The sequence below is a fragment of the Rattus norvegicus genome, chromosome 9, assembly GCF_036323735.1.
Source record: "Rattus norvegicus strain BN/NHsdMcwi chromosome 9, GRCr8, whole genome shotgun sequence".
NCBI classification, from domain to species: domain Eukaryota; kingdom Metazoa; phylum Chordata; class Mammalia; order Rodentia; family Muridae; genus Rattus; species Rattus norvegicus.
The window spans coordinates 71,612,973-71,757,151 of record NC_086027.1 but is presented as its reverse complement, the minus strand read 5'-3'; the positions used below and the strand labels follow the sequence as shown (position 1 = coordinate 71,757,151).

General features: G+C 46.4%; 1 protein-coding gene and 1 long non-coding RNA gene across 8 annotated transcripts; one reads left to right on the top strand and one right to left on the bottom strand.

The window, feature by feature from the left end:
* Positions 1–25,282: 25,282 nt before the first annotated feature.
* Positions 25,283–140,550, bottom strand: Nrp2 (neuropilin 2). Of its 7 annotated transcripts, none has more exons than XM_006245039.5 (17): positions 139,545–140,550; positions 124,188–124,365; positions 105,186–105,367; positions 99,379–99,609; positions 98,256–98,411; positions 96,466–96,635; positions 94,525–94,680; positions 82,245–82,389; positions 80,140–80,489; positions 78,150–78,294; positions 74,099–74,215; positions 71,069–71,209; positions 59,254–59,516; positions 57,613–57,709; positions 56,424–56,459; positions 31,162–31,212; positions 25,283–28,583 (listed from the first exon to the last, which is right to left on the bottom strand). In XM_006245039.5, exons 1-17 carry the CDS (start codon positions 139,615–139,617, stop codon positions 28,282–28,284), a joined length of 2,793 nt encoding a protein of 930 aa, XP_006245101.1. In that variant the 5' UTR covers positions 139,618–140,550; the 3' UTR covers positions 25,283–28,281. The 7 variants fall into 7 exon arrangements, with proteins under 7 accessions (XP_006245101.1, XP_008765359.1, XP_006245102.1 ...); NM_030869.4 differs by having other exon boundaries at positions 28,000–28,583; positions 56,439–56,459; positions 139,545–139,898; XM_008767137.4 differs by lacking the exon at positions 31,162–31,212.
* On the top strand, positions 124,690–127,758 carry LOC134480585 (uncharacterized). Its single transcript, XR_010055008.1, has 2 exons — positions 124,690–125,525; positions 127,381–127,758. It is a non-coding gene; the product is annotated as an uncharacterized LOC134480585 (long non-coding RNA).
* Positions 140,551–144,179: the final 3,629 nt, after the last annotated feature.

Genomic DNA, 144,179 nt, shown 5'->3' with positions numbered 1-144,179 from the left:
TGAGGCAACTCATCAGGTTGCATCTTGGGAAGCTGAGAGTGATGAGGGAGCTCAGCTCCTTTCTGCCTTGCTCGTTCAGTCCAGGTGCCACCCACACTTAAAGTGAGATTTCCTACCTTAATTAATGACATCAAGACAATCCCAGGGAGGCTCAACTACCAATTCTCAGATGATTCTAGGTTCTGTTCCATTGATAATTAACACTAGCCACCTCGGATTCGTCCAAGCCTTCAGCCATTTCTCTGGTCTGGATCCCAGTCACATGACAATGCGCGGGCCCCTCTCGGAGGCTTGAAGAAGATTTATTTGCTATGTCTGTGATGGAGCCTAACAATGCCTTCACAATTTGATTTTCTTCCCATGTTTTGTTGTTGTTGTTTTGAGATAGGGTCTAATTATATACCTCTTGGTGGCCTGGGATTTGCTATGTAGCACAGGCTAGCTTTGAATTCATGTACTCTTACCTCTGCATCCAGAGCGCTGGGATTACAGGCATGTGCCATCACGCCCTGCTTTTCCAGTGCTATTTTGGGGACAGATCGAACCTAGTAGTTCAAGTCAGAGATGCATGAGTAACCTGTAAGACATCACGTTCTTTTTTTTTTTTTTTCCGGGGCTGGGGACCGAACCCAGGACCTTGAGCTTCCTAGGTAAGCGCTCTACCACTGAGCCAAATCCCCAACAAGACATCACGTTCTTCCATATCAATTCCACTGCCCTAACCTCTTAAGTATCTCTCGGGTGCATCTCTTTAAAACCAGTGTCTTGGTGCTTTACTTCCTAATGCAAGTTGCCACTCCAGAATTACTAACTTACCTCCCAGCTGGGCTCCCTGCATCCAGTTCGCCTTCCTTCTTGTGTTTAAGCTGAGGCTGGAGTGTTCTTTTCAAGGACTTTGTTACAGTGAGACATCAATCATTGTAACTAAACGCTCACTCAGGAATGCTTTCTCTGCACTTTACTATCACTTGTCATGGTGACAATTTTGCATTTTTTCCGGTGGGATTTTTCAATTATTGCCTGTTTGGCCCTATAGACCCTGAGCTCTTATACGTGGTGACTAGTCTGTGTTTGTTCATTTTCCCCACAACTCTCTGCACTACAGCACGTAGAAAGCATTAAGCAGGTAAAGTATTTCCCACAATAGTTATCAAAGGACTTCTCACACAGTAGGTACTAAACAATATTGAGTTAATTGACGTTCAGTTTCAGGGAGTGGTCATCAGTTGTCAGTCTGAAGAAGGCTAGTGAACTTTTGTTTTTCGTTGATATTAAGTTAACAGCTGCGAAGAATTTTAAGTCACAAATGACAGAAACTAATTTTGATTTTGTAGATTTTTTTTTCTTAATAAACGGGAGAGATCGTAATCACTGATGACGTCACCACTGTGGACTTGATTCTGTAATCTGCTGCAGTGACTGGACTGGCAATCACACTTGGTCCTGGCGGTCAGTATGAAGAAGCTGCCACAGAGCCTGGGAAATTCAACTCTCCAAATAGAGCAAGCAGGTCTAAAAAGCTGCCAGGGAGCGCCCAGCATGACCAGGGTCCTCTATAAACAGTCAGGAAGCTGCGTTTGTTCCTTGCTCACTCTGTGTCTGGGTCTTGACACATGTACAAGTCTGGTTCCCTTCATCAAAGGCTCCACCCCGGTTCTCTAACTGATTTCCCTGACTTTGTGGCTGATTGTTACACTTCGCCATCAGGTACTTTAGTTTAACAATCTGGAAAATTAATGGAATATCATCTACCAAATGCTGAGAATTGGCAGCAATAAGCAGTAATGTATTTCCCAGTCCTTAGATAAAAGGCAGCCCCAAAATTCACAGTATCGTTATCTAAAATTGATGGCTTCTAATGAAAATGCTAAGTTCAAAGGGTTTGATGGCTTCTCGGGATGCAAAATGGGCAAGGCCTGGAAGATGAGCTTAATAGAAGCATCCTGAAGATGCTTGCCCGAGTCCTTGTCCTGCTCTGCTATGGGCATTAGAAGGCAGAAATATGCAGGCACAGTAATGGGGGTAATCAGTCTTGACGTGTGAGCTTATTATATTGGCTGCTTTGCACAGTTGGAGCCTTCTGAAGCTAATCACAGCCCTTTTACAAAGTTCATTGGGTTGGACTGTCTAATCCATTCTCACCGTAGGTTGGGACTCAGAGACACAGAAGATGAGACCCCTGATGGTACCACTTATCCCGGGCTTATTCGGGTGAGAGAACTTAGCGGAAACCTCACACATCCCTGAGTGGTGAGTTCTGACATTTTTTTTCCAACAGGGGAGTGTTCCCAAAGTCCTGCAGTGATCTCCTCGTGCCACTTTCTTGTCTAGTTCTTTTTCTTTACAATGTAGCAGGTTCTGTATTGTTCTCCAGTTCTGTCGCTTGTCACTGACTCTCTTGCAGAGGTCTAGCCTGGCCCTCTTGTGGAAGTCTAGCCTCAGCATCTCTTGCAGCTGTCCTCCATCGAGTACTGCTCCCCACTGCAGATGCTCCCTGTGGATCCTGGCCCTTTCCACGGTCTTCCTGTCTCAATTCTGTAGCCATCTATCAAGGCCTGGGACTCTGCATCCTTAAGTGGGCTCCAAGGATTATCACAGTAAGGTCTAGAAGCATATGTATGTGACTCTTCTCACTCTGGCTATCACTTCCTCTTTTTTCTTTTATTCTCAACTGGAACAGACACTCTCTGATCTGCTAATGAGAAGTCACAGCTCTGCAAGCAAAGTGACCCCCATGGGCCTCTCCTCAGATGCTTCCTATGGAGTCTGACAGGTTCTCTTTGTCTGCCAATAAAATGGGCACATAACAGGGCAAAGCCTTAGGAGGGGGGTCATGCTGCATTGGTTGATAACGGCTAGCCTAGGAATAATTTAGAAAGTTCTACTAATGCCAGGGTACCCAAGCTTGTTGTGTGGAAAGCTTATTTGGAGGGGGAAAGGCACTAGAAGTTCACCTTTTTGCAGGAGTCACTAGATGCAGGTGCTTTAAAAGGTTTTCTCTCTTTCTTCCTTCCCCCTTTCTTAAAAAAAGCAGAATCTGGCTTCCGATGATCCAGTGATTGACTATAACAGCAGAGAGACGCACAAAAGCCTCCCCAGGCAGCAGACTAATCACAGTGGGGTGGCCATGGGCTGGGAGCATGTTGGAGGGAGATTGAGTATTTATTAAAATATCCTTTGTCAGCCGGATTTATTTTCGTCTTTCTTCATAAGATGTGATAGTTTTGCATCAGCACATCTAAATGCAATAATTTGCCAAAGGTTGAAAGCAATTCCCTCCAGCCAGTTTTCATTTACCTTCTAATTAATAACTAAACGTTCATACATACATTAGCCCAAGACTCATGCATAAAGTAATAACTAACATTTATTGAACACCTATTATGTTCCAAGCCTTTTGCATTCATTAGCTCAAGCCCTCACAACCCTGGAAGGTAGGGATGCCCTTTAATGGAGTAAGAAAATGATGCCCAGATAGGCTCTGTAATTTGTCCTTGGTCATGCAAATTACCGACTCAAGCCAAATGCTCCAAGCTTACTTATGCCACAGCGTAAGGCAGCTGCTTCCTACAAGGGCTTCATGCCTCATGCCATCTGCTGCTGCCACTGAGGAGGGAGGTGAGAGGTCAGTGTGATGTTAACTCTGACTTTCCTAGTCAAAAATGTCCCCAGGAGGGAATGGCTAGTCAAGCAGAGATCAACAGTCATGATGACTTAAGAGTATCTTTAGAACATGGGTTTCAAGTCTGTTGTCCGGCATCCCTTTCCGAGAGATGCAGCAAAGGAGGTTAAATATGTTTCTGAGGCCAGGTACGGTGCCACACAATTGTGACCCAGCACTAAGAAGCTGGAGGCGGGAGGATTAGAAGTTCACAGTCATCCTCGTCTTGATAGGGTATTGGAAGGCAGCCTGAGCTATCTAAAACATAGTGCTGGGGTTTCAGGTGTGGCCTGCCCTGTATGACTTTGTGCACAAACTCTGAAATCCTCATGTTTGGAAAGCAAGAGCGTTTACCCAGTAAACCATCTCACCAGCTCACTCTCTTGCTTCTTTGAGAGTCTTGTGCATATTAGGGTAGCCTTGGCTTCCTTATGCAGCCAAGGATAACCTTCCGTGGTTGATCTTCTAATTCCAAAGTGCTGGGATAAGAATAATTGAGCCATAATTCTCTAAAGCCTGATGACATTTGAAACGTTTATTGAGTGGCTATTTGGCACTGCCGTTTAGTGCCAAATCACTAAACCGACTCCCCAGAGTCTCTCTTCCATCATAGCTGTAACTCTGGTGAATTCTCTGAGGTTGGGACTTCTTGTTTCAGGGTCAGGACATTACCCAAGACATGTCACAGAGAAGCTTCTTAAAAGAGATTGGCATCAAGCCACCAACAACTTGGGACCTCCAGGTCAAATCCAAATTCCTTCCAATGTCTTGTTGATCAACTTGGTAGATTCAGAGGTTTCCGCTTCAAAAAGCCTTCAGTAAATTCTGATAACAGAGAAAGCTTTAAAGATCACTAGTGAGATTTCAAAACAGGAATGCAAATAATAAAATCAGGTATATATAGTTTTCATTGTGTGGGAGTACATTGTATGTGTAGTATGTGGGTGCATGTGTATATGTAGTATGAGGGTGCATGTGTGTGTAGTATGAGGGTGCATGTGTGTGTGTAGTATGATGGTGCATGTGTGTGCAGTATGAGGGTGCATGTGTGTATGTGTACAGTATGTGGGTGAATGTGGTATGCAGTATGTGAGTACATGTATGTGTAGTGTGTGGGTGTATGTATGTATAGAGTAAGTGGGTGCATTGATTTGTGTACAATTTATGGGTGTGTGTGTATAGTACATGGGTGTATGTGTGTGTGCAGTATGTGGGTGCATGTGTGTGTGCAGTATGTGGGTACATGTTATTTATAGTATGTGGATGCATGTGTGTGTGGTATGTAGATACATGTATGTGTGTGTGCAGTTGTTGGTGCTTGTGTATGTGCAGTATGTGGGTGTATGTGTGTGTAGTATGAGGGTACATGTGCATGTGTGTATGTGGTACATGTGCTTGTGTGTGTGCAGTATATGGGTGCATGTGTATATGTATAGTATATGGGTGCATGTGTATGTATATAGTATGGGTACATGTGTTTCTGCGGTATGTCGGTGCTAGGGATCTGAATTTAGGTCCCTTTGTTTGCTAGGTAAAATGTCCCTGACTAAGCTACTCCCTGACCCTAAGTCTAACTCTTCAAACAGTAAATACAGTATAGACAGTGAAGGTCAACCTTTAGCAACGTGCTGGGAGAAATGACGGAAGAATCTACATCCACATTTAAGCTCTGCTACACCAACTCTTATTATCTATTTCTGTGTGAAGGTGATTCATATGTTTCCTTTGAGTAGTTGCAGATTCTTAACTCCTGTGAGAAGTTTGGAAATCTGAGTCTCCTGACCTCTCCTCACAAAGTCCCAGCAGCCTTTGCTCCACTGAAGCTTTTCCTGGGCACCTTTGAAATGCTTGCCTCCCTGTGATGTCCCAGCACTCGGTCAAGGTTCAGCTCAGAAGCTCTAGACCAGCTCCCTGCTCCCTATGCTCCAGCATTGTGAAAGTGAGTGAGGGAGAGAGAGAGAGAGAGAGAGAGAGAGAGAGAGAGAGAGAGAGAGAGAGAGAGCAATCTTATGTCAATTTGCATTAAAAAGTTTTTTTCTAAGAAGGAAAAAAAAAACTTTTGGCAACCAAGCCACTCCCTCTTGTCTATCCTATCCATTCTCTCCAGATGTGGCAGAAGAGGTTTTTTTTACACTTGATCTTAGTCAAAAGGCCGAGAAGCGATGAGGTTTTTTTTTTTTTTAATGGAGTGGCTGATTAGTCTCCAATTAAATTAGCAACTGCACCAATCCCAGCTGCTTTTGTTTCTTGCCTCTTACTTTGATTATTGGATCAATATTTTTTTTTGGTTCTTTTTTTTTTTTTTCGGAGCTGGGGACCGAACCCAGGGCCTTGTGCTTCCTAGGTAAGCGCTCTACCACTGAGCTAAATCCCCAGCCCCGGATCAATATTTTAATTTGAGCAAGTCCAATGAGCTTGCAGTCACTTACAGAGTCATCAGGTGACATCACACCAGCACAGTTAGACACTGCAAGAAGAGTGTATTAAGCTGATTGATTTTATTGTGTTAGAGTTATTTTGTTTACACATCTCAATTAAAAAATATTCATTTTATTTTTACTTTGGTGTATGACTGTTTTGTCTGCGTGTATATATACACACATGTTCATGCCGGTGCCATCAGAAGAGGTCTGGAGCTGGAGTTACAGGCAGTCCTGTGGGTGCTGGGAACTGAGCAGGGTCCTCTGCAAGGGCAGCAAGTGTACTTAACCTCTGAGTCATGTCTCCACCCTTTTATGTCCTGATTTTTCAGGGGGAAATTTGATATTAGTTTGGCTCCATCTCCATCTCTTGCCCATTGAGAATAGAGTTTCTGGCAATTATCTCAATGTATCATTAGAATAAAAGTCATTTGAATAGTTTATTGGCAGGCTAGAGGAAGGGCTTGAATCATCAGGACGAGATACTGTGTGTAAGCATGGCCATTAAGGAGTAGGTTTTGTATCAGTTAGCTGATGATTCATTCATCTGTCATTTCGACAAACATTTATTAGAGACCCATTTTGTGTCTTGTGTTTCTGGTTCTGAAAAGAAACACAGTATCTGTAATGGACTTTTCAAATTAGCAGAAAATAAGAGCAAGACAGGGCAGATGGCACCAATGTTTGCACGGTTCTCTTCTGTGGCTCTTCTTCCTGGCGTTCAGGGCAGTTCAGGAGGGGAAATGTCCCAAGGGACTGTAGAGCTTTGCTTAAACATTCATAGTTTACCTATGGCCAGTTAGAACCCAGTCATTTTCTTATTCGAGCAACACCAGTATATGCAGCTGAACGTGGCCTTTTGTGATTCTGGATTGCTTTTTAAAAAATGCATATTGTATGTGTGTGTGTATGTATGTCCACGCATGTGGTCTCACATACATGCTTGTGTGCAATTGTAGTATGGAGGTCTGTTTTAAACGGTATGTATTTGTTCTCAGCCTTATATGTTGAGGCAGTGTGCTGGTTAGGTTGTTTTTTTTTTTTCCCTACCAGTTTGACACAATCTGGAGTCTTCTGGGAAGAGGGAACGTCAACTGCAAGAATGCCACCATCATATTTGCCCATAAGCAAGCTTGTGGTATATTTCCTTGATTCGTGATTGATGTAGAAGGACCCTTCCCACTGTGAATAGTGGTATTGGGCTGCATAAGAAAGCAGGCTGAGCAAGCCAAGGAGAACAAGCCAGTAGGCCCCCTTCCTCTATTTCCTCTGCTTCAGTTCTACCTCCAGGCTCCTGCCTTTGACTCCTGTCTTGGTTTCCCAGAATGATGGACTATATAACCTGTAAGCCAAATAAACCTTTCTTATTACAGCAATAGTAACCCTAACTAAAACAATTGGTACCAGGATCATGAAGTGTTGCTGTGACAGATCTGACCATGTTGTTTTGGGGAGGATTGTGGATGGACTTTGGAACTTAGGACTAGAAAATCCAAGAGTGCTCAGAGATGAATGAGCTGTTGTGGGAGTTTGGAAGACAGAAATGTTAAGTGCAATGCAGACGACAGAAGCACGGCTTGTGACATTTTGAAAGGAAGCTGACTCTACAGGGACCACTTGTGTGACATTTTGAATAAACAATGTATCATTCCTGGTCAGCTTGAGCTGAAGAAATGGTTGTGATTAACAAGAGGTCCCCACCACTGAAGTGAAACCTTTACAGGGAAAATTGATGCTGGCTAATTATGGCTCAGAAGTTAGCTGTGATTAAGAAGAGATCTGTACCAGTGAGGTGAAACCAGTGTTTCCTCAGGGTCTGGACACAGAAGTTGTGGTCTAGAGGAGACCAAGGCTGCATCTCATATTGGCAGCTGAACTTGGTGCAGTGTAGGAGTCTCCCACTCAGTTGCGGTTTTGAAGGGTGAGGTCATGAAGAACAGGTGAAGGCTGTCACTGTGAGAAGTCAAGAGAGGCCACAGATAAAGGTGTAGCCTCAGGTACAGTGAAAATTTGAGAGGGTCACAGAGAGAAACTGAGATTTGACACCACAGGGCAGGGCTGGAGTCCCTGAACTGAGGCCAGAAAGCCAGGAAGCCATTGATAAAGGTGCAGCTTGTGAATCCCAAGTGTTTTGGAGTGTCAGAACCTTGAGATGATTATCAAAGGACAGTAGCAGGTGTGATATAGAGCTGCCCGGAGCCTAGGAGATAAGCTGTGTATGCCAGAAACGAAAGAGCTAGAAATGGAGGCGCCCAAGCCCTTTGGAGCCCAGAAGATTATGAGTGAGTTCCAAACGTCAGACACCGAGTTGTTAGAGTTAAGTTTTACTCTTTTGTTTTTTAAAGATTTATTTATTTTTATTTGTATGAATACACTATCACTGTCTTAAGACACACCAGAAGAGGGCATTGGATCCCATTACAGATGAGATTATTGCTAGGAGTTGAACTTGGGACCTCTGGGAGAGCAGTCCACTGAGCCATCTCTCCAGCCCCGAGTTTTATTTTTATTTGTTACTATGCCTTGGTTCTTCCCGAGTACTGGGATTAAAGGCTTGTATTATGATGTCTGTCTGTGACCTTTGATGTTTTAAAGAGACTGAACTTTTAAAGACTGTAGGGGCTTTTAAAGTTACACTATGTTTTATAATGTAATATTACCATGAGAACTTGGGAAAGTTGATTGTTCGATGGCAATCTATCTGTGTGTCAAATTGAAAAGGAGTCAATTGTGTTGGTCAGTTTTTTGGTCAGCTTGATATAATATGGAGTTATGTTGGAAGAGAGAATGTTACCATAAGACTGGCCAGTAGGTAAAAGTATGTGGGGAGATTTTCTTGATTAATGATTGATGTGGAAGGACATAGACCAATGTAGGTGGTGCTACCCCTGGGCTTTTTAATTTTGTGGATTTGAACTCTGGTATTCACGCTTGCTCATAGCAAATGCTTTACCCACTGAGTCATCTCTCCAGACCCTGAATTATTATTTTTAAATTAAAATATTTTATGTGTATTGACGTTTTGCCTATCTGAGTGTCTATGTACGGTGTACAAGCCTGGTTGGTGCCTCAGATGCCAGAGGCAGGCATTGACTCCACTGGAACTGGAGTTACAGATGATTGTGAGCTGCCATGGGGGCGGGGGAAGGTTTGCAGGGAATTGAACCCTAGTTCCCAGGAAGTGTAGCAAGTGTTTTTAACCGTAGAGACATTCTTCAGCCCCTGAATTACTTTTCTGACTTCTGTCCTCTTGGATATAAGTATCCTTCCTGCTCCTTAACTGGCTCAACCTCTTATGTGGAAAAGAGAAGTATTCCTGAGAACTGTTAAGTTGTCATACTTTTAGAAACACCAGCAATGAGAAGAGGATTTGGGGCCACCCAGAGCATTCCTGTGAACTTCAAACAATGATGAGCTCAGCGTTCATGTTCATCTGAGTTGAAAGCACAAAAGAATTTGTAGTTGTATCTAATCAAATGAAAATAGCCCTTACTTCCAAATCAGCCCTATTGTGTTCTAGAATTCAGAAGGTTCTGTGGAAGAGAATAGCTGAGAAGACATATCGCAGAGCTTGATACTATACAGATCATTTGCATTAAAATAAGGGCTTTGTGGTTAACTGTTCAGGGTGCAGGCTGGGCAGTAGACTGTTTCAATCTGCCTTTGTCTTTTACTCACTGGATAATGTTGAGCAAGTTTCATTTCCACTTTAGACTTGTTTTCTTATCTATAGAATGAGAAAAAACGGTGCAGTCTGTGTGGTGGGTTGAATGAAATGTGTCTTCTGAGTCTCAGATATTTGAATACTTGACTCCCCGTGGGTGGTTGTTTGAATGCCTGAGGACATGAGGAGGAGGTATGATCCTGGGGGTGATCTTCAAAAGCCTCCCTCCATCCCCACTGTGCCCTCTCTGCTTCCTGTTTGTGGATCGGGATGTGAGCTCTCAGCTGCTCCAGCATCACACCTGCCTGCTACCATACTTCCTGCTACCCCTGTGATGATGGACTGCTGTCCCTGTGGAACTGTGAGCCCCAAGTTAACCCTTTCTTCTATTCCTTGCCTTGGTCATGATTGGTCGTGGTGTTTTATCGTGGGAATAGAAAAGTAACAAATGCAACCTGCCTTTTTGGGAACTGGGAGGATTAAATGTGCAATTCGTTTAGCACATCCTGGGCTATTAGTACAAGTACTACGCTGGTTGCTTGCTGTGGTTTGGGAGCACGGCCTGTTTAATTCTCTTCCCTAGGTTGCTCTATGCTGGAAATGCAGCAGAGTTTGTGGATAGTATAAACTTGAAGTACCTTATTATCTCTAATACATCCACCCAGTCCTGCATCTAGTGAGACTTGGAGATAGCATTAGCCCACGAGCTCAAGTGCCAGCCCTTGGCCTGAGCCTGGCAAAGTTCCTGGGGAGAGGGAAACTTGATAGGTAACAATTTCTGTTTCATTGGGCTTCCTAGAATCTACATCCGTTGGCAATTCCTTATGGGAGGGCAGGTTCTGCTTTAGTCATTATAACCTAATGAACTTCTTTCCATCCAGCATACAGCCACACATAACCCGAGGCTCTCTGCAGCCCTAACAATGGTTTCTTATTTAATTGTGATTATTGTTGTTTTTGTTTGTTTTTTATAGCTAATTCATTCACAATGGTAGAAATACTAAAAAAAAAAATTAAGTAGATGTTTGGTGGAAATTCTCCCCCTCCTTGCCTTCATTGGTAAGCCTTGTTCCTTACTATTTACACGACACTTCAGGGCTGCAGGAACGAGAACCAGGAGGCCTGACTTCCTGGGAGCTTGGAATGCACTGTTTGGTTAATATTGTCCTTGAAATTCTCCCTTTTCCTTTCTGAGACAGAATCTGGCTATGTAGCCTAGGCTAGCCAGGAACTGTCATCTTCCTAAGTTTCCCTAGTGCTAGGATTACAGGTCCATGCCATAACATCTGGCTATTTAAAATTCTGGATAATTTTGAACAAGATAATTTCATTTTGCCTTGGACCATGCAAATATATGGCCTGTACTTCCCCTGGTGTTTGTTTGTTTGCCTAAACATGTGCCCTGAAGGTTCTTTTCATATTCTCACATAAAGGACTAATGTTTATAGCTGCCCAGTAGTCCTGGGGAATCTTTTTTTTTTTTTTTATTAACTTGAGTATTTCTTATATACATTTCGAGTGTTATTCCCTTTCCCAGTTTCCGGGCAAACATCCCCCTCCCCCCTCCCCTTTCTTATCGGTGTTCCCCTCCCCACCCTCCCCCCATTGTCCCCCTCCCCCCAACAGTCTAGTTCACTGGGGGTTCAGTCTTAGCAGGACCCAGGGCTTCCCCTTCCACTGGTGTTCTTACTAGGATATTCATTGCTACCTATGGGGTCAGAGTCCAGGGTCAGTCCATGTATAGTCTTTAGGTAGTGGCTTAGTCCCTGGAAGCTCTGGTTGCTTGGCATTGTTGTACATATGGGGTCTCGAGCCCCTTCAAGCTCTTCCAGTTCTTTCTCTGATTCCTTCAACGGGGGTCCTATTCTCAGTTCAGTGGTTTGCTGCTGGTATTCGCCTCTGTATTTGCTGTATTCTGGCTGTGTCTCTCAGGAGCGATCTACATCTGGCTCCTGTCGGTCTGCACTTCTTTGCTTCATCCATCTTGTCTAATTGGATGGCTGTATATGCATGGGCCACATGTGGGGCAGGCTCTGAATGGGTGTTCCTTCAGTCTCTGTTTTAATCTTTGCCTCTCTATTCCCTGCCAAGGGTATTCTTGTTCCCCTTTTAAACAAGGAGTGAACCATTCACATTTTGATCATCTGTCTTGAGTTTCATTTGTTCTAGGCATTTAGGGTAATTCAAGCATTTGGGCTAATAGCCACTTATCAATGAGTGCATACTATGTATGTCTTTCTGTGTTTGGGTTAGCTCACTCAGGATGATATTTTCCAGTTCCAGCCATTTGCCTACGAATTTCATAAAGTCGTTGTTTTTGATAGCTGAGTAATATTCCATTGTGTAGATGTACCACATTTTCTGTATCCATTCCTCTGTTGAAGGGCATCTGGGTTCTTTCCAGCTTCTGGCTATTATAAATAAGGCTGCAATGAACATAGTGGAGCACGTGTCTTTTTTATATGTTGGGGCATCTTTTGGGTATATGCCCAAGAGAGGTATAGCTGGATCCTCAGGCAGTTCAATGTCCAATTTTCTGAGGATCCTCCAGACTGATTTCCAGAATGGTTGTACCAGTTTGCAATCCCACAAACAATGGAGGAGTGTTCCTCTTTCTCCACATCCTCGCCAGCATCTGTTGTCCCCTGAGTTTTTGATCTTAGCCATTCTCACTGGTGTGAGGTGAAATCTCAGGGTTGTTTTGATTTGCATTTCCCTTATGACTAAAGATGTTGAACATTTCTTTAGGTGTTTCTCAGCCATTCGGCATTCCTCAGCTGTGAATTCTTTGTTTAGCTCTGAACCCCATTTTTTAATAGGGTTATTTGTTTCCCTGCGGTCTAACTTCTTGAGTTCTTTGTATATTTTGGATACAAGGCCTCTATCTGTTGTAGGATTGGTAAAGATCTTTTCCCAATCTGTTGGTTGCCGTTTTGTCCTAACCACAGTGTCCTTTGCCTTACAGAAGCTTTGCAGTTTTATGAGATCCCATTTGTCGATTCTTGATCTTAGAACATAAGCCATTGGTGTTTTGTTCAGGAAATTTTTTCCAGTGCCCATGTGTTCCAGATGCTTCCCTAGTTTTTCTTCTATTAGTTTGAGTGTGTCTGGTTTGATGTGGAGGTCCTTGATCCACTTGGACTTAAGCTTTGTACAGGGTGATAAGCATGGATCGATCTGCATTCTTCTACATGTTGCCCTCCAGTTGAACCAGCACCATTTGCTGAAAATGCTATCTTTTTTCCATTGGATGGTTTTGGCTCCTTTGTCAAAAATCAAGTGACCATATGTGTGTGGGTTCATTTCTGGGTCTTCAATTCTATTCCATTGGTCTATCTGTCTGTCTCTGTACCAATACCATGCAGTTTTTATCACTATTGCTCTGTAATACTGCTTGAGTTCAGGGATAGTGATTCCCCCTGAAGTAGTCCTGGGGAATCTTAAAAGCTCCATTTCTAGTTATGTTGTGAATTCACTAGATTCCAATTCTCACTTTCTACCCTTTGATGTTTCCAAACTTGTGAGAAAGAAAATAGGAGGAATATTGCAGGGAATCCCGTCCCTGGCTGGATGTCTCTTGTGACCTGCAGATTTAGATGCCCTCTAATACCATCCTGTCCCTCTACCAAGTAACTGACTAGCCACAGCCCTGCCACTCACGTCTCCTTCCCGTCGTCCCACACTGGGGTACCCCTGTCCTGTTCCTGCCATGCTGGTGTGATGCCATCTGGGCTCCATCAGTCACAGTACATCACTTCTGTCGACTCCAATCTGGAAGAAAATGCCTCGGGCCAAATGATACAATGGCCACCAGAGACACATTTTGAAAACTCCTCTTCCATTCCTGTACATTCTTACAAATCATCATTTCTGGATGGGTCTGTGGTCATGGCCGAACAATCCTCTGCTTTCGGGGAGACAATGGGGGCCCTCCTTCCTCAGGAATCTCAGGACCGTGGGACAGTACCAGGGCAGCATCCCGAAACCTGAAACTCATTTTGAAGCAGCCAGAGCTCTGGCTCTGGTACAGACCTGAGTCCCCGAAGTCCCTCCTGATTGGCAGCTCACTCACTCAGGAACTAGTTCTGTGTGTTGGGAATTTAGCTGCACCATGGTATTCTGAGCAGGAAGGGTAGAACAGATAGTCCCCATTCCCTGAGCGGCTAGTGCTGCAGGCCTCAGCATGGGTGTGTGACCAGGCTGTCTCCCTCCCTTGCTGTGTCTTGGATTAGAATGGATATATGCAGACTGACACACACCTCCCCCTGACACACTTGTATGGTGGCGAGCAGTAATGCAATAGGTTTCAGAAAGCTGGGGCACGCCTCAGTTTCCAAACCTGACCATCCATGGACAGGCGGTCCATGACATGTGTGCAGCTCCTGCACACACACACACACACACACACACACACACACACACACACACACACACACACACACACGAACAGCAAAGTGAGCAGAGAGAAGATCGACAGCACTATCTTAGCACCTCTGTTCTTTTTGCAGGCACGAGAAACCACAAACCACTCAGTGGCTTATGTTTCCTTGATTCAATCAAGCCATGCCCTTGGCACCTGAAAGGAAGATTAACTAGATGCTAAAAATGCGCTTCTTGCATCCAATTCCATTGCCGGGGAAAACTTTCAGGTACCCTGAGAAAAACACTGGGGGAAAACAGGCTACAATTCCAATTAAACGCCATATTGAGTACTTTGGTCTCAGTACACTCTATTTGTTTAGTTTCTAAGAATATTTGATAAGAGAAGTGCTAAGGTGGCAAAAAATTAATTAAAGTAAGAAAGAATGATCTTAAGAGAGAAAGGGAAGGGGCTAAGAATCCGTAGATGGCCTCGCCCCAACACCTGTTAACAATTAATCGCTAATTCCTTCATTATTTGCAACTTAAGATTCTCTTTACCCTGGACAAAAAAACCCACACAAACAAAGGCGTTTTTTTCTTTTTAATTGTCTAAGTAACAAATTCTGAAAGACAACCTCTAAAATGGGTTTGGCCAGCACTAACCTCATTGGAGTATGGCTGAGTGTTGCTGAAGGTCTTGGGGCTTTGGGATTGGAGAAATCCCTTCTCATGCAAATGCCGAGCACCAGAGTCCACAAGCTCCACATCATTCAGGGGACCAGAGCCAGAGCATCCACCGCTGTCTGGATGGCGTGGGTGGGAGCAGGAGGAAAGAAAGCTGTCCGTACAGTCATCCTGGGATGCTGGCCTATTTATCATCCATCCATTTTTCTCTGTCTGTCTATCTATCTATCTATCTATCTATCTATCTATCTATCTATCTACCTGCCTATCATCTATCATATTATTTATCATCTGTCTATAATCTATCATCTATCAATCTATCATCTATCTATCCATCTATCATCTATCATCATTATTTATCATTTATTTATCTATATCTAATCTATCATTTATCTATTATCAATCACCTATCTACCTCATCATCAATCTATCTCCTAATGTAATAATGATACATTATGTGGATTTTATCACATTTTAAATTTTATTATAATTATCATGTATATGTATGTGTATATATATGTATAGTGTGTGTGTGTTTGTGTGTGTGTGTGTGTGTGTACTTGGGTACCACAGTGTATGTATGGATGTCAGAGGACAGCTTTCATGGGTTCTAGAGATCAAACTCAGGTGCTTAGGTTTGCCTGGTGCATACATGTATCTGATTGGCCTGAGAATGGATGAGCAAAGCTCTAACAGTCTGCCCTTTGTCCCAGGGTAGAGACCAAACATGTTGTCTGTCTACACAGTTCCTATTTTACCCTTACCTACTTGCCCTTCTCTGAGTTAGAAGCTGAGAATCTTAACCAAAGTGATTTATGACTGTGTTGTGTCGGGCCTGGGCTGACACTGATGGAGTCCCTTATCTTCCTCCCATGTCCTCCGTGATGACAGCCACCCTCTCAAGTATCAGTCAAGAGCATCAGCTTTCTATTCCTGGGTAAGGCTGGTGGCAGGGGAGAGGGGTTGTCATGAATGCATTCTGACTGTCATCTTCATCTGAGCTGTCACTTGCCTTTGCACAGCTCGACTGGGCTTTTCAAAACCCGGAAGGGAAACGAGGTACCACAGGAGGCCCAGACCATGGCCCCAAGCGTTCCTTCCACAGCCAGGGAGTCTGTGCTTTGGATTAAGTTGGGGAATACAGTTTCTAAAAGGAAGCACTGGGCATATGTGCTTGCATTAACTGCTCAACCTCCCAATCTCTATCAGGAGTTGATGGGTGTGGTGACAGCCTAGCCTGTGGTCCCCCTCCTTCTTGCCCTTTCTCCATAAACACCAATACGTTTTCCTCTTCATGAGTGCTGAAGTCACACAGAAGTCTATGGAGGGGGCTAGTGAAGGACACAGTCCCAGGAGAGATGTGGACACAGGGATGGGCATGCTGAGGTACCCCCTAAAGGTTCCCTGGGAGATTAAAACATGGGGGCCCCAGGAGAATGAAACAGAACTTCGTCTAAGCCTGGTTTTTGAATTGGCCCCAGATGCAGTGACATTTTCTCTTTTGGCTGCTTTGAGAAAGGAAGAGAGGAGAAAATGCAGAGTGTGACATTAAAGATGGATGGGGTTCAGACAAATTGAAGAGCTTCGAAGGCTTCCCCAGTGCTGAGCGGGAGGAGGGCAGGTCTCCACAGTGCGCTCTGGGAGATGCAGTCTCTCTTCCTGAGCCCGGAGAAAGCCACATAATGAACAAAATGGCAGCTTGCAGGACGGGCTGCTACTGAGGACATTTAATATTTAACATTGTTCTGGCTGGTGAGTGTGCCCAGCTTGGCTTATTTACTTTTGGTTGACATTTGCAGCAGCAGTGTCTGGAGGTGAAAGGTTGGACACCAGGCCAAGTCTCCTACTGGGCTTTTGGGTCTGCCTGGGAAGGCATCTGTTGGGAGTCCTGTCCTAGTCAAGGCACTGTGTATCCTGTGCCTGGCTCTACACTCAGCTTTAGAGAGCTTGCTCCAGTTGGCCTCACCATGTTTGAGAAGAGGTAGAAAGATGACTTAGGGAGAGCTGCTGACCCATTCATTTTTTTGTGGGACCTTTCTTGGCTAACCTAGCCGTAGCGCCTTACTTTCTTATGTATAGGGTAGAAAGTGGAGACTAGATGATAGAAAGGCACTAAAATCGCATGTGCAGCTCCTAGAGGCAAGGATGTGAAACTTACTGATTCCTCTAGCCACCAGAATGAGGATTCTCTCTTCAGCACCTCCAGACTTGGTCCAGAGCCGAGGGAAGCCTGGTGTATCTTCCTCATCTTTGACGTTTGGCATACCTCAGCTCAGTTTACATGTTGGGCCTGCCGGGATCTACATCAGTGTAGGGAAAAAGCACATCCCCCACCCTGTATACCCTCAGGAATGATATTCTGATGTCTGGGCTCATCTTCAGGGAGGTCTATGCACCCTGGACAGGAAAGCAAGTTGAACATTTAAAGATAAAAACCCTCTCTGCCTGGACCTAGGTACAAGTGCCTGACTTTCGTGGTCATAGCGGGTGCTGGTCAGAAGAAAGACTCGCACATAGTTATAAGTTATAAGCTTCAGTTGGTGTTGGCTATCAGTGACCCTGTTTTTGATTAGTATAGCTAAATTACCTTCTCTCGCCTTTGGGCTCTGATCCCACGATGCAACAGAAATTGAAATCGTGGTAAGCAGTGGAGTCCGCACTGGGGAGAGAACCTCGGGGACCTTTCATCTTGTTAATGTAACACGCCCTTCCGTGATGGGAACCAAGAGCCCCCACATAATGAATTTCTCTTCTGGTAATCATTCACCAGTGCATGGTGACCTGCGTATTTTTGCTGTGCTACACATTTCCAGACTTTCACAGTGACTTGTCAGCACCTAGGGAAAATGAGCTGGATATGACCCATCTCTGAGAGATGCCCTCCCCAGCTGCCTTTCATGTTGAGAGAAGGAGTAGGTGGGACCACCTGGAACGGCAGTGGGGGCTGTGATGTGACTCCAGGCCCATCTCCCGGGGAAGATTATCGTAGGCATGCCAAGCCGGTGGCACTCTTGCTATGTTAAGCCCCACCATTGGGTCCAAATGGCTTCGCAGTGGCCTCTGACTTCTGCACCTGTTGTTTCCTGTAGCACAGTGAGCTGCGCAGACGGCGTCTTTCTTCTTGAAGGCATGGGTGCAAATGGCAGTGTCATTAGACATCTGGACACCCCATGGGTTCTTACAGACTCTGGGGTGATGGCAGGGCACGAGGCTATCGTCTGAGTCACATGTGTGAGTGTCACCATCTGCAACTGTAATTCTAACCACGTGGTCAGATTGTAAGAAGGGGTTTATAACCAGCTTTTATTGCGTTTGTGGATCATGCTGCCTAAACAACAGATGGGAAACCAACCAAGATTTCTAATCTCTACCTCTCCACTGAGGGAGTGAGCAGGGCTGAGGGAGTCACTTGGTGGCCTCTCTGTGGTTGTCTATAATTAGGGTAAACACTACTCCCCCCACCCTGTTTTCTGCCCTGATTTTATACACTCACTCTAATCAGACCACCAACACTATTTTGTTTGCTTGTTTTAATACTTCGGCTCTTGAGTTCTAGAGAAATCTTTGGTAGAATGGAAGCTCCTGAAACAATATTGCCAGATAAAATGTGAAGTACCCAATTAAATCTGAATTTCTCCTGAACAAAGATTAGTTGAAATACATCCTGTGTGTTACAATTTCTGAGGCAAGATGCTTAGAAAAAAAATATGATGGGCTAGCATGATGGCTCATGGAGTAAAAGTATTTGCTATTTGAGCCTGCTGAAATTTCATCTCTGGAACCCATGAAAGTTATTCTCTGATTTCCAATCTGCATTGTGCCACACAGGAGTGAGTATACTCAGGCCAGCACACACATGCATACACATGCACATGCGTGCGCACACACACACGTACACATGAACACAAACACCATATGAACATATGTACACACACACCCACATACATGCATTTTATGTGCCCACACAGGATATGCATATATCACAATAATAAAAAGACATAATTCAATATTTTTACATTGCTTTAACCATTGAAATATACAACTCATTGGTATTAAGAGCCCTCACAGTGTTGTGTAACCATGACCCATTTCCAGAGCTTTCTCAAAGCTAACTTTATACCCCTTAACGGTAAATGCTTGTTCCTCTCTCCCCACCTCTAGAGCTCTCTAGCATTATGTAAGTAACCTCAAGCACTTGTCTTATTGTGCCTGGCTTATTTTACTTAGCACAATATTTTCAAAATCCATTCATGTACTATGTGTCAGGATGCCATTCTTTTTAGGCTGAATAAAATTCCACTGTATATAATAGTTGAATCTTTAACCTGTTTGTGGGCATGTGTGTGTTTATACCCCTTGGCCATAGAGCATGATGCTGTCCTGGACATAGCTACAGGAGATCTGCTTGAGTCTGGACTTTCGATTACTGAGGGGATATACACCTGGCAGTAGAGCTGTTGAACCATGTGGTGACTCTGTTCAACATATGGAAGAATTGCTGTTCTGTTTTCCTTAATGGCTGCATGGGCCATTAAAAATTAAGTTAAAATGTAACTACACCATTAAACCCCCTCTCTTTCCTTCTTTCTACCCTTCTCAAATTCATGGTCTCCTCTTCTTAGCCATTGTTGTTACAAATGCATATAAAAGCATAAGTACAAACTCCATCAGATTCCACTCACTGCCTGTGTGTATATGGGTCTCCAGTTGACCACTTGGTATTGGATAAGCAACCAAGGGGCTTGTTCCCGGAGCAGTCTAATTCTCTCAGCAGTTATTAATTGCTTGTAGGTATTCATCTAGGGTGAGGTCCCACAGGCTTTCCCCCACCTACCTGGGGTTGTCAACCAGTGCTAGACTTGGTAAGGTCTTAGTTAGAGCCATGATGTTGAGATTTCATGGGTACAGCATCCCTGTCATAGCTAGAACAAAAACCTTACAGCACACTTCCTGGTTCTATGGCTCTCACACACACCCCTTCCTTGATCTTTCCTGAGGTGTAGGGGTGTGTTGTAGATGTATCAGCTGGGGCTGGGCACCCCATGATTGGTTCTCTGTATTTTGACCGGTTGTGGTTTTCTGTAATTGTTTGCTTCTGCTGTACAAAGAAGTTTTTTTGTTTTGTTTGTTTTGTTTTTTGATGAGGGCTAAGATCTGCATTTGTCTACATGTGGTGACTAGGTCCCTGGTAGGCAGCAAGCCTGGGCCATGGGCCATTGTGATTGGCTAACTCTGGCAACATTTCAGCTGTTTCAACAGAATTCTAATTTGAATATTTTATTTAACCGTGGCTAAACAGAAACCAGTAGTGACTACTTCCTTGTAGGGAGTCGTGAACATGGTAGGTCCAAACTCTCAGAGGTCTACACACAGCGTCTGTGAAGCTTTCTCCTCTCTGGCTTCTATAGCTCAGACACCCAAACACTCCTGGAAGTCAGAGATCAAAGTTCACTCAGCCCAAATCCCAGCCTACAGACTAGCAAGCTAAGGCAAGTGAGTCATGGCTTTGGAAGGTTACAGAATTAGAGGCGGAATTGAATCTTGAACCCTGGTCGCTTAAGATCCCAGCAACAGTGTTTTCTTTTTTTACCATCTCAACAGATCCAAGTTCAAGGGGAGGACTGGGAACTTCAAAACCTTAGGAGAGTTCTTTGAACTCCCACGGGTCTTGAACACAGTTGGCTCCAAAGAAAGACAGGAATTCTCAAGCAGGGGTGAGAAGAGGAGGGCCGGGAGAAGGGAAGAAGAAGAGATAAGCAGGCTGGCGTGGTCAAGCTGAACTGCCAGGGTAACAGAGCTGCATGTGGCCACCTGCACACCTAGTCAGCAAGACAGGGCATGCAGGGGAAAGCTGTATTTTGGTTCAAGGCGGAAGCAGTCACCGGCTTCTTGGGGAGATTTATTAGTGGATCTTTTCTCCAAACCACTGCAACCTGGCTGTGCAGACATCTCTGAGAGACTCGGGGAGGCAGGCAGAGGGCCAGGGAGGCTGCAGGCTGCCTCACACTTCCATGAGAGACGGAGCTTGGGGTGGAGGTGGGTCCATGGTCCAATGCTGGTTCAGTGAGGAGTTTGGTGAAGGGCTTCCCACGGGCACTCTCCAGATTCTCACATCTCCAGCGCCTGACCCCAGGACTTTACTTTCTCCAGAGACTACGGTCTCTCTGTAGAGGCTGGGGCTCCTGTGTGTGCATGGGATCAGACAGGACCAGCGTCTGGGCTTGTTTGCTCTGGTCCTGCCCTGTGGGTTCTCCACTGAGTACTGAATGTGCTGCATTGGTGTTGCAGGGTGCTAGAAGAAGGGGTAAGAAGGAGGCCCCCACGTTTCTTTAGCAAAGGAGCCTATCTTTTGTTTGTTACTTTTTATAGCCCTTGAAAACCGGTGAGGACAGGAAGGCTGCCTCTCCACACATGAGCATCCTCATAGACACACACACACACACACACACACACACACACACACACACACACACGTGATCTCCAGGTTTGTTCCCTGGCAGGGAAGGGAAAGCAAGCAGGTGTCATTTTCTGGATAAGCTGCAGAAACAAAGTTGGATCATGGCTCCCTCTGAGGCTTCTTGCTGGGGTCTCCAGGGAGGACGTGGAAGGACTATTTTTTCAGCCAAGAGCCTCTTCTCATAGTCATGGAGAAAGCCTGGGAATGCAGGAGGACTGGTCTAGTACATGGGGTGGGATCACAAGAGATGCTTAGGAGTATTGAGAAGTGGGAATTCGGGGCCAAGCTTGGCCTTTGCCTGCACACTTAGGACCCTGCCTGATTAACTGTTGTTGCGAATGGGCATTGTAGTTACTGTGAGTCCCTTAGCAAGACAACAGTGTCTATCTGAGGACCCACAACAGGTAGCAGTTCTTAATTCTTCTCTCTGTTCCTAACTCCACTTCACATGCTATCCCCTAAGGGACATTTGTTTGGAAGGGGTTCTGATTAGCTGGGCCAGGAGTTACAGCCTAAAGCCTGTAAGAATGGGAATAGATTCAGGCCACTGCCGTTTCTAGGTCCCCTCCCACACTCCATCCCCACCATCAATGTGTAGGAAAGAGACAGCCTCAGCGTCCAGATGGGTCCTGTTCTCTGAAGCATAGGCCTGTTCCAACTGCATTTTACTGGCCTGCCTCCTCTGTGGATCTCATAAACATTTCCAGAAGGATATAGATAAGAAAAAAAGTTCTTCTGTAAACACTAGATGGCTAGCAACCAGGAGATGTTATTAGTTTATTAAGATTTTAAAAATACCCAAAGCTCGACTAAAGGAAGAGAGAGATGTGCTTACATTTTACTCTTTGTTCCTGTTACAGAGGTCAGTAACTTGATGGAAGCCTAGGCCTCAGGAGGCTTGTGAAATCCATGAAGATCACAGGAGGGGCCCAGAGAGAAGTTGCAGATTTGGCTGAGGTGACCTTCCAAGGGCTGGGAGTGAGAGGGTAACTGCTCCTTCTGAAGATGAAGGAAGCCACAGACTCATTCAGATAAGAGGGTGTCTCCTCAGTCTGACCCTCAGGCTCCAGGGTGATCTATGCCCTCTGGAATCAAACTCTTAATTGACTGCTTTGTGTCCTGGGAAGGCGTTGACCTCTTTTGCTTTAGAAGGATCTGGGCAGCTGTCTGGGAGGCATTTTTCCTAGCTCCTCCCCCTCCCTTAAGGAGTTAGCATAAACAGCAGCATCTCGGAGGCCTTCCTTGATGTCTTATTTAGAGACAGTAATCCTGCCTGTTAGAGGCACCTGCTAATTGCCATTGCTGCAGCTCCCGTAAGCGATCCTGATTCTCTGTGTGCTTTTGTGTGCTTTTGTGTGTGTGTGTGTGTGTGTGTGTGTGTGTGTGTGTGTCTGAAAAAAGCATTAGGATGAGACAAATTCAGCTTTGGTTTACAGCTTCCTCAGGGAGGGGGGGGTCATCGTAAAACTCTACCTGGCTGTGCTTGGTGAATCATCCTCTGTGGGAACTTAACAGTACTGCCTTGGAGTGTATCTGGCTTCCTTTTGCCTTCGTTGTTCAAAGTCTGGGTTGTTCCGGTTCCCTTTGTGAGGACAGGTGGTATAAGATATTACCTGTGGTAATCAAAGAAATGCAACATCTACTTCCGTGAGGTGCAGACGACCCAAAGCTGACTGGAGAGCCCTTAGAACAGTGTCAAGGCCAGCTCCACAGCTCTACAGCGGACCATGCTAACCTACATAGGTATACAGCCGGTTTACAGGCCACATGTTCTTTCCTTTCCTGCTGCCACAGACTACAGTTTCCCACCAGGAATATCCCCCATGGGCCCATTCTGACAGTGCCTGCATCTAATAGATGTAGGCTGCAGGGACTAGAAGCCTAAGGGCTGGATCAAGGTTTAGACAACATGGTGCTATCCAGAATGACCTAGTTAACATGGCAGCTGCTGGATATCTGGGGGAACAAAAAGTAAATCGATAGCCATGGTTGTTTTGTAACCTGTTCCGGCGAGAAGTCACTTGTGTGATTCTATATAAATGTTCTCAGGATGAAGACCATGTGCTCTCATCCAGAATGGATAAAGCATGGCATTGCGTCTGCCCCTGCCTCTTGAGTCATCTCCCAGCTCCTCACAGCCCTCCACCTCTTGACCCAGGATATTCACTTCCTTTAGACATGTGGTAGGTTTGTTTGTTTGCCTTGCCATGTGCTGGTATTTTATTCCCTTTTGGGCCAAATCATATTGTATGAGTCTTTTCAGTTATTCAATTGCACATCAGGATTTTATTAAACCCTCTTTAAAGGTTTGCCATTATTTTTTTTCCACATGTATGTGGAGATGTCTGTGTGCTCATGTGTGCAGGTGCCTGAGGATGTCAGAAGAGGGCGCTGGATCCACAGGGAAGCGTAAACCCCTCATCAAAGAAACTGCCCTTTGCAATTGATGGAGACCATTACAGAAAACCACAACCAATCCCAATGTAGAGTTGTGGAGTTCAGTCAGGGACATCTCTACAAAGCACTCCTGCACCCAAAGATCAGGGAATGTTGTGGAAGGTGCAGCAGGAAGATTATAAGAGCCAGAGGAACAGGGAGAGCTTGCTGTGGGATCGTTATCTCCTAGTAGTGTCAGAAACTCCACCCATCACGTCTCAGCAACACGACTCCTTAAAAATGATCTGAACAGGACAACACCAATAAACATGTTAGTGTGGTTGGGGGAAAAAAAACACACAGTCTAAATGCTACACAGAGAACTACCAGTTACTAAGGAATTCTGAGAGCAGGAGAAATAGTTTTCCCCTGGGATGAGCACACCCATTGGTTATCCAATACCAAGTAGTCAGCCCTGGCAACACACATGCAAGTAACGTTATACAGACAGAGTGGGTTATATTTGAAATATATATGTATGTACACATATGCATGTAACAACAGTTAATAAAAAAGGGACTATAAATCTAAAAGAGAGCATAGAGGAAAGGGAAGGGGGAAATGATGTAACTATAATTTCAAGACTAAAAGAAATAATCAAAAAATAAAAACTAAATGAAAACACAACTCATAAAATGGAAGAAAACATTTGGAACTCATATATTGAAATAGAGAAGAATACCCGGACTAGAGACCAGTGGTTCCTAAAACAGAAAGAGCAACAGGATTCCCTGGTGGGCTTTTTGAAATAGAAAATGCTTAGACTCTGTCCCCAGAGCTTCTGATTCATTAGATCCGGGATAGAACCCAAAGTATGCATCTCAAGGAAGTGCCAACTGATCCCGGTGCTGCTGGCCCAGGGCCGTGCCTGGAGACCTCTCCTAGGCCTTGAGGCCATCAGAGAGGTTGAGGATCAAATCAGAGAAGAAAGGGAGCAGCAAGGAATCTGAGATGGCAGAGCCAAGAAAGGAAGCCTAGTAGGAGGGATCAAGACTCCAGAAGTGTTCCTGGTAAGACCTACCGTTAGTTAGGTGTTCCAACTGGCTGGTTGACTTCAGAATATCTTCATTTTATAAAATGCCAGCAAGTTGTCCAACCTACTATTTCCAGCATCAAGTGATGTTGTCCCAAGAGAATGACCAACCATCTCAGTTCATTCACAATCAAGGGTGTTTGTATTCTCTCCAAATTCATATATTGAGAGTCTAACTTCCTCTGACATGGTATTAGGAGGTTGTGGGATCTTAGATAATAGTTCGGTTTAGACTGGGTTGCAAGAATGAGGTTAATACTTTTAGAAGAAACAAAGAAACAAAGAAAAGGCCAGATGGCACATAAGGGAAGGCATGTCTACAAGTTAGAAAGACACCAAGTAGTTGCTTGAACTTGATCTCAACTTCTAGCACTGAGAGCATTAAATGGTTAAGTCTAAGTCACCTGATCTATAGTATCCTGTCGGAGATGACTAACATGAAGTATTTCCCAGGACACAAAACTGTGAGTGGTAAAATCCAGAAAAGTCTCCAGCACATGAGACTATCTGGTCACTCAAGTCTCAGCTTTCTTTGTCCTCAATAAAGACAATGCAGGAAAAATAGTTCTGGTATAATGTTTATTTAAATAGTAATCTTAAAAAGGCTTTATACAAATCATATAAACACAGTCTGACATTGTTTTATTTTTTACATTGAAGAATCACAGTAAAAGCTCTCGAGTTCCCGTGATCTGGCCTAGCCAGCAAATGGTCAAATACCTTTAACCGCACACCCTGGAAAAGCTTAGTGTTCCCCTTGTTTTCTTGTCATTCATGCTCATTCCTTGGACCCTCATTCCTGTCAACTCCCCATCCTCACAAAAGAGAGAAAGCAACCCTGTGGCCCTGTGGACCGCTTAGTCCAGGAGAGCGTGGAGGTAATGTGTCATTCAGTACAAGGCAAAAAGGGAGATCAATACTGTGAATTAAGTTTCCCAAAGGGAACAATTCAAGGAGATGGGCCAGCTAGCCTACCTTCGGATGGAGATAACAAATGCGCCAAGGTGTCCCCTGGCTAAGTTAGTCAGACCCAGCTATCCTTCTTTACATCTTACCACAGACCAGCCTACAGCCTTGCTGAGGTATCCACATGTAGCCCTGGGGACCCTGCTTCTCTTTGGCCCTCAGGGCCCACCCAGAGCCTCAAATCAACCAACGTGAAGTAGATTCAGGACTTGCAGAGGGATCCAGGTTGAGTTGCACATAACTTTAGACAGGGCTGGTCTTTGGAGGGGGAATTATGGTAAAATGGTCCACTGGGCATGTGAGGGCCAGGACCTGCAGAGTGGGCTCTTCTCTCCTTCTTAGAAACCCTCAGCTTTCTGAATCCTAGCTGCACGGGAGGGTGAAGAGGAGGGCGAGCTAAATACCAACTTCTACTGCATGCCCAACTCAGAGGGCTCCTAACGCTATGCCCCTGGGCTTGACAAATGAACTTTTCACCTCTACCACTGTGCCAACGAGTGCCAAGATCAGCAGTAACACTCAGGCTCTAGGTCAAAGTCACAACACCAGCACTGAGTTCCACATTACCACTCACATACACAGTAGATACAGAGAACTCAAGGGTTCGAAAGACACACACACACACACACACACACACACACACACACACACACACACACACATGGGAATAAATAGCTGTCAGTATGACTGTTCCCTCTCTGCATACGAAACACTGCGACATTACCATCTGAACTAGGGTTTTCATAAGTTAACATTTAAAGGACCACAGCCAGTCCCGTTCACCCTCCCCCTTTTGCCTGTGTACAAGACAAATGAAATTGTGGGTGATCACAGCAGCAGAAATGGTCAGACAGTTTACCACTGATAAGCAACAATCTGGACACACTGATGGGGCTTAGAATGTATTTCTAGGGCACAGACAATCTTTAGGCATTAACACAGAGTCAAGATTTGGATCTTAATCAGGACAATCTTATCCTTCACGCAATTTCATTCTCTTCCTGATGCCTCCCTTTCTGGAGTCATCTAGGGTAGCCAGACTCATTCTGCTGTGGGTCAGCAGTGGGTAGGGGAGCTGGGAATGGAGTCACTTGGGCAAGAGACGCAGGCGGAATGCCTTAACTTGTGAGACAGTGGTGATTCCTACCTAGAGGAAAATACATTTTTCTTCATTGTTTTCAAGGCACTTAATAAAAAACACATGAACTGCTCTGTGTGTGTGTGTATGTGTGTGTGTGTGTGTGTGTGTGTGTGTGTGTGTGTGTGTCTTTCTCTGTGTACATGGCACATATGTGTATGAATAAGAACTGAGGTCTCCTGAGGTTGAAGCTCCATCCATAGCACATGCAAACTTGTGGGTAGAAGTGCATGTCCTTGCACTCACGTCTCTGTAAGGATGTAGTCTCCCCGCAAGAAATCAATGTTCTTAACCTATCAAGGAGACTGACTCAACAAAATGTCACTGTCCACACTGGTCACTCTTCCCAGTACAGGCTGTGTTTCTCTCTCCTCCCTTGCTCTTCTTTCCCTCTGCTCTGAGACAAAGAATAGAGACTTGCAAAATACTGCCCTTTCTCCCTCCCTCTCTACCCTTCCCGTGTGTGTGTGTGTGTGTGTGTGTGTGTGCACATGCGCGAGTGCACAGGTGTGAGCACACATGAACCGTGTATGAGCACGCTGTGTGCACATGTGAATATATGTATTTGTTGAAGAAGAACAAATAGGAGAGAAAAGAAAAGGCAAAGCCACCAGCAGAGGCCCCACAAGGGACACCCCACAGCCATGAACTCTGGGTCTAGATTAAGGAATGGCACCGTCATCAAAGCACTTTAAGGCTTGTCTGTGTCTAACCATAGAGGTGTATCTATGGATTCTGATGTATGAAGTTTCTGTTCTGGTTTACTTAAAATCTTATAAGAAAAAATTGTTCGAGCTGACCCTAAAATGGCAATCTTCCCCTGGATTAAAAAAAGTTAAAGGCAATAACACCCTACTTCAATATGCTAGGACCGGAAATGGCAGCTCCCAGGGTTGGCTGGCAGGGTCTGAACACTCCCCAGCAAGTCTCTTGAGTTGGGAGGCCATCTGAGGGTGAGCTAAGCTTTTGTTTCTTAGGTTCCGTTTCTCAGGACAGAAGGGCTGAAAAGCCCCTTCGCTTTTCAAGAAAGAGATATGGAGACCAGTGATGATCTCTCCACTTTCTGCCCCAGATAAGCCATCCTCTTCTGCCTCTTTGAGTTGCTCACAGATCAAAAAATAAGAATAAAATATAACAATAGCAATCATAATCATAACAAACCCACAAGCGAAACAGAACTGTTGACTCCGAGGAGATGCGCTCCTGTCTGTGTCCCGGCAGAGAACACGGGCCCGGTTCCTGCATTAACTTGACCACCACTGTCCTCTGTGGGCAATGATCCCCTTCACGGCTGCATCTTCCTTTCTCCTAGACTGGCCTGTCTGTTCTGTCCATACCTTCAGTATTCTGGATCGGTTTGATCCAGATTATGGCATTCAGTTTCCAAAGGAAAAAAAAAGTAATCTTCCCTAGCCCCTCTCGCTGGAATGAAACGCCAGAAGCGATTCAGACACAATCGGTCATGCCTCCGAGCAGCACTTCTGGTGATTGATCTTGACCTTGTGCTTGAGGCCGTCGTAGAGCTCAAAGTTGTAGTTCTCCAGTGTGGTGCAGCTTCTCGAACTCAGGCCAGAGTAGGAGCAGGTGCAGTAGAGGAGGAGGCCCGCACAGGTGGCCCCCAGCAGGACACCCAGCGAGCTCATGGCAATGATGGTGATCAGGATGGGGTCCAGTGTGTACAGCCAGCTCTTTTCTTTGCCAGATGAGGGACTACCAGCCCCTGAGGTAGAGGAAGAGTTGTTCCAATCTCCTTCATAGTCATCTACGGCACAAAACACACACGACTGTAGGCATGGAGACAAAAGTGAGGCTTCCCAGACCCAAGGCACAGAGTAAGTTCTCTCTGTGTGTCTCTGTTCTACCCCCCCCCCTCTCTCTCTCTAATAATTACATATATTATATCACTTTATTTGTAAAGAGTATCCTAGGCTGGCCTTGAACTTGCCTCTACTTCATGAGTAGCGAGTCTAAAGACGTTCACCAGCATATCCAGTTTTATGTAGTGTTAGGGATCAAACTCAGGGCTCAGCATATGCTAGCAAAGCGCTTTGCCAACTGGCTGCAGCTCCAGCCCCTGCAGATTTGCTCTTTAAGGACTGGTGATATAGTTGGTGACAGAACACCTGCCTAAAATGGATGGGGTCCTAAATTCAATCCCCTGTACTATAAAATACATAGACGATAGATAGATGATAGATAGATAGATAGATAGATAGATAGATAGATAGATAGATAGATAGATAAGTATCTGAGACTTAAGTAAGCTGACTTACATTATGTAAGTTCAGATTTGTTGTTGTTTGTTTGTTTGTTTTTGCTGGGGATGATCAAGCCCAGGGCCTTATGCATGCTAAGCAGGTGTTATCACCACTAGGCTGTACCTGCAACCCTCAGGTTTTAACAGACTCCCAGGGGTCACCTGGCAATGCCCAGGATGGCCATGTGTCTCAGGCACACTTCGTCGTGTGCCTTCTCATCCCTCATTTCCAACTGCTTCAAGTTAAATCAAAGGACTGGATGAGATTGTTTTCATGGCGTGAGCTTCTGCACTTAGCACTCCTGGCTATATAGGTAGCCGATCTCCTTTCTGGCCCTCAGACCTCCCCTGATATGTATACTTTATTGGTACAGGTTAAACTGCCCCCCACCATTCTTGTTTAAGTTCAGACCCTTAGTGCTTTGTTAGAATGTGATCCTATTAGGAATCAAGGCCTTTGCTGAGCAACAAGAAGAAACCATTAGGCTGGGCCCTAACCCCAATCTGACTGGTACCCTTATGGAGAGGGAGAACATAGACATGGGCCAGAGAGAAGGCGGGAGGAAAGAGAAGGGGGGGGGGAGAAGGGAGGGAGGAAGGCAGAGAGGGAGGGAGAGGGAGATAGAGATAGAGAGAAGGGAAGGAAGAAGGGGGAGAGATAGAAATAGAGAAATAGAGATATCTAGATAAGGAGAAGGGGAGGGAGGAAGGGGGATAGGAGAGAGAGAGAGAGAGAGAGAGAGAGAGAGAGAGAGAGAGAGAGAGAGAGAGAAACAGAGAGACAGAGAGGCAGAGAAAGAGAGACAGAGATCCTTATAGCCTTCAGAAGGAACCAGCCTTGTAAGAAAATAAATTTCTGTGAGTGAAGCAACAAAGCTTGTGGCCTCACTACAGTCACCTGAGGAAAAGGGCATCCTTACATATCTAGTGTAGGAACAAGGCATGACTGCATGTGGAACTCATGTCCTCTGGGTCCCCAAAGAATTCCAGGAGGAAAGCAGAGGGGCACTTCCTTTTTATTAGTAGGTACAGAAACTGAGGTTTGAAAGACCTGGTGACCAGTAAGTGGCATCAGGCAGGGAACAAGCAGTTAACACAGGGCCAGGAGCCAGCGTTCTGCATCTTCCACCCACCCCGTGCCTTGCTCTTTAGCACGTCTGTTTGATCTTCTGCAGACTCCCATATAGGCCAGTTGCACGCTTTTGCCCATAAAAGGAGAACTGGAGTGGGTTTTGCAGGGAGATCCTGCAGCCAGCTGACAAGGTGCTGTTTGGGTTTGTCACTCTAGTTTCTATAATGACATTTGAAGTTTCTGGTTAAGGTCATGTAAGAAGCAACTGTTCTCCTAAATGTTCAGGCTTGGTCTCAAGTCATTCTGCGAGTAGGATCCCAGAGATCAGGCCGGGCACTTCCAGAAGCCCAGGAGAGCTTCACTGCTTCATTGAAGGCAGAAATAACACCTATGTGTTTGCGCCCCCTCCCAAGACTCTGGAATTAGCTTCCAGAAATATGTGCATTTAAAATGCAAAGCTAGGACTTGGAATAAATATGAAAATATAAGGTGGGCAGTGTAGATAAAACCCCTAAATCTTCAATAAGCAAGTTCTGGCATCTTGGATAGTATTACAAAGTTTCCTGTATGCAGTGGGATGAGCTGCCCACGCTAGCCCGAGACCATTCACATTCAGATAATTCACTCTGGCCTTTCTGTGGAGGAGGTCATGGGGGTCAATCAGTGACAGCAAAGAGGATGGGGGTCAAGCAGTGATGGCAGAGAGGGGCTCACTTTACACTTCTGAAGGGGTTTTCCAGGTTTGAAGTCCATCCGTAGAGAAAGTTGCCTGAAATAGGGGCCTGTTTCAGATTAGGCCAAGGGGATCCGGTAAGCTTTCTAAATCTGGAGCTTTGACCCTGGCAAAGTAATTAATGTCTCCTTCATTCTTTTTTGAGTCCTTTCCACTTGTATTCCTGACCAATAGTTCTAAATTCGGGTCCTCCAATAGCCAGAGCATTATTTTTGTTGACATTTTTATAACCAAAGTTTGAATTTCATGATTATCTGTTAAATCATAGTAATACCCACCATCAATCTCATCTTCATAGCCCTCTCCCCCATGGATTTCTGGGATGTCCACTATTAAAATAAAAAAAAAAAAGGAAAACAAACACACCAAATTATCAGATTTTTCTATCATCATAGCTAAAAGGCAAAGAGCCAACCATTGTTGAGCCCAGCTCCCATTGTGGTGAGGGTCTAAAGAATCACACGCACTGTAAGATCATTTCGCATGCACGCTGCTAGGTTGTTTCTCCTACGAAGGAGCTTCCTTTCAACAGTGACCAGAAAACAAACTAAGAAAGGTCATATCTTCAGTGGCAAGTAGGCTTTGTTTCCATAACTATCATTCATTACCCACTGAGGTTTCTAAGAAGGCCCCTCAGCACTATGGATATCCCCAGCCACCATTACAATGTGACATACTTAGGGCAGCAAACTGCCTCTCCCCATAGGTGTGCACATAAGAAGTCATGGGACAACTGAAAAAAGTCATGCTTCATCATTAGAGGGCTTAATATAAAAGAACTAGAAGAACGTCTCAGTGTTCTCCTCTCACGTGTGTGCTGCTATCCCAGGCTAATTTTGTGTTGTTTTCTCCCCCACTGTTTACCAAGAGATCAAACATAGGTACCCAATCTGACTAGTCCAGGCTTGAATAGAGTTAACTGGTGCTGAAAATTTCCAGTATGATCATTGCCTATCTTCTTTCTTTTATATGATAATTTGAGGGATGTGCAAGATGGGTGATTTTATGCACAAAACTGTCCAACTTGTAGAAATCAGAACCAACGAAAACTACCCATCTAAAATGCTAAAACATCTAAAAAGAGATGTGATAATAAGCAGGGTCTTTTCATTTCTGCCCATGTCTCGAGCTGATTAGGACACCTAAAATGTCTAGGAGCCGAAGTAGCAATGAGAGGAACTGTAGACTACATGGAATGTCTTGTTCATCGATATCATGTATCCTTGACCGTAAACTGAACTGAGGATGGATCTATCATGGTCACCCTGGAAATCTAGTCTTTTCCAATCATATTAAAAGTCTTCTTCATTCCTGGCCAGAGTGCTAAAGCATACTCATACCCCCTCGGCCTCTAAAAAGGACACCGGAACCACCTGCCAAGATTCAGCAGAAAAGAGCCGCTGCCATGTGGCGCTAGTCCTCTGTGAGTCCAGCCTGTTCCTGGCATGCTTTTAGCATAGCAACTGGCACCTGTGGGCTATGCCAGCTTTCCTACCTCGATGCCCATTATTCTCCAGGCCCCCACAAAGCAGCCTGCTTCTTTGGAATGAAGATGTGAAGATGATTGGACAAGACACAGGTGGTGTCTGTCACAGGGATCACAGCGAGCTTATGAAAGTCAACCCAGCCTTTTTTTAAAAATAGGATTATGTACTGAAAAAACAAGAGGAAGCTGGAAAAAGCTCACATTCCTGACAATTAATCACTTTGATGGAATGCTCATAGGTTTTAACATCTTCATGAGCAGAGGATACAGAGTACTGGATAAGACTATGTGAGTCAGACATGGGCAAGAACCTTGGAGGCTCTTACCAGTGGCTGTGGGGCCAAGCCCTGTACTTGATTTAGGTGTTTGGTCTCTGTTAAAGACCAGAAAAAAATCTTGAAGGCTGGAGTGCCACCTTGTTCCATAGACTCTTATCATGGACTAGAAAGGAATGATGTGACATTGGTCTTGAAGGGAAAGGGCACATGGATGGCAGTGACGGTGAGGACATTTCCTACTCATCCTGTCCTCTCTAGAGGGAGAGGACTGGATGAGACAGCTTCCGAAGAACTGGCCCATTCCTAGTTTCAGTGGAATCCCTCGCTCAACCCCGGCTGAGATTCCGCACCTGGAGAATCAAAGGCCACTTAAGGTAAGGGACACTTGAGCGGCTCAGCTCTGCTCTTGGAATAATCACCATCCCAGGAATGTGGGTGAGTGGGAAGGGGTCAAGAAAAGGATAAGTTAATCAACATTTTCAAAAGCACATCTGTTCGCCAAGCCTTAAAGAGAGAATAGCACACTGGGGAAAACCCAAATAAAAGGAACATTTGTACAAAAAAGCAATTTACTTTGATAGCAATTTCTCTAGTCCCCTTGCTCATGTTCTTGATATCTGTATTTGATTAAGAGATTTTTTTCCTCTCAAAACTGTCTTTGCTTTTCACTGGCACTTGCTTTCTCAGTTGCACACACTAGGTAAAACGGGGGATGCTTTTATTTATTTATTTATTTATTTATTTATTTATTTATTTATTTTGATGAAGGCTGGAAAAAGATGGTTAGTATAGGAGGTTCTGGAGTTCTGGTAAAGACAAAGTAAGAGAAGGATGGGCAGTTGCTGTCACACAGTCCAGAAGGAGGGGCCCTGGCTCCCACATGAGACAGGAAGAAGGGTGAGCTTGAACACCAGGCAGGGAGTGAGGTAGCAGCTGTGTGGGAGGAAGAAATGTCAGCCTCACGATGCTGTGCCAGCTGGGAAACCAAGGACAGGTTGGAGATGACAAGGATTTAGAATTTAATCGCAGTGGGAGAAATGTTTGGAGAAGATGATCCAAAATTGTATTAGTGGTAAGGTGAGTTTGTGAGCGTGAGCTCGGGAGAATGAAATGAACCACCCCGCACAGCAGGACAGGTCAGGAAGAGATTGCACCAACCACAGGATTTCCACTTCCAACCTCTGTGCTCCCATGACTCTGTTTTCTTCTTGGACAAATGTGGAGTCAACCTGAGGCCAGTCTGACCACAGAGCCTGATCGCTAACTCTCAAGGGCTAATTCAATGGCTACCCTGCTCACTTGGTCACTCAAATTGCACTGAACTAATAGGAACCCTGAGACTTGTTCAGTTTCTCTAGGGAGTACACTGTATTACCACACACATCTCTACTACTCTATCCTATCCTCTGTGTGTGTGTGTGTGTGTGTGTGTGTGTGTGTGTGTGTGTGTGTGTGTGTATTACCCACATGGAAGCAAGAGGATTCTCAATTATTACTCCTCAGCTGCTCTCCACCTTGCTTTTCTTGGCGTTTGTTTTTGTTTTTAAGACAGTCTCACTTGTCTTGGAACTTGCCAGTCCAGCAGGCCTGGATGGTCAGTGAGCCCCAGATCTGTCTAGCCATATCCAGTGCCTGGGATTAGAAGCATACATAATCACACCTAGCATTTTCACGTGGCTTCTGAAGATTGAACTCCAGTCCTTACACTTGTGATGCCAACTGAGTCATCATTCTGGCCTTTCCACTCTATCCCACAGAAACCAAGCATCCTGGCTGGATGGCTGGCTCATATTTCGCTGGTATCTTCTAAGGACTTTCTATTTGTGATCTGAAGTTTGGAGCTTCGAGATTTCCATGATAGGCATCACCCAGAAAGAGGAGGCTGAACCACATTCAAAGCACAGTCTCAACTAACCAACTGGGCAGCCATCACTTATAAAGATTTACTAGGTGGCCAGAGACCACACTAAGAAATTTGGGTAGTAAAGACCTGTGGAATCTGGTCTCTACCATTAGGATGCATCAGTATGACTGGGAAACAGAACCACCAGAATAGCATGAGGGAAAAATGAAGCATTTGTAAAGGGAACTCCACAGTGCTGCTGGAGCCCAGGGGAGGAATTAGGCAAATGAAGCTGGGCCCTTATCAGCTAGGAAGATGTGGGAGTTGGATGTTGCAGAGTTCAGGATATTGCAAGGTGGGGTTGGGGACATTCCATGTCCCCATCTGTTTGACTGTCAGGATCACATCTCAGCCTTTTCACCCACACATTTGTCTTTTGGCTTTTTGGTTTGCAATCCTCCGTGGCCCACAAATTTCCTACCTTGCATTTGTCTACGAGTGAGGCAGAGCTCTGCTCACTCTCAGTGGCTGAAGACCAGTGTGGTAAGATGAAGAGACGAACTCAGAGGACTGAAAGCCGTTAGGTAGCACTGACAGAGTTGCCTCCATTTCAGAATGAAAACAACCCAACTAACAAAACCCTGGCTGCATTGACGTTGCAACGGAAATCCGACTGAGGCCCAGGAGTCACCTTGTCTCCTCAGGTCTCCCTTCTTTTTACAGGGTCAAGAGCCCATAGTCACAAGATGCAGAGTGTCTCAAGATCTTGCCTAGCTATTGTTATGCTGGGTTTCAGACAGAGAGATGCTGTAGCTAGTTACTAAAACCTCTCTGGACTGCTCCAGAGTCATCCTAGAAGGGTCAAGTATGGTAGTGTCCGGCTTAGCAGACTGTGCACTGTAGCACAAATGGTGAGCAGCCATGCCCAGTCACAAGCAGCCTCCTCTAATGGAAAGTGTTTCTCCCTAAAGGGGCCTGGGATACTGCCTGGTACTGTCAGACCCATGCTAGTTAGGGGGGGACACCCCTTGACACTCCTACTTGAGGCTGGGAAACCCCCAACGACCTCTCCAGTAGCCCCCCCACTTTCTCCCTCCCTGAGGAGGTTAGCACACCTTCATTAGTTTGCCTTTCTGCAATTTCTAACAGGAAATTCTCAGCCTTCGCTTTCTCCACTTGTTATGCTACGGTTTACTGTGAGAGTATCAGCCTTGACAGCGTTCTGTGTACGAGGAACTTCACAGGATTGCCAGGGGAATGGGCAGTCTGCTTCAAACTGCTGGCTGCTTTTAGATAAATAATGTAAGACGGTCCATCCCTGGGTCACTTGCATGGGATGATTTCAGAACATGATACACATTGATTTTCTTCCACAAGGCCCTTCCATGACAACTGTGGGCAGGGGTTTATGAGATCAGACTTGCCACCCAATGCATGGGACAAATACATTCAGAGAACCACTTTGCATAAGCATCACTCTGTACCAGGACAGAGGTGGCATGGGCATACAGGAGCTCCAGGTCAGGAGCAGATGGTCCTCTGATTGGTCCTAGGTGTCAGAGCCCCTCCCTATCCTGTCTTCCTGAGTTCACTCTGTGCCCTTCTTCTCTGGAATCCCATCAGTAGCATTTCTTTAAAAAGATGTATTTTGCTTTGTTTTAATGTGTACTTGTATGAGTTCATGATACACGTGTTTGCGAATGCCCACAGAAGCCAGAAGAGGGTATTGGATCTCCTGGAGCTGGGGCTACAGGTGGCTGTGAACACCTACAAGACAGTACACATTCTTAACAGCTGAACTATCTGTCTCTTCAGTCCCCATCGTCTGCCTTTCTGGTGAGGGTTGACATACACAAGGAGACTTCGAAACACAAGAGTTCTGTCATTCACACTACCCCTGATCATTTCTTATCCCAGCCCTGCCTTCTCTTAAGTCATTTCGAAGAACATGGAAAGCACAGAGCACTGGGAGCACAGAGTTCCACATTTTCAACACCTGCTCGTTTGCCTTGGGAACTGCTGCTGTTACTGGGCACGCGGGAGCTGATGAAGTGAGTACCCAGTGGCCTGCCTGGTCTTACATCTCCACCGTAACTGCGGCTGGGCAGTAACGTCTTATAGAAAGCTGGTCTTGATGTCTACTGAAGCTACACTCAACTAGCTTTGAAAGAACTCAAGAGCCTCTTACAGGAAACCTCTGGACACTTTCATTTGTGGAGGTACCAGGTGTCAACATTTCCCTTTTACAGATGAAGTGGATTGAGGAAGGTAGAGAAATGCAGGAAGCCACTGAACAAATCATCCTGAGACCAAAAGCAAGCTAAGGATTTTCAGCACCTTGTTCTCGGCTGGTGATTTATCTGGGAGATGCTCTGGGCTGCTGAGAGCTGTTGTTGGATTTGATTCCAAGTTCCTGAAGCCCCCCTCCCCACCCCGCAGCAGCCAGCTAAATCAATGGGTCATTCAGGTAGAAGTCGCCTTCAGAAAATTCTCTCGGCCACTCTGTTTTCTATTTTTCTCCCAGCAGGAAGCACAACACTGAGATCTCAATAAACCAGAAATAATGGAGGACTAAAGAGATATTTCTTGGCGCTTCAAAATGTTTAATTTGGTTTCGAATTTAGTGTTGGCTGAGGGTTCTCCCTCCCCACCACACTTAATTTCCCTAATTCAGTTTGTTCATCCCCAGTTGCAGTGAGGAAGCCAGAAGTTCAGATGCTTCTACAGCCTTTGCCAAATCTGCATTGGGAAGTCAGGCTACTTGAGAGCTGTTCGTCTCTTACTGGGTTTGGCCTGAGTTTAGGAGCCCACCAGAAGATCCTTTAGCACGGAATTTTTCTTTTTAGTCTTTCAGGGTACAACCAAATGTATGGAGGGTCACAGAAAAAGACAAGTTTTGGAATCTTTCCATGTGGTTTCCATTAGGAAAAGACAAAGGTGGTTGGGATGAGTTGATTGGGAGAGTACCATCTTGCATGCAGTCATTATTTTCTATTATTTGTAGTTAAAAACTAGGAAGGAAACCCTTGAAAGGCTTGGGAATATTGACTGCAAATGAGAAGGCTGTAGAATGATCTAGTAACACCTTCAGGCACGGAGGCAGATGAGCAGAGAGGCCCAGGAAGTCTCCAATGGCATGGAAATAAGAAAAGTGCAGCCAGCGAGACATTTATAACAGGGATGGGCTTACAAAACAAGGCATATTTTGTAAAAAACCAACTAAGTCATTGAAAACCCAGATATTCTCCATCCCCCAAAATAGGTGTGTCAACAAGCAACTGGCTCTCTGCACTCGTTCTTTGGCTAGGTTCTATTAAGAAAAGATGGTGGGGGAAGACACAGAGAAGCTCAGGGGAAAACCATTCTACCCCCCCCCCCCCACATTCCTAGAGATGTAAAAGAAAATAATTCTTCTAAATCTAAGTGCCAGAGATTTTTTTCTTTTTCTAGTGGGACTTTTGACGTTTCTTATATCCATGAGTTCCAGTAATCAAGAGGTACTAGGCCAGTCAGCCTGTCAATCCTGACCAAATGCCTGAGAGAAACAAAGTGTGGGGGATGCTGTTTGCTTTGCCTTATGGTTCCACAGGACTTAGTTGGCAGTCACTGGTCCCATCACTGTGGGCTCTCAGCGAGTCAGAGAACATGTCAAGAAAGGAAGAGCTGAGTAAAACTCTTCACCTCGTGGTAGCCATTGGGAAGCAGAGAAAGAGACACACACAAGAAGTGGTGAAGGACAAAATACACCGCTCAGGGGCACACACATTTTTTTCCCAACCACATTCCACATCCTAATAGCCTGTTCAGTATTTCCTTACCAATGACTTAACCCATTGATAAAGTCAGTGCCTTCGGACAGTCATCTCTCCCTTTAACACATGAACCTTTGGGGACATTTTATTACCCAAACCATAAAGTAAACATAGAAGAAACATCACTCAGGTAGAGCAGTTTGATGCAAGCTTGGTCAAGAGGGAAGACCAGGCTGAAGAATCAAAACTAGATGGGTATTTTCTAAAAGGTTAACAAATTCTACTACTCTGTCCCCACACATGTCCTTTTATAAGTTGGGCTCTGCTCAGACATTCTTATAAGTAAGAATGAGTTACTCAATAATATAATTTTTACAGAGGCTAATAAGGTATCATTCTCAGTCCATTGGTAAGATGAATCTCTCCAGATGCTTGCTGGAGGTCGGGGACCATAATCCCAGCCGAAAGATTCTGTTGCCTTTAGATTTGTCTTCTGAGAAGAACTTTTCTCTTTGGTAGAAATATCAGTTAAGCACTTGAGTCCTCTGGTCTATGATTTTTTTTTCTGGGAGAAGGTGTTGGAAGGATGGTAGAGAGACTATAAAGACACCAGAGAAGGAAAGGGACCACCAAGTCAGGGGAAGTGAGTCTGATGATGAACTGCACCTGGCACAAAGGTAGGGGCCGAGATTGGGTCCTCCTTGGGGGAGATAAAGAGGCAGTGCAGCCCTACCTGGAATTTCAGATCCAGGAAGTAATGATGGGCTCAACGGTTTCCATGAACATTATTGCTAGGGTCACACTTTTGGTCTACAGTTGGCTTGGACTGAGGTGTCACCTTTGGAGCACCCATGTTAGCTTTGGTCTAGGTTCCAATGCAATGACCATCTTCTTGTTCTCAGTTCCTTATGTTGGGATTTTCCTAGAGGAGCGATTGAGAGGTATACGATAGCCTCTCCAATTCACTACAGCTCTTAGAAGACCTCCGGAATATAAGGAAATACAAAGAGCAAAAAGGTCCTTGGTGCTAAAATGTGTTTCAATAACTAGCAGACATTCAGCAAACAGGGTTTTGGTCAGGGACACATCCAGCTCAAAGTGCTTTGCACACTCCTACCATCATTGGAGCTGGTAGCCTTCTAGTGAGTCGCAGAGATGTATTCTCCATCTGGGTTGGAGTCTTTGCTTTGAGTCGTGATAATGTTATTAAAAGGGATCAAGAGTGTACCACCGCATAGAGAGGACAAAATAGAATAATGTGTGCAGAACTTGGTATCTGGAGCTCACCAGGTCTCACACTGTTTCCTGAGTCAAGTGTTCAAGTCCCATGTCCACGAGGAAGGGACCCTGGATCTTTGGCAGATAAGAAAAGGCCTGCAAGGCATGCCCATGGTCCTAGATACTGTTTCCTGTGTTCAGAGCTAATGTGATATCATGACTCTCTTGTCTCACATATAATGGAATTCAAGACAGTGCTCTTGCTAGAAATAGTGTTTTGGACTCAGGTCTCTTGGCTTCTCCTCCTGATACTATTCCTTGCATGAGCTCTGTGTGGTAAACAGATTTGCCTACATATCGAGACATCCCACCAGAGAACAGCCCTGCTGCCAGCGTCTTTCTTTTATTGCCAAAGCCCAGGGCCTCCCTGGAAGAAAGATCAGTGCCTCTTCTCAGCCCACAAGATCTGTCCCTCTCAGGTCAACACCCCTTGGGGGAGCATCTAGGATTTGAGACTTCCTCTTGGCATGTGGGTCTACCTGAGGTTGCTGGAATCATTCGGTCTGCAGTACAATGCTGTGCGATGACCTTAAAGAATATTTTTACATGAATTTTTCAGTAGAAAACATAAATAAATAACTACGAGGCACAGCACAGTCGCTCTTTGGAGAAACCAAGCAGAACTCATTAATCATGGACAACAGGACTCTTTGCTGAACCCAGGGACAGAATTAACTTGGGCCACAGCTGCCACTTTTAGAAAGGACCGTATTCTCTACAACTTGGCAGTTAAAAAATATTTTTTAAGTCCTAGAGCAGTACTCCCTGAGTTTCAAATTCCCTAAAACTGGCCAAAGTCTTCTTTGTCAAGGACTATGCCTACTCTAGAGAGTCACAGAGGTTAGGTGGCTTTCCAGTTTCTGCAAATCTCTCTGATGAAGACTGATTCCTTCAGAGATAAACCTTTCACTATCTATTTGCAATGTTTATTAAAATGCAAACAGGAATCCCTAAAGAGGCAACTTCAGCAATGTCCATTGCAGTATCAATGGTAACAGTAAAAAGCAAGACAAACAACAAAAGAAAACTAGACAGAACCTGAACATGGACAACTACAAGTGGTGATAATTAATAAACGATGGTGTATCAGCACAATATGACCAGCAAGGGTGGAATAAACCTGACCATGTCTACTGAGGGATCTTCAGGATGCATAGGAAAAGAAGCAGGCTGTCCAGCCAAGAGAAGAAACACCATGATACTATGGTGTAAGACAGAATGAACTGCAGCTAAATCAAACCGCAGAATTTGACATGAGCTTGTGTATCTATGAAGGTATAAAGAGGTGGCTTCAAATCCATTTTGTGGTCATTTCCGGGGAGGAGACTGGGGTTGGTCAATAATAAAATGAATTATTGCCTTTTCTGTATTATTGTATTTTTTGAAAGGTAGGCATATATACTTGTGAACTGAAAGACAGAGAGACAGAGAACAGAGACAGGAAGATAGAGACAGGGACAGAGACACAGACACCGAAAGAGAGAGAGAGAGAGAGAGAGAGAGAGAGAGAGAGAGAGCTGCCAGTTACCATTTGAAAAATTCCCCCAACAATCTTGTTTGGTGTTAATAACTAAGGGAAGATGTTTTCCCACCTAACACCAGCCCTGTCCCCAGGCCTTCTGGATCTCAGCCCTTCTGAAGATGCTTCTCATTTCTCGGTCCAATGCCTATGAGAATTTACATTAGATTATCATTAACTATTTATAATTACATCATGTGGCTCTTTAAGGTCATGATGGACAATCCCTGAGCAGTGACATCACCCAGAAGAGATATGTTTGTGGGTCTCTTGTCCATAGGATTTGGGGAAGAAATGGCTTCTGCTGGTCACCTGAAGCTCCTAGATTTATTACCCCCACCCCGCTCCCACCCCCACACATACATCTAGCTAACACAGATCCTGCTCTGTGGAGAGTTAAATCCTGGATCATTCCAGTTAGAATTGGTGCCATAAAGAATGACTGTGCAAAGGGGTCAGTGCACACAGCCTTGGGCTGCAGCTTATGGTCTGATGGCTCTTCAGGGAGTAGCTTTCTAGTTGGAGTTGACCTCAGTACAAACTCCTGTGTACCTGACCGAGGTGAAGCTTAATTAAATCCCCCACCACTTCTAGTTTCTAATGTCTTACAGGACCATCCTCTCACCCCTGCTGATTCTAAGATGATCATCTTCCCCTCTCCCCTCCTTTTTCTCTGGCAGGATTAGTTTTTGTGTTTTCTTTGGGGCCATCATTGAAGTGGATGAAAGGCAAATTACAGCTGGGAGAGCTCTAGTGCTCTGCACAATGAGAGAGAGAGAGAGAGAGAGAGAGAGAGAGAGAGAGAGAGAGAGAGAGAGAGAGAGAGAACAACAAAAACAAGCCCACACCTAGCGATCTGCAGCTTGCCTCAGATGTGCGGCCACAATGCAGACAAATCAAAACTTCAAAATGAACCTCTTTTCACCATAGTTTACAGTGTTTGTGCAGAATAACCAGTCCATGAAGAGCATGAGGAAAACAAACTCCACACAACCCTGGCTTGGCCAGGCTTTGGTGGTCTGTACTAGGCGGACCAGGGTTGAAGCAAGAGCGTACGTACATTTAAGTCTTAGTGAAGACCCAGGTAGGGGCAAGCGAGGGACACACTGGGCCTTGACACCTGCTACCTGTGATTCATGGAAACATAACTCTGAGACATTTATAACTGGGCTAAGTCTGCAAGACACGGAGGAATGTATTACTGGTAAAAGTGCTGTGAGCAACGTGTAAAATTGACTCATAACTTTTGCCATCCTCCCTGGGAGAAAGAGTACCCCTAAAATAAGTCTTGGCACTAGGGTCAAGGTGGAATACTTCCCACAACTGGCTCCAAAACTCTTAGTAATGCTAACAAAACATAAGTTCTGACTAATTTAATTCAGCCTGGCACATATGGTCCTCCTTGGTCATCGCAGACAAATGGGGACTGAGTCTGGGTCCTTGTTGGAAATAAACACTTTGAGAGGCTTCCATTTTGCCTTTTGCTAAAAGGAACCAACAGTTTTAGGCCAGCCAAATGTTACTTAGACAAAATGGGTAATTGTGCCTGGCACAGGGAAGGCAGACAATGTTCTAATCGTGGGCATTCAGCTCCGTGCTCCTGCAGAGGACAGATAATGACATCAACGCTGAGCCATCTGTACTAGTCGTCTCCTGTGAGACCTGAGGAGCCATGCTTCCCTCTGCAGTGTTAGGACAGGTTTTATATCTGAAAAGTGCTGAATCCTAGGTCTAGGTTGTGATAGGACCTAGGAGAAGTCAGGACCATGGCAAAAAGAGGGTCCTCTGGCTTGGTCTTTTCTTGCAAGGCTGTCTAGGATGTTTCAGCTTCTTAGAAAGGTCTCTGGGGTGATGCAGTATAAATCCTCGTGTGACAAATTCTTGCCTCTTACTAAAAACTCAAAGCTCCTTGGAAGTTAACTTTCCTACATAGAACCCTCTTGCCCTACAAGATGTCTCTCAGATTCCGACAGCTACCACAACCACATCAGTGACTATTCACAGAGGTGGACCAAACCAAACCAAACAGCAAGAAACTTGTAGAATGAGATCAGAGTCTTGAGTAAGTCTCCTCACCCTTGATGCTTTTATGGAATGTTCCTTTTATAAAAGAACAGCTTTGGGTTCGTGGCATTTGTTCCTTTACCTCCATTTTCTGTCCAAAAGTGGAATCTTGACCACTTCTGAGCCCTGAACATTCTACGTGTTCCTATTTCCCTCACTCCAGGGACATCACTCATCAGCTGGAGATCAACATCCCTCAGGAAGTAATAACTTGGTAGGTGTGGGACAAGGGGTCACCATTTCTTTTCCAGAGGAAGGGCCCTGGCTCTGTGGAACTGAGCACACCATGCCTGAGTGCTACACCCATTCCCTGTGGGCTAATTTGAAAGGAGATTCCAGTGTTCAGGGATTCGACATCAAGAGAAATTTTGTGGAATCACATTGAGCAATTTAGCACTTAGCAACTTTCACAAAATCCCACACCAATCATGAAAGTTGGCTCAGCTGTACAAATTGGCTGAACGTCCTAACAAGCAGTTATGGAAATACAAAGAAAGGAGCGCTGGTGTTCAGCCTTAAGGAGAGGACATCCCGCCCTCCCACACAAATGCCCCACAGTTCAGAAGGCAAAGTATAAACTTTGGAGACATTGAGTTTCTTCTTTTCTTTTCAAAGCTTACATGTCAACTTTGTTCTCACAGGCAGAGGGGCAGGGGAAAAAAACCCAGATGTTTGTATAAAAATATCATTTTATTACATTCCACACAATACATTTTCAAATAGTTTCCAACATCCACAAGTTATTTTGACACACAGGCAACTGAGTAATGCAAAGAGTGTCACAGTTAGAGGGAGGGGATAAGAACAGGAAGTAAAAATCTTTAGGTTTTCTTGTTTTGTCGTTCTTTGGTAGATTTTGACCTTTTAGGTGTTTGCTTGCCTGCTAGTTTTTATTTTAAAGATAGGGGTCTTTTAAAAGATGGGACACCAACCTCAAAAACATTACTGGATCTCTGATTATGGTTTTAATCAAAAGCAGTGGGACGGGGAAGGGATGACTTCACTTTGGGCATCTTGTTTGTCAATGGCAATGCTCTGCTTGTTTCATTTTGTTTTTCTTTGCCTGCTTTTTGCCAGCAATAGGAGACAGCAGCTGCTAGCACACTCAAGGAAGGGTTCTTGTGAGATCTCTAGTAAGGCGAATGCTTTCTAGCCCAGCTGGCCCTTCACCTCATTCAAACACTCATCCACATTTTAACAGTTGCCACCACTGCTTTGTTTCTGAGAAGCAACGCTACACTGGTGCATGCACGTATTCATCTGTCCAGTCCAGTTTTCTTAGAAGAGAGTGCCGCTTTCCTCCCTAACAGGATATAGAATTTTGCTTTCTAAAGCATCAAGGCATGGCATTTTACACATGAGCTGCCCCTTTTAGATAATACTATGAAAGGTGCTGGAGTTGGAAGCAGGAGAGAAAGGGGGTTGGGAGAGGAGAGAGAGAGAGAGAGAGAGAGAGAGAGAGAGAGAGAGAGAGAGAGAGAGAAGAGTGTTTAAGCATGAGTCCTGGCTGAAGGTATCATGGGATTCACCACTATCTTCTCATCTGTGACATGTGCATGAAGATGATGCCACATGGGGTATCAGATGAGCATAGAGCAAGTTCACAAAGTGGCCACCATTTTCTTTGCTATACTGGATTGATTTTCTAGCTGTGGTTTTCTGATGTTTCCACAGGGCACCTGTAAGAATGTCAATCATTTGCAAGGAATGACTGGCCCTAAATGCTCAGCTAGTGGTGAATAAACAACTCTGTTTAAACAACAACAACAACAACAACAACAAAAACCCTTGGTGACAGGCACGGTGCTCTCAGCACTCAGGGCTGCTGCCCACCTCGAGCTCACCCTTCCTTCTCCATCTTCCGCTGAGGTAGGACACCTCAAGGTAGCCACACACTAGCCTTTCATCTTTTCTTTTCTTGGCAGGGCTGCTGTAGTTGAGACAGAATAGCTCTTTGAAACAGAGTAAGAGTGGGAGAGCAGTGTCCTTTCCGGAGGATGAAAGGAACCAGATGCAAAAGCTGAGAGTGTGCTGGAGGGACCAATCTGGCTACTCTGCAAGAATGCTGAACAGAATGCTGAACGGCTCTCTCCCAAGCAATAAAAATAAATAAAAAAATAAAGAATAAAATAAAAGAATCATTAGTATTTTGTTCTTAGAAGGTGTCTGGAGAATCATGTGACCAGGCAACCATCTTGAGAGAATTGTTCACTTTCCAAGAAGCTTTTTTAGCTGGAAAGTAGAAAACAAATGGCTTCAAGACTGAGGCCTGGTATACTTGGAATCTTCAAATAGACACTTTGTTGCGACGGAAGTGACTTTGCTATTTAATGCAGCCTTAGTGCAGTATCATTGGGCAACTTCTCTCTAACATCTCTCCCAGAGGATAGTTTCGGGGAGGAAATGTAGGCAGCTACGGGTGGACCTTTCCCACAGCATCTTCTCTCTGCCCGTGCTAGTGCTGCCGATGTCAGAGCAGCCTTTTGGGGTGTATTAGCCAGATGCCCCTAGTGCTTTAACCGGCAACACGTGGGTTCATTTCAACAAATGATTCCTTTCTATTTTCTCATAATATTTAACAAAGTCAGGAGGAAAGCCACATACTTCAGAAGCTATAGATTCAGGCACACATTAACACCATGAAAGGAAAGCAAATAAACCCCCTTCCCTCATATTTTACAAATGCTATTACAATGACCAAAATAATACCAAAGAATACCTTCTTCCTCAACCCTATCCCACGTTAGGCTCAATGCAATGATGCCCTGGGGGGTGAGGAGACAACATTTGGGTCTTTCCATCTCCTCCCTCCTATCGTGCCCCCCTGCTTGCAATTAAAACAGACTACTGAGTTTACATCACCCCAGGTGTGTTATTCTTTATGACTTATTCCACAACTGGACCGTCAGAGCTAAACATTCATTATGAACTTTTTATTCCTCTTCTTTTTTTTTTTCTTTTTTTCTTTTTGTAAGGCAACATGAGACACATTTGCTTCAGGGCTGGAAGTAGAGATGACTCCTTGCACCCAATGGCTGTTATCTTGTGACTTCAAAGACACCGGGAAACACAACAAAGGGGGTCATGTCTGAGTACACTGGAGGAACCATAGTCTTGGGTCGGGTGACTTGGGAAGGGGATAAGGAAGGGTGCAGCCACATTGTATTCCGAATGGCCTCTATTTTTCTAGGTACCTGGAGATGACAATGACAGCCAACAGAAACCCAGCCAGAGCTAGATAAGGCAACAAAAAAAGCTCCAATCTCTTCTCCAAGTAAACAAAATGTGTACAGTATATTATTTTCTTGAAAAGTACCCCAGAAGAAGTAACACAAGAGGGAAGGGACCCCTCTCTACACACACCCACACACTCCCCCCCTCCACAGTGAATCAGTCTCTCTCTCACAAATCCAACACACACACACACACACACACACACACACACACACACACACACACACACACACACCCCTCTTCACATGGGAGTGTACTGTGTACATACATACAGGACCAGGTTCCCCTCAAGACACCTGGCAGCCTGCCCAGGAGAGAAGGGATGGGATAAGGCAAGGGGAAAAATCAACAGGGCCTGTCTCTGGAACAAAACCAACAGGGCCTTGGGTTGTGAAGTGCTTAGGGGCGGGTCTCTTCTGGGATTCCAGATGCAGCATTTGAGTTGGGTTTAAAATCATTAGAAAAGAGGGGGTGGGAGAGAAAGGAATAAAAGAGAGAAGATTAAAAAGGAAAGAATAAAAAGGAAAGATAATGTTAAAACAAACAATATCAGAGCAAGGAGAAACGGGAACTGAGGACCACAGAGAATGGTGGGGGCTAGATAAGAGCGCTCAGGGTTGGGGACTCTGGAGAGAGATGTCTGAGGGTTCACGCAGAGACTAGGCAAGGAGAAAAAAAGTGCAAAATCGAGGCAACGTGTTTGCAGTCTTTCTTGGGTTTTTTGGGGGGCGCTGTTCCTGCTTCGGCCCTCAGCAGTGCGAGCCCCGCTCTTGCTCTAGCTTAATGGTTAGGGTGGGCTCGACTGCCAGAGGGGTCCCGTTGGTGTAGTGGGAGGTTTTGTAGGTGATGGAGTGATCGGTCTTCTTGGCCGCATAGCGGAACCGGTGGTAGTGGAGCACCAGGGCCAGGATGACGGAGACCAGCACCAGCACGGCACCCCCGGCCGCCATAACGTAATACCAGTAGGCTGGGATGGGCTGCACGGGCACCGTGTCCACTGTGGGCTCGGTCCCTGGCGGGAGGGTGCCCCCTGAGGGAGAGACACAGAGAGTGTTGCTAGGCTGAGAGCATGCGGACTCATAAAAAATTAATTAAAAAAAAAGAAATAAAGAAAAAAGAAAAGGAAGCGAGAGAGAGAGAGAGAGAGAGAGAGAGAGAGAGAGAGAGAGAGAGAAACACTCATGCTTTGGGCCATATAGTAGGGGTCCAGGGACTCAGGCAGTGCTTGGCCTTCATATATACCAAGCCGTTTATAATTGGCTATCTTTCTGCTGGTCCCTTTAAGTATCTGGTACTTTATTCTACAAATGAGGAAACAGGCTTAGAGAGGTTCAATTTACAATTGCTGCTCACCTGGTATTAAATATGTTTCAACCACGAGTCCTACTTACCCTTACACAGCTTTCTTTACTATTTAACCAGAATTACTTTACCATGTGTAAAAGCATTATATTTTTTCTCTCCTTCCCCCCCCCCTCTCTCTCTCTCTCTCAGTCTCGCGCGCGCGCACACACACACACACACACAACGATGCTACACTATCTGCTGGTATTCAGATTGGTAGATTCTTCAAGTGGGTGGAAAAACCATATTTGGTATGGCTGACCAGAATTCTCAACAATGTATTAATTAGGCTGGCTAGACTTGAAGGTAAATTCCACTTTGGTTTGCCAAGGTTTCTGTGCCCATTGAAATAAGCTTGGTCATGTCTAAACAGGTCAATTACTACTGTCAAGCAGTGACTAACCCGTCTTCATTTTTTTAATTGGATGGAGGATTTTAAAAGCAGATTGGATAAGGAGTTGCAAGGAAAGAAAAATATGAGCAGAAAGCAATAAAGGAGAGTGAGAATCGAGGGACGGAGCGAGGGAGGGTAAAAGAAAAGAGGCTCATTCTTAACCGTGGAAAAGAGCAGGGAGAAGCAGGGGGTGGGGAGATTTAGGAGGCAACTGAGTTTACTGGCCAGCCTCTGGTTGCCATGGAGACACTGTAGTAGAGTTAAGCTCAGGGTAACTCGGGGGGAAAGACTGGCTTGACTCCCACTCCATGCAAAGCAGTGCTACAACTTGATTCTCCCAAAGATTTACATCAGATGAGAATCTGGCCCTGAAAGGGACTAAGGCGTTTTTGAGCTTGCCAAAGGCAGACATGATCTTTACTTCTGAAAAACGATGTATGCTTAACCTATGAGAAATGCTTCCCAAGCTGCTCGCACCACGTGCTGGTGGCTAAAACCTGTTTCCTTTACTTAACCGGAGAGGGGCGAGCTGCCTATTCACCGCATCTATTTTGTGGACCCACCTCTGCTCACCAAGCAGGCTACTTTTCTTCTCTCCACCCCCGCCCCTACCAGACTTAGAGCTCCTGAAGTAGAGGACGCCAGACTTAGCCTCCACTGAGGAAGACATGCTGTGAAGGTGCCCTAAATGCCTTATGAAGCAACTGCTGAACGGAAGTCCACACCCCAAGTTCTCAATGTTCTCTCGTTCCCACAGCCTGATCCCCAGATAGCTGAGTTATGCCAGATCCCATGTCTCCTCAGAAGTGAGAGAAAAATAAGAGAAATTTTCTGGGAAAATCCGATGAAGCCTGTCTTGCTAGTCCTGAATTACTCCTTCCTTCAGTTTAGAGATCCCCTTCCATCAGGGCGCAGTCTCATTGGTACCTTGTAGGCCACCAGAAGTCCCACAATGTTGGAAGAGCTTTGACCAAGACAAGTTGCTTAGCACACAACTTGATAGCCATATCTGTGTCTTTAGGGTGAAAAAGACCCCATTATCCTACGACTCCTAAGGCTGTTTCTACTACCTAATCCTCTCCCATGTGACTGCATGATACTCCCTTTCCCCTAAAGTATTTTCATCTTCTTTTGTCTGTTATCTTGAGACAGGTTTTCACTTTTTAGCAGAGGCTAGCACATAATTCACCATGTAGCTAGCCTTAAACAATCCCCCTGCTTCAGCCTCCCAAGTGGTGGGGCTACCACACCCAACTCTGATCTCCATCTTTTAATTCCTTCATTTTTCTCCTCTCCTCTCCTCTCCTCTCCTCTCCTCTCCTCTCCTCTCCTCTCCTCTCCTCTCCTCTCCTCTCCTCTCCTCTCCTCTCCTCTCCTCTCCTCTTTTCTTCCTCCTCCCCCACATTGGTACAGAATGTAAAGTGAATAAGCAAAAAGGACTCCTCCTTTCCCACCAGAGCCCTCTTGCCTGATATTATCAGCATGACACCATGAGATAATCTGAATGACGGGAGATAAACGTTTTCCTTGGAGAATTTTGTATTAAAAAAAAAATCAAGAGAAAAAAAAAAGTATTGAAAACGATTCCTTGAAGTGGTCAGGTCACAAGTCACAGTCAGCTGATGTCAATGATGTCAAGTCCTGATTCAGGTCACCAAGAGTGTCTGCTGCTTGGAAACCACCTTGCTTCTGGATTTTCAGGTGAACTCAGAAGGATGCTGGGAAATGCCTAAGTGTGCAAGAGGCTTTAGATTTTACCAGAGCCACCTTTCTTCTCCCGTAGAGTGTTCCATGGCTGCGCTTCTGATTCTGGTTTGCTGCGTTATGGGACCATCCTCTAATGAGGTTGCAGTTTGCCCATCAGAGAAAAGGCAGGTGGCAAATTAGACAACAAAGCCCTTGCTGAGGTGCCTGACCACATGGATAGGAAGGAGCACAGTTACAGCCACTTCTGTTCCCTCTGCCTCCACCTGGCCTCAGTACAAAAGTTTACTGCTCAGAACTAGAGCTGGGGAGGGAGGAAACCTCACGCTGCCTTGAGAGTGTTTCTGATGGTGTAGTGGGGAGATGCTCCTTCCTTCGGTAAGAGGCTAAGTCATAATATGGGATTAGCATTCAGAATCAGCTGTGTGAGCTGTCATCTCATCACCTCAGAGCTGTCCTGTGCTGTGGAAGACAGATCCCACTGTATGCCACAAGACTCCTCCTTCCTGCCAAAGAACACATAGGCGGACCTAGGCCTCTCTGCAGACGTGCAGCTTGGTCTTCATGTATCCCAAACTGGAGCAGGAGCTGTCCCAAAAACTGTTGCCTGTCTGTGGGATATGTTCTTCTAGGTGGGCTGCCTTGTGTGGCCTCAGTGGGAAAGGATGCCTCGGCCCCACAGAGACTTGATGTGCCAGGGTGGAGGAATACTCAGGGGACCCCCACCTGCTCAGATGAGGAGAGAGGGGGTGGGGGGAAGGACTGTGAGAGGGGGTGACTGGGAGGGGGACAGTGAGCAGAATGTAAAGTGAATAAGAAAAAAGGACTCCTCCTTTCCCACCAGAGCCCTCTTGCCTGATATTATCAGCATGACACCATGAGATAATCTGAATGACGGGAGATAAACGTTTTCCTTGGTCATGTGTTTGGAAAAATGAGGAAACATACTATATAAACTTATGCTTTTAACCTGAAGGACTTAGAAAAGAGAGGCTGTAAGCAATAGTACCTTCCTTGTGTCCCAACAGGGAGTTTAGAGAGTTTGTAGGCACCCAGAAGGTTTCAGAACATTCTCCAGCTAGAGACTTAATTCCAAAAGGCTCTGCCACAGCCTTGAGGGGTTATGTGCTCATTAGGCTGTGGTTTGCAAGTTACAGAAAAGGAAGGTAATAAATCAAGCAGGGTTAAGTCTGTACTCAAAAACATCTTTCCAGCAACGGGAGAAATCCAATAAATGCCAGATGGATGGACAAGTAGACAGATGGATAGATAGACAGACAGACATGGATAGCATGGTATAGGAATTGGACCAATGTTTAGATGCCCTGGGGAATGCTGATTTCCCACTAGACTTCATGGAACACCTCTCGGAAGGTACTAGAAGGGCTTCCCTCTCACGGTGTCACATGAGAAAACAGAAAAAGACAAGCACATGAGGAGCTGGGCTTTTGTCTTGTTCACCCCATGGTGTGGCCAGCCTATATCTTCAGAAATAAAGAGTCCTGGACTAGCTACAGCAGCCTGTGAGCAAACACTGGATGAGCCATCAACCTTGCCCAGAGCTGCAATGTCTGTCCCAACTTTCCCCGTGACTGGTCTTAGACCATTTGCTCACAAATCTTTTTCTTTTCTTTTCTTTTCAGTTGGAAAAAAATGTTTTTAATTCCTCAACCATTTTTTTTATTAATTTCACCCCTCCCCAATTCTCCACAAAGTTTTCTCATTGTTTGAGATAATGAGAAACAGATACTTAAACAGTCAATAACTCCAAGTGCATTTGCAAGGTTGAGCAGGCTCCCATCTGCAAAAGTTCTGAACTCCCTGGAGGAGAGAGATGTGAAGGCTAAGAATTTGGGATTTTAGAAAGAAATTCCGAGAAGTCACACGTGGGAAAAATGAAAAGAAATCACCTGTGAGCCTTCCATGGCTGTTTACATCTGTAAAACAGTGTCACTGGCTTACTGAATAATTAGGAAATGTGGCTGTGAGAAGCTCTCAGCATGTCAGCCCTTGGTTCATGGGCTTTACTTGAATAGTCTTTATTTTCCATGAGTCTTAAGTGGGGGATGTGAGGGGTTAAGAGGATGAGCAGTTTGAAAACTAAGGAAGAAGGCAAAGTAACACAGAGGGAAATCCTAGGCTGCCTGAAGAACTGCTTACTGCTGCTGAGTGACTGAAACCAGGTATACAAAATCCTCAGCTGACTGCAGCCCATTGTCCCTTTTTATAGATAAAGTTTTATTTGAACACTGTCATTTGTTTACACACCACTTGGGGTTTGCCTTTGTGCTTCATGGGTGGAGCAGAGTGCTTGCCAGAAAGGCTGTGTGTGCTCCAAAGCCTAGAATATTTATTATCTAGTCTTTCATAGTACAACTTTGAGGATTTTGTTCTAAACAAGTAAGGCAGGAACAGAAAGCAGCCTTCTCTTCCTTTCTGCCTCCCACTCTGTCTGAACCTGTCAGAGAATTGGCATGAGGCAGATTCACCAAGAAAAAAAAACCAAAAAAACCCCAAAAAACCCAAGCGTCTCTCACAGTTATGTTCACGAAATGTCACTGGGACCTGGAGGAGCTACCCGGCATCCCTGAAAGAATGTTCTGGAAGACACCAATGTACCTAAATGCTGGTTTATGCTGCAGGTGTGGGGGCCCTTTCCATGCCAGCTGAGGACGAATACAGCAGAAGGGACAGTTCAGGGGAACTGTTTCATCTGCGGGATCACGCTAACAAAGAAAAGGCTTGGATCCACTAGAAAAGCTTATGGAAGCGAGTGGAAGAATGTGGCCAGGTCTCCTGTGCTCTTTAAGGGGATGCTAGAGTTCAAAGTATCCCCTGGAAAAAGGTCTTTCCATTTGCTGGACAAGCAATTGCAGAGGTAGACTCATTAGAGGTTTTCAGTATTGGGGCCTCTCCACTCTGTCCTCTCCCTGTGCCTATGTAAAATGCCTCTGCATTCAACCCCTTACTGACTGAAGCAGACACTTCTCCTTTTTTGGAACTAAGGCTACATCTTAAAACTGAGGTTTGCAAGGCTGCGTTGTTGGAGAGAGATGTGGGGAAAAACACCTTTTGCTGCACCCTTTGACAGACTGTCCTGGCAGCTGCTTAGAGGCACTAGCGCAGAGGGGATGTGCCCGCTTCTGTGACGGAAGAGGCTGGGTGTGCAAGCAAACTTCACAAACTGTGCCTCGGTGTCCTTTGGGCAGAGATGGGAGTCAAGCAACACACAGTGGTTTCACACATCTCTCCTGTCCTCCGCTCTGCAACACCTAGCTTCAGCTAGGCAGCTGGGGTGGGGGCGGGGCAATGGGGAGGACCCTCCCATCATGGCTGTCTATCTGGAGCCCTGGCGGCTTCCGGGGATTTAGTGTGCTTTTCTGATTTCATCTGAGACTTATGTGCATGAACTCTCTCTGCTTCCTTAGAAATCGCTCCAACGAGACAGCGCTGTAGAAAACAGGGAAGCCGATGAGAAAGATTCTCTGATGGGGCCATCCAGTCCTGTGTGCAGCCAGGGATGGGGTGTCTTACTGGCAGGCAAAGTTTTGGGGTGGAAGGCAGGTCATGAGAGTTACAGCGATGGTGGAAAAAGAGATGTGTGTAAAAAAATGGCAGATCGACTTGTAGGATCCAAATAAATTAGCTCAAAAGCTGAGGCATGAAGTCAGGTGCTAGCTTTACCCTCCATGTGTCCCCCTTACAACAATTCCCAGCCATAGCCAGAGGAAGGACAGCCTTTAATGATCGTTTTCTCCTGGTTGTATCTGGATGAAAATTGGGGAGTGGGGGTGACAGAGGGAAGGCACACAGTGGAATCCAAAAGATGGAGTACAGCAGCCTTAGAAATGGTTGGAGAAGACATATTCACAACCATGGGACTCAGAACATATGGATACTCCTCTTAGGGCCCTTAGTAAGAGGGTGGTTCAGAGGACTGTATTCCAAGAACACCTTCACAGTGCAGCCCTGCCTGGGTCTCCATGATTTCTGGATGTGGTCTGCTCCTACTGCATTCAGAACACACAGCCTCCGCAGGAACAACAACTCTTGTCTCTACCACAAGCTCCTAAGAATATTCACCTGGTCAAGAGCCACAGGATTCTGATTGTGGGCATTATATATTTTTTACTGACTTCTTGCTTGTTGCCTTTTCTTTTACAAAGAAGAAAAAAAAAAAGCACCAAGTAAGAGGAAACAATTCATTACCTTAATTATACCGCTTCTCAGTCTTTCTCCCCTTTCCCTTTATATACGGTTTTTCATTTGTTAAAACTCAGACCTTAAGAACAAAGATACATGACGCCACCATGTTTATAGCCACTGCTTATGAAAGCAAGCAAGCAAGTAAGCACACCCAAGTTATATTGTTTAAAGTATGATTCATCAACGACAGAAAGATCTTTTTAAAGACTGGCACGATGACACAGTGTTTTCACTTTCTCTGCCTCCTCTTTCTCTGCACAGTTTCTCTGCTGCACTAAGTCACATCCAGGTACACAGTCTACACGCACGTAACGAAGCAGAAAGCGCAATGCCATTAGACTTAAAAGACAGAGATGCGTGGCAGGAAGCCAGTGAAAGGCTGAAAATGAAAGATACTTCAAACTAAGAAGGACCCAGAGCACCCACCAGCACACGTCCAAAGGCCACTTTTGTGTTTCCCTAAAGATCCACCAAGAACACACTGATCTCCCGGACTGAATAGGATTACCTTTGCTGCATGACTAGTTTATAATAAAAAGAAAAACCACCCTAACTCTAAAGGCATAGGAGCAGCACAAATGGCGATTGTAAGTGGTGTCCCTACATCAGCTCTCGGTACCTGGCCTGCTCAAATCTGATTTACTCTGATTCTCTGTTTTGAGATTTTATGTTCCTACTGTCCTACCCAGGAAGAGAACAAAAGCTGAGTCTCCCAAGTGGAGACCATTTGTTTGAGTAAAGGTAGAGACCTGAGAGGAGGTCCTACACCTGGTCCCAGGTTCAGCTGGCTAGTTAGTACCCAGGAGCGTCACAGAGCATCAGTGTGGTTGAAACTTCTAATTCCCACTGTGCTCTTGGCTCTCTATGTTCTTCAGCCAAGTCTCTGCCCCCTAAGACTTGGTTGCCTCCTTGCCATGTCTGCATCCGTGAGCCAATGATGGCCACCGCGGAGCCCTGTCTGCACAGCCCGAAAGCATCAAGAGCATCCTGGGAAGTCTTACCTTCGAGCCATGAGCCCAGTGTTTATTTAGCCTAAGTGCACATTTGCCACTCAGTTGAGACTTTATTTATATATGTTTTTACAGGCGAACAGGCTTGGGTGTGCAGCCTCGTGCTGCACAGGACTTCGAGGGAGCATGTGTGCTTGGTTTGTTTATTCTCTTAGAGCAGTGCGCCCTCAGCTGCTGTCCTTGTCAGTCACGACCAGACATGGTACGTGCACAGCTTTTATAGTAGCTGCCAGACGGTCTTGAACCGGCCTTTCGGGGAGCTTTCAGGCTCAACAGCCCACAGAGAGTCAGGAGCAGGCTTCTCTTCCCCAGTGTAAACATTATGCTACATCCCGAAGGCAGTCTAAGCCGTTCAGTTTGCACACTAGCTTTCCTGGTAGGGCTTTGCACTTGCAGCCCTCTCTGTTCTACTGCGTCCCCCATATTGATTGTCTTAGAGCTAAGGGTGAGTGGCAAATTAGGCCAGATGACTTGGATTCAGGGAGCCTATCTAGGTGTCAAGCCAAGGACTTGTCTCTTTCTAGTCAGGAGTTGGACAGGTTAATGAGAGCGAAGGTGAAATGTGGAGATGTGGAGTATATAAAACCGGGAGCTTATTTCCAAAATGCTCACTGAGAGGGTCAAGCCCAGTCGGCACAAACAGGGTGTAACAGCCCTCTCAGAGCTGGCACCAAACAGTTGCCTGGGACTAAGCACTGGGCGAGGTCTGTGAGCAATGCTGTAGCTGGGCCAGCTGCAGGGGAGCACTTCGCACTTAGAGGGGCCACCGAGTGTTCAGCATTAGAACTTGGGCAGCATCAGCATCCAGACTGACTGAGGAGGGTGAGCGTAAACCCCGCTGCATTTGGAAAGCACAAACATAACCTTTGCTCCGGGCTGGAAGCCCTTGCTTCTTTTCTTGAGTGAGGAGAGCATGCCAATTTCCCTCTTCTTTGCTTTGTTCTCTGTTTGCTTTCTTAGGGAGAAAGCGTCCCTTTCTGGTCAGAGAATGTGCCTCCTTGCTCTGTCTACCAGCTTCTGAATTCAGCACCTTTCACAGCCCTCCTCAGGTTTTTTTTTCCCAACATCAACACTAGAATGCCTGGTACTACAGTAGTCTCACTGAGGGTTAATCTTCCCACAGCCTCTTCTTTCTCACCACTCCTGCATTTTCAAACCTCATTGCTCCCGAGTGGACAGTACAAGGCTCAAAGGTTTATCTGTAACCTATTTGTCTCTATTACAGGTTTCTAAACTTTAATTAAATGAGAGACGTTGAGGATCTCAATCCCCAGAATCTATGGGTGTCGCCGTCGCCACCTAGTGGTGAGAAAGTGAAGCACTTGTTTTCTCCTGCAGGCTTTGTTAAATTGGGAGTTACTGCCCCAACCCACCAAATTCAGATCCCATGGAAAGAGAAAAAGCCATGTAAAGCAAACTCTTTTTTACCTTTAAAATCCTCACCTGCAAAAGCCGAGATGGGTTCTGAAAGAAAAAAAGAAAAGAAAAGAAAAAAATTGAGTCAGATAAAGAGAATGAATGAATATGATACAGCTGAGTCGGTTAGGTCACTTGGCAATACGCTACAGAATGTGGCCCACCTCCTGTATGTTTTCTAGACTGTGCCTACCATCATCACGGGGCTGAGGCGAGTAGAGAGAATGCTCAAGTTGCTTTGGAACAAAAAGTCCTTCATAGGGTAACAGGTCCCCAAGGCACTGTAATCAGCCACTTACCGCTGATTACTTTCTCAGACCTGGGATTAGTTTTAGATGCCCAAGCCCTGAGAGATGCCTGAGGGACTAGGGAAGTCCCTGTTGCTTCTGACATCACTAGGCACAGACACCCAAGGTCCAACAAAAGCACTTGGTAACTTATTACAGCAACTCTGCCGGCTGGGATCAAGTCCTAGTCCTTTTCCCAGTCTGGGGAAAGATCTGTGGCGAGGATGGGAGGGGGTCAGGGTGCCCTTAGGGAAACCCCCGCTTCAGGATGAAGCCTTGGGCAGAACTGTGTGCATTTCAGGAGAGCTGGCTCTTAGCACTTCTGACCAAAGAGGTAGTAAGGGGTGTCCTTAATATGCTGGCCCTCAGGTGCGCCACGCCTAATCTTACAACTCTAGACTCTTGGGCATTAAAAGTATTAGCTTGAAAACAAAATGTAACATTGGGTTTTTTTATGCCGTAACCCCCCCCCCCGCAGTTCATTCATGTGAAGGAACGGTGTGCGTAATTGTGTTATCGTTCTTATATAACACGTGTACCATTTTTGCCCATCACTGAAGGCTTCCATTAAACCCATCAAACCTTTCCAGCATGTAATTCTGACTGGCAGGCACTCTTGTCCTCTAGCATTTTCTTTGCTTAAAAATTGGAGTCTGATGATGGGGTCTCGGCACCCCAAAATTTCACATACTTAGTGCACATCTATTTCTGATTGGGTGATGGATACATAAACCTTCACCTCATATCAGAACCCTCCCACCTACAGCCTAAGTTTCAACCAAGCCCATGCTTCACCTCCCACACAGACTGGGAAGTGTTAAGACAACAGTTGCTTCCTTCTGCATAACCCAGTCCCTAATGTCATATTTGAAACAACCACGAAGAGGGAGGAAGTCATTGAGGAAGTCACATACCCATGCAGTTCTCCAGTGGGACATCGGTGCTTATCCGAATGTCGTCGATGGAAATCTCTCCGGATCGCCCTTTCCCGATCACTCCCTCGAATACGATCTAGAGTCAGAAAGACAAGAGCCATGATTAGCCAATCTTCCTGGTTCATCCACTGTAAAGATGTCCAATTTCCTCTTCACAGAAGAACGTGCGCGCATGCGTGCATGCGTGCGTGCATGCGTGCGTGTTTTATTGTACCTGGTACACATCTGTGGCCCACATGGCTACATCTACTGAGATCTTAATTTAAAAAGAGTTGGTTCAAATCAATTACACATCTGAGAGGATAAGAAAATATAACAGGCTGACGGATGTTGTTGTCTAGTAACGAGAATATAGCAGTTAAAAGGACCACAGTGGAAGCATCCTTGAGGGAGAAGGGTGCTGAAATTTCCCTAGCTATGTCAGAGGTTCCTTTCTCGTGTGTCCTTCAACGCTCAGCGCAGGTATTTGAAAACTCAGAGGACATGAGCAGGTGACAGTAATATAGGAAACACGGCCCTTAGGTTTGCACTGCCTTCTGCATGACCTCTCCTTGCACTCTGACTTAGAGATGTGTTAATACAACAGCCGGGAAATAATTTACTCCTCTATCAACAATTTACTGAGCATCTACTATTCGTTAGATGAGATAGTAACAAAATCCAGTGAGGTAACAGGTCTGCCTGGAGAAACTCAAAGACAAACACTGAGACAAAGGAACCTCAACAGGTTCTTCTAATGCTGTAAGGTTAATAAGCGGGGGACTCAGGTTGTGGGGCGAGGGTCTAGGGATGGATGAATTGTAGTCTCAGGAGTGAGTGGCTACAGCCTGCGCATAGAAGCCCCTCAGCTCCGTGGTCTTTAATCACTCCTCATTCTCGCCCTCCACAGGTTCTTTCTGCAAACGAGCACATGTCCTCTGGCAAACTGAAAGAGCAGTTGGCTGCCTCACCAGCCATCTGTTGCGGCTCCTCATCTGGGGAGGAGCAGGTTAATGCTTTGGCTGGTTCCCAGTCACCTCGTCCACAGTGTGTCTACTCCTACCCAGGATGCGCATACAGATGTGTGGGCCCGTCTGTGCCTCAGTCTCTTGCTCCGTTGGACAGAGATAATAGAAGCTGAGAGAGAAGCCACTTGTTTGGGGCTCTCAGGTCTGCTGGCCACAGACAGATGCTATCCATCTATGCCCCTCTCTGGATCCATGCTCTCTGGAGAAGGTCTGGGAGGGCGCGGCCACAGTCTCCTCCTTTCGGAGCCCTCCACTACCTTGGGTGTAGGGGGGCTATTTGTGTTTACTTCCCTGGCTTCTGGGTCCCTTTGTGAGCCTACCCGATAGCAATCTCAAATAAAATGGAGTGAAGAAACATTTGTTGGAGAAGATTTCAGCAATATAAAAGGCAATAGGAGGAACAAAGAACCAAGTCTGGGCGTAGAGATAGGCACATTCTGAATAACAAATAAGAGTGTCATTTAGTTGCCATGGCAACATAAGAAACACAATGAAAACAGCGCAGCTTAACCACGTCCCTTACTGATGAATGGGCAAGCTCTTTGAAATACTGGAATGGGGATCACGGTGACCCCCTGGCCTCTTGCACACCCACTTCTCTTCCCCGACTCACCTGATACTCCATGTCATAGCTGGGCAGGATAATGCGTCCATGCTTCCACTCGCTGCCCTGGTCCTCGCGGATGACCCAAAGGAGTTTGCTTTCCTGTCTGGCTTCCCGAACCACCTGCAGTGCCACCCCGTGGCCGCCCATGGCTTGGTATTGGAACTCCATGCACACAGGGCTTCGGGGCAGGTGCACTGGTGGGCTGATGAGCCGCCCAAACTGGCCCTCTCGTCCGCCGTCGCTCTGTAGTTTCAGGAAGTTCTTGTCATCTAAGGGAGACAATCCAAACGGAAGTGGTAAATGCTTGGGAAGTATACCACTTTGTATACTGTGGCCTCTCCATCAGAGAGAGAGAGAGAGAGAGAGAGAGAGAGAGAGAGAGAGAGAGAGAGAGAGAGAGGAGTTGAGTTGTTTTCAGTGTTTTGAAACATGTTGGGTCTTGCTGTGTAGCTCAGGCTGGCCTTGAACTTACAACTTTCCCACTTCTGCCTCCTGAATGCTAAGACCACAGGTGTGAGCCACCATGCTGGGCCTGCTGTGCTCTTCTCTTAGGCCCTTTCAGACTCTTGATTCAAATGCTCTGTTCTCTTGAAGCCCTTTCTTCAATCCTTGAGTCACACTGGCCCCGCATTAGCTCTCTGTGTCATGTCTTTCGTATACAGCCCCTGGGGTGGTCAATTTCAAATCCTGGCTGTGTACAGACTTGTCTTTTCTCCCTAGAGTGAAGAGGCCTGACCCATGTCTTACTCATCTCTGACTTACCCAAAGGGCCAATGCAGTCTGGTGAACTGAATTACAGGGAGCAGTTTATAGGGTGTGGTAGTTGCCGGATTGGAGTGTGACTGGCCAGGTATTGTCTGGCTGGGCACTGTCCAAATGGAAGACATTAAAAACCTTCTGTCTCTGCCAGGGTTGCTAGACGATGCCTAAGCCTCAGTAACTATTATGCAGACACTCAAGTCAACTCTAAGCAGATCAGGGTGGGAGTAGACGGCCATCCCACTTTGTTCCTGGACTTGGCTTTTCTCAAGCAGCCACACACATATAGCTCCACTGGTTAAAAAGGTAAGGCCATTATCATTAGCAAAGAACATACGTGTTCTGGGAAATTAAGAGCTCACTGTCCAAATGCTTCAAGAATGGCCTTCTTGGCAGACTGGGTTTAAATCCATCCCATAGTTATGCAGAAGGCTGAGCTCTTATTATGGTTGGCAGCACCTATACCTCACAGTCACAGGTATGGAGATGGGGAACTCCAGCTCGTGTGAGGAGAGCAAATGCTCAGAGAAGGAGGAGGAGTTCTCACGATCTTGGGCCCTGAAGCATGAGGTCATGGTCTGCTAAACTCTGCAAGTGGGTCAGGGACATATCCACTGTATAACCAACTTAGAATGCGAGCAGGCCAGACACTTCAGGGTCTTGTTAATTTGATGCTATGTTAGTCTGAGCCACAAGCTCAGAGGTTTTTCAGTCCGTGGGTTTGTCAGAGAAGGACAGGCTAGTGTTCCAGAAGCCTGGGTCAGCACCCTCTCAGGGATGGGGATCTCTTATTCACTGCTGTCATACCTGTTGGCATTATCTTGTTAGGTGAGAGCTCAGCCTCCACAGAGCCTCCCCCGGCAGGCCTGTTCAAGGCAGAGATAAGGAAGAGGAGGTTGCCTTGAGAACAGAGCTTTAATGATGAGGTCTGGTGAGGAGGGGAGGCAGATAGCATCACCAGTCACTCGGTGATCTTCTAGCCCTCTGTTTGCACATCAGATCTTCCTGCTATCACTATTAATGATAATAATTACGACTCAGATTTGCATAATGCCTTTCAGGTTACAAAGCATTCTGGTATGCAATATATTGCCTCGTCCTCACTGTATGCCTGTGAGCTAAGTCATCCCAATTTTACTCTGAACACGATGGAGAAAACAGAGAGGCTAAAGAGACTTGTCCAAGGAGGAAATGCTAGTTCAGAGCTAAGCAGACCCCAGACTTAACTGAGGGATCCCACACCTTCCTACAGTAAACTCTTCAGCTGCCCGAAAGCATCTTGCCCCAAATCCTTGCAATCCCTCTCTGTCTGAGGCAAACCTGCTTCCCCCTGGGCCTACTGCCTCAGCCTCACCGTACCTGAAGCTGCCCGTTCTTCCTTTCCTCCACCTAGCCTGACTCTTCTGCCACCTCTCCTTTCAACCATTCTGGCACGCACAATAGAACCTTCCCTTTCCTAACGATTCCAGTATTTGTTCAAAACACCTGACCTTACTTACCTTTAAAGGGAGCTTAGACTTTGCTACAGTGACTGTCTACCTGTCACTCTTAACTGGGTCATGGGTCTTTCCTACAGCTCAGATTTTTTAAAAGTATTTATTCATTTAATATGTGTGTGTATGCTCACATGTGTGCATGTGCTTGTGCACAAGAGTGTGCCACAGTGCACATGAGGAGGTCAGAGGACTATTTTTTTTTTCCTTTCTTTTTTTCGGAGCTGGGGACCGAACCCAGGGCCTTGCGCTTGCTAGGCAAGCGCTCTACCACTGAGCTAAATCCCCAACCCCTGTCAGAGGACGATTTACAGGAGTTGTTTTTTTTTTTTTTTCTTTCCACCATGTAGGTTCCAGATCAGGTTTGGTAGCAAGCACCTCTACCAGGCGAGCCATCTTCCAATCCCCTATCCCGGGTTGTCTTGCACACAGAAGGTTTAGCATCTTTTTTCCTTTCCTTAGTTTGTGCCTGTCACACTACCCAGGGGAATCTTATTCCATGAATGAATAAATGAATGAATGGCAAACACAGATGAGAAAGAATGGTATGTAACGAGGAGAGAGAATCTGCTAGCCTCTGCCAAGCCTTCAGTTCACACAATCCCTTTGCCACAGACTCTGTTTTCCTGAGCCAGGAGACCCCTTTTAAAGATGAGGTAGCCTAATCCCAGGGTCACCTGTGGAGGCTCCCGGTAGATTGAGACACCAGCGAGGGTCCCCCTGATCCTCTGTGTTCCTGTACCTTCCACGCCCCTCCTCTTTCCACCCCATCTATAAAGGAAGGCGGATCTGAGAGTCTTCTTATTCAGCCTCTCCCTTCACAGCTTCGCAAATCAGACCCACTTGCTGCCTGAGAATTGCTTGGCAGAAATTCTGTCACTTGTGTGAATTTGCATTCTTAAGCAAAGGAATCACAGCGGAATGGTTACAACCGGGAAAGCCAAATGTGTCTGGGGGGAGAGATGGCGGGGTGCACGGGTTTTTATCTGGGTCTATCTTATCTATCCACGCTGTCATTAGAATTCAACCAGGCCAAAGGTTCCCCAGTCAGCTGGTCCAGAGTCTCCCGAGCCCGCGCCTTTCTCCTTTCTTCTCTCCTTCCTTCTCTCACAGTAGTCTGATAATCACTATGCATGATTTACAGGACCGTGGCAGGAATCGAGTTAATGCTAGTGGCGTGCTAAGCACGAGAGCTGAAGGCTCATAACTCAGCGCTGACATCTGAGCTAATCCACGGGTTTGCAGAGTCTCCAGACGAGCAGGCCTCTGGATCTCACTTAGTTAAATCATTTGTGCCCCACTTGTCTGTTAAGTGCTATGAACTCCAGGGAAGAAAGATGATATGTAAATTTAAGGAATTAGCAGGGACATCAGTCAGAGGGAGTCTGAGCTGCAAAACATCCCTGCCTGTCACGACAGAGGCCTGATTAGAACCAGGAACACCACAAAGGAAAGACTCAGACTGGGAAATGCACAAGGAAGGGAACCAAAAAAGCAGAGGATGAGGATGGTCACATTGAGAGGATACTAGACGACAGACACCATGGCTTCACCTTTAGTTATGATTCATACCCATCCCTGTGCAACCAATAATATCCTCTTTCTTTGTTTTCCTTCCTTCCTTCCTTCCTTCCTTCCTTCCTTCCTTCCTTCCCTCCTTCCTTCCTTCCTTCCTTCCTTCCTTCCTTCCTTCCTTCCTTTCTTTTCTTCCTTCTTTATCCTCCTTCCTTCCTTCCTTTCCTTCCCCCCTCTCTCTTTCTCCCCCTCCACCCTCTTTCCAGGGTCCTGCTAAGTAGCTCAGGCTGGCCCTGAACTCACGATCTTCCTGCTTGACGCTCTCCAGTGCTGTAATTAGAGAGATGCCCCTTCTCTGAAGCTCAGAGATAGGAGGTTGTGTTTCCAGGACCAGTGCTACAGAGTGATAGAAGTAGGCTCTTGACCCACATGGGACTGAGTAACTAGCTGGTTCCTTGTCACCTGGGGTGGAATCCTGGCTGGTGGCTCTAAAGCCTTAGTCTTTCCATCTGTACAGTGGGTATAATAATGATATTACTTCATGAGGTATACAAAGATATAGCAAGAGCTCAGTCAAGCGATTGATGTCACTCCACACACTGCCTTCCATGCAGACTGAAGACCACTATAAACCTGGGAAGCCAGTGCAAGATACAAAAAGAAGTAGGATTTATCCTGGGGAAGGTATTGACATTCTTTGAATTAAGATACCTTTCCAGACCTATCTCAACTTCAGGAACCAGCTCTCCATCACGCACCCCACGCTACATGTCTTCTGTGCTAATCTACAGAGGGTGAAATAAAATGTGATCATGATCTTGGGTCATGAGAGGATTCTGTGTGACTATTAGCACTGGCCAGAGGAAGCGTGTAGAAACATCCTGACACTATGCCGTCCACCCTTCCTTTCAAAAAGAGGCTCCACAGGCCACAATGGCAATGTGTTCTCCAGGCCACAACTCCAGCTGTCAAGAACATCTCAAATTGAGTGTAACACCTTCCTGCTGTCATGCGGACACACTTCCTCCATCTACCCCTGATGCAACACAGCTCATTTCTGTTCTATGACTTGGAAGCATTTTATTCATAAGGAATTAAGAAATCCAGGGGGCTGGGCAGATGGCTAAGTGTGTGAAGAGCTTGCCTCACAAGCCTGATGACCCCAGGACTGAAGTAACATCATAAGGCTGCAAACCTACTGTAGTGTACCCTGACAGGGAGATGGGAGGAAGATACAGGAAAAAGAATGGAAGTTTCTGGGCTAGCCTGAGGTACACTATAGCAAACAAATAGACACTGTCTCAGACAAGATACAAAAGACTGACATCAGAGATTCTGCACTGCGGTGCATACAAACACGAGCAGAGAGGGGGGAGACAGAGAGAGGGAGGAAGGAAGGAAGAGACAGGGGGAGGAAGGAAGGAAGAGACAGAGAAGGAGAGGAAGAGAGGAAGGGGGAGAGAGACAGGGAAAGAGAGAAAAGAGGAAAGAAGAAAGGGAGAAAGGAAAGGAGAAAAGGAGAGAGAATAAGAAAGAGAGGGAGAGGAGTAGAAAAAGACACACACACACACACACACACACACACACACAGAGAGAGAGAGAGAGAGAGAGAGAGAGAGAGAGAGAGAGAGAGAGAGAGAATATGAGAAAATTAAGACTTTCAGTCTGTGTTTCTCCAGGAAATACAATGCTACTATCTTTAAATGCTTCCTTTCTGGGTTATTGTTTATAGAGTGCTTCAGCTCTCAAGAGTCTGACATTCAGACAAGACGCTGAGCTTGGATGTATTCTGAAAGTGAAGGTTGTTCCGGAATATCCCAGCTTAGGGCCAACCACCACTAGATACTAAGAAAGGCCAAGTACACAGTAGCTGTGGGTTACCTGATAGAAAGAAGTGTGGGCATGGCGGGGCGGGGACAGGTTGCTTTATGAATTTCCTTGGTCCTTAGGAAGGAACCCACTGGACTGCAAGAGGTTGCCCTAATATGACAACCAGCCAGCTAAGACCCAGCCCTGTGGGTTGGAAGTTGCCCTCCACTGTGACTGATAACTAGGATACCAGCAGTAGATAGCTTCCAACAAAAAGACAAAAAGGAAATCCACTCAGCTGCTGAGAGAGAACCAAGAAATAATGTCCCTAAGATACAAAATCCCTGTCCTCCTGGACCTGACATATTTAGGAAGCGTTTTGCTGTGTCCTTGACTCGGAATGTGTGCTGTTGCCAAAGATACAGAGCAAACAATCACATGGGAATGAACAACTCCAGTTCAGAAGGGCAGAGAGGAAGTGCAGAGAAAGGGTCACTCATGCGCTTCACCTGATGCTGTCTCTAAAAGGGCCTCTTGATATTTCACCTGGCGATTTATGGTCCCATCTGGCTTCAGCTGCTTAAGTGTCCTATGGACACGTGACTGAGGTTGGTCCAATAGCAATGGATTCAATCGTGCCTACTTCCCTTTAACCAACCCTAAAATAAATCAGCTGCTTGATCCTCCTGGCTATTGCAAAGCCAAACATGCCATCTGTCCCTCACATGCATCTCCTGGCTAGCATCTTGCCCTCCTACTAGAACAACCATCTGAGAGAATATTTACTGCAGCAGGGGATGGAGTCTCTTAGTATAGGTCATACTTAAAACATGAGTCAGCCACTCCGCTGGCCTCCCAAGGTCAGTCTATCTCTGCTAAGGTCCTCAAATTAACAACCAGTTATGGGAAACATTGACTTTGGATGAACTCAGCAGGAGGTTTTCAAGGTTTATGATAGAACATTCAGCAGGCATTTAAGGATTCAGCCGGGCCAGTCCTTGCAGGCTGCTAGGTACCTGGAGGTATTTTTTGATGTGATGTGTCAGCTTCTACAGAAAGCTCCACCATCTAGATAGTTTGTTCTCAATTTTCCCCTTCATTATCACCCCAGTCTCTCATGGTTTTCAAGAAAAGGAGATAACAGCTTCTCTCTGTTTTCATCTTTTCCACAAACAGGGCTGTTTTCCTCCTGTCTTACAAACCCCCTTCACCTCCCCCACCCCTGCAAATCTTTCCTGTTCTAGTTGAAATTATCCCTTGATTATTGCTTGCTTCTAGTTCAGCTCTTCCTGTCCTTTCATTATCTATCATGGTCCAGAGCCCCAGTTCTCTGGCTTTGTATTTTTTAAGGGCTACGCCCTAGCCAAACTATAACCACCTTCTTCCCAAGGTGGTTCGGTCTGAGGCAGTGGTTCTCAACCTGTGAGTCTTAATCCCTCCAGAGGGTCAAATGACCCTTTCACTGGGGTCTTGTATCAGACATCCTGCATATCAGATACTTACATTCTGATTCATAACGGTATTAAATTTACAGTAATGAAATAGCAATGTGAATAATTTTATGATGGGGGGGATGCACCATGACAGGAGGACCTGTGTTAAAGGGTGGCAGCATCAGGAGGTCTGAGAACCTGATTTGACAGTGTCTGAATTGAAAGCTGTCACCTGATCTTTTGAGCACAGAGGGAGGTTTTTTTAATTCAGAGTCATTGCTAGCCTACAATCAAAAAGCAAGCCTGTCTTAAGTGTGTCCATCCCACCTGCTGGCGTTTATCAGAAACCAAGTCTGAAGCAAAACAACCCCAGTGAAAAGTTAACAGAGTATTGTACCTACATTTGAAGGGATGACCAATGTGGATAAAACCTGAGTGCTTACATTCTTGGTGTACTCCCCCTGAGCTTTCCTCGAGCCTCCTGTAAGCTGGGCAAAGCTCCCTTCACAATGTAGACTTTACCTGTTTTCTTTAGATGCTTCCACAACTTTTAGTTACCAAAGTGGGGGAGCTTTGTAGTCAAGCTTCACATGGTCAGTCAATGTGTAAAAGGACACACACATTCCAGAGTGAAATCGAGTGTTCCAGATCACACTTGGATCTCGATCAGGAGGCTGACTGGGCAGAATCCTGTTTACCTCTGGCCTTATCTCCTTCTCCCCCTCCTTCTCCCTCCCACCCCAGCGGAGCTAGAGACTGGACTTAGGCACTCCAGACCCTCCCAGATGGTAGGCAAGCACTCTGCCACTGCTCCAGCTCAGCTCTCCTTTTTCCTTTTATTTTTGAGGCTGTCTTGCTAATCTGCTTAGGCTGGTCCTGAACTCATTCGGTAGGCCAGGCAGGCCTTAAATGTCCAATCCCCCTGCCTCAGTCTCTCTGGTAACTGAGATTTTATACTAGCACTACCAGGCCTAGGTCTTATCTCATTCTTTACAACAATAATGATCATAACAATAACAAGTCTCGATACTATTAGTATTATTATTTACTTAGTATACTATTTCTATACATAGATAGTGACCCCATGTTGTCCTTAATGCAGTGTCCCATAGTTGCTGAGGGAGATAGAGTGGCATAGATGGAAAATCAAAATAGCAACACTTGCAGAACGGGCTCAGGCAAATCCGCCTCCCCAATTCCCCACTTCATGGTTCTCAATAAACCAAGCGGCCCATGCATCGGCAAGGATTGGAAGCTCGTTCTTCGGCTATGGCCCAAAGGTGGTACAGCAGTATTGTCTAACACATTACCGTGATGCTGCTTCCAAGCATGGTCACTGTGGCCTCCGCATCACAGAATAAGAGTGCCACGGCAGAACTGAAGCATTAGCTGGAACAAGCTTCACTCATTAAAATTAAATTAGAAATAGCCACAAACAGCTGTGGCGGTGGTGGGGAGTTCCTTACTCAACGTTGGAGAACTGGATACGAGTCATCTCGAGGAGAGCTTGTGTCTTTCCTTAAAGACCCAACACTGATCATTCTCAGAATTCTAAATAGGCCTGTTCTCCTAAGAATGACCCCATGTCATTGTAGCTTCAGAGAGAAGACAAAGTGGCTTGTCAGGGAGGGCGGGTCGGGCTCCTCCGCTACCACCAGGGGTCACTGGATCTGGAGCACAGTCGGGGTGGGGGTGGTGTGAACACACTCTGGGCAGCTTAGCCACAAGAGCTAAAAAAAGAAATTCTGAGTGGCTTGAAAGGCGATGTTGAAAAACAAAAACAGTGGAATGAAACCAGTGGGTGTCTTGTCAGCCTGGAGCAGCCATTACCACTAGCCAAAGGAACAGAACTAATTGCTGACTTAAAAGGGAGCAAGGAAAGGAAAGAAAACAGGAGAAAACAACTCAGTCAGAAAATATCTCAGCAATGTAAGTAGTTTCCATGAACACTTGTGATCAACTGTCTGTGTTGAATTTCAGCATGGCCACCCCACCCCGCTCCCTTCCCCTTCATCCTCACCCCTCCGTGTTTGACTGAGATACCGCCTTTCCAAAATGTAATGACGTCCGTTTGCACACTCACTGTGGAGGGGATGAAGCATGGAGCATCCTTCTAGAGAGCCATAGGGCTGGTCTCTTTGTGGAAGAGCAAAGTAGGGTGACACAGTGCCTTACAGGTTTGGGGCCAGGCGCCCGGCATTCTGTGCCCATTAGCATCCTCTCAGCCCCGAGTCCAGCAACAGCTGTTTCCATTCTCCTCACTGCTTCCCTTGGGGCCCCATTTTTTTAAAGAACAAGAAGGGACCACCCCAAACAGAAGGGGTGTCTATCTTCTGCTTGCAATGTGATTCAGTATTTTGTAAGCAGGACAGTGGGAAACCAGAGAAGATGGGGTTCTGAATCATCTGAGGATAAAGGGTTCTGAGAACAGTATTATGACTGTGTTTCCCGGAGTCAGGTTGCACGTGTCCCTTTCCCAAACTTCAGTGACGCCTCTGGAAAAGGAAAATAATTATTTTCCTTCTCAGCGTCTTAAGACAGGAACAACATTAAGCCCAGTGGTTCCTTATGGCCCTAATTTTCTTTCTGTCCCCAACTGTTCTGCCAGAGGTTGGAATTCTGCCAACTTCCCTGGCCTGTTCTGAAAAGTGTCCCCCAACCCCCTGCTCCAGAGTGTAATAATGAATCAGCTGAAATGAAAGCAAAGACTACCATTTCCAACCAGCAGCAAGGGTCAAGGGAGCAGGCACTCAGGTGAGGGTGGGATCTGAATAAAGCCAGTGGAAGTAAAGGACAGCAGGCTATGGCAGAGGGGAGGCAGAAGAAGCTTTGGCAGAACTGTCACTAGTTCACTGGTGGCCATGGTCTAAGTAGGGCTAGCCTTAGACACCATCAGAGGAAACCTCTCAGAAGCATAGGGAGGGGGAGCCAGAGGATTAGAAAGGACCCTGGATAAGAGATGATAAACCCTCCCACCCCTCAGTGTTCATGTGTACAGCCCTTTATTTAAAGTGCCTCAGCCAAGCCAAGCTTCTCAATCTCTCAAGCAGACAAAATGTAAACACATACACCCATCTACCCCATTCACCTTTCTTACATTCAGATAAAGACGGGGGCTGGGAAAAACCACCAATTAATTGGACCCAGTCTCAAAGGAGAGGAAATGAAATGAAGAATCCAGGCTGGGTTATAAAAATAAGTAATTTTTTCCCCAACGTGCAGGAGGCTCATTATATTAATTAAGCATTATTGCAGAGCCTGAGAGGGGGAGGGGGGACAGGAGCTGGGACTGGGGTAAGTGCTCTCTCCTGTGCCCGAGGCTGTAGTGATCCTCAGATACAAATCTCTCTGAGCCAGCACTCAAATGCTAAAGAGATAAACACTTGAAATATGAAAATCGTTTTCTTCAGGGCAGATGCTGTGACCCTCTGGGAAAGCAAGTGTGGGTTGTGGCAGGAAAGTGGCCCCAACGGTTCCTCTAGAGCTTATCCCCCAGTACCCCCTCCTCCTGGGAACCAGAGGAGGCACCATCAGCATTTGGGGTGAGGGCATCTCTGAAGAAGCCAGTAAGAGGGAAGCCCCCCTTCCCTTTTCTAGTCGGCCCCCAGTACCCTCTTTGGTCTGCTAAATTTTCAGAATTAACCCTCTTTTCTCTCAGAGCCTTATTAATGGGCACCTGAGGTCCCGGCAGGAGGTGAATGGCAACTGAAAGGGAACAAAAGTATTTTTAGACCAATGTGTACTGGCTTGTGAGGGCCACTTGTTAAATTTTCTAGAATTTCACAAGCCAATTAAATCTAGTCATTATTAAAAATTAAATCACGTAAAACTGTATTAAATTACATTAAAAAAGGAAAATAATAAATACCCCAACTCGACCTTTCCTAATTATTTCAGTATCCCTAGCTCTGGGGGTGATTTATGCTCCTGGTATCTGTACAATGGAAAAACACTCTCCCAGCCCTCCTCTTGCCTGTCTCAGCTCCACCTCCAAGTCTGTGGCTACTGTGGGGAGAGAATTTTTACCATTGAATGTGGCACACCTTGTCAAGCAAGTTTGGGACTTTGTTTCAATCCTTGGAAAGTCTCATGTTAAGTATTTTCAGAAGGCAATTGCTAAAGCATGCAGGGCAGAACCAGAAGATACCTTTTGTTTCTCTTTGTTCACAGGGGCTAAAAGCAGTGCCTATCTACAGTGTCAGGATGGGCTTCCGAGATCTGGCTCTTTGGAGTCAAAAGATGATATACGGATATGCCAAGGTCTGACTGCAAATCTTCACAGGCCAAGTATCTGGGCTCTTTGCTAAGACACACCCACCGGCATCACATCTGTGGTGTCCTGCCTTGTACGTGGCAGCATTTCCGTTCTTTGCCTTGATGGACTCCAAGAGAGGTAGTACTCACGGAACTATGAGTCAGAATCAAAGTCAGCAGTTTCCCAGTGAACAGCTTTGGAAACAATACCTACCTTGTTGTTGACAAGAGGCTATGTGACAGTAGTAGCTAGTGTTGGCTAGGGGAACAGGAGAACTCTAGAGGACTCCTCCCATCTCCCAGGGCCCTCTCAATGGCTTCTTCTTTCTCTCTTTTATCCTGGTTCTCTTTCTCCCTAGCAACTTCAAGCTGTGCTGCAATTCTCAATGGGCTAGGAACCACTAACCAGCCAGTGTGTGTGCTGGTGTCTGTGGTGGTTTGTGGTGAAAGAGCAGACAACTGCCTTGCAGTGGGAACTTCTGAGCTTACAAGGGACTTGGGACCCAAACATGTGCAAGCCAACTTTCCATCTTTCATAGGCTGCCTCCACTGCCTTACCTGGAAACGTTCTGTCGTTAGGGTTGGCACTGCTGATCCAGGTACTCTGCAGCCACTTGGCACGGTCGTACATCCAACCACAGGTCTCTTCAGGAAAATCAAAGTTGCAGTTGAATCCTGAAGGAAGTTGCAAATCTTTGTCTAAAAGGGAAAGAAAAGTAACTAAAAGGCAGGCAAATGAAGCAGTTCCAGAGAATAGCCACGGGGTGCTATTTCAATGGCTGGCAAGACCTGAGTAGGAGGCAGAGAAAGAAGGGCTTCCCTTTGCTCATGCATTTCAGACATCTTGGCGATGGCTGACTTTCGGGTCAGGCTTTGGTCTCATCCTTCCCAGGCGTGAAAGCCAAGGCTGCCAGTGGTTCCCATAGTAAGCAATTATAAACGAGGCCACCAAATGGCTTCAGGCTCTAATCAGCCTCTTCTTTCTACCTCGGAGAGCAGACAAATGTGAAAATTGCTGTTCCCTAAATGCCAGAGAAGAATGTCTCCCCAGTGCCTCAAGTAGAAGGCTGGCTCCTTAAAAGGCTCATCTCATCTCCTGCCAACCTGGCTCTCAGAAGAGATGGGGCAGCCCATTAGCACCCAGAGAGACCTGAATGCCCGGGAACTTCTGGCCGATGCAAGGAAAGTGACCTCGGAAACCAAGCTGGCTCATTCGCTCTCCTTCGCCTCTTTGGGACACGGCCCTTATTTCTGAGGGCTGCTTAGTTTGGCGTTGCCAGGTGGGGAATCTGACACATTAAGAGTGAAGATGAAGGAGATACCCAGATCAGTGCTGAGTGAGATGGGTATTTGTATATGTTAGGCATGGCGGCTCGGGCCCATAATCCTAGTTACTTTGGAGTATGTTATGCTGAGCTCTTGAAGGTTGGGTTGGGATCCCAGGGAGGAGAAGAACATGTTCTCCACAAATCTCTAAAATATGACCACATAATACCTCCGCCCTATCTACTTTTGGAGATTTACCTAACTGAGCCCAAAAGTGAAACCAAGTGGGTTTTTGCTGGGGTTCTGCCCAGTTCCGAAAACCCAGTAGAGTTAATACTAATCTCTGAATTAAATGGGGGTGGTGTGGAGGCGGGGAAAGAGAAAATGGGGAACCAAATGTGGACACTTGCCAGCCAGCGACAGAGGAAAAGCCTTGGCAAAGCTGGTAGCAGGGTGGAAGTGGGGTCCTTGGTCTTCTCACTTCCCTTCCCAAGTTCCCAGAGAGGAATCTCAACAGGGAAGCTCAGAAGTCTGGCTAAAATGTCTAAAGGCAACATCAGCCAGGTAGAAACAAATTGCCCACCGTGGGGTGGAGGAAACTTGGCTCCAGAGAAGGTTCTGCTGACCTCAGCAGCAGGATGTAGTTACCAGCAGACCCTAAGGTGTGCCCCCTTCCCAAGAGGGAACATTCAGTGTTTGCCCACCCTTGGCCAAAGTCAGCTGGAGGGGAGAGGAAACACGTGGAAGCCATCACAGAAGCATCAACCTGTGGCTTGGGAAAGTCAGTCTCCAACCCTCACCGAGCCCTCCTCTCCACAATTTCTGCATGTCTATTTTTCCATTCAAAAATGCAGAGTAATTCAATATACCATAATTCCCCTGTAATGTTTATACACATACAATATCTCAGGAACCAAATTCCACAAAAAAGATCTTTGACGAAAAAGAAGGGAGGGAACCATCAAAGAAACCTCAAATCAAACAAACCGCTGTAAACGGTAAAATTATATTAAAAATAAACTTCTGAAATTTTGCAGCAGAACCCTTAAATTTTCCTTTGGATTGCCGTTTAGATAGACTCCCCATTCCCAAGCCTCCTGACATGCTAACTCTGTGAATTCAAAGTTATGCATTAACTTCCTGTAAGTTTCATTTTCAGCTCTCTGTCTCAGACACGTCTTGGAAGATTCTCCACTTCTCATTATGAAGCTAAAACGAGTTCATTAAAACGTCAAGATTTTGTATTCAACTAACCCTGACCAACAGTATTCTAATCTACCAAGCACACACCCCAAAGCATGTGCATTAAATTATCATTCTTCAGTTCCAGAACTTCAGCATTAATGTTTGGCTTTCATCCCATTCTTCTTAGTGGCTATTTTTTGGAGCCATCCATACTCTCCGGGCAGTTTCCCATGTTGCCTCCTGGCTGTGAGCAGGCACCGTGGTTTCACCAGCTATCAACATCTTTGTGTCCCTTCTCAAGTCTCCTTGCCAATCTTCCCTCATTTTGTTTAATGAACATTTAACAACGATCAGTAATTTACTGTCAATCGAGGCTGTCAAACTTAAAAGTCCAGCCAAAAATGCCAGGTGTAGTAAAAGTTGTGGCTTTTTATCAACACACAGGGAGCTGAACAGTAGGATTAAAAAAAAAAAAAAAGACCTTACATTTGGGATCTTTCCGTTACAGAGTTGGATGTGTTTAGAAGATAAAATGAGGGGGGATACAGATTTTCCAGGTGAAGAGATGAGCCAAGAACTAGGATCCCTTGGGGTTCCAAAGCACTGGCTGAGAACCCTCACACCCTGCCCCTGCCTGTGTGATTGCTGCAGATGTGATATTGTCTGGGAGAACCATCCCTGCTATGCTTTCATAAATTGAGCTTACAACAAGACACAGGGAAGTGAGATTGACCCTTGGATATCACAGACAGTACCCCTCCCTGCCCCCCTAAAACAGACATCAGGTCTTCCTATGACTGTACCACAGAGGAACGTTCTAGCAGGAAAAGCTGACACTGCTATTACTTCTAAAGCCGGGAATGTTTTTCCTTTAACTAAATGAGAACTCAGCCCGTCTTCTTAACCCTGGATTTGTATCCGTAGGGCTACTCTAGTTGTTACAATATCTGAGTGGTTCTTGTAGCCACTGACTCAGACCTCTGAGTATTTGTAGGCCCCCCCCCCCCCGAATCCTTCTGAAAGTTTGTGTGGACTTCTAAGCCAAGGGATCCCAAGTTCTTGCCTGATCCTGGGCCATCTGCCTGGTCTGTACCCGTGCCATCCAAGATGAAATATGATGCCCATCCCAACCCTTACCATCCTCAAAGCTGCAGTTTTCCCCACACTCCGTGGCATCCTCATCCATGGGATATGGGGTGGTGGTCTCTTCACTCTTTACGGTGGGTCCCAGCGTCTCCACTGTGGGCTTTGAGTCTGCGTGAAGGGGAACAGAGAAAGAAAATTGCTGCAGCAGGCCGCACTGCCACCCAGCAGGCGACAAGGTGTGGTCTTGTGAGGAGGAAAGGGAAGATGCGCACAGTCATGAATTCACCCTTGTGAGCCGTTGGTGGAGCAAGGATCACTTCGGTTGGACGAAGCTGCGAGAGGCATGGATATGAACCTCATAATTGCAGGCTCTAAGGGCAGCACAAAAGCAGCAACCATGGAGGAGGGATTGGGTAATGTTGGTCCCAGAGTGGAGCTGAACTGCATTTGGGTGTTCTGTTAAGAGGGCGGTGTGGCAAAGCACACAGTCAAAATGAATGTTGCCCACCGAAAGCAACAGAAATGTCTCCATGCGTTATGAAGATTATTCTGGTTACAAGGGAAATGGGCCCCAATGCTCGGCTGCTCCATGGCTGCTGGTGGGTCTCGCTGGTCCTGCTTGCCCAAAACACACCCTTTCACTATGCTAGGCAGGATTTATTTGGAATCGAAATTAACTCTATAAAACAATCTGACCCTCAGGGCCCACCTACGGACAAAATAGTCAGGAGCACTTGTCGCCAAAGCTATATGTGAAACAGCAATTTGAGAGGCCTAAGTCCAGACCGTGCTGGTGTTTCATGGACACGGACAGATGGGAAGATGGATTTAAAGAGACTCTGGCTAGGTGAAAGTAATTCGGGCCACACCTTCTGGCCAAGGTATGGCAAATTAAAACACCCACTGAATACAGCTACCATTGTGTAGGGAAGCTGAGTATAGCCAAACCAGTCAGGCACGGTGGAGATAGGGGTGGTGGGCAAAGGTGCCACCAAGGCACCATGACTTTATTCGATAGACAGAGACCCAGAGAGCAGAAAGCCTACTCTTGCTAGTTCTTCCAAAAGCCTCACCCCCCAGCAAGGGCAAGCCTAGCATCCCTCAGTGAAACCTCCAGTGTTGGCAGCTCATAAGCTCTAATGAGGAGGACACAATAAACCTAGCCTACGCTGTAGGCTGTCGGTTCCCACCTGGGCCAGGTAGGCGAGTCACACATCCGCTCATTCACTTGTTTAGTGGCTCCCGCTCACTCATTCATCAACTATTTGGGGAATGAATGAGGTTGTGACTCAGGCCCTGGGCGGGGTGGGAAGGGTTCTGGAAAGGCTTGTGTTATGGAGCGGTGAGTGTGTCCTAGAGGTGTCCTTCAACAAGATGCCCCCGGAGGAGCAAGGGCACCGTCCCTCCCGTCTGGGTGCACACTCCTTTGCACTGTTGCATGTGATTAGGTGCCTTTGTGGGGCACCTTTCAGGATACCGTTTAGTAAAGCCAGGAGCTGAGGAAACGGGTAAATACACTGAAAAGCTTTTTCATGGTCGACTTCCCACCTTTCTGCTATTAAACACTGCGCATGTAACCTTTCGTGTTTCCCATTGCCGTGGCTGCCTTTTGCTCAAAGTAAATAACAAATAACCTCGAAGCGTCCTAATTTGTGAGTTCAAATTTGTCACTGTGTCATCGAGTCTCAAACTCAATTGTAACGCAAACTATGGGCGGCAAGGCAAGAAGTAATCATTCGAAACCTAAACAAACTGGCTAACGGTGAAGCAGGCCTGCTAAATTATTTAGTCGGACCGGTTCAGCCCAGCCCTTTAATTTTTCTGTTATCCTTTTTGGGGAAGGGAAAAAAAGGGAACCAAAGGTGAGTGGCCAACAGAGATGACGATTTTAAAAACTATAAGAATGTGTGCTAAAACTGGAAATTTCAGGAAAAGCCGGGCAGTTGGTGGGAGGAGATGGAATGGAACCCAGGGGCATCGAGGGGCTGATCACGGGACAAGTGGGCAGAGTGTGTGAGGCAAAGCGAGGAAACGGGAGCCTGTCTTGTGCCCACTGTTTGTCCTGGGTGCTCTGAGGTAACTGTTCGCCAAACAGCAGTGGTCCTTCAAAATTAAAACCAGATGTCAGAGACTTCAAAGGCTCGAAGGCTGGGCAGAGGGAAACACGCCCCATCTCTGATCTTCCAAGAGCAGGGTTGGGCTTTGAAATGGGAAACCTGTTACTGTCACCGGGGCAATTTGGGGCAGGTTCGGGTTGGAGGGGCAATGAGGGAAGAGGACATCAGCAACTGTCCATCAAGCAAGGCCAGACTGGATGAGGCATGGCACAGAAGGAAAGGGGGTCAGAGGGAAGTGTGACTTGGCCCTCAGCCCGCTGAATGACCTTCCTGGGACTCAGTTTCCCAGCCTGTGAAAGGGCAGTAGGCTTAGTTCTGGTTTGTTTTTGAACCATGTATCGTGCTCATCAGTAGACTACAGAATTGATTTAATGGGTTATGATAGCTTTTTAGATGTCTGAGCTGAGATGCACACAGGTTGAGCACTGCTTGGGGATCCCCTCTTTGTTACATTTGCCTGTAACATGCCTGCCAGTGTTGGGTAGCAACCAAAATACTGCCCACTGTTACTCCATGCCATCTCCTAACAGCTGCAGGGCTCTGTGACAGACTGATGCCACCCCTACTTCCCAGGTAAAAGATGAAGTCATTGGTCCTAGGCTCTACTCCTAGTGATGGCCAGGGAAGGACTTGAATTTAGTCATCATTCTGGAATTCAAGAACGTCCCCATATGTTCACATGTGTGTGCTTGCTTGTCAATGAAAGGGGCTGCAATGGAGATTTGGTTTAACTTGAGACACGTGATCAAATGTAGCATCCACTAGCCTAGCCTAGGAGTTTCTGGATTCTCTATAGTTCTAAGCCTAAGGGGGTAAATGAAACTAGTTCATGTCTGAGGTGGGTTTTTAGTACTGGTGAGGCACAATCGACATACATTCAGGCATTGGGGGACTCAGCTTTAGTCCTACAAGTGTGTGGTGTGTGTGTGTGTGTGAGAGAGAGAGAGAGGGAGGGGGAGAGAGAGAGAGAGAGAGAGAGAGAGAGAGAGAGAGAGAGAGAGAGAGAGAGTCTCCCAACTAGTATAGATTCCATGATAGTGTCTTCACTTCCAAGCCTAGAAGTGAACTTGGGCCCCATTCCTGGCCAGCACGTCTGCCCAGGATTCCTCTGTGCACTTGTAGCCCCCACACAGGCAACACTTTTCTCCCTGGGAGCCCAGAGCACTTCTCTGACATGCCCTTATTAATCCTTCATGCCATCCTGCCAGTGACAGATACAGCAGACAGGAAAATGGGATTACCTGGGGCCCTGGTGGGGAGGGGCAGGAGAGCACAGCCTACTGGCGGCTCCTGCTGGCACTGGGTGGGGCTCTGAGCTCCAGGTGACTCCCAAAGCTCATTTTGACAGTCTGTGCCAGCTCTGAGGAAGAAGTAGAGCCAGTGGCCAGAGGCTAGGTTGAGTCTGATTCAGAGGGATCTGGCTTTCTCAGGAGTGAGCTCTGGGCCTCACCCTCACAGGGAGAATTCCCAGAGGCCCTTGCCCCAGGGCTGTGCTTCTTAGAAGGTCCGGAAGGAGCAGGAGGACAGCTGTAGCCTGGGAAGATGCACCCTTGCACCATGCTGTCCCTTCTGAGCAAATAGATGCCTTTTACAGCTGTGGCTTTGAAAGGAAAATGCTGTCTCTGAGCTTCTGACATCTGGAGGCCAGATTCAGACATAAACGGATTACTTTATTATCATGAGAGGGTTTTTCTTTCCTAAATCAACAGCCACAGCCCCCTGGCCTGAAGAGCTGGGGTCTAATTGAATTTGGGTGGGTGGTGGGTGGTTATGATTTGTTTTTGAGAGACTCCCGTTGAAGAACTGAAGTGATCCCTGACCAAGGACAAACTGCTTCCCTCGAGAAATTTCTCCAAGTTCAGAGGTGGTCCCAAAAATATAGCAGGTACACAGTGATGTCTGCTTCCCGAAGGCTGACTGCCTCTCTCCCCCTCCCAGGATACCAAGATCAAATGAGAAAGACATGGAGAGCAAATCCTCCTTACCTGTCCAGTCACAGCCCAGGACCTCCAGCCTCATCCCGATGCCCGCTGGTGACCACCTCTCTGGGTATACCCGCACGTACTGTGCTGGAACTGGCTCGAACCTTCGGATGTCGGGGGTGTCATAGTGCATGTTCCCTTCAAACAGCTGTAGGGAGACAGGTTGTTCAGCCCCCATGTGGGGCTCCTCCCCGAGTACCTCTCCCAACCACACCTAACCCAGAAGTCAGCTTCATGGTTGATTCATGGGGGCACTATCCTCTACAAGCTTTATTTCAAACCAAGGTCTTTGTTCATTTGGAAAGTCCACGAGGGACCTTGGGATATGGAAATCAGGTATCATTAGAATGGCCATTGTCAGGGGAAGTCTGAGCTGCAAATGAGATTTAAGCTGACCTTGTCCAGAAAGGAAAAAAAAAAAAGGAAAATTAAAACCATAATCGGAGATCCAGTAATCTTTTTGAGGTTGATGCACCATCTTTTAAAAGACTCCTATCTTTAAAATAAAAACTAGTAGGCGAGCAAACATCCCAGATTCCTTGTCTTATTTTTTTAGTTTTTAGAAAAGTGTTTTCCTGATGCCTGGAAGTCTGGGTACCTGGATGGGATGGGGTAGAGTTGGCGGGATGCTTGCCCGCACGGATGAATAACTTTCAGGTTATTCAATGCCAAGAAGCATGGGGCCAACAATTCCAAGTATACTGACAGTCAGAAAGAAAAATGGCTGCTCCTTCTTTAGGATAGTAAGGGCGTCCTCTTGGTTACAAACTGATGGCCTGAGATAGTCTTCCAGAGCTTTGTCTATCAGCAGCAATTCCACCTAAAGAAACCTCCCTTGGATTGCCAATGTGTAAAAAGCTGTGTAGGGATCCTATCCAGAGCCACCGTGGGGTCCCTCACACAGGGAGAGGACAGCTGTGATGTTCAGGGATGTCTGAGTGTCAGCCAACTGTAGGTGCTCAGGATAGCTTTCAAAGTAAGGGTGCTGCCTTGGGCAGGGCCAAGATCATTTCTTTCACTAAGAGTCATGGTTAGCTGTCGCTGGGGAAATTTCCAGTTCCTGGGCTTCTCAATGAAGGTTCTGGTTCCCAGACCCTGGGTCTTTTCAAGGCCCTGGGATTGTGATCTGGAAGTTCATATTACTGTAACCAACTTAGCCCTTGCTTATGCATTCAGAAAGCAAAACCTTGGTTATCACAGGGAGGAGTCCTTTCTTGTTGAGAACCCTGCTTGTCTGCAGTTGAAAGTAACGTAGAAATGAGGACCAGCTAGCCTGGCCTACCAGGAGATGAATCTGGAGAGGGAAGAGGCATGGGGTCCTTTTCTAGCCGAGCCTCCTTGCATGCTAGGGTGAAGGTCAGCCTTCCTTTCTCCCATGGCTGGGATGGGCTGCTCTGGCCTGAACTTCTGGCCCAGCATAAGATTCTCTTTCTTCTTTCAAACTCAGTGTAAGAGGCAGGCGGGAAAAGATCTGAGCATTCAAGACTAAGAAAATACAACGGAGCGTAATGTTCAGAAAAACAGTTATTCTTGGAAGTAACTCCCAGTGTCTATAGCTTGGCCTCCAACAACCACATCCCCTTGGGATGTCTGGCCCGTTTCAAGGAAACGTTATCCAGAAGGGACTGTGAAGGCTACCAAACTTCATAAGCACTGCATAGGTATCTGGGCTTTGGAATCTGACTTTTGGTTTCTGAATCATGGCTTAAGCACCGATATACAGTGTGACTCTGGAATAACCTAAGCCTCAGTTTTGTCATCTCTGAAATGTGAGTGATCAAAGAGTAGACTTCATAGAGGGTTATGATGAATGAATCTAACTAAATTAGGCAACCAGGCCCTGGGCAACATTGTGTCTTGGTTGGTATGTGTTTTGTTGTGCTGATGGAGTTTGATGGATATCTACTAGATGGGACATCAGTACCCCAGCTCCCTGTACCCCATTGAACCTCTCTGTTTAGAATGGCAGCAGAGTTTTCTGTGAATGGCCTACCTTTGGCTGCTGAGTCCTGGGGTCCTGGATATATTCCCAGTCCTTGCCATTTAGGCTGTAGGAGACTTTGAACTTGCGTACAAATGCCCTGGCTTCCATGGCAGTGATACTGTCTCCTCCTCGGGCCCCCTGGATGATGACGCCTTTCACCGTCTTGGGTGTCCCAAGATCCACCTGAAGCCATTCTTCACCTGGCTGGGCTTGAGGGTTCCGAGGGAACCAGCCAGAGCGGCTGCTAACCAGGCGGGCAGCACTGGGGCTCCAGAGGTACTCTCGGGTGGAGGAGGCAGAGATCTGGGTATCAGCAATGAGGCCCGAGAGCATTCCCAGCATGTTGGAGCAGGGTGCATCTAGGAGAGACAAGGAGAATACTAGAAGTCGTGGCTGAGACCCACTAATTGAAGCCCACCCCCTAGCAGCTATCAGGCCATCAGGTCACGTGCTTATTTATTTTATTTTGTATTTTGAGGCTGTAGAGCGCTGTGATTCAGAGCCTGAACTTGGACTCAGAATGCCTGGTTATATGTTCACCCTCCTGCTTACTTAGCTGTACAGTTTTGGTCAAGTGATTTAATTGTTCCATGCATCGAGCCCCCCAAGTCTAAAGGAGTACTCTTGAGCAGTGCCTACCTGTTGTGAGGACTCACCTCAGCGAAGGCCTTAGAACAGTGCCTGGTACACCTAAGTACACAGTGGCTGTATTTATGGCTCTGATCAGGGCTTCTGAGAATGTGTGTTGGCACATCTATCCACAACACCTGATCCCCACTGACTCTCTCAAGGACAGTGAGCACAGTGGAAGACCATTTTGCCTACAAGATGGGCTTATAGTTTCCTAGGTGCAGGTCCTGGTTCCATCACCTTCTGGATGGATGGTGACCAGGGTTAAGTTATTGCCTATCAGAATCTAATAACTTCACCAGCGTCATCTTTGGTGTAATAAACAGGCAGCATAATGTACAGGAGAGAGTCATGAACGATGCAGAGAAGGCGCAGATGCAGGGTGCTCGAACAAGAAGCCATAAGCAGGGTCATTCCACGGTGTGCTCTTAGACAGAGATGGAGTGAGGCGAGGTAGGCAAGAGGGTGGATGGACATTGAGGACCCTTCCATGTCAGAGAATCAGCTTGCCTTTCTAGGTGGAGTTCAGAGTGGAAGTGACTGACCTGTAAATGTTCACCTATTGCTGGTCTAATCGCCATGGTCTCACAACTATACCATTGTACCGGTCTACCAAAGGCCTCTGATCCTACTCTGATGCTCTCTCCTGTGCAGCCCATGAGTCTTAGCCCATGCGAGTGCCATTGTTCCTTCAGATGCAGTCCTCACACACTGTCTCTCCACTCCTTTGCTACAGTGCCAACAAGCAAGCAGCGATCACCACTGAGTATCTGTTTTCTAATCACTCTTCGGCAGGTACTGTCTGGTTTGTCTGCCCTCTGACCTCGGTAACTCATTGTCACCGAAGAATTTCTTGACCTGCCAGGCTATGTCAAGTCTTCTGTAGAACACTTCAGGGGTCATGAGGCCCATCCTGTTTCCAGATATTCTTCATAGTTTTCTGATTTTCATTTATTTACCATCTTGTTTCCTATTAACTCGTCCATCTAACTCGTCCATACGCCCACACTGGCCTGGGTCTGGCATGTTCCCGTTGTGTCTATAGTGACGTGTCTAGATCTTGGTTTGTACATGAGGTAGCAGAGAGCATTATTTGAAACTCAAGTTACCTAGGTTACCATGGTACCATCACTTACTGGGGACTAAGTTCTTTAACTCTTGGTTTCCTATTGTGCAAAGTGAGGACAATGACAACACCTATGACACATAGGAATAATAAAAGATAGCACACTTAGGGTGGGGCTGCAATCTGTTGTCAATCATCGCTCAATACGTTTTAACCAGTAGAAATAAACGCAGGCTTAATAAGAACATATCGGCTGGATGGATGGAGAAATACATGAAGAGAATAAGTCTGGTAGGACTTTGAGCCACTTCCTTTTGGGAAGGTCACATGGCACAACCTTATAGATTCAGAGAGAGGGGAGAAGCCTAGGATGCAATTGATTCCCAGGCCTCACCAGAACCGCCCTTCCCCTCCTCACCTGTGACCCGGCAACCAAAGAGCTCCAGTCGAAGGGCTATGCCCAAATGCCACGTCTGCGGGCGGATCCTGATGAAACGAGTCAACAGCGGCGTGTGCAGCTTGTTCAGAACCAACTCGGTGGCATCATTGTTAGCCTGGAATACCTGCAAAGAAACACGCAAAGCGGTGTCACTGAGAGCCTTCGCTATGATGCCAGCACTCGAGCAGTCACTGAGAGGGGCAGGAGAGCTCCGATGGCTAAAGATCACCAGTGGCTTTGTTGTGTTGGGCTTCTTAGAACCACTGTGAAAAATAATTAGTTTCTCATCCTGCTCCAACTGAATAACAAAGGATGAACTCTGCAAAAAAGTTTTGGAAGGTAGGGATATTTTGCTTCTGGGCTGAGAACAAACAGAGGAAGGAGATTTGAAAAAGAAAACACTTCAGAAGCTAATAAGGAGAAGGGGAAAAAAGCACAGTGGTTACAGAGGAGGTAGACAAGTCATCTGTCAGGGCCAGCAGACCTCACACACTAGCTTGAACTTGACACACCCTGTTCCTCGTGTGGGAGGCACTCGGGGCTACTTACAGGCAGTTGCTAGCTGCATGGCCCTTCACTGTTGTTTTTGTTAGTTCCTTAGACACTTCCCCATTCTGAGAGAGTGAGCAGGTGAGGGGCGCCTTCTACCCCGTACCTCCTGTCAGTCAACACTTTCCTTGGTTCTCTCTGCTCTTTATTGTAGGGTCAGGCTTGTAGACAGCCTCTTAAGAGTTGTGCTCCAGCTTCCTCTCAGTGTAGCCCCCAGCCTGTAATGAAATCCATCCCTGTCCCCAGCTGACCGGGGCCTCTCTTATGGGAGGAAAGGCTTTTTGGAGTAGCTTCTGACCTAACATGGTAGGCACAAGCCCTGGCTTACCAGATGGTTCGAATCAATAATTGCCATATGGACCTCGTGTATCTGTATGTTCTTCATTAAAAATAAGTAACCAGAGCACGAATATGTGGCTTTAGCTTCCCCGGATAAGGGTGGATGGAAAAAAACCAAACAGCCGACTGTCGTTTCTAAATCTTGTCTGCCATACATCTAACAACCACAGAACATTGGGTATTTACTCATGGCCAGTCTTCCTGGACCAGCATTTTCTCATGCTGTGTTTAGGCACAGACAGGCTGGGGAAAAGAGAGATGGAAAACTAGTATATCTGAACATCTATGAAGCCGGACGCTCTTAGCACAATGACCGGGTACCACACTTACAAGGGAACTGCTCTGTGGATCTGTGACATTCAGATCTATGGTTCCTTGGTTAACCCTTAGCTCAGCATGCAGATGGTGGCTAGGAGTCGTATTCCCATCATGGTTTAAATAGAAGTAAAGTCACAGACTAGTGATGTGGCCCAATGAGTGTTCAATCCCACTATGGAGTGGTTTTGGGAAGAGCAGAATATCATGATAAGCTCATAGATGACCGACGATGTGCTCTATAAACTGGGAACCTTACCATTTGGCAACTGCAACCGCTCCACAGTTTCTATTTGCTTAGCTAGAGGCAGTTAAGAACCCCCCACAGATGAAAGGAGAAAAGGACAGAGGCTTCACACCCTTGTAGCCTAATGAAGTTAGGTAAACAGCTTGCTCTACGCAGAAAACAAATACAAAAACAAGACAAAGCAATAACAACAACAAAATGGGTGTCGTCCATCCACTGTGCTAAACCCACAAGATGAAACCCACCACATCTGTAAGAATCCTATTCAACCACCTTGCTCCACGATCCCTCTTCTCCCTAGGTAGCTCTCCAGGGCTGGATCCTAAGGCAACTGATGCCCCTCCTGCAGCTTCTCTAACGACAGGGAGAAGGGCCACTCCTCTTGCCCAGGCTTGACCCTGCTGCCGCCTCTACAATGGCTGCCGACTGGGAGCAGCGAAGAGCCAGCACCTGGCAGAAGGCCTGTGGGGAGAGCCACCTGACCCTTTCAGATCACTGTGTGGATAATCAGGTCCAGGAAGGACCTGGCCTTGTTATTCACATTTCTCCCTTCTGTTGACTACAATTCTTCAGCAGGGAGGAAAGGGCTGGAGGGGCTGGCCGAGTTGAAGAGATGAATGGAGTTTAGCACACAACAGAGACTTTGATTTGTTTTGTTTTGGCAAGGGAGCAGCAAATGAAGCACTCTGCTGACTTCAGCAGGGCTGTGAGCAGTGGGAGCCACTTCTGGATGTTCCCCGTGGATGGTGATGGTGACTGTGTGGCCTTCATCAGGAGACACTAAGCAGGCCTTATTGGAGGTGGCTTTAGTTGGCACATGAACCCGTAATTGGAGAGCTGGAAGGATTTGAACTTGCACACTGCTGCTAATCTACAACACATACACCATGCTGGTACCGTTTAGAAACACAGCATGCTTTATGCATTTTTAATATCCAATTTTTATCATATCTGAACCCCCTGATTTCTCAGCCTTGGCATATAATTCCAGAAAACCTTTGTTTTGTTTTGTTTTCTCCTCTGCCTTTTCTGGTACAGGGTCTGACTTTGTAGCTCATATTGGCCCGCAATTCATGGTGTAGTTTAGTCAGGTTTGAACTTGAGATCCTCCTGCCTTAGCTTCCTGAGCGCTGGGATTGCAGGCACATGCCTCTGTGCCTAACTCTCGACCCTCCCTTCTTAGAAAAATGATTGAATAGCTGGCATATCCTTGGAGGTGGGCAGTGTAGGTAGCGATGTGCAACATGTGGGGCCTGGAGTGCACGAGCTCAGAAGCACCCACCAAGCGAGAGTTTGATCTTCCCGTGAACGAACGCATGGGACCATGAGCTTTGGATGAAGGTCCTCAAACTCCACCTCCAGCACCTTCAGTCAGGATGAGAGACAAGCACATGATTGATCCGTGTGTCTCGCATGGGATTCTATTCTGCTGATCAATTTCGCTCGCTCTTCTCCAATCTCTGCAAGCTGACAATGCCCATTTGGAATTTGGGTTCTGACTAATCCTCACGTTTTCAAGTTTAGATTCCTCCTGCTTGCATTTTTGGCTTCTGACCTTGTACCTCGGCCTGCCCTGTGTCCAGACTCTCTGCAGAGGAAGATTCATCCTTCTGAAAACTTCTGCACACCTTTCACTCAGAGTGTGGCAGAGAGAATAAAACAAAGCCTGTCACGGAATCAGGAGCCTGGAGCTGGGCTCTGATGCTAATTAGCTCATAAGGTAGGCAAATGTCTCCGTCTCCCTCGGGGCCACAATGTCCTTCACTGTTAAGTGGGGGCTCTGCGTGAGTTGATTTGCTAGGCCCCGGCTGGCCAGCAGATTCTAAGCGTTTCTCCACAAGATTCTCCATGGTTTGAACTCCTCACAGAACATCCACTTTGTAAAAGGGCACTTGAGTGACCCATTGTTCCTTACAATCTAAGTGCTTTTGTGGGCAATTGCTGTGGATGTTTAATTCAATCCAAATAGTGCCCAGAACACATGGTGAGTGCTCCATTCATAGGCAGGATATACCTTGTTGATGTGTTGGTTCAATAACAGTTCAAATTATTAATAACTGAGAGTAATGAATAACAACGCCTTAGTCCTCATGTACTGCCTTTGGCCCAAAGATATCAAAGTACAATTTATGAAAATCCATTTTTAATGAAATATTAAGCAGTTTCTATTTCTCCTGACCCAATGGATTTACAAGGTCTCTATTTTTCTCCCTGCATCTCCCCTATTTATAGCTGGTAAATGCTATCATATATTATACATCTTTATGACTTTCTCAATGCTTCTGTGGTTTTAGAATCACCCGTCATACGTTTTCTGATCAAATTCCCTGAGATGGATTCTAGGCATCGGAAAGTAAGGGGTAGTGTGCCTGGGAAATGGTGCCAGGAAATTGGTTTTATTCCCCATTCTCTGCCGACTCACTAAATCACTATAGGCAGATCAATAAACCTTAGATACTTTAATTTCTCCTTTAGGAAGATAAAGTCATTAGATGCTTGCAGGTAGATACTAGAACCTACCAGCCCTTGTGACCATCTCCAGTGTCTGCACAATACCCAGGCCAAACATTAGAACAGGAACAAAGTCACAATCGTAAATGGGCCTTTGAACAATTGGGAGAGTTAAGAGACCATTCACTCCTAGCTCCTGCCTGTGCTCAAAAACTATCAAGCCAAACCTTGGCAGTAAGGTGTTTGAAATGGTAAGAAAAAAATCAATAGATTGCTCATGTATCTTATACCAGATAGGAACATCCAAGCATGATAGAATTTTAACAACTGTTTAAAAAGTAACAAGTTGAAGAGAATATATGTTTTATTCATTTTAAAAGAAAAAGAGACTACTACACTACCCAAAGGACAAGCAGGAGTGTGTTCAAGCTGACTCTACCTTTCTGAAGGTTGTTAGTTCAATACCTACATGTGTATTGTTCTTTAAAAGAGCTATGTCGTGTAAAGAGCTTTCTTGAAGAGCATCTGTTCAAACCAAGTCCAAAAACCAGTCCAGGGCACAAAGTGGCTTCATAATCCATTTGGTGCCTCACTGAATTCTGAACATAATCCAGCATTTTCAGATCGACTCCTGAGGCCTCTGTTTTATTTCCAGTAGGCCAGAAGCAGAAGCCTAGCAGCATGGGATGGATTTCTGATGTGTTCCTCAGGTGGAGGAGGAGGTACCTGCCAAGTAAATCAGCTACAAGCTAGCCAACCTCAGATTGGTTGTCGTCTAACACCCCCAAAAGACAGTCCACACTGATCCGCTAGACTCAGGATGCCCAGGCTTGGATTTTATGAACAATATAATATAATGCAGAAGAAAAAAATCACTTCTTACATACTAAAAAAAAAATTCATCCTTCTAACAAGACAGGATCACCGATGATTTTTAATCTCTCCCTATATCTGCCCACTTCTAGCTTTAGTCACCTTTTCTGGATTTCTTTTATAAAGTACGGGCAAGAGTTTTGCGGTCTACTCTAAGACTCATCCCACGCGCTATGCATCATCCGTGTGTCTGGGGTGGTATAGATGCTATGGGTCGTCTTGCCTGCCTCAAGGACAAAGGAGAAGATTTTGGAAAGGCCGTTGAGCACCTGAGAACAGGGACACCATTCAGGTCTAGTAGCTGTGCAAGCTTCCTAAATGAGGATGGCCCATTGGTAGGCAACCTACTCTTTATACGAGTGTGGTGTGCAGCATGAGAAGGGCTTTTGTAGTTTACCTGATGCTTCTCTACATATGCCTCAGCCTACTGTTTACTTCTGTGTGGCTGTAAACACCTGAACTCTCTAAGCTTCAGGACTGCCAAGGAAGCAGAAACAATTCTCAAAGATGATTCTATGCTCAAGCCCTGAGGTAGAATTTATGCAGAGGATTTCTTTCTTCAAAATTATTTCTCCCCATTAATAAATGTTTCATTGCATCCAAAGCTCTCTGTTCAGTGTGCTTGGTGCAGATACTGAGGAGAGCAGTGCAGGCAGAAGAGGAAGGTGGGGGAAACTGGGAGGCCACAGTCACTTGGAACGGCAGTAACTTATCCTGAGGTGGGAACAAGGGCACCCCCACCACGGTTGTCTCACATTCTCTTTCTAAGCCAGCCTTCACATCTGCCCATAAAAATAAATGGTTAATCAATGAATGGCATCCCATTTAATTAATTTGCTGTACCAAACAGGCAAGGTGGAGGGAGGGGCCATGGCACTGGGGGAAAATGATGTTGAGGTAATGGGCTTTGTTGTTTCCTGTCATGTTTGTAAATCATAGTCTTAACATTTCTCTCTCTTAAAACTTTTCCTTAAAGGCCATAACAAAAATTTTAAAGCAAGCTGCCTTCATTCTAGTGAATGTGGGAACTCAGCAAGATACAGTCAAAAGGGTTTGTTCGTGTGTGTGTGTGTGTGTGTGTGTGTGTGTGTGTGTGTGTAGGTTGAGCTATCTAGCTATCATCTATCATCTATCTATCTATCTATCTATCTATCTATCTATCTATCTATCTATCATCTATCTATCATCTATCTACCTACCTACCTACCTACCTACCTACCTACCTACGTATCCTCTCTAAGGGAGGGGAAGAGGGAGGACCAAGGAGCTCTTTAATAACCAAATGCTCACTTGTGCCTGTGATGACCTCTGACCCCCTCCCCTACTGTAAGGCTGTTTTTGTCATCAGGCTGTTTCTTCCTGGGAGTGAGTATGGTGGTGGGTGGGTCGTGTGCAACCCCATCTGTGTGTGCCTTGTGGGGCCTCTACATTTAATGCAGGATTATGTTACTCCCATGGAGACACTGAGCCCTGGAACATAGCCTACTAACAGGATTAGAGTTTCAGGATTTGAGACAGGAAAGCATCAGGGAAGACAGGAGGGGAGGACACTTGGGGACCCAGGCTGGAGAAGTGGCTCAAGAAACAGGCTGGAAAGGAATCATATACACTGTTCATGGAAGATGAAGGGAGGGACGAATGCAGATGCTTCATCAGAGCCTCTGCCTCTGAGAGCTTCCTGATACCAGTGTCTATGGACTTTTTAAACGCAGCCACACCGATGTTCTGTCTGTTTCCCTTTCTTCCCCAGAATCTCTGTGCACAGCCTTGGCCTAGGAGTACAAAGAATCCAGCAGCAAGGTTGGCAGCGCCAGGGAGGCTGGCCTCAGCTCTGAGACAGCTCAGCACCCGGGAGATCCAGTGAAGTTGGCTAACAGCAGCCTGACATAGAACGGTTCAAGTGCATGTATAATGAAATTTTCCCTCGAGCTTCCTAAGTGGAGAGGCTAAAGGTCTGAGCTCATCCCACGACAAATGGATAAGGGACAAACTGAATTACCCAGCACACTGGACTCCTCTCAGTCCTAATGGAGGGAGATGCACAAACCGGGAGACCTGAACTTGGAAAGGGCACCTGCCCTCCTCAGAGCACATGTAACCATGTTTAGATCATACGGTTGTATCCACCTCTCTGGACACTGATGCCCTATCCCAGTTTGTGGTCTGAGTCACCTTCTGATCTTTATACAACAGTAACAAAAATAGCAAAATGACCAACCACAAGAGAAATGAATCGCAACAAGAATTCATGAAGAATTTTTTTTAAATCTTCAAATTATTAATTGGAGGAATAATTCATCCCCCAATTAAAAAAAATGAGAGGGGACATTTATTTGCTCAAGTGTAAGGCCTGGATGACTTCTCTCTGTCCCTTCCAGGTCAGTGTTTTAAAAGAGGCACACACAGACACACACACACACACACACAGACACACACACACACACACAGACACACACGCACAACACTGAGACACACACACAGAGACACACACACAGACACGCACACACAGACACACACATACACACACAGACACAGACACACAGACAGACACACACACACAGAGACACATACACACAGAGACACACACACACAGACACATACACACACAGACACAGACACACAGACAGACACACACATACAGACACACACACAGATACACAACAGACACACACACACACACACACACACAGACACACACACACAGACACACACACAGAGACACACACACACACACTGAGACACACACACAGAGACACACACACAGACATGCACACACAGACACACACATACACACACAGACACAGACACACATACAGACACACACACACAGAGACACATACACACAGAGACACACAGACACAGACACACACACACAGACACAGACACATACACACACATACAGACACACACACACAGATACACAACAGACACACACACACACACACACACACACACACACACCCCTCCCTCCCTCGGGGACCTGTTACTTTATAAATTGACAAATTGCTTCTCTGCTCGAGGAGCGCTTTCATCCTGGTTGCATCCGTGGAGCACCTCTGTCTGCAGATGGCCAGGTGCTCCTCTGACAGCAAGCTTCAGTGCTCCGCTGGGAACACCAAGACAGAGCTGGGAATATCCAAGGCCACGCAGCCCATTGTCCCGGGAGATTTGCAGCAGATGTCCTGTGCTTCCAACGCATTGCCAGGGGGGACTGGCAATGTGGCTTTCTAAGGCTACTCTTTCCCTTCGAGGCTCCCTGCTTTACAAAATGATTTGTTTTAATTAAGAAAATAAATACAGGACAGAGGCGTTTGGAAGCAGGGGCTCTTGTTTTGAAGGGACAGAGCCAAACCAAATAAACAGCCACTCCTTTCAACTCTCCATCCTCAGGATCCCGTGGTGGAGCCCCATACAGCTCAGCCTTGAATCCTGAACTGCACTGTCCTCTTTGAGACTCCCTCAGTAAACAGGGACCCCAGGCTATGCATGCCTCTCGGCTTCACAGCCTCCAGGAAACCACTTTCCCTGTGGATGGAAGGCAAGGAACAAGGCCTAGGACAGACCGTTGAGAGCATGTGCTTCTTTGTCTCAAGCCTGGTGACCAGGAGCCTCTCCTGGGGACTCCAAGGTCCCCCTGTCCCTGAGGCAAGTTGCTTATGCTCTTGAGAGTTGCAATTCCACCTGTGAAACATGAAATTCTGAAGCAGCTAAGTCGGTGCCTGAGGCTTGTAGAACCTCTTAGCACTTGTCCTCACACCAGTGTGAGCTTGGTGTGTCCCTCCCACTTATTATTGGGTAATCCTGCAGAATCATGGGCCTAAGGCTGATTCTACTCTCCATCCTTTCTATCCTCAACCTGGCCACTGGGGTTTAGAACAACTGTTTTTTGTGTTGACTTCTTCTTCTTTTTTTTTCAAATAGAAAAAGCCTGCCCGGCAACACCAAAAATAAGGGAAAGATGTCCAAAACTATCCCAATAAGGAAAAGAAAAGCTGGCAATTGTCCCACTGACCCAACAACAGTCATGTCTCCATTCCTCAGTCATAGACTAACACTTGGTATCAGACTTATGGGATATGAATCTTAGAGGAGGGAAGGCTTGTGACCAAGGACCGGCAGTGCCTTTAAGCTGTTCCCGTTGTTCTCCAAGCACATCACTCGGTGTGTATGTGCATGACTGCACCTGTAATTATACACACTTGCATTGGAGCCTGTGAAACTTCTTACCCCTGTTTTGACAGCAACATGCCTATGGCTGGGATGCTACTCACAGCTGGAAAAACCAAAAGGCATCAGTTTCTGCTGCGGTTTCTGAAGGGACGCATGTGAAGTCATTTGTATAATCTGAGGGAGCACATGAGTTGGTTATGGGTTCTAATGGGTGGAGGAGCTCCCTGTTTGTGGTCACACTATAAATATGCATAAGGAGGGTCCGCCTATATAAAAATCATGGGTTCCATATTTATGGCATGTGAAGCCGGGTGAGGACTGGGGGATGTGTTGTACATGTGGTCTGCATACGCGGGCTGTGTTTTTTGCCAGGAAGAAGCTCATGAACCACATAGATCAGGCTTTCCCCGGGAACCTCAGGAATACCTGTTGGTCACAAAGAGACTAGGCAGAGGCTGCTCACTGACTGGGGAGGCTGGAAAGGAGTTCTTTACAGTCGTCCACACCTCCTGGTAGCAAGAAGAAAGATACTCACAGGCTTAGACCTTGTCCAGCCTGGGCGAAAATTACCATGAAACAGCACGACCATCCCTCACCACCTTGAGAGCCCATTAATCTTGTTTTTCTCCAGATTCTCCAGTTCCCTGGTCTCTCGTATGCTCCATTGGTGTTGACAGTGATCAGGGAATTGAGACTGAGTTTCCAAATTTGTGCCCAAATGTCACAACCGCTTTCTACTTCCTAAGCACTGGGAAGGTGTTTTCCAGTTCTTTCCCAGAGCTCTAGAGCCCAGCAAGCGGCTGTCTCTTCCTCTGTTCTGCCTTTTCCTTAAGTCCTGCTGTCTGAATTTCACTTTCAAGCCCACCACGTAACACAGAGAGCTTGGCGCTGCGCCCAGCATCCAGAAACCACAAAGAGAAACTCAGCGGTAATGCCGGCGTGGATGAGCTCCTCCATCCAGCCTCACTGCCCTCCAGTCCCCTCCTTCCTGCAGCCTCCTTGTCATGGCATCAAATCAAACTGCGGCAGACTTGACAAATCTATTTGGCATGGTTCACTCAACTATTTCAACCTGAGCAGCCCGGGGAGCTGCACATTAAACACAGCTATCTGGGGGAGACCTGTTAGTGAGGAGGCTGCAGAGAGCAGCCTTGCAGGGGAGGAGGACAGGAAGGCCCCTTGGCCTCCCACCACATGCACAACAGGGTGAGGGAGCTGGAGACTAATTGGCCGGGTTTCCATTTTCCTTCCTTGTTTTGAGTACCAGGAGAATGTCTTTCTAATAGAAAGAGAGAGGGCTTTTCCTCGGTCCTGCTTCCTCTTGTGCGGACCAAACCGATCCTCTAGCACAGAAATGCAAACAACACCTCCAAGTTACCCATTGGTTACAGGGGAGAGACGTTTTGCCAAAGGTGGGAAGAGGGTGCAGACGACAGTGAGAATGTATTTGACACGGGAACGTTGAAAAGGATCGGTCTGAAGACTAGAAAGCTCAATTCAGTTCTCAGGAATATCTTCCCTGCGAAAGTGAATAGCAGGGATAAAGCCGGGACAGCGTTCTATCAAAATGTGCAGTGCTAAGGTATTTCCAAAAGCAGATTTCCTACAAATGGTGTTTTAAATAGCATCCCAGTCCATCTGTGTGCTTTTAAAATCAGCTTATGCTACAGCATCCCTCTGGCCAGCACTGCTTAGTCATTGAACCTGGACAAGGAGACAGTCAGGAGAGCCTCATGCTTCTGCCCGGGACCCACTCCTACCTGGCTGCTGGCCCTCACCTACTCGCTGAGCCCTCAGGTTTTAGCACTTTCTTATTGAAAATGTGGGTGGAGAGAGAAACGTGGGTGGAACGGGAATGGGGTGAGATGAGGACTCAGCTCCTGGGACTTCCCCTGGTCTCCAGTGCTGATTCAGTTCCTGCTTCTAACCAGTCTCTGGCCTTTCCAAACTAAGGCAATGGGAGACCAGACCTAACCTATGGGTAAAGGTGAGGATATCTTTCCATTGCTAAACATTTCGTTTTATTTACTGGGCACGTGAAGCAATGTATGTTTGTATGTAAGAGAGATCCCTCGTAATATCTAGAAACCATATTTTCATATGAACGGTGCCATGTTACTATGGCGATTTTTTTTATTAAAAAGAAAGCTACTCCTTTAAAAAAAAACCCCACAATTCCTGAGTGAGACTGCCAACGTTATAGGGCAGAATTTTGTAGGTCCAAGGATTCTGAGTGTATGTGTGGTTATGGGACAGTGGCATGGGCCAAAGAGATGCCCTTTTGGAGATGCTTATCGGTTGTGGGTGCCATATTTTGATAACTTACATCTTTGCAGACCAGAACCTGGTGGGACTGTAGCAAAGGAAGAGAAATGGACCTATTTTTAAGTCTCTCTTGATTCCCTTCTAGGGGAGGGTCAGCAGCCTCTGGGATCCCTGCGATGTCTCCTTTACCAGGGCTTTCAGGGATCACCTTGGGCTGTGCTCCCATCACAGAGGCACCTGTTTCCACTCAGGTGAAGACAGAGCATCTCCACTGAGCCCTCCATATGCCAAATGCAGCTCATCGCCAGCTGCAGAAACAGAATGCCACGTGTTTTTAAGAGTGCCGAGTGCCAGACACTCATCCCAGCATACAACAAAAGCCTCCCATCGCCCACGTGGACCACATGTCTGGGAGCTGCAGACACCAAAGGCACCGGCCCAGAGGATTCAACTTTCCCACTAATTATGACGGCCAATTCAGATCCCAACCCTGACAAAGGGATTTCTTCTCATTATTTATTGTCCTGGTTCTTCTCCGGGACACCGGGACTCCCTCTTAGGGTTTGCGTCCTTTTATTCCCAGACCTCAGTAACTCCTCAACTGGCATTTCATGCAGTTTTGTGATTGTTAACCCAGCATGGGGAAGAGACTCAGGCCACAAATGCTCAATGAGTCCTGCTAGGTGTGTGGGGAGGCCAGGATGAGATAGGCATTTTCTCCTTCATTAACACTCAGGTAACGCTCTGTAAGTCCCCCTCCTTCTTCCCCCCTCAGCTTTGCAAAAACAACAACAAAAAACAAACAAACAAACAAAAAACATGAAAAAAAAACCCAAAACAACAACAACAACAACAAAAAAAAAAAAACTCAGCAGCCAGATTGCTGGAGAAATGTAGTTTTCCAATCATTTTAACATGAAAAAGTAGACTATCATGGCCAGTGTATCCCTTGCCTCCAACAGTTCTAAGAGCCTTACTAAACAATAGCTCTTCCCCAACATGGGGTCAACCTGAAGCTCTCCCGCCCACTTGGGGGAAAACCCAACCTACCTTGTGGTTTTTGCCATGCCGGTAGACCATCCAATCTTCCCCGTTTGTGCTGACTTCCAGCTTGTACGATTTGACGTAGTAGCCCTTCTGGGTCTCCCTGGAAATGGCTCCTTGTGTTGCAATGGCTGTGAGCATGGTTAGGAAGCGCAGGTCCACCTGGGAAGAGAAGTCAGAGAGTAAGGGGACCACAATCTGAAAATATCTGGCCTAGTCTGCAAAGGACACTGTGGTGTTGCTAAGTTCACAAACCTGAGTGTGAATCACTAATCTGATTCCACTGGACAGTGAAAGTCAACTAGTCCTTACCACCATGGACATCTCCCCTTGAAAACTGATTTTCTTTCTTTTCTTTCACTTTTTTTTTAAGTTTCCCTTTCACTTGCAGATCTGAATGGATAATATCAAGTTTCTTCTGACTACTGACTACTCAGACTTCTGACCTCTCATTAACCTATGGTCTGCTTCAGACCGTGAAGGCAGAACTGTCCTGAAGGAAGGCTGAAAGGCAAAACTCCTCTGTTCCAGTGCGACCCACTGTAATGCTCCAGAAGTGACACTCCACAGCTGCCTTTTCAACCTTTATTCCCTCACTCCATTGTGTTTATAATCACTCGGGTCACCAAGGGGTCAAAGGACAGGCAGAGTCTGCCCAAGTAATTAGGCTTATGCACCAAGTCCTGACCTTTCACTCTACGAGGAGGACAGCCAGCAGTTGAGGTATCTTCCCTCCGACGATGCCAAACCCATTTGGAAATTACTGGATGGTGCTCCTCTGCTGGCTATGGTCTTTCTTAATGGCAGTCTGTACGAGCGTTATTGTGTGCAGACTGATGAAAGCCACGTTAGTAAGCACTTCTTGGCTGCTCAACGTGTGTGTGGCCTTATGACACATTCAAAAGAAATCCACAATAACACGAGAAAAGGTAGAGAGCGATAACGAAAAATAGGCTATTCAGGGGCAAAAAAAAAAGGATATAGAAAATAGACTGTAACAACAAAGAACTTTCTAGAAGCTTTGCAAGATGAAAGGAATTTTGGAGAGGCAGAGGGGACAGACAGTGACAAATGGTCTGAGAGTTGTGTTCTTAGAGCCTCTGTGGCTCCCTGGAGTTTCTAAGTGGTCTCTCTCCCTTCCCTGATGCCTGCAAAGCAGTATCTGTCTTAGAGCAGAGGTCACCATGTCGCATCAGAGCCAGGACAGGCTTGTCAATGGGTCACAAGGCTGTCTGTGTGTGTCATAAAAGCAGACATTGCCCTAGTATAGAACTGGCAGTTTGTTCTTCCCGTTTACTTATTCCCAGGGGATCAGAGCTGGACCCCTATGCTGTGCAGGAAGATTACTCAACATGAGCTGCAAGACTTGCTCAGGAAGACTGCAAACAATAGTCTGAAAAGACACTGCCGAGCATCTGGGTAGCTTGAGTTTCGTTCCCCATAGTGACATTTTCCCATGTGTTCTCTGATAGCTATGTGTAAAACCTTCCTGGCAGGCTCCTTCCAGATAGCAAAGATCAGAAGAAGTTGCCATATTCAGCTAGCGCCCAACAAACCTGCCTTCAGGAAAACTCTCCCCACATCTCAGATGCCTTCCCGTGCCAAGAATGAGGAAGATCAGGAACTATTTATAGAATATTCCTTTGCTACTGATAGGGCAAACAGTATCCTGGCCAATCAACTCTCCTCAGGTCCACTAATGGGCATAGGGGCAAGGGCAAGTGGTCCTCTTACTCATCACTTTATGCCAGCACACAGCACAGTATCTTTTCGGACGTATGATGGATGGATGGATGGATGGATGGATGGATGGATGGATGGATGGATACAATCCTCATGCATTCTATTTTTTTTTAGCATCCTCTTTTGACTCTAGCTGAGGGGCCACACCACTATCCCATCAACACACACATTCTCATTCCTCCCCACCAGCATCCCAGTGCACACCTGGAGATACTCCTTGTTGGAATCCACGTTGGGTGTCCAGCCATTGTCATCACCATGGAGCCTGCTCTGTTGAGGAGTCCACCTCCCATCAGAGAAGGTGGATGAGGCACTGATCTGTTCATTAGCAATCCGGCCAGACTCCATTCCCAGAGGGGCATTGCACTGAAAGTCTGGGGAGTAGAGATCGGTCAAGGGTAGAGTTAGGCATCTTAACATCCAACTGCTGGGGGCCCCCAGACACGGTTTCCTTCTAGGGACAAGTCCTTACAGGCACTCCCTCATCTCGAATCTAATTATACGCTCACATTTTAAAAACAACTACGCTAAGTCACATAGTTAACAACCCCTCTGGGTCTTCAAGGAACTAAATTGGACCAAAAAGAAATTAGATGATAGATAAATAAGAATCATCATATAAATTAAAAACACCATCTAAAACACGAGGGCTTCGGGCTATGAAGGCTTTGAGGTGCCAGATGCACCAGCCATGACACAGGTGAACACAACAATTTGGGTGGCCTGAGCCATTGTGGGAAGCCTGCTTTATTAACCCACACCCAGGAGGCACTTGTGCATGTCTCTCTCAACCAAGTGTTTCCTGATTTCTGGCATAGAAGACAGACACTACCAAGTATAAATACCCATCTTTGGGAAACTTCTCCGTGAGGACATACACAGCCCATTGAGTTCCCCTACACCAACCGACTAGGCAAACAGATCCAGGAGTCTCTGACCCTGGTCTGACGCCATCAGAGAAAGTGCCACCCTTCAGCTGGATGCTGTGGACAATGACCAGTGTTTGCAGAAGACACGTGTTTGATAAAACCCAGCCACCTTTCTGAGGTATCAAATCTATTCTTCAGCACTGTGGCTGCACTGGCCATTTACTGAGCCAGCTATAGCTTGCTACGTGGTTTCTCATGCACTCTTCAGGAACTCTGGAAAACACAGAAGCAAGCACTCAGAGCAGAGCCCATTCATTTTCCTGGCAGATCAGGCTGCTGCGTCTGTAGTCACATGGGTAGTGAGCTGTCTACAACAGTGGCAGAAGTTCCTCAGTTCTCATCGTCTGAAAGTGCTTGCTTTTTTTTTCTTTTCTTTTCTTTTTCTTTTTTTTTTTTCCTTTTGGGAAATCATTTGTGTCTCTAAGCAGCCATGGCAGTGAGTCTGAAACTCAGGGCTGGGAGCAGATGGCTTGAAAATGGGCCTTCAGGATGGGAGACCAGTGGCTCTGGTGGCAGGTTCCACAACAGCTGGGCTCACCGCAGCTCTTTGCAGATGCTGTGTGAAATGCCTGGCACTCAGTAGAAGCTCCCGAAACCGTGTATCTTGCATGTATGAAGTGGAAGTCATGGGAAGCCAGAGAAACTCTACTCGGAGCTTCAGAGCTTTATGTAATATTGAGTTACACAGGGCTGATTTTTGACAATGGGTTTGAGGTCTGGAGGAACTGACCTAGACCTGAAAAAGTTAGACACCATATGCACCACTTCTCCACCGATGGACGAGGGAACCGAGGCTTGAGATAGTCCTGTGACTTTCTCTGGGAATAACTCTTACTTGTTTCTTTGTTTGGTTGGTTTTTATAAGGAAATGAGACCCCCAGATGGACACTGTCCTTTTCCCGTTCATCTTTGCTGGGAAGGAAAACGGCTTTCCTTGAACTCAGATAACACTGCCAAGTCTTCAGCACTCCTGTCAACTGTTTCCGAAGGGGTGAGCCCTTTACTTGTACCCACACATGTCCCTCATGAGAGGACAGGACAGGGATTCCAAAATGGTCAACTCACTCTCAGGTGGTTCTTGGTGGACCAAATAGTAACGTGCTGAGAAGCCATCCTTGGCCACGGCCATGTCGGTGTGAAAGGTCAGGGAGAGGATCCCTGTGGACGAGCGGAGTTTGGAGGGTGTTTTCGTCCCACAGTACTTGCCAATCAGAGGCCCAACTGGATATAGGAGACAAAGAGTAGTCAGAAAAATCTCAAATGGCTTTCAATGTTTTCTCTCTCTACAACTTTGCGGACCTTGCTGCCAACGCCTTGATGTAAAAACTGAAGGCGTGCTTGGAGAATAATGTCTGATATTTCCCCTGCACATTAAAAAGGACTTTCCCTGAGCTGGCTTTGTTCTGTGCCTCCATCCCTGAGAGATGGGCCAGAAGGTATCATTACAGTACCTGCTCTACAGAGGAAGAAATTGAGTTTCGGAAGGTCAGTGACATTTCCCTGTTCACATTACTAGGAAATAGCAGAGCTGGAACCCAAACCCTGCTTGCCTGCCCAAATCTTACGCTTTTCTCAAGATGAAATTGTTCCTATGTACCAGGAATCTTTTACTTTAGAAAATCCTTAGAGCAACCACGAAGATGAACAATTTGTTTTCTTTCCAGTACTAATTACATGATCCGTGTTGGTTCCTCACCTGATTTATACAGGTTCCTCTTGGCCATAAATGATTGCTTTTCAATAGCCATGACTATATTAATAGTAATGAAATAATAAATAGTACTCGTGATAATAGTGAGGATAGATCATTTCACAGTGAGGATTCTGAGAGGTTCAATAACTTGGCTGAGCTGTACAGCAGAGAGATTCAAGTCTAGTCAGTCTGGCTAGTCCTTCCACATGGTCACAGCATACGATATTGATTACCTTCTATTAAAAAAAAAAACTTGGTGTAGAAAGGAACATCACCTATAGTTTTGCAATCTCTGATGGTTAATCTCAGTTGTCAACTTGATGAAATTTAGAATTACCTTAGAGATAGTCTTCTAGGTATATCTGTGGGGGGATTTCCCTGGTGGGGTTAATTTTAGTGGGAAGATCTGCCCACTTTGGGTGCTACTATTCCCTAGGCCAGAGTCCTGACCTTTATAAGAAGGAGAAAGGGAGATGAGCATGAGCATTCACTCACCATGTGGAATGCCATCCCAGATGTCCAGCCAGTCATATTTACAGTCTCCTTCCCCCACTTGTAGAGGGTCATGCTCCAGGTCAAAGGTCAGGAACTGTAGGATGATCTCCATCCTGGGTTTGGCCAGGATGGTGAAGGTACAGTCCAGATTGTGTGGATATTTCTCTGGAAACCCTGGAGATTCAATGGTCCCATTGGGGCTTGTAAAGTTCTTGGAACAATCTTCAGAGCCTGTGTGCCAGAGAGAGAGAGAGAGAGAGAGAGAGAGAGAGAGAGAGAGAGAGAGAGAGAGAGAGAGAGATCATTAGAGAGTAACCTTTCTTTGCTGTGTCCTCTGCTTTGGGTTATTTAAATGTTTGCATTTATGTCCCTCTACTCACAAGGTTTCTATTTCTTCTCAAGTGGCCCTTGGAGCAACATACCCTTCCCCTCTAAGTTTCCAGCCCTCTAGCCAGCCTCCCTTTTGGACAGGAATTAGGGCAGAGCGGGCAATTGCTTTGAATATTAGAATACGAGCAACAGTTGAGGGTAAGAGGTAAAGAGGTGTGTGTGTGTGTGTGTGTGTGTGTGTGTGTGTGAGAGAGAGAGAGAGAGAGAGAGAGAGAGAGAGAGAGGGAGGGAGAGAGAGAGAGATCTTGAAAGAGGAACAGAGTCTTCTTTCTCAATTACTCAGCTGCTCACTCCAGAATGTAAGTTATTTCAATCCTTAAGGAAGGCTTGCTGGTTGCCAGCAGAGAAGACAATGTTATCCCTTATTTATTGCTGACCTCAACACTAGCCTCTATTGTACCCTAGCCAGCTAAGTGCCCCTTTTCCCTCCAAGTTCCAAGGTGCCTCAGGGGAGGGGCAAAGGGGAGCCTTAGCCCCATTCATGTCCTGACTGTATTAAAACGGGCTGCTCTGTAGTGGTGGGACAATTAACAATCGCGGTTTTTAGCCGGTGGATCACAGCAGGGCGTTGGGATGTTAAAGGCCGCTAGGGCGGCGAGTCTGGAAAAATGCAGCAGTGGATTGACATTTGGAAGTCTTCTGGTGCCTTTGTGGTGGGGATGGCCTTGTTTCTCTCCTAAGCTCTTGGGTTAGCTTTCTGGGGACGCATCCCGATAGAAGATGACACACACTCCCAGCCTGCTGCAAACTTGGACAGCAGCAGGGGCAGTGGGAGGATTACAGCCACCACAACCCCAGACCTCGAGGCGGAGTCAGAGCAAAGGAGCCCTTGTGCTTTAAACCCAGTAACTGTTCTTCTGGGCCGAGCCAGGAATGGAGCCTGGAAACACAGAGACCCCGCATGTACACAGAGCAAGAATGGGTACAAGCTAATGACGTGGATGCAAATGCTGGCAATTACAGTGGTTTTTAATCACTGCCTTTGGATTTTAAAATAAGTAAAGGAAGCAGGACTTACAAAGGGGATAACAGACACTCTAAGCATGAAGAAAACATCAACAACAACAACAACAGTGAAATCCACAACAAGCCAGGTGTTTATTGGCAGGAAGCACCCTCTGGGGATCACACTGAAATATAACTGTGGGATGTCAATTTGCCCATCTTAGCCAGCAGCGGCATCTTTATCTGGGGCTCCTGTAGCAGGACCCTCTGCAAGTCTCTTTATAGATGATGACTTTCTGGAAAGCTGCAAATGTCTGACTTGGAGAAGGTACCATGCAAATAAGCCTATGTGTATTTGGGGCAAGCACATCACTTTCTGTAGCCGGAACAGCATAGGAAATTCCCAGTAGCTACGGCTATATCCATCAACACTTCCTCTCCATTGTCATTGCTGCATCTTGGGTTGTAGGAGCAAGAACAAACCTTCCTGGGTTATTTGGAGCTCTAGGCGCCATATCTCAGAGACTTTGCCTTTCGTTCAATGGCACAGCGGCAGCAAGGAAGTCCCAGCATGGCCAGTGGGCAGCTAGCTTGGGTGGGATGAGCTGGGGTGGCCCCCCTCCCTTCCTCAGGCAGCAAACTCCTGAGGGCTTCCTCAGTGGCCTGGGATGATGTGATTTGGGAAAGCCGGGCCAGCTGGCTGATCTTCAGGGGGCCAAGAAGAATTTTGAAAAGGTTAGAGTTTAAGGCTGCTATGCAGATTTCTTCATAGTGCAAATATGGAGCCTCACACAGTACTGGATGGAAATCGACTCTGTTCACAACTGACTGGAAAGTTAGCTTCTTCAGAGTCCCCTCCCAGAGCTGGCTCTATTGTCAACTCTTTAGAAGGCATGGGGACTTGGCACCTCCTTGGGAGTTGAGAATTTATGATAGAATCTTTGATCCTTGTCATCCACGGGGAATCAAAGTGTTTCAACAATGGACATACAGCGCCTAATATGGGCCCAGGAGAAATGTGAAATTCAAAAGTGTTCAGTTTCAGCATCCCCAGGCTTAGCATGTAACTGGAAGGGATTTTTCAATGTTAAGTACTTTGTTAAGTCAAACAAATAACAAACAAACAAAACAAACAAACAAACAAAAAACAGAAAAAACAGTTCATGTCTGACACATTGTTAGACATGGATACATTCTGTGGCTTGTTTTGAATGAGGTAAGAAAACATTATTGTTCTATCCTTTGTAAGCAGAAAAGAATCTGGCATCTTTTAAATTTTTATTATTTGTCTCTAGTCCTACCATGGTCAAAGCACCTGAGTGGTAACTAAAAATCCAAGTCAAAAGGGATCCTGGAAATGGAGACAAATTTGCATCTTGCAGAAATCTGACAAATTCATAATCCTTTCCTGCAACATGTTAAAAGGACAAAATTTTTTAAAATACCCAGCAGACAAATGTTTATGTCAGTTCAATGACAAGACCAACATGAGTTCAGGCAAGCATGAACTATGTATTGAATTCTAGGACAGTGTGGGCTACAGAGTGAGTCTCTGTCTCATAAAACAACATAAATCTGAAGTTGGGAGGCTGGACTGTTGTGAACCATTCCCTCTGAAAGGGCTTTGGCACACAGGACAGTTTATAACAGGGAGGCTGAGGAGGAGGAACCTAACCATACAAGGATATTAAAACGCAAGGGCCTGAAGTCAAGCTTGACTTGACCACAGGTAGCGATGCTAGGCCTTTATCTTAGGGGCTCGGAGTACTGGGCATTCCTCTTCCAGGGGGCAAGCCTCACAATTTTACTTTCAGAAATGCCACCAAGTAATGGACACAGGAGATAAACCTAGATTTTAAACTTCTGCTAAAAGAACATCAGAAAAGCAACAAACACTTCCAACTGATTATGATTCCTGTGTCACCTTTCAACTTTTAAAAAATTTCCTTGCCTTATTCTGTTCCAGGTTTGGTGACTTCGGGTCGTTACAGTTTGCAACTTTTTCTTGGCTTACCCTTTTCCAGGTGACACAGCCTGGTAAAAATATACAATGTTTCATCCTTCCTTTAGGGTAGACATGACCTTCCACTCCAGCCATATGCTCTGTGTGTCCCAGTCTTTTGGGTGCACGTTTCTCAGTGTAACTCTGTAGCAGAGCTTGCAGAAAGGCAAGCTTCCAGAGCTTTCTGTATGGCTGTTTGTGTGTCTGTGTTTACAGTTCCCCCTCTCTTTTCATGAATCTGACTGGCAAACATAGCTATGTTTGTTTGGGTTTCTTCTGAATGTCCACCCATTTCTTTCATGCTCTGAGGATGATGTAAACTTTGTAAACTGTGTATTTTCTCACAGGACTGCAACCATGGAAATAGGGACACAAGGCAAGGCACCTACCTAGAAGAATATATACCTTCCGAAACGCCTTGATTTTGACTTTCACTCTCTTGTGCATCCTGTTCTTGGTACTTATAGGAGTTAGGAGTGAATTTCATACCACTGAGGATGCTGAAAGGGGCCCTGGGCTTTCTTTTACACACTCTCAGCCTTGTAGTTTGGGGCTGTCACTCACTAGAGTATCTCTTCCAGTGGTCATCTCAGTCCTTAAAGTGGGCTGCCTCACTGCTCCAGGCTCAAGCCACCTACCTATCTTAGCTGGAGCCTCTCTTTTAGGCTCTTCACAGACCTGCTGCCCTATTTAAAATTCTACCTTTGCATGTCATCTAAATAGCAGGCTGTGTCACAGATCTCTCTTGTGGGTTTTATCTCTTAATGCCCTCCTTTCAAATTTGTCCGCGACTTTCTGGAGAGTTTGGGGAGCACTGAGATATGAGCCATAAGACCAGAGATAAGATTAAAGGCCCCTGGAAGGTCTTGCATGGGCTGACTTCCTTCTGTGGTAGAGCTGAGCAATGGGCTTGGCCCCTGGGACTCCTCGTCACAGGTTGCAGCCTTTTTCAGTTGCATTTCCAACACAGTGACAGTGACCTGTGCCTCCCCATAACACTCACAGTACAGTTTCCTTTGATGTGGCCAGAAATACAGATGGTGACATGAGTGATGAGGGTTTGTCTACCTGTCTTTCCCACAAGTCAAGGACAAGAAATCTGCCTCGTTCCTTCTTTCCCTCACACTCTTAGAAGAGGATGCTCATGGGTACACTGATCTGCACTGGGAATCAAAGACTCGTGAATCCAGCTATGCAGGGGGCTCACGGCAGCCCCCAGCCCAGGACACAGATCAGTTCCTGAGAGTGTACCACGGCCAGAGACATGAAGACGCATGGCAGACGGGGCCATCTCATGTCCATGCCTTCTCGGAGCTTAGGTCCTCACTCTGACTGCTGACCACACTCCTGCGTTTGACTCCATCTTCCCAGGCAGACAAGTCCAACAAATACTTAGAGCGGATATAAAGGTTGTTCCACCACTTCCTCCCAAGAAACGCCGAATGAAAAAGGAAGCAAGTTCCCCTTGCACTGAACTAAATAAGAGTCAGACTTGGGTTTCTCAATGACAGGATGACAACTTCTCCTGGAATCGGACTCCATGGTGGAGTTACAGAAGTTAGGCTCCCAAAGAAAGAAAACACTCAAATGTGGAGGCAGATCTTCTGTGGGACGATTGCCTGAGTGGGCAAGGCGAGGGAGAATTAGGGCCACTCCTTCCTCAGCCACAGTGAGGGCTGGCATGGGACAGAGGACACATCACAGGGAGAGCGGAGTGTGGCCCTAATGCAGCACCTTCAGATGAGAACTATTCTACTGAGCCTCAGAAGTTAGTCCTGCCCATAAAGGCCCAGAGTACCTAATGAGATGCATGGGCCCCAGCGGTCAACTCAAAGAAGTGGTATGTTTTCTGCCCTGGTTTCCCCTAACTTTCGGTAGCTTTTCAGGGTGTCTGATTCCCTAGCATATGGGAAATAGGAGTTCAGTGTATAGGGGTGGTAAAATGGATTGCCAAGGAGGAATGTCTAGGAATCATAATTTAATTTGAAAGCAGTGACTGACCTCATTCTGGAGGTCATGGCCAGATCTTTAGAAACTCTAAACAATGAAAAGATTATATCCTCCAGCCCCATGTAATTCCAAATAAAGACCACACTCAACCATGAAGTGGTTAGGAAGAAGTTCAATCAAGTTCAACCATGAAGAGCCACTTAATTTAAAAATCACAAAAATCCAATTTTCCAAGAGATGTTCTTATATTTACACCCCCGGCCCCTCCTCCTATGCTGATGCCACACCTCTCCCCTCAAATTGGAAGCCACTTGACTTGCCTTTTACTATCACGGCATTACCAGATTCTCCTCAGGCCTTCCTGGGCTCACTTTATGTGTCTCTTCACCTGCCACCACAGTTAGGCCAAATGACTGAAGCCCTCACCACCGGATGCCATCCACCGACCAGGGCTTCCCTCTGTGTTCCACCTTTTTCCGTAAGACACCCCTCTGTGGCCTCTACTCTAGACCCCACTAACCTGTTTTGAAGATCTCATAGCGTAGGGAGAAACCTGCCCCCTGCCGGGCGTAGTCTGATGTGAACTTGATATATAACACGGAGCCGGAAGAGATGATGGTGGGAGGGGCAATGTTCCCACAGTGCTTGCCCAGGAGGTCAGCTGACTCACTGTCTCCATCCCGAATCTCAATGAAGTCATACCTAGGTGGGGACAGCAAAAAAGAACACAGATGAGAAAAGACCAGTCTGAAGACCTGGGAAGAACCATTATCCTCTTTTGACTCTCCCTGGTCTTTTCAGGTGTTATGGACCTATCAACAAAGGGGACCTATCAACAAAGGATACCGTACTTGCTTTGGCACACGGGCAAACACAGCCACAGGAAGTTGCTTTGTTCAAGCTATAGCGAATGAGTGCATGGGTGGGAGGCCTTATCTCTTGTTCACAAACAAGCAATTGCATCATTCCATCAGGATCTCAAAGTAAGCATTGTTTTGTTTTGTTTTGTTTTGCCCTCTTGGGTGGCAGTAGCATCCTTTTTATTTCTATTGTGACCTCGATAAATCTTTGTCTCTCCTTAACTCTGTCATTGCAAGTTACTGAAATGCTTTGAGCATCAATGTCTTCAAATGGAACAGGAGGAGAAAAATAGCTGCTCCAGCGTGCTGACGTGAAGATGGGTTGAAAAATTACATGCCAGAGGCTGGTACCCTGGGGACGGTTCAGAGGTGTTTGTTCTCCTGTCCCCTGGCCTGTTTCAATTTTCTCCTGAGCCGTCCCCTCTTTCATTTGTTTTTAATTGGCAGTCTCTTCATCTGGAGTCCACCTCATTCCCTGAGATGTGCAAAGTTCCCACTGGCACTGTCTAGTCAACAGGACTTCAAAAGGCATCAGCACTAAATCAGATAAGGCAATAAAAACTTCCCTCAAAGCCTGGTGTCTCCCTGGGGACTGTGCCTGCATACCCACAACTAGTAGCCTTCTAAGAGTTAGGGCTACCTGGTCTCCCCCAAGCTGTAGCCTATGCTCCCTTCAGACTGAGTCAATTGGCCTGGCGTGGGGTGTAGATATCTCGAGGTCTTCCTTGGCCAGGTTCATAGACTTATTAAAAAGAGGAAGAAGTAGTCCCTCTTCTTTCTGATACCTGGTTTTCAGCCTCAGCGCATGCCCAACGAAAGATCCTTCTAAGTTTCCAGTTGCTAATTAAAGCACAGAGCTGAAGTGGAAACTTCCTCCCAGACAGGAAGAAACAACAGTTTTGTCAGAAGCCATCCATCTACCCATCTCTGCTCTCCCTCTCTGAATTTTATATCAACCTGTACAAATAACACTGGACCACTTGTGGTCAAGGAAAGAGGTTGACAGTGCAGCCCTCCCTGGGATGTGGCCTCCAGCTCTTGTCACACTGGTCTGTGGGAGCTGGCTGTCTGCACAGGTGGTTGGAGTAAGTTAGAGAGGCCTGAGGCTTCACATCAACCTCTGGGAGCCATATTTCAGATTGCTCGCCCTTTCAGAATAAATAGGCCCTTAAAGGAAAGCTAAGGAGTGTAGTTTATCCTGAGGCCCTGGAGGGAGAGCCTCCTGTAACCAAAAGAACTACGGGAGCCAGGAGCCGGATCCCTGGAGAGATCTGGAGATGGTGTGATAGGGGCTTCCACAGGAGCTCCGGTGAGATAGCCAGACTATAAAGGCCCCAGGGTAGGGCGGGGGAATCTGCTTAGGTCTGGAATTTTTCAGTGTGGGAGATAGTACTGACTTTGAAAGGAAGCTTCCTCAATTCCAAAACAAAAGTGAAAAGACATTTGGTTTGAGGGGAAATTCCCCACCCCTCTGGAAAGCCCCTCTGCGCCCTTCCACTCTGAGTGAAACACCGCTCAGCAGTCACAGTCAGCTGAGCACCAGTGTGCCTGGCAGGGTGCACACAAGTCAAGCAGCCTTTCCTCACTCCTCACGGACTATATATATTTGTAAAACAAAGCGCATAAATAAAATTTAGTGGATATATCCACTAAAGGCTTCTAAAAGAACTGAGAAAATTAAGCTTTGACTCTTTGTGAGCCCCCAAACTCAGGGGAAGGAGTGCTGAGGAGATGCCTTAGAGGATATGTGCTTGCTAGACAAACATGAGAGCCTGACTAAAAGCCTCAGAAGCCAGGTAAGGCTGGATACAGTAGAGTGTGTCTGTAATCCCATGGCCCCTGTTGTGAGACCAGAAGTAGAGATAGGAGATGCCCTGGAAGCTTGCAGGCTGGCTAGACCCTGTCTCAAACAAGGGGGAGACAAAGGCTGACACCCAAGATTATGCTCTGACTTCACACATGAACTCTGGGACAGCAGCACATTCATGTTTGTGTCCGTGTGTGTTTGTGTGTGATCGGATACTTTTAAAATGAAGATATAACAGTGGCAGTGAGATATGAGGCGTGTTCTTCAGTTAGAAGCTTTGTATGACTGAACCTCATCTGCGTAAAGAGTTACTATAGTGTCTGGTACTTAAGAAAGCTAACAGGTTTGTCGAATTCTCACACCCATTTTGGAGGCAAAGAAGTTGAGTCATGCACCTAGATGATGGTTCTCTGAAGAGATAGAGGTCCAGGAGTAGCAGTACAGTGAATGTGGAGATAAGCTCTCCCGACTTTTTTTTTTTTTTTTTTTTGGCAAAAATGAGACAGAGTGGTTATGTACGTAGCCTTTAAGTCAGAACCTTAGGATATTCTGCCTAACAAAACAATCAGAGAGTGGCGTGAGGATGTATATGAGTGTTTTTAAAGAAGCATATGAAAAGTGAGAAGATGTTTCCCTTATAAATAGCATCATGTTGAAAAATCCAACTCGAGAGGGCGAGCAAATCAATTCTGGTATATTTATAAAATGAAGTATTCAGCTGCTACAGAAAAATAGTGTGGCAGGTCTGGATTTTTTGGCTTTACAGGAAAAAAGTTCATGATATACTATTAATGTAAAAAGAACAGATTTCTAAAGTCCATCTTAAAATGCACACATGAATTTTTTTTTTTTTTTTTGCCTAAGCAACGAGAAAACCAAAGTTGAAAAAAAAAACTCCATCTAAGATACTAGCAGAGACATATCACCAACAGGGAAATTTCACCTTCTTTGCTTTCTTCTGCTATTTGAATTATTTTTATAAGTTCACATTCCTTCAATAAAAATGGATTCACAAAAAGAACCACAGTCCAGAAATTTTCAAAGTAGAAATGCTGAGGAAGACAATCCCTTATGATTTAGCAGGGATGAACATGGTTGGGAAAATCCCATCTACTGGGCACTGAAGCAGGGTCAGAGTTCAAGGCCAGTTTGGGCTATGTAGTATTCTGCCTCAAGAAACCCAAACAGACAAACGAAAATTAGCAGATAGGTGTGGGCTCTTTACCATCCATCTCACTGAGTTGGAGTAGAACAAAGACCACGCGAGTCATGGTGTGTCAAACTAAAGGAGGATGGTATTTCAGATGTCATACTCAATAAATAATATTTTAAAAATATAATAAAAACCCCTGGTATGTGGCTTTTGGTTGGTGTTTTAAATTTATGTTTACTTATTATTATTTATATATAAAGGACAGAGAGACCTTTCCCACCCCACTGGCTAGTCCTCAGAAGTGGGTGGGTTTTGTCAGGTTGCCCAATCACCTTTCGGAGTCATTTAGAGGACTGACAGAATCAGCCAGAAGGCAGGGTTACCAACAAATGCCATTGCCAAGGGCTTGCCTTAGTTTACTCAGTGACCAGACCAACCCCAGGTCTTTTTTGTAACCTGGCCAGCAACAAACCCATGTCTACTTTATCTGTACACACCCGGTGAAGGCGGTGTACTTGCACAGAAGTTCCTCTAGGCCAATGAGCCTCTCTCTCTCTGTGCTTGGTAGTTAAAGGGACCCCCCCCCTCTCCCCCAGAAACGTTTTGTGCAGCAAATAACCAGGCCTTCCTTAAACTTAGGAAAACCGAATGTTTTTCTAGCAAATGTGCTTGAGGGAGACAAGACCATGAGTAACAAGTTGGCACGCAAGTTTGTTCTTCTGGGTCCTGACTGCACCCTGTGGACAAGTCCCACCTAACCGTGTGGCCTTCTAGAAGGGCTTTCGATATAAAGGGCACACTCCCGGTGACACACTGACTTCATATAGAATGTCTCATTTACCTCCTGTGTGACAGAGTCATTTGGGGAAATTTTTTATTATTAGGGATTTGCTGCAGCTGGAGTAAATCTCCTTAGAAATTTCAGTGTTGTCAAGTTCATTTGTGAAGGGCTCAGAGGAAGCTCAGGAAGTTTGTGGCTTTGGAGTAAACGCAGGCTTTGCGTGCAGCCTTGAATCTCCAGTGTTTGTTTGATCAAGAAATCTGGGGTGCAGACTCGAGCTTCACCCCAAGGACAGTGAAATGGATGACTTGAAAGCTGCCCTCTCCCAGCCTATGGCTGCCTCCCCAAAGCCAACATGAAGCAGCTAACAGACATATTAACTACAGTGTTTGAATTTCATTATTCATAATCTCTCTCAAATGAAAAAATTCCTTTCGAAGCCTTAACACTACCTCTTCTTATTTTAGTTATTTATTTTTTCCCCCTGAGCCAAAGTGGCCATCTTTCCCTCACTCTTGTTTTCTCGCTCAGACGGTCCCTGAGTACTTTCTTTCCTGTCAACACACGGCTTGTGACATCTGCTTGGGCAGCATTTGTCTAGAGAATGCTTCCTCCACTCTCTCAGCTTCAAAGTCTTTATTTCTTTGCCCCAAATCCACACTGGGAATGGGGGAGGCAAGAGTTGGCATCAAAATATGGGCAGTGGAATTAATTTCCTGAGTCCAAGGGGGAGAGAGAAAGAGAGAGACAAGAGTGGCGCCATCTCTCCCTCCCGTCACGTGGCAAACATGGAAAAACTCCATATCTCACTCTCCCAGGAGGTCACCCAGGCTAGGCTGGCTACTGCCGAAGATGTGGAAGACTCCCCCAGCTAACGCTCTTGTTTAGAGCAGTTTAAGGTCTACCCTGGGTCTTGCCTGCCTTCCTGGGTGCACATATATCTGTGAGGAGGAGTTTTATATCTAAGGTGCAACCCTTGGGTCCCTAGAAGGATATTATCCCCAATCTCAGCATTTGGGTCTCCACAGAGGACTGCCTGCACCCAGGAAACCAGACTCCAGCAGACAGGTCCTGCTTCCCTTCATGTTGCTTCCCTCACACATGTCAAGGACACAGACTGAGAGCTTTCTCAACTCCTGGGCCCTTGCCCTTCTACTTCCTGTGTCTCTTATACTCATTAGCTCTGTCCATGGCCGGTACAATCTTTCAGGCTTAAGTGCAGACACCCCTCCCAAGGCCTCTCCTGACTTTCTCCGTCAGGTGCCATTCCCTCGTTTACTCATCCCCTTCTGGAGAGGGTTAGCCTGTGTACTTGTCTATTTGCTTAGACCTGTCTCTTGTACTAGGGAGGAAGCAGGATGCGACCCGACTTGGCTCTTCACTGGTAGATTTGGACTATTTTGGGGTCCTTGGCACAGGCAGGGATCACTGTGTATTGAGGGAATAAAGGAAGACTGGATTCGCAGTTGGTGCTGTGTGTTCGCATGATGCTTTTCTAGCAGGGCGATGGGTCGGTCCCTGGTGTACCTTCTGCCTTTGCGCCCCAGCACATCTACTGAGCTATTCTGGTTGTGTGTGAAAACCTAAATGCTGCTTCGTGACACAAAGACATGAAATATAACATTTTGTGGAGAAGAAACATCTCAAATCCTGCTGACAGCATTTTCACTATTAGCGGCAAACAAATCAACTATAATTAAAATGCTGTCAAAGTGATTGGAGATTTTTCTCACACTTTCAAAGTTCCATATTTCATGAGTGGATTATCCAGGCCAGAGAATTTACCACCTCCCGGAGTGCCTTTCTTCTAGGAAGCTCAAAGACAGCTACAAACACTGTCTTATTAATCCTTACATTAAAACCTGCAGGGAAAATTGGAGGAAATGCCATCACAGTCGCTTGCAGCTCCCAAAAAACTCCCAACAAAGAAGCCGCCTGAGATACACGGAGGCTGCAGGGTGGGTCTGCACAATGTTGAGGTCTCTGGCAAACACAGGCCCAGAGCCAGGCCACCTGCTTCTTGGGTCCAGCCTTTACGGAGAAATTGGCTTGCTGTCAGATTAGCTCTTTTTAAAGAAGTACGTTTCGTTTCCTTGAATTTCTAACGCCCATTGTTACCACTCATTAGTAAGTAAACCAGTGGAAAGTGACCGTATTTATTGAGTAATTACTACGGAGCTAGACCCCCAGCTTAGCTATTGTTTCATTTAACCCTAACTTACTACACACTAGACTGGTCAGGGTCACCACTCATTTGGAGAAGCACAGATGGAGATTCAGGTTAACAGCCCAAGGTGATGACCAGGAAAGGTCAGGGGTAGAATTTGAACTCAGGTGACCTCACTCTACCGCACAGGCTTCACCTCCTTCCCTTTCACCAGATTGCCATGGCACAAAAGCTGGAGAGAGGCCAGCAGGGAAGAAACCTTCCTTCCTCAGGCTTCTACAAAGTGGGCAGAAGTATGGAGCGACATCACAGAACCCTGCTCCTTTTTTTCTCAGTCATCCTGATTAAACAAAGCCCGCAGGACGTGCCAAAATTAATAGACAGATCACCAGTGGGAACAGGGAGGAGGTTTGCAATGCACGGCTTCAAGATTTGCCCAGTGGAAATGCAGCTCATGTGTTCAGATGGGATAACGCATTAATTTCTGTAAGTGCAGTATTTTTATAAGCATGAGTACACCCGAATGGGAACATATGGCCCGTCGAGTGAGAAAATAGGATCCAGTGTATTTATAAGAGCTTCAAGTACCATCCACATATTCTAAAGTCCACAAATTCCCAACATGCTCCACGAAGGAGTCTCAGTGTAGTCATGAACTGGAGTTTTGTGTCTTCCCATGCAGGTTATTTCTCTAAGGAAGGGCTCTGGGACAAAACCCGCCTGAAATTACTATTACACAGATCCATGTCCAAGAGAGCACAACAAACTCCGGGAAGGAAGCTTTGGGGACAGAGCCAGTTAGTCCACGGCATTAGCTACTAGCGAAACCACAGATAAGACATCTACACTCTCTCTGTCTCAATTCTTCATCTATAAAATGGGAATAATAATACTCTACCCTCGGAGCCGGTTAGAAAGACTGGGAAGGCACATCCAGCATAGCGGCAGATGCCTTGGAAAAGAAGGCTATTTTTATTATAGGCATCATGTTAACAAAACATGGTGGTGAGGGATGAATTGCATACCTGCACACACACACACACACACACACACACACACACACACACCCCACAGAGCATCTTGAAGACAGAGAAGATGACATAAGAAACCACAGCTACAGCCTAGCTACATACAGTCCCAGTGCTGCCAATCTTGGGGGTAGATTTCCACAAATCTACCTCTTACAGTATCCATGTGCTTGAGTTGTTGAGAGATTTATTTCAGTCTGGAAGTTCTGAGCCTGGGATCTGAGCCCAGGGTGCCAGGGATAGGTTCAAAGCCACTTATCTTCCATTTACTGGATTTCGTTTGCTTGTTTTTAAACAGGATCTCATATCTTAGGTTGAATGTTCTGAGTAACCAAGGATGGCCTTGAACTCCTGATCTGTTTGCTTCTACCTCCTAAGTTCAGAGATTATAGGTGTGTTCTACCATGTTCAGTGTATGTAGTACTGGGAGGTAAACCCCGAGGCTTGTGTATTCTGGGCAAACATTCTATCAACTGGGCTACATACTTAGTTTGAAAAGTTTTCTTTCTATCTATCTATCTATCTATCTATCTATCTATCTATCTATCTATCTATCTATCTATCTATCTATCATTTGTATCTATCCACCATTTATCTGTCTGTCTGTCTGTCTGTCTGTCTGTCTGTCTGTCTGTCTGTCTGTCTTTAAATGGTATTGGGCTTAAACCCAGGGACCAAACACTGGAACACCACACTGCCACTGACTGATACCTCCAGCCCTCATTCGCTGTGTCTGGAGCAGTGAGGTACTCATCTCTTGTCAGCCTGTTGAACCGAGACGCAGAATTAGCTCAGCAGACTGGCTGACACACAGTCAGTCCTCAGTGAGCAGATTTTGTCACCACTGCTATCATCATCGTTATCATTCATCTACCTGTAAAACCTCGGTAGTTCTAACACTGGAGGATTGTTTGTATGTCTGCACTGGGACCAAGTGCCTTTTCCACAGCAGCTGCGTGCAGTTGCGTTTTCTTCCTTCATTTCTTCAAGCCACAAATCTCTGGTGTTTGCAGCTTTTTGTTCGCGGTTCCCTCCCAACCAGGGTCACCACGCTCGTTAGAAGGGAGGAAATCTGACCACCCAGCAAAGGAAGTATGCACAGAGAATAACCCAAAACAAACTGGAAGAATTATTCTCAAAAACCTTGAAGGCAAGAAAGTGGAAACTGCAAATGCCATCTATTTATAATCGCAGCTTGTTTTTCCGCAGAAGCCCCGGGATGATGTAGGGGCCCTGGGACCTCATTGTTCCTTGGGTTGCAGGCTGCCAAGAACCCTCTCAACGTGAGGAAGGAGGCTGCTCCAGACATGGTGTCTGATAAGTCTTCTGTGGGTCACTTTCAGAAAACGAAGGGCACACAACAAAGCCACTGGCACCCCTGCTCTGACCTGGAGGTGCACACGGCTCCCCCACACTGTCCTGGCTCCCCAGCAAGGTGCATTCCTGAAGCCATGTAGCCAACAGATCTGTACCAGCAGGCACTCCAGGGGTTGCCTGGATGGAAAACATTTGCTTATGTAAGGGGTGAGTTTAAGGCAACTGGTGAAGTTGAAGGCTTGGGGCTGGCTCTTTTCAGCATGATTGTCAGAGCTTCGTTTTTATGACTATAGAATCTTCATTCTTTAGCTTCAACTTTAAGAGCCCCTTGTTAGCGGTTTGCAATGATGCTAGAGTACTTAGTAGGTAACAAAGATCCATAGTTTATGGCCACTTTCTCCTCAGCGGCAGCAGCAGCAGCAGCAGCAGCAGCAACTCAAACTCCGATGTTGAAAACGAAACCTTATAGAGCCAAGACTTGCTAAATCGTCTCATGCTGGCCATGCTGTCCTGGGTCTATCATGCTGTCCTGGGTCTATCATGCTGTCCTGGGTCTATCATGCTGTCCCAGGTCTATCGTACTGGCCTGCCTTGGTTTGCCTCCCCTCATAAATGGGCTCTGAGCTCATCTCTTCACCTCTTGGGACCAACTAGGGGCACAAAGTAACTGATAATCATTGAGGGGAAATCAGAGCACGTCATCCTGGGCCCCTGGTGTGCTGGCAGCATCCCTCCACTTGGCTGAGAGAACAGCTCCCTCTGGGTGAGGAGCTTACTACCTCTGCCTCCCGAAGGAGCCAATTGTAAGAGAGAAATCAAAGCCTCTCCATCTGTCCGAAAAATGGAAGCCTGCTGGGAACAAGTGTGCCAGGCGCCAGGGAACCAATCACCAATGTCAAAGTTCGTTTGAGTTTTCTGGGGATAGGTTCCCAGTCGTTTTAATATTCCCCTAGCCTCTGTCACAGAGCTTGGGAGACACAAGCCGTGTCTGAAAAATGTGCTATGAAGAATTCCAGGACAGGGGTAGTTTGGGAGCAGGTGGTAGATGTGGCAGCCAGATTTTGGATCCCGTTCTCTTGGCGTTTCAGGTTACAGAGAGCTCACAGCTTCCCCTGGCTCTGGAGGCAAACTTGTCACTACTGTGTGGAAAGCACCGAGGTGTGGAAGTGACAGGGACACACTAATGTCCAAGCAGGAAGGAGCTGTAGCCACGCCAGGGTGGAGATTCTGAATGTAGCCCTTGGTGACCAGTCAGCTGGAACTGTTTCCTCCTCTCAAAGTGTTACTTGGATGCTGTGCCCTGGTATGCATCCTGAAACACTGTGGCGGCTCTCAGAGCAAAGTCAGACCCAGTCAGGAATGCATGTTACAGCCTCGGCCTTGCTGCATGGTGGAAATGCATGTGTTAAAATCCAGCGTTCGCTGGGCATGGATGTAGCACTCAGGAATATAGGGTGCTGTTAGACCGAATCTCCCTGGACCATGAAGAAATATGTCTAGAAAGTGCACAAGCTTCTATAAGAAGAGAAGCAGGTTTCAGGAAGTCTCCAAGCTAGAGGGAAACAGTATGGGTTGAATGGTACCTAAAGGACTTTTATTTCTCTGGAAGCCATAAGCAGACCATTGGTTGTGTGTATGGATTGGCTGGCTGGCTGGTCACCATACTGTGCTGGCCAGTGGGGACCCCATAGCATGGAGAAGCATTAGTGCTAGGGACGGTGTAAGAACCACATGTGGAAAAAAGGCTTGCTGAGAAGGGAACACTAGTAAAGGCCCCAGAAGAGAAGTCCGTACCCCAGCATTTAACCTAGCAGCCCTCTCTGGGGTTGGATGGACCTCGGTTTTCCAAGAAGATATAATGATAATAATAATAATAATAATAATAATAATAATAATAATAGTAATAATACTTTTTTACCCTCCTACAGTTCTCAGAGGATGATACACAGATAAATCACTTTGAACTTTCAGATGAAAGGTGTTCTATAAACCTGAGGTCTCATCAACTGTAATTGTTACAGTAATTATTTTAATGATGATAATGGGAGAAAGGGGGTGGAGCAGGAAGAATCCTCCTACCTCAAGACAAAGAAAAACTCTTCCATTTGAACCTGTGTCCCGCTTTTTTTCTGGTCCTAGGCTGAGTCCATTTCAAACAGCCAATTCCTGGGCTGAAATATTATTTACTGCTTTCTTTTCCAATAAAACAATTATTTGTTCCACGGTTCTCCCTCTCAGCCCCTCTCCACTGTGTCTGGCTTGGCCCTGACAGCTCAGCCATGAACTGTTTACATGTCTCGCTCACCCGCCCAGAATCTGGTTCAGCTCCATTGACACTAAAGGCAGGGGCATTCTCTGTGTGTGAGGAATCAATTACTTCCGCTGACACTCCATTACTGGCCTTCTCATCTCCAGATTCCAGATGGAGAAAAAGGTGGTAGTGGTGGGGACCCAGAGAGGGTGGTGAGGAGCGTGTGTGTGTGTGTGTGTGTGTGTGTGTGTGTGTTATGCATATGTGTGGTATATGTGGTATTTATGTGTAATGTGTGGTATGTGTGTGGCATGTGTGGTATATGTGGTATTTATGTGTAATGTGTGGTGTGTGTGTGGCATGTGTGGTATATGTGGTTTGGTGTGTGTGTGTGTGTGTGTGTGTGTGTGTGTGTGTAGGAGTCCAGGGGAGTTGGGGGCAGAGGATGAGGGGCAGATGGAGACTTGACAGAATTGGGTTTCTAGCTTATCATTTAAGGCATAGAAAGGCTTCTCTTTCCTTGATTGCCTTGCTGGCATCCACAAGTAACCCCATGGCAGGAAGAGGCAAACAAGGCAATAAAAGGGGAAAGGAAAGGCTTGTGGGGTTCTACAGGAATCAGAGCCCAGCACAGCAGGTGGCTGCTCGCAACACATCGAAACAGATATATAGAGGCAGCTGAGGGTCAGCTGGCTTCCAATTCAGGCCTCCTGCAGCATAGGTGTGCTCTCCCAAAGCCTCAGTATACCCTTCTGGTTAGTGGGAATAATTCTGGTCCTGAGCCTACAGCTTGCTCTGGGAGACAAAGGTAGCTAATATCCGAGATCTTTGAGAACACATGAGCATTTGCTGTTGCCCACCTGATAATCTTCCCCCACAAACATACATCTTGGCCTCTAACATATAGAGCTGAAAACTTCACGCATCAGTCCACAACGCCTGACTTCATAGCCACAGGAAAGGCATTATGCAATTGTGTGCTTTTTCTTTTACCATGTGGTCCTCTTGAACCCAAGCCAAACCTGGGTCTATTTCTTTCTTCTTTTCCTTAGTTTCTTAAAATTTAATTTTGACCCAGCTAACTTTTTTTTCAGGGATTTTCCTTCTAGGAAAAAAAGTTTTTGATTATGTAAATTGAATACAGCCATCTATTCCGAAATCAACTGGGAAGGTTGAGAGCCAAAAGGTCTCCTAACGAAGGACGATTGTGAAGTTGTTTTCTTGAAAGACAAGACAAGGGCTGCATGTGTGTGTGATAATTTATCTAGGCACGAATGGAAAAAATGGAATTAAATTATCTCTTAAGTATCTCTCATGAAGGTCCAAATCTCCTCACCAATAAGACAGATAACAAAGAGTGTGGATTTTTTTCTACAGGACTCATGACAACAGGAAAACACAAATCCCTCTGTAGAAAAGACTGTCTTGACATGTTATCTCCCCTTCTATGCTCTACCCTCCACACCTTTATCTGTCTCACAGTCCCTCAGAATTTCTTAAGACAGCCTGCCGGTGTAATTAGATGAGAGAGTTACACGGAGTTACATGGGTCGAGATGCTGGCCCTCTGGGATCTCCAGGCTTCAAGAAGGTGCCAGAGTTGAGAGGCAGAGCAAGGGGGATCGTGTAGGATAAAATCTCAAGTGATTTTCTCAATCAGAAGATAAAGTGCATTGTTAAGAAAGACAGCCACAGTGAAGCTCGCTTGCACGGAGAGCAATGCGATTGCAACATCGAATATTTAAAAAACAAACAGCCAGAAATAACTGTTGTCCCAACTGCTCTTTAACCTTGGAAAAAGGAGGAAAAGAATCTGTGGGCTGTTGTTTCCTACTTCTCGGGAGAGCTGAAGTTGCCGGACAGAGGGAGTCCTTGGTCAAGGTTGTGGAGGGCGGGTCAGGTAGCTGGGTTCTGGCTAATGTGGCCGGCCCTACTATTGCACCAACTCCCAAAGGTGGGTCTGTTTCTGTCATTAGGAGGTTGTTGCAAGACAGAAAAAATACTAATGCTCACTGGATCCTTGGAGAATGGGGATATTTCTGTGGTGGGCAGGCAGTAAATCTGTCACAATGTCATGAGTAATCAACCCAAGAGTCCCTCCTCCTGAGCCAGCACATGGCATCCTCTTGCAGAGACTGGCTCTGTTTTGACTTCAGGGGATCCCAGCTGAAGCCACACCTCCAATTGGGTAATTTGATTTCTCAAAGAAAAGAAAAAAGGGATTCAGGGTCTGGATAGGAGTAAACTGATGAGGACTTAATCCAGATTGTTACCCGGACTTTACCAGAACAAACCACACTCTCCATTATCCTAAGAACACCTGGACATAGGGATCTAGGCTGAAGAAACATTACAATAGCAGGGAGGGCGGGGCCATAGACTGCCCATAATCCCAGCTGTTCCTGCTTCCTGCTCTGGGCCCCCATTCTAAGGAGGTGGTGGAAGTCGCCTGGCCAGGAAATAGTTAAGATAAATAGAGTTAAGTAACATCAGCAGGCACCTTTTGCCAGGAAGCATTTATATCAAGTCACAAGGGCAGCCTTCTCTTGCTCCTGCCCTTACGGCACTCATGGGGAAGGAAGTGAAGGTCAGCCATGTTTATGACTGTACTTCCCAGAGCTACAGTCCTCTCTTCAGGTTGATCAGAGTGCCACCCTCTGCCTGGACCTCTAGCCACACAATCTCCTTTTGATGGGCTGAGTCCTCTAGGGTCAGTATAGGTATTTCCTCTTCCAGGGAGCCTCCCCGGGTCTTCCAGCCTAGGCTGGATCTGGGTACTGTGGACCCAGATAACAGGCTCCCATCTTGTCACAGTCATAACATGCAGTGTTGGGGAAGGGAAGACAGACAGCATGCGATTGAAGAACCGGCAGACTGGAAAGTAGGGTTCGAATCCCTTCCCAGCCTCTTCAGAGGGCAGGGCCTGAGGGCCATTTGCTTAAGCCCTCTGAGAGCAAGACTCTTCATCTGGGGCAGGGGGAGGTGGCCACTTCATATGCTTTCCTGTCACTACTGAGACAAAGACAGAAAAGTGCCAATTCGCTGCCAGGCTTAGACGTACTGCACCAGCTGGGACAGTTTGACCTCACTACCTCCTACTCTGGAGGCCCAAAATCTATCAGGTCAAAGGGTACAACTTACTAACCATCCATATTTTCAAAACCGGCCATCAATCTGGGCACTAAGTAGGTGTTTTTAAGCACTTCTTGGACACAAAGTGAACAGCCAGTGGCCATTCGGCTGGTGCCAAACCCAAGTCTGCGTACCTAGCGACACGTATCGCTCAGATTCTATGATCTCTGCCATTTCTTTGTAATGTCGGTTGGAAGAATGGGAAAAACCAGACCTGCCCACCTTCCAACTCTGTTCATATCATAGCTCATATCATATATGCCCTTGAGGTAATCAGTGGCAAGACATCAATAAGAGAAGTATATGCACACACCCACTGAGTTCTCTCCCAGGCTAGGTGCTGCAGGCCATAGACGGGGGATGTGGTTGGGCCATTGGAGAGCTTACCCCTCAGAACATGAGGTCACCACACTGGAATAGACAGTGTAATCAAGGTGGATTGGAACAGGAGCCAATAAAGGACAAGGAGACTGAGCCAGGAGCCCCGGAGAAACACGGGTCGGGAAGGAGGGACAGCTCGTGCTGTGGGAGCTCAGGGAGACCTCGCACAGATGGAAAGTTATGTTTGGGTGCTGGAAACGTTGGCTGTTTATTGGGCACAGGGAAGCCCTGACTGCTCAACATGAAGGGACCAGGTTATTGAAGTCTGGTTTCTCTCCCCTGTTTAGCATCATGGTTAATTTATCAACCCAGGAATCTGCTTCTTGTTTTAAAATATAGTCACCTAACTGTGAGAGGGACAGACACATCTTCTAAGATCTAGAGGGCCCCTCTGTAGTAAGTAAACTCAAGCACATTTTGTTTAGCTAGAACACTTGGCAAGAGGCCAAATACCCATATCCAGAGTGTAGGAGACTGGGAAGAAACAGGATTCTAAACCAACGCTGAGAACTATGGGTGCTGTGTTACGCTCAGTCGGGGTGGGGGTCAGGCTGCAGGCTGTCCTTACTCTGTTGTGGCCTTGGCTGAATGAAACAAATAACAAATGCTGGCCTTGAATTTGCACTGACTTAGGGTTGAAATCTTGAACCTCAGGAACTAATCTTTGGCAAAGATTATATATATATATATATCTCCAGAAGACAGGGGCTATATGAGGAAGGATACTCATAACCAGAAGGGAAAGCAAGAAGTAGGAGTAGAAAATGGCCTCAGGTTTCCCGTGACAAGCCCTTAATGTGCTTGCTAACCTACTGTGATAACCCAAACAAGGCACAGCGATGCACTTGTCATCATGGTTTGGGGGAAGAGATAGATGGAGGGCTTAGAAGACGTTGAAAAGCTCAACAGGAATTCAAATGTGGATGGAGGAGGTGGCTCGGTAGTTAAGCTCCTGAAGAGGTCATGAGCTCGGTTCACAGCACAGTCATCTGAAGGCTCACAACTGCTTGTTAACTCTGGCTTCAGGGGATCTGGCGCCCTCTCCTGAGCTCTGCCGGTACTGCACTCAAGCGCACACATCCGCAAGTGCAAATCAGATCCAAAGAGGACATGAACTGGCCCTTCATTGTGCATGAAGAAGCGAAGTTTAGAATTGCCATCCTAAACAATCGAGAACAAAAAATGACTCTCCTCAACGTTTCCTGGCTTTGTTAAGGAAACAGGGAAGTGAGGCATGTGATTTAAGATGTTCAGGACCTCCACGGAGGGACTCTACAGAGTTCCTGTTACTCAGTGGGCTTCACGTTGACATGGAATGAGATGACTTTGCTCTGAATCTTGCTCGTGAGGTGGCCTAAGAGATGTGTGTTCACAGTTTCCTAGTTTTCCAACTTCCTCAAAATATTTTCAAGATCCCTATCTGCTAAGTACTTGTTCTTTCCAGGAACTTGATCTTGATTTTAGTTACCTTTGATTGGGCCTTTACAGTGGTGTGCACATGCATGCTTGAAGACTGGTGAATAAGTTGTATAGGATGGCACGTTGGTGAATGTTTTAAAGAATGCATACAGTTCAAAGTTTAGAAATGGAAAATTACTCAGCCTTGTGTGTATGTTTCTAAAACCGTAGCACGGAAGCCTCTGGCTGATGACTCAAGCAAATGGCCTCTCTCTGTCTGCCAAGGCAGCAGCCTCCAGGTATCTTCTGCTCCCAAGGGACTGAAGTGACTTCTTTCTGTTTGCCCAGACAGCCGTGAGTCCTGTCTTTTTGTCCCTTGACACAGGTAGCTGCCAATGCCATAGCGGCCTTTGCTTCTGCCTGTAGTTGCTACCCAGTCCCCAGGACAGCATGCTAGTGCTTAGGGCTTGGCTCCCTATGGGTAGCCTAAGGGAGGAGGCAGGCAAAGCTAAGAGAAAGGGTGGCTTTGGATTGCACTGGCACAGAACAGATGATGCTTGTGAGTGAAAATTTCCAAGCAGACAGCAGTGGAGCAAAATGAACAAGCAGTGGTCAGGAAAAGAGCTGTCTGGGGTTTGCTCTGTAATAGTCTTGACCTTCAGGATGGAGACTTTAAGGTACAGAGAGGAAAGGGTTAGGTACCACAGATCAGAATAATCCTCCCTATGAGGGCCCTGGTCTCAGGTCAGAGGGCCACTTTTGTAGTTCATTTCATGCACAGAAAGCAGAAGAGATAACATGGGCAGGCATGTAGTCTGTGCCCTTTCATTTCCTTTTTCTTTTTCAAGCTGTTGCCACTCACAGATGGGCAGCAGAGGCAATTTTATGTTGGGAGAGGTATCTGCTTCACAAACTTTGGGGTAAACAATTGAGCATGTCCCCAGAATGTAAAGAAGGAGGGGACTGATTTCCTTTGATAGCGAATACTATAAAAAAAATGCAGTGCAGAAGAGGAGTCAAAAGGGGGTGTAAGAACAAGAAAAAGCCTTCCAGGATTTAATGAGATGAAGTAAAACGAGGCAAGCCCCTTATTCTGCATGCAAATGATCGAGAGCGGGAGGCTGAGGGACCAGATACGGCCTTCTAAATATAAAAATTAATGAGAGACACAGAGAATGGGGAGGGGGGGCAGTGGCGGGGTTGGTGAGAACTGAGAGCGAGGCTAAGGAGGCCTAGAGGAGCCTTGCCTGCAAGGCGCTAGAGGGAAAGAGATTCCAGAAAGATTTTCTTTCTGACCCCTGTGACCTTTTAGGTTGAAGCCAGCAGCAAGGATGGGGAGTGTGGAGGAAAACAGGAAGCTAGTTAGGAAGGGCTGAAAAGCCGGGAAGCCAGCCTGTAGCCTCTCTTGTTTCCTCTCTTCCAGCAAGGGTGAGGTTTGTGTCCTTTTGCTTCACACTAAGTTCTCCCCACCCCAGGGGGATGAATCCTGGGGCTGGAGCCTGCTTCGCTATCCTTTTACTCTACTCAATATATTTGGAGCTTTGCTCACTGCCATCTGAATTCAACTTGCTAAAAAGCTGGGCCCTTTTCCCCTGTCATCGTGAATATCCATAAAATGGCCTCTTAGCAATTTCCCCTGGAGATTTCGCTAGGATCAGCAGAACCGAATTTGGCCCTCCGTCCAGAGAGGTGCTTAGTCAAGTTCCTCTGAGCGCATTCTCAAGCACAGGGGTGCATTACACTTCAGTTGACGCCAACCTTCTGCGGCTTAGCCAAAGACTCCCGGACCCAAAAATCCTTTTACAGAGCTGTTCTCGCCCAAATTCTTTGTAAACTTTGCTGCTGGGGAAGTGGAATCCCAGGATGCTGAGTCACTGAGTCCAGTGTGTCTGTGTAACACAGACAAAGGAGGAACTGATGTGCTATGTCATCCAGGCAGCCAAGATTGGCCCTGGAATTGGAAACCCCATCCTGTGACTCTTAGTCACATGCGGCATCCATCCGGGGAACTCTTTGGTTTTCAGCACAAACTACCTCCTGTTGGAAGGAAACCATTTTGTAGGTGCAAATTGGTCCTGGGAGTATAATAATAACAGCGACAGTTTACCAGGCCTCGGAGTCTAGTGCTAGTTACAGAGGAGCTTGAGTCCTTCAGAGGAAGTGCTGGGCTAGACCGAGCCTGTTCTACATTAGAGGCCAGGAGTGTTGCCTGCTCTCTTATACCTGTCCCATGAGCTGTCCCCTCATTAATTATCCAAGACGCCCAACGCCTTGGTCACAGGAAGGCTCAGCGTGCTTGGGTGTCATGTGAACACTGGACACTCACCAGAATTTATGGTACAAAGACTGTAAATGGCATTGCCACATTCTTCCCCAACTGCACACTTTCACTTTTGATTCATGAGGAAAACACGAAGGACAGAGCTCTGGAGGCTACTTAGCCATCTCTATCACTGACATGACTGTCCTGCCTGTTTCCCCGAGTGGACACAGCATTTCAAGAGCATTTCTCTGACTGTCTGCATCTCCAAGGTGGATGAACTGATGTCCTGTTACAAGATCAGCTGAGGCACTGTTAGTAACTGATGGAACCTCTCTATTTTAGTGTTCTTGTGTCATAATGGCTTCCCGGGGCCGAGGCAAGAACTGAGTGGCTTAATTATTTGTAAAGCAATTAGAACTGTTTGTAGAAGGAATCCACGCCTGCATCTTTGATAGTAACCTGTGCAGTGTAGACATCAAGAATCAATTGGAGCCTTAACCCTTCCTTCATTGACTCCGTCTTTCTTACTCATTTTAAGCAATGACTCTTCGGAAAGCAAGAAGCCAATCCCCATTGGTGGATATATTTGAGGATCCAGCTACCATTTTATTAGGGAAGCTGGAAGGACTCTCTGATAAGGCCACAATTAAAATGGGGGGAGCCCGCCAAAGGAAGGTAAATCGGAGAGATAAGAAGTGGGGTTCTGTAGCCTGCTTCTTGCTTCCATGGAAATTCTGCACTGCCAATGTCTACAGATAGGGCACCACTGCTTTCTGTACCTCATTCCAGAAGGTTCTTCACAATACCATGGGATCAAAACCACCCAACCTCTCCTGAAAGGTAATGCCGTGTTTAAGTGCCCCTCTGTGGCTGGGACCCACAACTGCCCTTCAGTGAGAGAAAGGGCAAAGTGTAAGAGCAGTTGCCCTGTATATGTTTCCCCAGTCAGAAGGGTTGTGTCCCCAGTCAGAAGGTTTGTGCTTACTTGCAGTCATGCTTCTCGATTTCAAAGTGAGGGTTGAAGTTGAGGACAATCTTCTGGTTGGGTTCGGGGGCATAGACAACCCACTCACAGTTCTGGTGAGAGGGATAGTCCTGGGGGTAACCTGGGGAAGTGATATAGCCAGCATCTTTGGAATTCAGCCGACCTCCGCAGGGCGGATCTGGAAGAGAGAACACCAAAGAATGTCAGATACGCTACTATAGCCTTCCCTCCACAACTCCTCCCTCCCAGTGGCTGATTACAACTATTTTAGGGACCTTTTATGGCAATCCAGAAGACTAATCTATTTACTCATTCAGTGGAAGACATTATTTCAACTCTTTTCTCTGTAGCCAACCCCCTCCAGATAAAGTCATACACACACACACACACACACACACACACACACACACACACACACACAGGAACACACAGAGCCACAGACAGACATACACATGCATACCACACATATAGAAACACACAGACACACACAGAGACACACAAGGAACACACACAGACACATACACACAGAAACACACACAGAGACATACACACATAGACACACACATAGACATAGACATACACACCAACACACATACAGACACACACACACAGGCACATACATACACACAGAGACACGCACACGCTTCAGAAAAGGGTCATAAATGTTTTGATTAAATGGCCGGAGATTATAAAAACAAGAGTGTACACTTAAGACTCCTCCCTGCCTTTTCCTGTCTCCCGTTCTTGGCCCATCTTCCTCTCTTCCTTCAAGCCTCTCATCTCTATCTTTGTCTCATAAATCCTTCATTTTAGTTGGTGTGCCTTAGCCCAGCCCTGTCAGCCAGCAGCCGGGCTCCAGGAACCAACAATCGTGGTTTTGTGGTACCAAGCCAGGAGCCTGGCCACAATTACGAGAGGTGCAAAGGAGCACTTTCAGCTTTGGCCCAGAACAGGCCCCAGAGGGTGATTTCAGCTTTTTTTTTTTAAAGAAACTCCCCCAAAACATTTAATTCCACACACACCACAAATTTGATTTATTATTTCATTATACACCCAATGGAAGACTCTGAATCGAAGAATCTGCTGGCTCCAATCTCAGGATTTGCACAAAGGTGCTTTGTGTTGAGCAAGCAAACGCCTCAGCTTTCCCTACGATTTCTGCCCACTGTCCCTCTGGCTTGGTCACCACCAGAGTGTGCTGCTGCCTCGTCAAGATGCTCCAAAGGGAAGGCAGAGGCAGGGGAAGAGAGCCAGCTCCCCCTCACTTCGGTGCCTGGTTGGAGGTAAACAGCCTCAGTGGGCCAGGAGGGAAAGGGGCAACCTTCAAAGGCAGAAAAGGTAGGTGGTGACATTTGAAGAATCCTATCTACCCAGGAGGGAACTCCCGCAACCCCTAGCAGGGGCTGGGGAATAAGGGGGTGGGTTGCTTAATACCAAGTTAGAGCTGAGAGGCACAGGGGGCACAGGAATATTCTGAAGCCTCTTGGAGCCCTTCGTGAGCGTTGCATGTCTCTGAGCATCAATCACGATTTAATATCGCCATCTGCATGGACCAGCATGGGTCTGTGAATTATGTATTACAGCTCAGCAGATACCGTCCAGGACGGGGGTCTTTCTCCTGTGTTCCCTCAAAGGGGGAATGGGTCATGCATTTTTAACTCTACAGGTGCACTTTGCCATCCCCTGTGTCTGTTGGCATTGCTGTCTTCCAGCCCTCTGCTGCAGACTGCCAGCCTGACAGTCTTTAAATGCATAAGTGATAGGCATGCTGCACAATGGTGCTGGGACACAAATCCACACAAGTAGCCTTTTTGGCATCTAGCTTCCAAGGGCTCAAACTGTGCCGGGTTGAACTGCCCAGAATCTAATGGATTCAGGTCCATTCCCTACTGGGTGGAAAACAAAAGTGGGCTGTTTCCTCAGGCTAACAGCTATCATAGCATCCTCTACCTAATGACCCTGCATCCTTCCCAGGCCTAGAGGACAATGGGTCCATCCCTCCCACCCAGATGCAGCCACCTCCCCTCCCCTGCCTCTACAGTCCATGCCTGGGCACCCAAAAGCACTCCCCCAACCCAGGGCACCCGTATCTTCCAGCTGGTCATATGGTGGCTCATCAGTCTTGGCTTATGTGGGTGAAAGGGGCTGGGAGTAGCCCTCTATAGAGGCAGATGTGTGGGTACTTAGAGATATACTAGGTTTTTTCTTTTTGGCACCAAACTAGCAGAGAAAGGAATGTTCTGCCTCCCCAACTCACCCCCCACCCCCAAATTGCCCTGCCCCACCCCTTGGAGCTCCTGGAGGAAACCTGAGCAGAGCTCCTGTTTAGTAACCCTTATGGTTCCCCAGTCAGGCAAGTCCCCCATCCCTGCTTCTCTCCATTACTCTTAACAAAGACTTTCTCCCCTCAGCTTCTTGAGCTTTCAGCAATTAGTCCATGCACACAGATCACAGTAGAGGCAGGAGCAAAACTTTCCTCGCAGAAAGGTTTCCTGTCTTATCTACACTCAGTATAATTACTGCCCCACAAAAGAAATTTCGTTCAGCTCTGCTACGCTCTGCAGCCAGTAGTCTGCACTCCTGCGACTGAAATTTATTAATGGAGAGACAAAGGACAAGACACTGCTTTCCCCTGCTTCCCGCCCCCTCCCCAATCACGTCTTTATCAGAAGAAAATCAAGCCACTTAATGAAATATCTGTGAACTCCTTAACATCTGTCTCGGTTGTGTGTTGTTAACCTTCTCGATACCCTCATATTTATAAATGGGCATTCTTGCCTAGACTGCATTCACACTCAGAAACACACAGATACTGAACTCCCATCAATTACATATACATATCAGTAATTCACACTTCAGTCCTGTGCACACGTTTACGCCCTCAGAAAATATTACCCATCATTTGCGCAGACATATATCCACAAAGACAAATACTAGAATTTCTGTCTCTATTTTTCTTGGAGGGAAGAGAGTTCTTGAAAGACAGCGGTAAAAGCTATAAAGAAAACACACTAAATCCTTCTTGATAACTGATCTTTTCATTTCTGAGTGGGGTGGGCTTGCAAGTCTTAAGTACAGCTCGCCCCAGTAAGAATTAGCTAGAATTTCTTGTGAAGAATTAGATCATCCATTACTTTTTAGGCCTTAATTGTGCTCCGAAATAACTTCATAAGTGTATTCTGTCTTGTTTCAGAACCATCTGACAAGGAAAAGAGAGAAACTTGAACTCAAGGGCAGACTCCTCAAGGCCAATACCACACTGTGGAAGTCACTGAACCTGTTTGGTGAGCTGACCTACGACCTCATTTTGCAACTATTTTGTGCACACCTTCCACCTCCGGCCAACTTATTTCCCAAAGTGAAGAAGCAAAATCCATCTGGGAGCGAAGCTTGAAGGGTGAGCTAGGTCAGAGGACAGTGGGTTAGAGGTCACAACGCGATGCCTCTACACATAACTCCTGGGGAAGTAGGAGATAACTCTCTCAGCCACAGAGTTTAGGTTTTTTCCTCGGAGTGAATACCTAGGTGGTTTCCTTTAAAAAATAAAATGCCAAATATTTATTGTTCTAAATTTCCATGGCCCTGTTCTTCTCGGTACAGTTATGCTGATTCTGCCTGTGGGTTTCCTGATCCCTTTCCCAAGATAAAAGAATTTCCTACCCCTTCGCTTAGGCCCTCCTAGAGAGCCTGAATTAAGACCAAGCTCCTTGGAAACATTTGATTTTTAGAAAGCATTAAGAAGGGGCAGAAGAAGAAGAAACCTTACAAATCTAGTCTGCCATCTAGGAAATTTAATTGGAATTGTTTAAAAGCAAAACGATATTGCCTGAATTTGGTGACATAACCTGGTGAGAATTTTGTCTTTAAGAAAAATGAGCACCGCATATATTCATGGAGTCCTTGGAGCCCACAAGAGGGCATCAGATTTCCTGGAACTCTCATCGAGTTACAGATGGTTGTGAGTCACCATGTGGGTGCTGGGAACTGAACCTGAGTCCTCTCTGTAGGAGCACAAAGTTCTTTTAACCATTGAGCCATCTCTCCAGCCCCCTGTGGCGAGGACTTTTAAATAATCAGAATTCTGCAGGTTTGCTTCAACAGCCAGAACCTGTGACAGGTGAAAAGCAAACAGAGCCCACGTTAATTGAAGGGAAGGAAATCATGAACAGGGTTCCTTGGTAGCTGGCTGACTCTGGAGTAGTGAGATAACTGTCGAAGATACTGTGTGTGTCTGTGTGTGCGCATGCGTACTTACATGCACCTGTGTGGGGGCACTTGACATTGGCGAGAGGGGCATGGGGGATAAACTTACTCCTTACTTGAGTAGGGTCCTCCTAGGTTTCACTTTATATGTTTTATTTAATGTGTGGATTGTATTAGCTGTGTAATTAGGTGATGTGTACTAGGTGTCGTGTTTTTATGTTTTAAGAAGTGGTACTCTTTCCCCTTAGATGAAAAATCTACCCAGAATTCCAAAGTACAATGGAAGTAGAAGAAATGCTCAAAGGGAAGGAATCAGAAACTAAAGAACATCACTTTGGCTTCTAAGTTCTGCCCTCATTTCTTGGGGGATTCTCTGGGACTTCCTGGATTTGGTTGAAACCCACTGGGCTAGATCTCTGTGGTTTTAGCATGCCGTTGAGACAAGAGGGAAGATTAGAGACATCTATTTCTTATGTGGGTAACCCTACTTTTCCGTTGCTACCCCTTCTGCGGATCTAGTTATCAGTGGTCAAAGACATTGCTGTACCTTGAAAATTCTCAGTCTAACACATAGTTAGGAGGTCAATAGCAGCCTAACACTGTTGTTAAGTCATTTACTTCATTACATTCATTACCTACTAGTGAAGGAAGTGTCACAAGAAGAAGAGTACATTAACTACAAATAGATGATAGATAGATAGATAATAGGTAGAGATGATAGATAGATAGATGATAGATAGATAGATAGATGATAGATAGATATATAGATAGATGATAGGTAGATAGATGATAGATAGATAGATAGATAGATAGATAGATAGATGGTAGGTAGATGGATAGATGATAGGTAGAAAGATGGTCAGTAGATAGATGATAAATAATAGGTAGATAGATGATAGATAGTAGGTAGATAGATGGATACAGTACATCCAAATAATTTTTATTATGGAATGCCACTGTAATTGTTATACTTTATTATTAGCTATTGTTAATCTTTTAGTATGAGTCATTTATAAGTTAAGTTTGTCACATGTACTATGCATAGGAAAAAGCGTCATCTATTTTGTTGGTCACTATTCATGGTTTCAGCCATCTGCTGGGAGTGCAGAACAATCCCTCAGGCACATAGAGGTGACTATATACTTGGGGGTTGCGGTGTACCTGTCTCACTTCCCTTGGAAACTTTTTACAATGTATTCTTTACTTGCAACACAATCCATCCCGCCCTTCATCCCACAACACTACTTTCATCTAATTATGCATAGCAAGGCAAAGAAGACACTCTTCTTCTACTTAAAAACAGAGGAAGCTGCCACCTTCCCCTGTCACTGTCACTTGCAGTTTATGGACAGCTGACTAGAATAGCAGTGGGGTGGGGATGAAGAGCTCCACAATCAAGTGGCAAGCTATGTGGCCTTGGGTGACTTAGGCCACCAAGCTGAGACTGTGCCCTCTCCCGTGAAAGGTTATTTCCAGTTCCAAAATTCAAAGTATACCATGAGGTGGAAGGATGTTTCTAGAACTTGTAAACTGACCTCAAATTCAAAGGAGTGTCCTCCTTCTGAGACAATATGCTGCTTGCTCAAGGCATGTCCTTCTGCATTATTCACTTAGTAAGACTGAAACAAAATGTTGGGGGCTTCATGTGAGCATGCTGGTCTCCCATTATGGAGAATTCGAATGTCTCTTCTAGTCACATTAGCTGTACTGATGTGAGCTTCTTAATGGCCTCTGCGGCTGCTTCTTTATAAATATTATGAATACACAGCTCCCTGTGTGAGCATGTGAACAGGGATGCACGAAGAGAAGCCCAAAAGAAGTATCATCAAATCCCCCACCCACATCATCTAAGTCCTTTGCTTGGACTTTTAACCAAGTTTTGCTCACCGGCTCAGGATAAGCTCCTTCAAAGGGTTGTTTCTTTGAGTTGAGGCTAGATTTTTGTTTTATTCAAAGTGACTTCAGCCTGTCACGAGACAGTCTCATAAAATCTGTATCTTGGCTTAAGCTGGGGAGAAACGAGCCAATCCATCAGCCAGGAATGCGGCAGTTTGACCACTTCCTCAGGCAACGAGGAGGGGGTGCCATCTATTCAGTTTATGGGGCTGGGTGGCAGTGAGCAACACACTCCTGGAGGTACAGTAAATGAGAATCTCCATGAACTTTTGCCTTGATAAAGTTCAAGATCTAAATAAAAGAACCATCTGGGAAGGCAGGGAAGACAAGGAACAGGAAGCAGGAGAAGTCAATTCTTGTTGGAGGAAGGCAAGAAGAAACAAAGCAAACTGCCTTCCACTACACCCCCACCTTGCCTAGGACACAACTGGAAGGTGGGACTGGAAGGAGGGCCTCAGGAACAACTCTCCTTCTACTATCTGGAGGCTAAAACAAACCCTCATTTAATCAGAAAATACAAGTTTGACATGATTACCTCCCCTGACCTAAAATCATGCCACTTGTGGTAACCTTGTGATTTGTCATGTTAGATCATAAGCAAATGCAATTCCAATAGGGCAGCGGATATAATATCATTAGTTTATATTTGTGTCCGCTCTTTCCCAGACCTCATTGCAAATGTTGTTTTGATGCCATTGATGAGAGATCTGGGGTTACAAATCTTGACCATTTTACCAGACATTTGGGAAAGGAAACAGAAGAAGAATAATTTTGAGGTCTCTCTAAAAGCCAAAGGAAGGGGGATGGCTAATAAAATATATATATTTTTCCCAGTTATTTTTATGAACTCAGGTTAAAATGTCAATTGGTCCCCCTTGGCTAGTACGTGAAACTCGAAGCCCCTGGCCTTGCAAATTGGACCTTGCATTAAGCCCAAGACACTATTTCTAACTTTATTGGCAATTATTTCTAACCATGTATTCTAAACTGCAGCTCTCCTAAACAAACCCAAGGAGGATGTCTCTGTTCTCTGTTTCCTTTCTCTCTGAACGTCTTTTCCTGGCTGATCATCTCACTACACATATAACCCTTCCTCACCTCCACACCAGGACTGCCAACGACTACCTCTCCCTTCTCTATACCTTAAAAATAATAGTCTTGAGCATCTTCTAAGGGACATTAAGAGTTCAGATGGCCTTATCCACAAGCCTCCTGAGGCCAAGGATCCTTCCTCATCCATCCTTGGCAAGCCCTATGAGATCAAATCCAGAATCCTGCCCTCCAGTCACAGTCAATGAGATTTCAGCAATTAATGAATTAAGATCAAACTAACATAACACCAAGTGTATCACTAGATATCAAAACTCATTTTACCACACATTGTAAAACACCAGCAACCACCTTTCCCTTCCTATTCTCAACCGCTATTAAATACAGATTTAAAAATGGTGCATTAATTATCTGAGATAATAGCATGCAGCCATAGACCAAGATGGTCTCAGTGTGAGCTGGGTCTCCATGGACACTCTAACCTTAGCTGATGAAGAAGAACAGTGATACACATGTTGTAGCTAGCAGTAGAAACCTTTTTTTTTTTTCTGAAGCTTTTGGTTGATTGATTATTGTTTGCTGTTTCTCCTCACTCAAAAGGGCAACTTCAAAATATTTGTTTATCAGTAGCACTTGCAAGACGCTGAACTACAACAACGTCATCAGTGAGCCACTGATAGTAATGGATTTTCTCCTATGTGACTTCAGCTCGCCTCTGTCCACTAAATCTCTCCTTCGCCTTTATCTCTGACTCTTACTGTGCCTTCAGGGAACATCTGCTTTATTTTTCCCCATCTATTCTCACAATTATTACTATCATTTGGTCCAGTAATTTGCAATTCCCTTTATCTTCTTCGAAGACTGACTCTCTCCAGAATCTAATTGCTAGTTATCAGAACATCTTTAGGGGCTGGGACCAGGTTACCAGTCTCAGTCTCTCTCTCTCTCTCTCTCTCTCTCTCTCTCTCTCTCTCTCTCTCTCTCTCTTAAGTCCTGTGCACTGCAAGCTACTGGGAAGAACTTTTATTTTATTCCCATTCACCCTCTCTTTTTTTCTGGATTAGACTATGCCTCTTTCATGAAGACCCAAAGGGAAATGAGATTATTAAGAATCTTGCTGGGTAAAAGCCATTTTGTCTTTCTGACTACTTTTCTTTTGAGTTCAGTTGCTGGGGGGACTTAATGCCAGAGTAGAAGTATTGCAAATTCAGAAGAGTGCCTTAACCCCAGCATTCCCTCCCTGCTGAGTACACTTTCAGTCAGGAAGGATGGAATGGGAGGGAAAAGGAAACAGAAAGAAAAGAAGACAGATTTGAAATGGGGGAGGAGTGGGACCAAGAACATGAAGACTAGGATAAGGGAGAAAAGGAATGAAATGAGGAGACTTCCCTTTGCTGAGAGGAGCATCCCCAGGAGTGATGGGTCTGTGGAAAACTTCGTGAAGGAGATAAGCTGGTGCTTATGGAGCACAGACAAAGGTTTAGTGAGAGAGCAGCCAAGAATGAATAAATCTCATAAAAATAAAATAAACTTCCCACAGTGGTTGGAGAGCGCTTTGTATGAGCGTGAGATGGCTAACACATAATAGTGACTGGCATCAGAACAGACTCAGCCACGCAGCACAGCCATCCTAGGTAGCTACTGTTATCAAACACACCTTTTACAGATAGGGAAACTGAGGCCCAACGCCATTAAGTACTCTGGTGGCACGGAGTACACAGAGCAGACAGCTGGCAACTGGCTGAGTTGGCCTGCAAACCCGGACAGCCCATCTGGCGCCTGTTTTTTAGAAGCTATGCAGTCCAACACCAGGGCTCTCAGACTTCAGAGACACTTATTGGTGGCATTTAAGGAAAGATAAATATTTTGCCCCTTTCAATACCCCCTTTCTCTGCCCATGCCAGTCACTGGCCAGTGTGAACAATGAGGGATGTGTTCGAGGCTGGGTGTGAGCAGGCTGGAAACACTTAACACCTTCTCCATTGCCTGCATACACACAGCTCCCGGACTCCCTGTCATGCGGGTGCTTGTTCTTTCCGGCAGGCATTCTGGGAGCCCTGGGTGGGTTGTGGGGGAGAGTGGCAGGATGTTCAGGTCTGCAGTCACGTTTCACAGCATCACAGTTTTGTTTTTTTGTTTTTTTTTGTTTTTTTTTTTTGTCAACACCCATCCCTTCCCTTTCTTCTCCAGCCTGCCTGCTGCTTGTGCGTCTCTGTCCCAACTGCCACGTTGTTATTGTTGTACTGGAAAGAAGCAGCATTTTCAGAAATGGGGGATTTATTTTTATAGCACAGCTGGTCTGCCAAAGGTCACATAATTTGGCAACATTCCCAGTGGTTAAAAATTAATTTCTCCTTATTAATACAACCAAGGTCCCATAGGATAGGGGCTCAGTCTTATCTAAACTTGACAGCTTCCTAAACCTTTAGAAGCTTTCTCCTGGGCCAGCCACAGGACAAGGCCAGTGCGTCCTGGAATCCAATCCTGCTAAACCTGCTTGGGAATGAAAGGGTTAAATATATGCTGCCTCCCCTCCCCCCACTCTCTACAAGGCACATAAGGCCTTGGAAAATGAGTAGGAACTGAGAGTTGGGGTGGGGAGACACACAACTCCTGTAGTGTTTTCCAGAAATGGACTAACCATCCTCTTCAAAAGCTAGAAAAGAGCCTGTTCCTGGAAGGAACAGGACAATGGCAAACCGCTGGGCCTCAAAGACAGCACAACTGCCACTCAAGGTAGCAAGTGATGGCCAGATGATAAAATACCTTAGATATGTTCATGCCACCATGAACTCCTGCTCCGAGGTCACTTTTTAAAAGTCCTAACTTAGTTCAAGGAATTTCAAATGTGTTATGCTTGTCAAAAGACAAAATAATAATAAATTTGGTTTTGAGTCTAATCGGCTTTTCTATTTGATTCACAATCTGGCAACTTGCTATTCTATAGAAGGACCCGGCCAAGCTGGAGGGGTGCGTGTGTGTGTGTGTGTGTGTGTGTGTGTGTGTGTGTGTATGTGTGTGTGTGTGCATGTGTGTCTGTGTGTGTGTCTGTGTGTGTGTGCGTGTGTGTGTATGTGTGTGTGTATGTGTGTGTGTGTGCGTGTGTGTGTATGTGCGTGTGTGTGTGTGTGTGTGTGTTGGGGGGGTGCTGCTATAGAGAAGAAGGCTGAGGAAACAAGAGCTGGTCTGTTCCAACTTACCTTCCTCACCTGATTAAGGCAGAGGGGACTTTAAATCCGACTGGTTCGGGTAAGGAGGCCTCCTTCCTATTGGTTGCTGTGACTGACTCTGTTGTTTCCTTATATTTAAATTGGCCTAGTTCAGCGCAGAGTTGGATAACATGGCCAGCATTTAGCACAAGGGCTTCCAGTTTAGTTAGGTCTGATCTGCTGACTGGAAAAGGCATAACCAGGGGACAGTGCCCCCTCCTTTTTACTTAGCATGCTTTGTGCTTTTCACAAAGGAAAAATCTCACCTTAAGATCTTTGCAAAGTGGATCTTTGGGGAACATTTTCTGAAAACTATCAGCGAGCCTGGCTCTTGTCAACTCAGAAATGTCCCACACTTGGTTCACCCCAAGTCAGTTCTTTCTTTTTGAATGCTCTTATGAAGAGTTGAATGAGATACAGAAGACACAGGAACTTCAGCGCCCCACCCCCACCCCACCTTCTCCTGCCCAATAACTGTGGCTTGCATACATGCCCCATTACATAAGAACTGGTGTTCCTTCTCTTCACTTTTCCTATACCTAGAAACTGAGGAATGCCCACTATCCGTTGAACCGCAGGGGGCTGGAGCCATTTGGTAGACAGCAGGGCGTCCTGTCTAGAGAGCCCAGCCTCCAGTCCCTGCAGCTTTCAAATCTCACACTTTGCCAGTTGAGTGCTCTGAGGACTCCACGGGATGACATAAAACCTCACCCTAGAGGTGCTGTGGGCATTTGCTATTCTACCTGGTGAATCCTGGACAAGTAAGAGCCTGCCGCGAAGCCCTATGGGGCGCTCTCCCCTGTTTTATACTGTGTACTCAGTTGGCAGGAAAAGAAAAAAAAAAACCAGCCTCACCACCTCCAGTACTTGCTTCTGGGGAGAAGGTGACTGGGCACTTACTTAATGAGGGCAGGAAACAAGTCCCCAGAGCTCTAAGCAGGCTATTCAGAATCCTGGAGTTTACTATTTTACTTGTAAATGATTATACCCATCCACGGCCACAGGGACACTTGGGGGAGACTGACCAAAACCTCACAAAATCCATACCAAGCTCTCGGACTATGACTGCTTCCCTTAGGGGATTTGTTTGTCCTGTTTTCCACAGCCCGTTTACACCTTTTATCTGATCACCTAGCTCAGACTGAAGGTTGAATTGACCGAGTCGGCCCGTGTCCATGGCAATGGTGTTAAAGACTACCACAGATCAAAGTGCTCCTGGAGTAAGAAGAAAGGGGGAGATAGATGGTTATGGGGTCTGGCTTCTTTCTGGCCCCGAGCCATGGGTCTCAAGGGACTGGGAGGGAGGAGGAGGAGTAGACATTAGGTCTGGGAGTTGCCACCTTCTGAAGAACCCAAGGCAGGGACAAAGTGATTTCCTGGGTAGAAAGCAAACCCCTGCGGATCCACTTTAGCGGAGGAGCAGTTTTGTGGCTCGGCGCTGTTGGGGAACGACTAGCGCCAGGGGGCTCTCCTCTCTGTCAGAAACTGAAAAGAAGGGAGGCAGAGAGAGCCAAGCAGGGAGTCCACGCCAATAAACCGGAGCGTCCAGTCCCTTCCCTTCCAGCAGAAATTCAACCAGAGCCGCAGAAGCTGCGGCACAGCTGGGAGTATCCGCTACGTAGATCTAGAAAGCAGATTCCAGTGCTCCCAACCTCCAGAGATTCCCAGAGGGTTGCCCAATCCATTACACGCCCCCTCACACACGCAACGCCCACCTTAGGACAGTCGTTCCACTCGTGCCCTCCACGCTGATGCTACTTAGGGACTGGTGGGACACATTAGGGGCTCAGGCAGCCCGAGGCGAGGGGTGGGGGCAGGCGTTTAATCACAGCTCGCCTCGCCTCCATTAACTTGTGTTGGTATTAAAAAGAAATCAATCAAGGAAACTGAAGCATTGGTCGTGAACACTGTATTTTTTATTCCACGTGGGCAGGAGCAGAGAGGAGGCGGTGGTGGTGGTGGTGGTGGTGGTGGTGGTGGTGGTGGTGGTGGATACAATTTGCCTGCAGGCAGCTGCAGTGGCTGATCTGGAGGACAAGCCGCAGCCCGACCTAACTTTCTGGCATTGGGCAGCGTCAGGGAAATGCCGCAGGCTTCTATCAGGGGTGTCCTTAGTCTGGAGGAGGAGGGGACTGGCCTGGAGGAATCCTAGGCGGCCAACTTAGCAGAGGCTTATAGCCTTGGTTCTGCTTTTGCTGGGAATATTTTTGCCTAATAGAATGTTTATGGATTGCTCAGCTCTGTTTCTGCTGCGTAGCCCAAACAAATCGATGCGGCGGTGGGGACGGCGCTGGGGGGTGGGGGTGAGAGCGCTGGGGGGCGCCCACGTCTCGGCCACGTGGATGCCCGCGCGGCGTGCTCTTCACCTGTTTGTGCGCTCAGGCGGGCGCTAGCCGCACTGTGCTCGGGCAGACTGTGCGAGTTGCGCGCATTCCTGCGGCTTAGGCTGCCAAGCTGTTTCCCGCCTCTCCCCGCCCTCAGTGCTGCAATACCACCCCGGCTTCCTGCCTCCCGGCCAGGCTAGCACCGGAATCTTTCGGCATCAGGCCCCCAGCTTCTACATGCCAGTTCTCCAGGGGCTGCGGCGAGCTTGCAGCGCCAAGCACAGCGCCCTGAGTAGGAGGGGGCGCTCCGAGCCGGCCTAGCCCAGCTGCTCAGACTCCACTAGACCGGGGCGGGAGGGTACGCGCCTGGGAGCCGATGTATGGTGCCCACAGGGCCTTCCAGCTACTGCGGACCAGCTCAGTTGCGGGTATTTTGCTCAGTTGCCCCCATTTGTGCCCGCCACCTTCTTTCCTGACTTCCTTCTCGGAATAGGTTCCCGCCGCCGCCGTAGTGCCAGGGCCAACCCACCTTCTGGCGGGCGCTCATAGGGTGAGTCAGAGGTCTAGCTTGGCCTCGCCCTTAGCCACCCAGGCTAGGTCTCCCGGTACCAATTAGTTTTTGGACTGAAAACATGACCGGAGATTGATCACCTTTTCGGGGAGCCGGATAATATCTAGTCCGGGCGGGTCCCACCCCCGGCCCAAGGCTGCCCGCGGGGCTCTTAGTGGGTGATGAGCTTCTTCGCACCCCGCGCTTTTGAGCTTCTCTGGAAGTGACGCAGTAAGACCAGGGATTGGAATGGGAGGGGGCTCTGCAGAGAGCGCGGAAGGCAGGTGGCAGAGCAGGAGTGGGTTCGAGCGGGTGTCGTACACACATGCTCCACGCAGCGCTTAGGGACAGATGTGCGAACATCTGGGATAGGAGATGGTCCCCAAGTCTTTACAATCCCAACCGCTTCGCACATCACCGGAACCTGAAGTTGTGTGTGTGTGTGTGTGTGTGTGTGTGTGTGTGTGTGTGTGTGTGTGTTGTGTACCAGTGCACGCGCACTCGCACACCCGGGCCTACCGGAGTCCGTTCTTGAATACAAAATATACTGTAGGCATTCTCAAGGAGCGCGCGTGCGCGCGCACACACACATACATATACACATATACAACAAACCACACACATACATAATTTACGCAGCATTCAGGTCCGTGGGAGGTAATTTAATTTCTATTCAAGCTGGGAATTCAGAATAAAGGCAAGATGGAATGCTAGGCCCAGAAATTTTCCCCAGGAAGGACCTGCACCCAACCCTTCCTTGGTTCATGCTTTGCAGTTGCCAGTAGGACCAGTTACCGCAGAGAGGGAGCTGCAAAGGCTTGTTGGATTTGGGTCTCAACAGCATTGCCCACTCTGCCAAATCCCCAAAGATGGCAAAAAATAAAACCCATATATGTCCCACGTAAAATGGGTGTAGGTGTGTGTTGGGGAAGGAACAAGAAGCTTGGTAGCCGCTAAGCTTTCTCCTCAGGACCCGCTAAGCACGGTGCGGAGCGCCAGGGTGGCTGTGAGGAAGGAGACCCACCACCGCGGCTGGCTGTCTCCGCCAAGTGCCTCGAGGTAATAGAGTTTTTGTCTCTATCTTTCCTCCCTCCTTCTCTTATCCCCCATTTCCTTGGTAGATGGTTTCCCATCCCAGTCACCTGTAGGAGCAAACGCTAAGAGTTTTTTCAGGTTCCAGACACTGTCTTAGAGCGGAGGGAAACACCCCCAGAAGCAGTTCCAGAGTGGAAGAACCGCATTCCCAGAGACCTGTTTTCAGAGAAGTATCCCCTGTCGCACTCCACAAGAGCTGGCCCTGGCCTCTCCTAGGCCCTGCTGTGCTTATCTCTGCAGCCTGTGTCCACACACCCTTTTTGGCAGTGTTTGAGAACAAATTCCACTCAAAACTTTCTAACCACTTCACATGAGGAGACTGTCGAGGGTCATGCAGTTTGTTTTATCTTTTAAGAAAAAAAATTTAAAGAACATGATTTGCTTTCCCAGAAAACACACAGATTCACGAGAGAGCGGGGACTATCAACTGCCCACGGGAAAGCTTCCATTTCAGCCACAAGCTGGCTCGCTCCACTAGCTTCAACCCTACAGTTCTGAGATGTATCCTCCCATTCTGCAAAGAATCCACACATCTGAAAAGCAAAGCTAGACTCTAGCTTTTTTTCCCAAGCCCTTCAGCTAACATTGCTCAATGTAGCTAAGCAGAGGGAATGTAAGTGATTTATATTTCACTGGCTAGGTTGAGGAAACTCAAGGGAGATGTGTTCTGCTTCAAGACAGGGAGGAAAAAAAATCCCCAAAACTGTAATGCAAAGGCTTTGTAGTATTTTTAAACCTTTGATTCAGTCCATATGTGACATCTGAACACCGCCAAATTCTGTTACAAAACACACACACACACACACACACACACACACACACACACACACACACACACTCCCTTAGCAAGAGAGAAAAGTTGGGTTTAGCAGCCCTGGTGGTATAAAGAAGGCCACGGAGATCTCCCTTTAAATTATTGAGTATTGAGGGAGCCTCCTCCTGAGCGGTTCTGAGTGGCTTCTCCGCATTAGCAGTCGCCCTTAAAGGGGGAACCATGTAAAAATGAATAGAAAAACTTTGAAGGGCTTACCTTGCTGGCTTCTCACTTTGTGTCCCGAAAAGTACAGAGCTAAGAAAATCCAGGTGAGAGGAAACATATCCATTTTTGACAGAGAGGCTCTCTCCAGGGCTAGGTTGGTGGGATCTCGTATAATTATGTCTTTGTGTTTTTCCTCTCTAATTTTCTTCCTTGTGGTGTCTTCTGCAAAGGTCTCTAATGATCAGCGTTTTCCTCCTGCGTCCTGGAGGTCCGTCTGCCTTCACCTTTATTCTTGCTGGAATATCTCCACCTCACTAAGAGATAGCCCCTGAAATCAGCAAAGAGGGAGCAAGCTGGGGAAGCGGAGACCAGTTTCCTCTTCAAACCCAAACGCGTGTATGGTCTCTTCAGTTCCTCAAAGTGTCATTTCCTTTATCCTACAACATCACGAGGGTTTCCCGAAAGCTAAGCGCAAAATAATAGTAATAATAATAATAACCAAAGCCAAGAATTGCCCTGGGCATCACACGGCCCCTAAGCAGCTGTGTGATCTCAGAAGCGCAAACTGACACAGGTCTGCCGGCACCCAGGACACACGCGGGCAGAGGTACCGACCGCTGGACAGGCGGAGTGGTAGGCAGTCAGGCGCCCGGCTCTTAGTCTTCTCCGGGTTCCCCTAAGCGGGAGCCTTCCCCAGCGGCTACACCCGCTTGGCCAGTCTCTGGAGGGGAGAGCGAGGCAGGAAGCTGCTGTGGCCGGTGCTGCTGGTGCTGCTGCGGGTGCGGCGGCGGCGGCGGCGGCTGAGATCGCCCGCGAGTGTGCGAGCGGCTCTCCGAGTTCGCTGGCGCCCGCCCTCACCTCCACCTCGCCCAGCGCCGGGCCGAGTGTCTGTGCTTCTGAGGATGTGCCGGGGGCGGGCTGCGGGCTGGTGCCTCGCTCGCCTCCTCTGTCTCCCCTCCGGCTCCCCCCTCGCCTTTTCAGGCCGAGCAGCATGTGGATGTCAGAGCCGCGGCAGAGCGATCCGATTACGCGCCCGCTCAGGGCCCGCCCCTTCTGTGTTCCTGATTAAAGAGGCAGCCGCGGAGACGCGCGGCGCAGAGCCGAAGACCGCGGCACCCAGCTCGGGCGGGGCGGCGGTGGCTCTCAACCCTGCGACCGCGCGATCAAAGTTAAGGTGCCACACCACCCTGCCGCCCCTATCCCAGTCCGCACCTCCCTCCTGCCCCGCGCAGCTCCATGCCGGGCTGCGGGTGTGTCTGTCACACCCGGAGCAAGGAGCGCCCTCCCTTCAGGGCGCGCTGCTCTTGCCGCAGGGAAACTCCGAGGAGCCCGGGAAATTCTTGTTCCCCACCAAATTCCGAGACTCGGAAGCCACACACTCAGAATCCAACACAATGCCACCTGCCATGGCGTTACGGGAGTTGGGTGGCGGACTGTGTTTGGCGTAGGGAGCCAGTCAAGGGCTCAGCCCTGTGTTCTCAGAGGCAGCAATGCGTGGCGGCGACACACACACAGGCAACCTTAGCTTTCCTTGAAGCAAACCTCTAGTGTTTCTTGGGTTTACTTCTCAGATCCTTTGTTGTGTCCGGAACAGGCTCCTCTGTGGTCTGGGTTAGGATTTACTTCAACCTGCGCCCTTAACTTATAACTATCTTTAAACGAGGAACGATTTTATTGAATAAAGAATTTCCCCAGGCAATTAAATTGTCCCCTGGCCACCCAATACACCTTCAAGCTTCCGCACATAGTACAGGTACAGGAAGGCCTCTTGGAATGCTACTGTAACTACTTCTGTTCATGTTTCCTCAAGGAAAGTGGTCACAATGTTGACAGAAAGAGAATAGCATTATGCTACCTATTTTTAAGTGGAGACATGAAAACTGTTTCAAGGTGCTGTAAGCTAACAGTCCCGGGAACACTTGTATCTTTGTTTCTGAGGGTGGTTGGATGATCCCCAGCTGTCATATTCACCAGGCACCGTTGCTTTACCATGATCAAGATTCAATACAACACGCCTGGCAAACTTTTCAATCCCTCTCCTAGCAGTCTGCAGATTAAGAAACAAGTTTGGGTGACAAAGGACATGCACATCTAACTATCCATTTTTTTTTCCCTTGGAGTGGACTTATGGGTTCTGGGTCGTTTCTTTTCTTATCTGGACTTGCCATTAGCTTTGTTTATCACAGTCAGTGTTTGGAAAAAAAATCTGTAACTCTCACTTAACTGTTATTTACATGGAGATAAACCCAAACAAAATTGAATCAGAAGTGATTTGCAACTAGTTAAATGAAGACATAGAGGGGTTTTACAGTGGAAGTCCAGAGGCTGGATGTCACGTGGTTAATCTTACTGCTTGGCTGAAAAGGTCAGGAGTCAGAGGCCCCCTGAGTTCTTCCAGAGGGCAACACACACACACACACACACACACGCGCGCGCACACACACACACCACCTCAAAAACTCTTAGGGGCTAGTTTTGATTTCCTTTATCCTTCCTTACCCTTCCCTGTTTTTTTGTTTTTTTTTTTTCTGTTCCTAGGCTTAAGAGAAAACCGCTATCACTAAAGCTCCAGTGTTACAATTGTCTTAACGTCCAATAGTAAAGAATGATCTCCCAGTCCCAAATATTTGATGAAGGAAGAGGGGAAGTCTGGATTTTGGGCCTTAAACTCAAATCCTGGTTTGTGTTGTTAAGAAAACACTAATCCAAGGACAAACAGCGCTATCTGCATTAGCAGGGCCTGCAAGGAAAGAGTTACTTAGTTTCACAACCCCACTGCTCTTCAGGCTACCAAACCGTTCCAATTTGGACTAGAGCTAGACACAGCAGCTTTCTGAGTACACTACAGACAGGGTTTAGGCGAGGACAGAGAGAAGACAGGAGAGAGTGAGAAGGAAACCCAAAGCCCATTGGGAAACCCTAAGGATGACAACCCGGAACTGCTGGGCCTGGGGCCTCAGACTTGAGGGTCCCCATCTGGCTACTTCCTGGGTTCTCCTTGCTTCTGGGAAAAGCCACAGTAAGATCCAGTGTTCTGTTCCTGGATTCTGCTTCCGGCATCATGAACTTCATTCTTTCAGAGGTGTTCTAAAGGGGGCGCCAACTTGCTTCTTGGGAGTCTCTGTCTCTGTCTTGCAGAACTTCACTGCAGTCAGCTGAAGGCTTCAGGTACTGCAGATGGCCTGAGGGAGGGAGAACCCCTGGGGACTCAAAACGGCCAGAGCTTTCCCAGTCCTCTAGGGGGCAGCACTCAATAAATAATGCCGATGCCACCAAAGGCTCTATATGTGCTGGGGAGCTCCTGCCATCTCAGAGGACTTCAGCAGACCAGGGGAAATTCAACAGCAGGCTAGAGCCCACCCTGAACAATATCTCACTGGCCTCCGGAGCGCTTAGAATTGCTTTCGCCTAGGACTTTCAAGGATTCTTCAGAACAGAACACAAAATCCTTTGTGGGGCACATGGAAAAAGGGTCTTCAGGGAACGTTTCCAACTGGGGCTGGCTCAGACCTGTCAATTGTTTGTAATCTGGAGGGGAATCCGAGGGGTCTGCTGCCATGCTTTTGGTTTTAAGAGCCAAAGCAGATGTAAGGTGGTTGAAGATCCAGGCTCCGCACTGCCACGTGTATCCACAACCCTGCCTCTTGCTTATGAAAAGACCAGGAAAATTTCTGTAACAATGGTTTTATGAATGGAAACACTGAACTGCCCCCAAACAGCTCACAGTGAATCTAGGATTCCTGAACTTACCTCTTGCTCAGCTGGGATGTCCACATCATCGTCCTCAATTATGAAATAATAATAATAATAATAATGATGATGATGATTATATCCTACAGTCCTTAGATGGAGAGGAGTGGGCTAGGGGAACATAGAGCAAGTTTCCAGATGATGTTAAAAGGAAGCTGTCCTCAGACACTTCCTGAGGAAAGTCAGGATATCCTGAGCTATTCAGTCCCAAACTTTGAGGGCGCTAGGATCATGAGGGGCAGATGTTAAAAGCCCAGGTCTTGGCTCACCAGCCTCCTGTAGGTAGAATTTCGTAGTCTGAGATGACTTCTGGGTATCTGCATTTTTTCCCCACACATGTTTTAGATGATCCTGACCAATTGAACAATAATTTTGATGTGTGCCATTTACTGTGCAGCCTTCAATATATCTTCTATTGAAGGATGTGTGGAGAAGTATTCCCTTCACAGTTTCCCTGCCAACACTTTTTGGGTGAGGTCTGATGTTTCAGATTTCAGAAGAGCCTCACCAAGAATATATCCACTGAAGTGCCAGAATGGTGGGGCTACCTTGTGACTTTGAAAAGCAGTGGGTCAAAGAACCTATTTGGAAACCACCTCAAAGTTGACCCGGCATAGCAGGGAGATTTGGAGCGACATGGTCAGAGGACCAGTTATTGGAGTCTGGAGCTGGATTCAGTCTTTCCCCCAGACAAGCATCAGTGGTGGCTGCTAGCAGCTTCTTCAGGTAGCTTTTCCATTTGTGTTCATCAAATTGTATTAAATGTTCAGAGATGCGTGACTATGCAGGGGGACATGAGAACCAGACAGGCACTGGGGCTCTGCCTCCGGGGAACTCGGGATCTAAAAGCTCCAGAAGATTTCATGCTTTCACAATAGACACCACCTGTCACATGGTGTTCCCTTATCAGGGCCCTTGCTTCAACAAGCTCTCACC

Coding starts and splice junctions, on each gene's coding strand:
- Nrp2 (XM_006245039.5), bottom strand. CDS start 139,617: ATGGATATGTTTCCTCTCACCTGGATTTTCTTAGCTCTGTACTTTTCG. Junction 99,610..105,185: donor CTATGAGATCTTCAAAACAG/GTTAGTGGGGTC, acceptor TCTGGCACACAG/GCTCTGAAGATTGTTCCAAG. Junction 56,460..57,612: donor CCCACTGGAGAACTGCATGG/GTATGTGACTTC, acceptor TTTTTCTTTCAG/AACCCATCTCGGCTTTTGCA.